The sequence below is a fragment of the Triticum urartu genome, chromosome 5 (assembly GCF_003073215.2).
Source record: "Triticum urartu cultivar G1812 chromosome 5, Tu2.1, whole genome shotgun sequence".
NCBI lineage: Eukaryota > Viridiplantae > Streptophyta > Magnoliopsida > Poales > Poaceae > Triticum > Triticum urartu.
Window position 1 is genome coordinate 342,200,542 of NC_053026.1, and position 144,179 is coordinate 342,344,720.

The window sequence follows — 144,179 nt, forward strand, 5'->3', positions numbered from 1 at the left end:
TAATAAACATTTATCATGATATAAGGAAATATAAATAACAACTTTATTATTGCCTCTAGGGCATATTTCCTTCAGTCTCCCACTTGCACTAGAGTCAATAATCTAGATTACATAGTAATTAATGATTCTAACACCCATGGAGTCTTGGTGTTGATCATGTTTTGCTCGTGAAAGAGGCTTAGTCAATGGGTCTGCAACATTCAGATCCGTATGTATTTTGCAAATCTATATGTATCCCTCCTTGACTTGATCACAGATGGAATTGAAGCGTCTCTTGATGTGTTTGGTTCTCTTGTGAAATCTGGATTCCTTCGCCAAGGCAATTGCTCCAGTATTGTCACAAAATATTTTCATTGGACCCGATGCACTAGGTATTACACCTAGATCGGATATGAACTCCTTCATCCAGACTCCTTCATTTGTTGCTTCCAAAGCAGCTATGTACTCCGCTTCACACGTAGATCCCGCCACGACGCTCTACTTGGATCTGCACCAACTTACAGCTCCACCATTCAATATAAATATGTATCTGGTTTGTGACTTAGAGTCATCCGGATGAGTGTCAAAGCATGCATCAACGTAACCATTTACGACAAGCTCTTTGTCACTTCCATAAACGAGAAACTTATCCTTAGTCCTTTTCAGGTATTTCATGATGTTCTCGACCATTGTCTAGTGATCCACTCCTGGATTACTTTGGTACCTCCCTGCTAAACTAATAGCAAGGCACACATCAGGTCTGGTACACAACATTGCATACATGATAGAACCTATGGCTGAGGCATAGGGAATGACTTTCATTTTCTCTCTATCTTCTGCAGTGGTCGGGCATTGAGTCCGACTCAACTTCACACCTTGTAACACAGGCAAGAACCCTTTCTTTGACTGATCCATTTTGAACTTCTTCAAAACTTTATCAAGGTATGTGCTTTGTGAAAGTCCAATTAAGCGTCTTGATCTATCTCTGTAGATCTTGATGCCCAATATATAAGCAGCTTCACTGAGGTCTTTCATTGAAAAATTCTTATTCAAGTATCCTTTTATGTTATTCAGAAATTCAGTATTATTTCCGATCAACAATATGTCATCCACATATAATATCAGAAATGCTACAGAGCTCCCACTCACTTTCTTGTAAATACAGGCTTCTCCAAAAGTTTGTATAAAACCATATGCTTTGATCACACTATCATAGCATATATTCCAACTCCGAGAGGCTTGCACTAGTCCATAAATGGATCGCTGGAGCTTGCACACTTTGTTAGCACCTTTTGGATCGACAAAACCTTCTGGTTGCATCATATACAACTCTTCTTTAAGATATCCATTAAGGAATGTAGTTTTGACATCCATTTGCCAAAATTCATAATCATAAAATGCAGCAAATTGCTAACATGATTCGAACATGCTTAAGCATCGCTACGAGTGAGAAGGTGTCATCGTAGTGAACTCCTTGAACTTGTCGAAAACCTTTCGTAGCAAGTCAAGCTTTGTAGACAGTAACATTACCGTCAACGTCTGTCTTCTTCTTGAAGACCCATTTCTTCTCTATTGCTTCCCGATCATTGGGCAAGTCAACCAATGTCCACACTTTGTTCACATACTTGGATCCCATCTCAGATTTCATGGTCAAGCCATTTCGCGGAATTTGGGCTCATCATTGCTTCCTCATAGTTCATAGGTTCATCATGGTCAAGTAACATGACCTCCAGAACAAGATTACCATACCACTCTGTTGCGGATCTTACTCTGGTTGACCTACGAGGTTCGGTAATAACTTGATCAGAAGTTTCATGATCATCATCATTAGCTTCCTCACTAATTGGTGTAGGAATCACTGGAACTAATTTATGTGATGAACTACTTTCCAATTCGGGAGAAGGTACAATTATCTCATCAAGTTCTACTTTCCTCCCACTCACTTCTTTCGAGAGAAACTCCTTCTCTAGAAAGGATCCATTGTTAGCAATGAATATCTTGCCTTTGGATCTGTGATAGAAGGTGTACCCAACAGTCTCCTTTGGGTATCCTACGAAGACACATTTCTCCGATTTAGATTCAAGCTTATCAGGTTGAAGCTTTTTCACATAAGCATCGCAACCCCAAACTTTAAAAAATGACAACTTGGGTTTCTTGCTAAACCACAGTTCATATGGTGTCGTCTCAATGGATTTAGATGGTGCCCTATTTTAACGTGAATGCAGCCGTCTCTAAAGCATAACCCCAAAACGATAGCGGTAAATCGGTAAGAGACATCATAGATCGCACCATATCTAATAAAGTACTGTTACGACGTTCGAACACACTATTACGCTGTGGTGTTCGAGGTGGCATGAGTTGTGAAACTATTCCACATTGTTTCAAATGAAGACCAACCTCATAACTCAAATATTCACCTCCACGATCAGATCGTAGAAACTTTATTTTCTTGTTACGATGATTTTCCACTTCACTATGAAATTCTTTGAACTTTTCAAATGTTTCAGACTTATGTTTCATTAAGTAGATATACCAATATATGCTCAAATCATCTGCGAAGGTCAGAAAATAATGATACCCACCGCGAGCCTCAACACTCATCGGACCACATACATCAGTATGTATTATTTCCAATAAGTCAATGGCTCACTCCATTGTTTTGGAGAATGGAGTATTAGCCATCTTGCCCATGAGGCATGGTTCGCAATCATCAAGTGATTCATAATCAAGTGATTCCAAAAGTCCATCAGCATGGAGTTTCTTCATGCGCTTTACACCAGTATGACCTAAACGGTAGTGCCACAAATAAGTTGCTGAAAGGATCGAGAAGAGGTGTCTAGAGGGGGGGGGGGTGATTAGACACTAAGTGCCAAAAGTTGTAGTTTTTAATATTCTTAAGTTTAAGTGGAGTTTAAGCACAAGTTTAACAAACACAATACATATCAAGCAAGCATGCAATGAGTATATGAGCAGTGGAAAGTAAAGCATGCAACTTGCAAGAATGTAAAGAGAAGGGTTTGGAGTATTCAAACACAATTGGAGACACGGATGTTTTTGTCGTGGTTCCGATAGGTGGTGCTATCGTACATCCACGTTGATGGAGACTTCAACCCACGGAGGGTAACGGTTGCGCGAGTCCACGGAGGGCTCCACCCACGAAGGGTCCATGAAGAAGCAACCTTGTCTATTCCATCACGGCCGTCGCCCACGAAGGACTTGCCTCACCAGTGGTAGATCTTCACGAAGTAGGCGATCTCCTTGCCCTTACAAACTCCTTGGTTCAACTCCACAATCTTGTTGGAGGCTCCCAAGTGACACCTAACCAATCTAGGAGACACCACTCTCCAAGAACTAACAAATGGTGTGTTGATGATGAACTCCTTGCTCTTGTGCTTCAAATGATAGTCTCCCCAACACTCAACTCTCTCTCACAGGATTTGGATTTGGTGGAAAGAAGATTTGAGTGGAAAGCAACTTGGGGAAGGCTAGAGATCAAGATTCATATGGTTGGAATGGAATATCTTGACCTCAACACAAGTGTAGGTGGTTCTCTCTCAGAAAATGTGTATTGGAAGTGTAGGTATGTTTTGATGGCTCTCTCCATGAATGAAGAGTGGGTGGAGGGGTATATATAGCCTCCACACAAAATCTAACCGTTACACACAATTTGCCAAACTCGGTGGGACCGAATGGTTAAACTTGGTCGGACCGATTCAGCAAACCTAGTGACCGTTAGGATTTTCGGTGGGACTGAGATGCAACTCAGTAGGACCGATATGGTTAGGGTTAGGGCATAACGTAATCTCGGTGTGACCGATTACACAAACTCGGTGGGACCGATTTTGGTAATAAGCTAACCAGAGAGTTGGTCAGGTAAACTCGGTGGGACCGATTCGCTCATCTCGGTGAGACCGAAATGTTACAAAAGGGAAATAGAGAGTTTACATTGCAATCTTGGTGGGACCGATTGCTCATCTCGGTAAGACCGAAATGTTACGAAGGGAAACCGAGAGATTACAATCCCATCTCAGTGGGACCGAGATCCCTATCGGTGAGACCGATTTGCCTAGGGTTTGTGGCAGTGGCTATGACATTTGAAACTCGGTGGCGCCGGATAGAAAGAATCGGTGGGGCCGAGTTTGACTTTTGGTTTAGGTCATATGTGGATGTGGGAAGGTAGTTGAGGGTTTTGGAGCATATCACTAAGCACTTTGAGCAAGCAAGCCATTAAGCAACACCTCATCCCCTCTTGATAGTATTGGCTTTTCCTATAGACTCAATGTGATCTTGGATCACTAAAATAGAAAATGTAGAGTCTTGATCTTGAAGCTTGAGCCAATCCTTTGTCCTTAGCATCTTGAAGGGATTCCACATCCTCTAGTCAATGCCACTCCATTGTTGAACTTATCTAAAACATACTAGGTAAAAGTGTTAGTTCAACAAGAGATATGTTTACATTAATTACCAAAACCACCCAGGGAGCACTTGTGCTTTCAATCTCCCCCTTTTTAGTAATTGATGACAACATACATCAAAGCTTTAGATAAAGATATAGAGAATAGCAAGTAAAGCTTTGGAAAGACATGTAACATGCATAGGCTCCCCCTACATGTATGCAATCATGTGAATATTGAATATAGGAGCATGTGAATGCGTAAACATGATATCGTAAGCAATGTGTTACATGTATCTTGGCTATATGCATCAGAGAAAATGATGTGAATGTGAGAAATGTACCTTCATGCTCATGAGTCCTTCTTGCAAACATTATGTACATCAGCAAGAACTTCTCATTCACATGACTATGATGCATATACTTACCTTGTGGTCTTGAGTTGGCTTAGGATGGGATGAACCTGCGCAAACAAGGTTAAATAACACAGATACACCTACTGACCAGAGCAAGCAAGAGAAACCACAAGAGAACCAAGGCTGGGATGACACGTAGAGTGAGTACTAAGTACCACATTGGATATAGACATGTCCCCAAAGGTAAAGATATGCAATAAAATCAGAGATATCCTTCCCTTAGATGTCTTGCTCCCCCTGAATCTGCATGGGATATTGGGAGAAGATAGGGAACAGAAAATCAGAGCAACAAAAAAAGGAAATAACAGAGCTTGAGCTAAAGCAAGCAACCAAACATGTCTTTCCCCTCTTAAAGACATGTGACATCTCTCCTCTTGAACACCAAGCATCTGGGGTCTTTGATGATATTACTTTCTCCTAGTTGAGAAACTCTCTCCCCCTGAGTATTCTCTCTTTCTCACCCTATAGGAAGGATTAAGCTTTGATGTGATCTCTCTCTCCCCCTTTGACATCAATTTCCAAGAAGGGCTCTTCTGGACATGTGATACAAATGGGTTGGTCCTTGAGTCACAGAGAAAAGCAGCATGTCTAATATGATCCTGGTAGAGGACAAGAATCATTGAGTGGAGCTGGAGCAAACAGAAATCAGGAATAAGTGGCAAGTTGGTTTTCCTATGATGGAATCGGTGACTCCGAGTTGTGTGCTTCGGTTGCACTGAAAGATTTCAGTTGGGCCGAAGAGAACAAACCGGTGTGACCGAGTTCATCAGAGTGAAACCACTTGTCACCTCAGCTCACTAGACAAGTAAGATCTCACAAGGATATGCAAGGAATTTACTAAAAGATTTGCAATGAATTGGATGCAAAAAATGCAGAACAAAAAGGAAAGAAAAGAAACTAAAAGTTCTAGATGAAGTTTTTTTTGAAAGGGGAAACAAATATGCAAATGCAAAAGCACGGAGAAACACTAGAGTACTTCATCTAGAAATGGTCGGTGACAAAGTCACCTATGTTAGAGTATATTGACTTAGGAGTCAAGTGAGAGCACTTGATCATAGATCATACTCATCGTTTAAGCTCAAAATGGGGTTACCATTTTTCGTTTAAGCATCTTGATGTATTCACATCTTGTCGAGTTGCTTTGGCTCATGAGTTGGAGTAAAGCTTCTCTAAGATGGAATAACATACCTTGGGTGGTGGTGTTGATCTTGATCATGTAGTTGAACTTGTGTGGGTTTCTCAAGGTTGATGTAGTTCATCAAGAGTTGGGAGCACCACTTGGAGTTTGAATTCATCTACCTACATGGGTTAGCTTTGCAAGGAAGAGCACTTGTGTATCCAAAATGACAATCATGAGACTCAACATAGAATTTGCCAAAGGATATGTTTGAATGGTTTCGTGCTTCCTTGTCTTCAACCACCATTGTGTAGAGACTTGGTGATGTAGAAATTGCTCAAGATGTGAGTGTGTGGCAATCTCATAGATTTAGATTCATCCAAGTACCTACACGGGTTAGATACCATGCAAGGTACAAATATACCCAAGACATGAATAGCATCATAAGAGAAATATCGAGGATTAGTCATAGGCTCATGCCCCGCATGTATCAAATGGAGTTCCTACTCCAAGTTTGAAGCATCAATGATGTTCAATTCACCTCTCAACCTGCAAAACACTTTCTCATCAAGTGGTTTAGTGAATATATCCGCCAATTGCTTATCGGTGCGAACATGCTTAAGATTAATGTCCCCTTTTGCAACATGATCTCGAATGAAATGATGACGAACTTCAATATTCTTAGTTCAAGAATGTTGCACGGGATTGTGAGCAATCTTAATAGCACTTTCATTGTCACATATCAATGGAACATGTTTCACATATATCCCATAATCTTTAAGAGTTTGGGTCATCCAAAGTAATTGAGCACAACATGAACCAGCGGCAATGTATTCCGCTTCAGCGGTGGATAAGGATACCGAGTTTTGTTTCTTGGAAGACCAAGACACAAGAGATCTACCAAGGAATTGACAAGTACCCGAAGTGGATTTTCTATCAACCTTGTCTCCGGCATAGTCCGAATCGGAGTAGCCAACAGGATCAAAAGAGGACCTCTTGGGATACCAAATGCCAAAATTTGGTGTATGGATTAGGTATCTCACTATCCTTTTCACAGCCTTAAGATGACACTCTTTAGGAGCAGCTTGATATCATGCACACATGCACACACTTAGCATAATATCGGGACGAGATGCACATATATATATATAACAATGAACCAATCATAGAGCGATAAACCTTTTGATCAACCGGTTCACCATCTTTGGTCAAATCAAGATGTCCACTAGTAGGTATGGGTGTAGTCATACCTTTGCATTCTTGCATATTGAACTTCTTGAATAAGTCCTTGGTGTACTTCGTTGAGAGACAAAGGTACCTTCCTTAGTTTGCTTGATTTGCAAACCGAGAAAGAATTTGATTTCACTCATCATAGACATCTCAAACTTCTCCGACATTAGCTTTCCAAACTTCTCACTAAAATGAGGGTTAGTTGAACCAAATATGATATCATCAACATAAATTTGGCACACAAATAGTTCTCCATTAACCCTTTTAGTAAAAAGAGTAGAATCAATTTTACCAATTTCAAAGCCTTTTTCAATAAGGAACTTGGTCAAGCATTTATACCATGCTCTAGGAGCTTGTTTAAGACCATAAAGGGCTTTGTGAAGTTTGTAAACATGATTAGGTTTCTTAGGATTGATGAAGCCGGGAGGTTGCTTAACATAAACTTCTTCCTCAATTTTGCCATTTAGAAAAGCACTTTTAATGTCCATTTGGTACAAGGTGATATCATGGTGATTAGCATAAGCAAGTAAGATGCGAATGGACTCAAGTCTAGCAACGGGAGCATATGTCTCACCATAGTCCATACCTTCAACTTGTGTGTAGCCTTGGACGACAAGGCGTGCTTTGTTGCGAACCACTTGTCCATCTTCATCTAGCTTGTTGCGAAACACCCATTTGGTACCAATGATGTTGTGGTTGTTGTCGAGCTTCTCGACCAATGTCCACACTAGATTTCTCTCAAAGTTGTGTAGCTCTTCATGCATAGCGTTTATCCAGTCCGGATCCTCCAATGCTTCTTCAACCTTCATAGGTTCAATGCTAGAGATGAATGAGTAATGTTCACAAAAGTTAGCTAAACGAGTTTTAGAGCGAGTGATTCTCCCGGTTTGGATATCATTGTAGATTTGCTCGACGGGATGATCCTTAGCAATTCTTGCTCGAACTCGTGAAAGCTTTTGCTTGGGTCGGGGTGGAACATCCTCTTCATCTTGTGCTTCTTCTTGGCCTTCTTCATTGTTGACGTTGTCGTTCTCTTGTCGTGGTGGAGAAGGAGGTTGTTGATGTTCATCTTGGTGCGCTTCCTCGTTTTCTTCATCTTGGCGTGTCCCACTTGTGGATGCTTCCGTATCAACTCTTGGTCCACCTTGTCGTGAGGTAGAAGCTTCCACTTGGACGGATGAGGTACTCTCCTTCACTTCTGTTGGACGAATCTTGCCAATGGACAAGTCTTGAATTGCTTCCGAAGGGTCTTTGTCTCCTACATCAATTGGCAATTTCTCTACTTGCGAGTCGTTAGATTCATCAAACTTCACATCTACCGTCTCTTCAACCTTTCGGGTGAAATTGTTGTAGACACGGTAAGTGTGAGAGTTTGAGCCATAACCAAGTAGGAAACCTTCATGAGATTTAGGAGCAAATTTAGAATGACGATGCTTATCAAGAATGTAGCACTTTGAGCCGAATACTCGAAAGTATCCAACTTGGGGTTTGTTACCGGTGAGGAGCTCGTATGCCATCTTGCCGAGTAGCTTGTGAAGATACAAGTGATTTGTTGCATGACAAGCTGTCTCAACCGCTTCCGCCCAAAAGTGCTTTGGCGTTTTGTACTCATCAAGCATTGTTCTTGCCATCTCGATAAGAGTCCGGTTCTTCCTTTCAACAACTCCATTTTGTTGAGGTGTGTACATAGCCGAGAACTCGTGTGAAATCCCTTCTTTGTCAAGAAAGGTGTCCACATTTGCGTTCTTGAACTCCGTTCTGTTGTCACTCCGAACCTTCTTGATCTTCACGTCAAACTGATTTTGGGCCTTCCTAGCGAAGTTTTTGAAGATCTTTTGGACCTGCGATTTGTCATCAAGAAAGAACACCCACGTAAATCTTGAAAAATCATCAAATATGACTAGACCAAATGAGTTACCACCGAGACTCTTGTAGGCATTTGGACCAAAGAGATCCATGTGAAGTAGCTCGAGTGGTCTTCTTGTGGTCATGATGTTCTTCGCGCGGTGACTTCCTCCAACTTGTTTCCCTGCTTGACAAGCACTACAAAGTCTATCCTTGTCAAATATGACATCTTTTATTCCAAGGATATGATCACCTTTAATAAGCTTATCAAGATTTCGCATACCAACATGACCTAGTCTTCTATGCCACAACCAGCCGTTAGAAGATTTGGTAATTAAGCAAGTTCTAGGTTGAGCCTTTTTAGTGAAATCAACAATGTAAAGATCTCCTCTACGTATACCGGTAAAGACCATTTTATGATTGTCTCTACGAAACACTTGGCAATCTACTTCAGTGAATAAGACATTGAAACCGAAATCCGCAAGTCTAGAAACTGAAAGTAAATTGTATCCAAGGGATTCAACGAGCATGACATTTTGTATGGAGCTATCATGTGAGATGGCCACCTTACCAAGGCCAACCACCTTACCCTTTGAATTATCACCAAAAGTGACATATTTTCGAGGGCCGTTGTTTTCAGCAAGCTCATGGAACATATCTTTATCTCCGGTCATATGATCAGTACATCCACTATCAAGGATCCATTCCTTTCCTCCAGCCATGTAGCCGCAAAGATTTGCCATAAGACCAAAATGCCTCATTGCATCATCAAGATCATAGTCACTATCATCATCTTCATCATAGTATCCATGTTCAACATCATCTTGTGATTGATCAATTCCTAGAGAGGGTAATTCATTAGATAAATGATCATCACAATGGTTACCTTTATGAATTCTAATAGCTTCGAATATGATATCGCTAATGATTCCAACATTTCCTTTAGCACGCATGAGATTGGTAAGCTCAAATAGACAATCACCAAAGCTAGGATCACTAGAGTTCATCTTACTCAAGGCAATAGACTTATGGAGAATTTCGTCTAAATTTTTCAAGGAATAATCTGGAAATTGTTCCTCAAGAAATCTCCATATGGTGTAGGCACACTTGAGAGTAGGCAAACATCTAATAAAGTTTCTAGGCAAGCCTCTAATGATGAGCTCAACAGTTCTAAGATTGCGAATCATGTCAATATCTTCATCTAGGGTAGGGTGCAAAGGATCAACATGAGGTGCACAAGGGCTAGTAATGTACTTGTTCAAATGATATTCATTGAAAATCTCAAGCATTTCATTTTTCCACTCATGAAAATACTCTCCATCAAGAATAGGCACTCTATGTCTAAGACTCCCCAAAGTAGACACATCCATCTTCCTCCAATGGTGTTTAAATCAAGGCAATGGAGACCAAAGCTCTGATACCAATTGAAAGGATCGAGAAGAGGTGTCTAGAGGGGGGTGAGTAGACACTAAGTGCCAAAAGTTGCAGTTTTTAATATTCTTAAGTTTAAGTGGAGTTTAAGCACAAGTTTAACAAACACAATACATATCAAGCAAGCATGCAATGAGTATATGAGCAGCGGAAAGTAAAGCATGCAACTTGCAAGAATGTAAAGAGAAGGGTTTGGAGTATTCAAACGCAATTGGAGACACGGATGTTTTTGTCGTGGTTCCGATAGGTGGTGCTATCGTACATCCACGTTGATGGAGACTTCAACCCACGGAGGGTAACAGTTGCGCGAGTTCACGGAGGGCTCCACCCACGAAGGGTCCACGAAGAAGCAACCTTGTCTATTCCATCACGGCCATCACCCACGAAGGACTTGCCTCGCTAGCGGTAGATCTTCACGAAGTAGGCGATCTCCTTGCCCTTACAAACTCCTTGGTTCAACTCCACAATCTTGTTGGAGGCTCCCAAGTGACACCTAGCCAATCTAGGAGACACCACTCTCCAAGAAGTAACAAATGGTGTGTTGATGATGAACTCCTTGCTCTTGTGCTTCAAATGATAGTCTCCCCAACACTCAACTCTCTCTCACAGGATTTGGATTTGGTGGAAAGAAGATTTGAGTGGAAAGCAACTTGGGGAAGGCTAGAGATCAAGATTCATATGGTTGGAATGGAATATCTTGACCTCAACACAAGTGTAGGTGGTTCTCTCTCAGAAAATGTGTATTGGAAGTGTAGGTATGTTCTGATGGCTCTCTCCACGAATGAAGAGTGGGTGGAGGGGTATATATAGCCTCCACACAAAATCTAACCGTTACACACAATTTGCCAAACTCGGTGGGACCGAATGGTTAAACTTGGTCGGACTGATTCAGCAAACCTAGTGACCGTTAGGATTTTCGGTGGGACTGAGATGCAACTCAGTAGGACCGATATGGTTAGGGTTAGGGCATAACGTAATCTCGGTGTGACCGATTACACAAACTCGGTGGGACCGATTTTGGTAATAAGCTAACCAGAGAGTTGGTCAGGTAAACTCGGTGGGACCGATTCGCTCATCTTGGTGAGACCGAAATGTTACAAAAGGGAAACAGAGAGTTTACATTGCAATCTCGGTGGGACCGATCGCTCATCTCGGTAAGACCGAAATGTTACGAAGGGAAACAGAGAGATTACAATCCCATCTCGGTGGGACCGAGATCCCTATCGGTGAGACCGATTTGCCTAGGGTTTGTGGCAGTGGCTATGACATTTGGAACTCGGTGGCGCCTGGTAGAAAGAATCGGTGGGGCCGAGTTTGACTTTTGGTTTAGGTCATATGTGGATGTGGGAAGGTAGTTGAGGGTTTTGGAGCATATCACTAAGCACTTTGAGCAAGCAAGCCATTAAGCAACACCTCATCCCCTCTTGATAGTATTGGCTTTTCCTATAGACTCAATGTGATCTTGGATCACTAAAATAGAAAATGTAGAGTCTTGATCTTGAAGCTTGAGCCAATCCTTTGTCCTTAGCATCTTGAAGGGATTCCACATCCTCTAGTCAATGCCACTCCATTGTTGAACTTATCTAAAACATACTAGGTAAAAGTGTTAGTCCAGCAAGAGATATGTTTACATTAATTACCAAAACCACCCAGGGAGCACTTGTGCTTTCAGTTGCACTGTCATTATTAACTTTGCATCTTTTGACTTGAATATTATGAATATGTGTATCACTACAATCGAGATTCAGTAAAAATAGACCACTCAACAAGGGTTCATGACCATAAAAGATATTACTCATATAAATAGAACAACCATTATTCTCAAATTTAAATGAATAACCGTCTCGCATCAAACAAGATCCAGTATAATGTTCATGCTCAACGCTGGCACCAAATAACAATTATTCACTTCTAAAACTAATCCCGTTGGTAGATGTAGAGGTAGCGTGCCGACGGCGATTACATCAACCTTGGAACCATTTCCAACACGCATCGTCCCCTCGTCCTTGGCCAATCTTCGTTTAATCCGTAGCCCCTGTTTCGAGTTGCAAATATGAGAAACATAACCACTGTCAAATACCCAGGCGCTACTATGAGCATTAGTAAGGTACACATCAATAACATGTATGTCAAATATACCTTTCACTTTTCCATCCTTCTTATCCGCCAAATACTTGGGGCAGTTCCGCTTCTAGTGACCAGTCCCTTTGTAGTAGAAGCACTCAGTCTTTTCTATCCCTTGCATAATATAGTTCATCACGAAACCTTTATAGCTTGGTGGCAGTGATTGAAGAACTCTGTCAATGATACTATCATCCAGAAGATTAACTCCCAACCGAGTCAAGTGGTTATGGGTACCCGGACATTCTGAGTATGTGTTCACTAACAAAACTATTCTCCTCCATTTTGCAGCTGTTGAACTTGTCGGAGACTTCATATCTCTCAACTCGGGCATTTGCTTGAAATATTAACTTCAACGCCTGGAACATCTCATATGCTCCATGACATTCAAAACATCTTTGAAGTCCCGATTCTAAGTTCTAAAGCATGGCACACTGAACTATCGAGTAGTCACCAACTTTAGTCTGCCAAATGTTCATAACGTCCGGAGTTGCTCCTGCAGCGGGTCTTGCACCTAGCGGTGCTTCCAGGACGCAATTCTTCTATGTGGCAATGAGGATAATCCTGAAGTTACGGACCCAGCTCATGTAGTTGCTACCATCATCTTTCAACTTAGCTTTCTCTAGGAACGCATTAAAATTCAAGGGAACGGTGGCACGGGCCATTGATATACAACAACATAGATATGCAAAAACTATCAGGACTAAGTTCATGATAAATTAAAGTTCAATTAATCATATTACTAAAGAATTCCCACTTAGATAGACATTCCTCTAGTCATCTAAATGATCATGTGATCCATATCAACTAAACCATGTCCGATCATCACGTGAGATGGAGCAGTTTTCAATGATGAACATCTCTATGTTGATCATATCTACTATATGATTCATGTTCAACCTTTCGGTCTTAGTGTTCCGAGGCCATATCTACATATGCTAGGCTCGTCAAGTTTAACCCGAGTATTCTGCACATGCAAAACTGGCTTGCACCCATTGTATGTGAACATAGAGCTTATCACACCCGATCATCACGTGGTGTCTTGGCACGACGATCTGTAGCTACGGTGCATACTCAGGGAGAAAACTTATACCTTGAAATTTAGTGAGGGATCATCTTATATGCTACCGCCGTACTAAGCAAAATAAGGTGCATAAAAGATAAACATCACATGCAATCAAAATATGTGACATGATATGGTCATCATCATATTGTGCCTTTGATCTCCATCTCCAAAGCACCGTCATGATCTCCGTCGTCACCGGCTTGACACCTTGATCTCCATCGTACCGTCGTTGTTGTCTCGCCAACTATTGCTTCTATGACTATCGCTACCGCTTAGTGATATAGTAAAGCAATTACATGGTGATTGCATTTCATACAAAAAAGCCACAACCATAAGGCTCTTGCCAGTTGCTGATAACTTTTACAAAACATGATCATCTCATACAACAATTTATATCTCATCACGTCTTGACCATATCACATCACAACATGCCCTACAAAACAAGTTAGACGTCCTCTACTTTGTTGTTACAAGTTTTACGTGGCTGCTACGGGCTTCTAGCAAGAACCGTTCTTACCTACGCATCAAAACCACAATGATTTTTCGTCAATGTGTTGTTTTAACCTTCAACAAGGACGGCCTTAGTCAAACTCGATTCAACTAAAGTTGGAGAAACAGACACCCGCCAGCCACCTATGTGCAAAGCACGTCGGTAGAACCGGTCTCATGAACATGGTCATGTAATGTCGGTCTGGTCTGCTTCATCCAACAATACCGCCGAATCAAAGTAAGACGTTGGTGGTAAGTAGTATGACTATTATCGCCCACAACTCTTTGTGTTCTACACATGCATATCATGCATAGACCTGGCTCGGATGCCACTGTTGGGGAACGTAGCATGCAATTTCAAAAACTTTCATACGATCACGCAAGGTCTATCTAGGAGATGCATATCAATGAGAGGGGGAGAGTATGTCCATGTACCCTTGTAGACCAAAAGCGGAAGCGTTAGGTTAACGCGGTTGATGTAGTTGAACGTCTTCACGATCCAACCGATCCAAGTACCGAACGTACGACACCTCCGTGTTCAGCACACGTTCAGCTCGATGACGTCCCCCAAACTCTTGATCCAGCAGAGGGGCGAGGGAGAGTTCTGTCAGCACGATGGCGTGGTGATGATATGTCTCCAACGTATCTACTTTTCCTAACACTTTTCCTCTTGTTTTGGACTCTATTTTGCATGATTTGAATGAAACTAACCCCAGAATGATGCTGTTTTCAGTAGAACTACCATGGTGTTGTTTTTGTGCAGAAGTAAAAGTTCTCGGAATGGAACGAAACTTTGCGAGGAATTTTTATACAATAAATAAGAATTTATGGAGCCAAGATCCACCGGAGAGGGGCACCTGGGTAGGCACAATCCACCAGGGCGCGCCCCCCTCTCCTAGCGCGCTCAGGTGGGTTGTCCCCATCTGGTGGCCCCGCAGACCCTGAAACCGATGCTATAAATTCCTATTTTTCCAGAAAAAAATCAGGGAGAAAGAATTATCACGATCCACGAGACAAAGTCGCCGTCACCTCCCGTTCTTCATCGGGAGGCCAGATCTAGAGTCCGTTTGGGGCTCCGGAGAGGGGGATCTTCGTTCTTCGTCATCACCAACCCTTCTCCATCGCCAATTCCATGATGCTCCCCACCGGGAGTGAGTAATTCCTTCATAGGCTCGCTGGTCGGTGAGGAGTTGGATGAGATTCATCATGTAATCGAGTTAGTTTTGTTAGGGTTTGATCCCTAGTATCCACTATGTTCTAAGATTGATGTTGCTATGACTTTGCCATGCTTAATGCTTGCCACTTTGGGCCCGGGTGCCATGATTTCAGACCTGAACCGTTTATGTTATCACCATTATATCTATGTTCTAGATCCGATCTTGCAAGTTATAGTCACCTACTACGTGTTATGATCCGGCAACCCCGAAGTGACAATAGTCGGGACCACTCCCGGTGATGACCGTAGTTTGAGGAGTTCATGTATTCACCTTGTGTTAATGCTTTGGTCTGGTTCTCTATTAAAAAGAGGCATTAATATCCCTTAGTTTCCAATAGGACCCCGCTGCCACGGGAGGGCAGGGCAAAAGATGCCATGCAAGTTCTTTCCATAAGCACGTATGACTATTTACGGAATACATGCCTACATTATATTGATGAACTGGAGCTAGTGTCGTATCGCCCTAGGTTATAACTGTCTCATGATGAATATCATCCAATAAGTCACCGATCCAATGCCTACAAATTTACCTTATATTGATCTTGCTAAGTTACTACTACTATCGTTACTGTTACACTTGCTACAAAATTACTGCTATCACTATTACCGTTACCATTGCTACTGCTACTATTATCAAAATTATCATATTACTTTGCTACTGATCACATTGCTGTAGATAATTAATCTCCAGCTGTGGTTGAATTGACAACTCAGATGCTAATACCTTCAAATATTCTTTGGCTCCCCTTGTGTAGAATCTATAAATTTGGGCTGAATACTCTACCCTCAAAAACTACTGCGATCCCCTATACTTGTGGGTTATCAAGACCTTTTTCTGGCGCCGTTACCGGGGAGCATAGCTATATTTGTTGAGTCACTTGGGATTATTATCAATTTATCACTATGAAGAATCTGAAGGATGCTAAGACTAAGATATTTCCCTCAAAGACGAGGGGGGGGGGGGTAAGGAACTGCCATCTAGTTCTGCTTTAGATTCACCTTATGTTATAAGTAAACTTGCAACACCACCACATGCTATTAGTTCTGACATGTCGCAAGTTATTGATGATGCTACTTCTGCTATGGATAATGTTTATGATGATGCTAGTACCTTGCTTGATAATGATGATGTGCCACTTGGTGAATTTCTTAATAAACAAATTGCTAGAGTAATACAACATGATGTTGTTGAATCTGATGATTGATGTCACTTGAAGATATGTCGGTATTTCCCCAAATAGGAAGGGATGATGCAACACATCGACGGTAGGTATTTCCCTCAGATATGAAACCAAGGTTATCGAACCAGTAGGAGAACCAAGCAACACAACATAGACAACCCCTGCACACAAATAACAAATCCTCGCAACCCGACATGTTAAAGGGGTTGTCAATCCCTTTCGGGTAACGGTGCCAGAAATTGGTGTGTGACGGGAAAAAGGTTGCAATGGATTGAATAAATAGATCGCAAATAAAATAAAGTGCAGCAAAGTATTTTTGGATTTTTGGATTAATAGATCTATTTTCTCAAATAGGTGTGTCCAACAAGGGATCAAGACTTGAAACACAAAATAAAACAAGCAAAGACTCATATCATACAAGACGCTCCAAGCAAAACACATAGTATGTGACGAATAAAAATATAGTTTCGAGTAAAATACCGGTGGTCGTTAGAAGAAAGAGGGGATGCCACTCGGGGGCATCCCCAAGCTTAGTTGGTTGCTCATTTTTGGATGTCGTTAGAAGAAAGATGGGATGCCACTTGGGGGGCATCCCCAAGCTTAGGCTCTTCTACTCCTTATTCCTTCATCCATCGTAAGATAACCCAAAACTTGAAAACTTCAATCACACAAGACTCAACAAAACCTTCATGAGAACCGTTAGTATAAGAATAATAAATCACTGCTATAAGTGATGTATCAAACCAATTCATATTTTTTTCTTGTATTATATCTACTGTATTCCAACTTTTCTATGGCAAAAACTCATCAAAGAAAACCATAGAGCCATCAGAATAAGCACACAACACAAAGAAAACAGAATCTGTTAAAACAGAACAGTCTGTAGCAATCTGACTATTTCGAATACTTCTGTAACTCCAAAAACTCTGAAAAATTAGGACGACCTGATTAATTTGTATATTGATCTACTGCAAGTGGAATGGGTATTTTATTGCTCTCTATTAAAAAATGATAATTATTTTCGTGAGTGCAAAAGTTTTTGTTTTTCAGCAAGATCAAACAACTATCACCCAAGAAGATCCTAAAGGCTTTACTTGGCACAAACACTAATTAAAACATAAAAAACACAATCATAACAGTAGCATAATTGTGCTAACACTCGAAAACAGGAAGCAAAAAGCAAACATAAATTTTATTCATTGGGTTGCCTCCCAACAAGCACTATAGTTTTACGAACTTAGCTAGGCATAAAGCAAGGATCTAAGTTTTGTCATCCTTGTCCAACTCTTCAATCAAACACTTAGAACCCTTCGAAGATTTAGCATAAAGATTTTCAATAACAACACTTCTAGGGATAAATCCAAAGATTTCATTCTTGCATAAAGGATCTCTTATCACTTCAATAAAATCCGGATGAATACCAATCATCTTAAGATCTTCTTTATTACTATCACTAGAGGCTGCACCCTTGTTCTTGGAAGCTCTACCAATTTTAACGGGAGTTTTCGATAGTTTTAGAGGAAGCGAAAGCCGTGCTTAGATTACTAAAAATTTCTTCTAATTTATCAATCTGAGAAGGGCTTTCTTCTATTCTTTCATGAATTGTGGTACCATTTTCCCTTAGCAACTTAAGAATATCTCCCGCTTTTGACCCCATATTGGTGGCAAAATTATGTATCTTTTTATCTATAATTCCCATATGATCTTGGGTGAGCATTTTCTTTTTCATAGCATCTAGTCTTTCCATAACATGCTCGAGAGTCAAAGTTGTTTCATTAATCATGAGGGGTGGTGAGCCCACTAAATTTCCCATAGCATTAAAGGCATCAAGAGAAGGACACATCAAGAAATTTCCATCGATAGTCATATCAAGGACGAATCTATACCACGTGGTGATGCCAACATAAAACAACGAAGAAGAACAATGGTGGATTGCTTATGGGTAGATCTGTTATGAGCAATGCAAATCCTATACCAAGCATCTTTTGAATTTTCTCTTCCCCTTTGTTTAAAGTTGAGAACCTCGTTCTCGGGAGTGCAAGCAATAGGGGAAGAACTATCCATAATGATAATAACGGCAAACAAGGTTGCACACAAAGACAGATTCGGCAAGAAAACGACGAACGGAAAAGAGCGGCGAATAAAATGGCAAATTATTGTGAAGTGGGGGAGAGGAAAACGAGAGGCAAATGGCGAATAATGTAAATTTCTAGGATATGAGATTTGTGATTAGGAACCTCGTATATGTTGAAGATCCTCGCCGGCAACGGCGCCAGAAATTCCTTTTGATGTCGCTTGAAGCTACGTCGGTATTTCCCCAAAGAGGAAGGGATGATGCATCACAACGGTGATATAGGTATTCCCTCAGATATGAAACTAAGGTTATCAAACCGGTAGGAGAACCAAGCAACACAACGTAAACAATCCCTGCACACAGATAACTAATCCTCGCAATCAGACAGTTAAAGGGGTTGTCAATCCCTTTCGGGTAACGGTGCCAGAAATTGGTGCGTGACGGGAAAAAGGTTGTAATAGATTGAATAAATAGATCACAAATAAAATAAAATGCAGAAAAGTATTTTTGTATTTTTGGATTAATAGATCTGAAAATAAAAGCAAACAAAAGTAGATCGCAAAGGCAAATAATATGATAAAGAGACTCGGGGGCCGTAGATTTCACTAGTGGCTTCTCTCGAGAAAAATAGCAAAGTGGAGGGTGAACAAATTAGTGTTGGGAAATTGATAGAACTTTAAATACTCATGACTATATCCACGCAATGATCATTATATAGGCATCATGTTCCAGATTAGTAGACCGACTCCTGCCTGTATCTACTACTATTACTCCACACATCGACCACTATCCAGCATGCATCTAGTGTATTAAGTTAATGGAGAAATGGAGTAATGCAGTAAGAACTGTAACAGCCTGGATTTTGGCCCTTTTCTTTTTCTTTTTGATTAATTGGTTTTTGCTTTGTTTTTCTTTTTGGAGTGGTTCCGTGGCCTTGCCACCTGGGAAATCATCCTCATTACCCCTCCCAAGTGGCTCAACATCCTAAAAACTTTGCCAAAATCATGTCGCTCCACTGCTTGACCAAACCATAAAATCTTTTTCTAGGAAATATTCCTTTTTCTACTAAAGGAATAATCATGTCTGCCCTAGGTTGTGAAGCAACCTATATTTTTCCCATCCAAAAATCCCCAAATAATTCTTATAAATTTTTTGGGTCATATATTCCTCAAATGTGGCAAAATATTTCATTGGCCATATTTCCCATCATGCTTAATAAATTCATTTCCTATTTTGTCCTAAATGGCACATTGTGAAGCAAGTGCTATTTATCTTTGCCCATTTGCCCCCAAACTTTTTGGGCATGATATATCATCAAAATAATTGACCTGTGCCAAAATTCAACTTTATTTGCCTAGCCAAAATTCCTTAGTGATTTTTCAAAGTTCCTGTCTGAGGGAAGCCTTTGTGAAGGAAGTGCTAGTTAGGGTTATCCAAATGAGTTGAAATTTTTCACACCTCTTCTTGTGCTCATATTATCTCACTCCTACAAATTTCAGATCCATAAATTGATCTATGTGAGCACAACATCAAATCTTTGATTCTGTCAATATTTCCAGATTGTGAAGCAAGTATATTTTATATTGCTTCATTTTGCCTGAAAATTTACCAGAGCATTCTACTACCTAAATAACTTCTCTCCACCAAATTTGGGATCAATTCACCTATCCAATATTTAGCTAGAAGTTTTGCAAGTTTCTGGCCAATGAAGATAACTGTGAAGGAAGTACAATTTTGGTAAATCCATTTGGCATGAAATTTTTACAGAATCTTACTATGGCCTAATAATTAGGCCTTGCCAAATTTCAGCTCAAGTGGCCTCACCATATGAGTGCATCATCCACATCTTGCTTCTGGACCAATTTATGTGGTTGTTAAGCAATTACATTAAATCTTGATCCAGATCCTCTCAAAGTTACCAGGGTGGAAGTCCTTCTTTACCCAAATCTCGTAGACAACTCCTTTGCTTCCAAACGCCTTCCTGTTGATCAGCAGTGCTCGGTCAAGTTTATTGCAGTAAACTTCAGGAGGTGACTACCATTTGACCATGTCACTTTTCACTAATCTACCACCGTGGTTGTAACCTCCCCTTGGTGGACTATGCCCTAGATAATGTTTGCCAACCCTTTGCATCTTCTCCTTGCCAGTCTGCGTGGCGACCATCACTTTGGCGTGCAATGGCCGCGTCCAGAACGACTTCTTGCTCGGGCCTCTCCTCTGCTCGGCGTCTTAGCGAGCACGAGCATGTCTAATAGATTTACCGCGTCGTCGCCGTCCTCCTGGGCCTCTCTCCCTCTCAGTAAAACTCCTCACCGACGCTCACCGACGCTCGCCGTCGAACGCCCACGAGAGCACAGTGGCAGTTTGGCTCTGTTCGTCGTCGTCGTCATCCCCCCGTGCTCCCTTGGTCGCCTCTGCCCTGTGAGAGCCTCCACTGCTCCTCCCCGTCGCCTGCCTCCGAGCTCATGCGGTGGGCACGCGTCCGCGGCGCCGGCCACGCGTCCGCGGTGAAGACAGCGCGGTACATCCCCTCCCCTGCCTATATATAGGCCACCCCGCGGCCTCCCGAGCACTCCATCACCTCTCCCTCACTCCCAGCAACCTCCCTGACCACTCCAATCGCTCCCGGAGCCTCTCCTCGTCTCCCATGGCCACCGCAGCCGCCGTCGGGCTCCGCTCGAATCCGAGTAGCCCCGGGCTCCTCCCTTCCTTCTTCCACCTCTAGAGGCCCCCATCCACACCCTAGATCCACCCCAGCACTCCCAGCCCTCCTCCGGTGGCCTCTTGCCAGGAGTTCTCCGATGGCCAAAGCCCCTGTCCGCCGGCGCCAAGCACGTCGTCGTCTCGGGTCCTCCCACCGGCCGTGGATAGGATCTTTGGATGCGCCGTTGAGCGCTGAATCCATCCATAGCCGGAGCCTCGCCAGAGATGCCCCGTAGCGCCGGCAATCGCCGTCGGTTGTGCCTCTCCCCTCGGCCAGGAGCTCCCCGAGCGGGAGGTTGAAGACAATCAGGCCGACGGGCCCCTCCCCGCGGACCCCACCTGTCAGTGCCTCAAGCCCGGCCCCGCCGTCCACGTCAGATAAGTGGAAACACATTTCATCGAAATACGTTTCCGTTTAGTGAAAGCGTATTTCTGTCTTAGTTCGGTGGCAAATACGTTTTCTTTATGAGAAAGCGTATTCTCATTTAACTACGGCTGGAAATACGTTTTCTTTGCTATGAAAGCGTATTTTTTCTGAGAATGCGTTTTCTGTTTTTCAGCTCAGGGGCCTGTTTGTAGAGTTATTTTTACAGATTGGTCCCTGAACTTCGTCGGGCTATAACTTTTCGCTCACAACTCCGTTTGAGGTGAATCCAAAGCCCACGTCTTCGTTCCGTTGAGCCTGTTCTGTTGGTCACCTTTTCACCATGTTTTGCCATTATGAAAATGACCATTTTTCCCTTGCACTAAATCAGCCCGCTTCAAGAGAGAACGTTTTCCGGTGATTCTTTCCGCGAGCCTCTCGCACTTCTTCTCGGTGATTTCTTCCACCCCAGGCAAGCCACACCCTCCATTTGCATGATTGCAATGCAGTGACATGATTTATTTATTTGAACTTGTTTAAAATATTACATTAGCTATGTATGATCTGTTCATGGCATTTCTCGGAGTATTGTTTTGATGTTGATGTTGCCATGATATTGCTTGGAGTTCTAGGACTTATATTTTGATGATTATGTGGATGACATGTTGCCTTTGGATCCTTAGTGGCTATTATGATTATGTTCATGATGGTATTATGCTTTGGAGTATTAATTTGGATATCATGTTGCCTTTGGATTATTAGTGGCTAGTGCTAGTTTCATCATGATGCTAGTTGATATTATGTTTTAGAGTATGATGTTGGAGATGATGCTTGCATGTGGATCATAGTTGGATAGTTAGTTCTTGATATTTGAGTAGTGGTCTTATCATTCTTGGATTCATCATGATAGTAATGTTAGACTGTCCTCGGAGTATTTTGATATGACGATAGTAAGCTTTGGATTATTTGTTGGAGAGTGCTACGACTTGGAGTATAGGTTGATAGATGACATTGGAGTATCAGTCATTATTGTTATATTTTGGGGATAAATTCCGTCATTAAGTTGGTCAGGTGCCACCGAACCGGGCTTTTCTAGTGCAACCACATTTGCCGTTATGGGAAGGCCCTAATGCGGTTTATTGTCGTGCCTCTCGCCGGTGCCTCCAACGAAGGAAGGTTATGGGTGCGCTCTACCATGATCAGGTAGGCGGACATACACCTTGTGTGCCCGTTGTTGTTATTATGGATCCGGTCCCCGTGAGGGACGGTCCCATGAGGGACGTTTTGGCCACGATGGTGGTCGTTGTGTCTTTGGTAGACACGGGGCCACCCAGGACTAGCCCAGTGGGGAGTGAGTCGAAGTGGCCAGGAGAGTGTCACGATAGTAGATCGGTTTTGTCGGAACGCCGTTGGTCCACCCGAATGGGAGTGCAAGGCCATGGGTTCCGTGGTGTGGTTAAAGTGCGCTACCTCTGCAGAGTGTGTTTAATTAAATCTATCGATAGCCGCGTCCTCGGTCATGGGCAAGGGTTCGTACTAGGTTACACCATTTGATCAACACTCACATGACAGAATGACTTATAGGTGATATATTTATATGTTGATATGTTGAGCAATACAGATTGGCAGGATGTTGATGATGATGTTGGAGACCAAGTGTTGGTCGTGGTAGTGATCGCCGGAAGGATCACGTTTGAGGCCAAGTGTTGGTCGTGGCAGTGATCGCCGGAATGATCACCCTTTGGTTTGGATCACGAGGTGATCGAGATGGTATATTGCTTGGTCAGTTGGCCAAGAGAGACATGGTTATGAAGATCTAAGATGGTGATTTATTAGTATTGTATCGGTTTCATACCATGTTTAGTAGTTGTTTCATCATAATAGTTGTTAATTTAATTAACCTGTTAAATGCTATGTTATTGTCTTGCCTTGATGTTATGGTTGTTGTGAGCTTGCAAGTACATTCAATGTACTGACCTGGCGTGTCATGCTAGATTGCAGGTGATGCCATGATTTCTTGATTGCTTGTCGATGGTTGCCGTGCGTGCGAGCTAGATCGTGTCCTAGACAAAGTCCCTGCAGAGTGGAGTTCACCACCTTCGTCGTTGTGTCGCTGCTAGAAGTATTCCGCTGCTGCGAGTTGTTCTGCTGCTAGCATAGAGAAAGTGTAGTATCGCAGGCGTAGTGTCGCCGTGCTGATGTGCTTCTTTGTAACATCAGACCCTTGTATTATTATTCTTGTAATAAGAGCTGATTTGTTCTATGTCAAGTAGTGCCGTATTCCAGAGACTTGTCCTCGATCTCTGGGCTGGAATACGGGGCATTCCGGTTTCTCTGAGCTGGGGTGCCACAAGAACGATGACATGATGTAGACAAGATCTATCTATGTAGAGATAGACCCCATCGTTTTATCCTTAGTAGCAATGATACATACGTGTCGGTTCCCTTTCTGTCACTGGGATCAAGCACCGTAAGATCGAACCCACTACAAAGCACCTCTTCCCATTGCAAGATAAATATATCAAGTTGGCCAAACAAAACCCAAATATCAGAGAAGAAATACGAGGGTATAATAGATCATGCATAAAAGAGATCAAAGAAACTCAAATACTTCCATGGATATAAAAAGATAGATATGATCATAAACTCAAAGTTCATCGATCCCAACAAACACACCGCAAAAAGAGTTACATCATATGGATCTCCAAGAGACCATTGTATTGAGAATCAAGAGAGAGAGATGAAGCCATCTAGCTACTAACTATGGACCCGAAGGTCTACAAAGAACTACTCACGCATCATCGGAGAGGCACCAATGGAGGTGGTGAACCCCATCCGAGATGGTGTCTAGATTGGATCTGGTGGTTCTGGACTCTGCGGCGGCTGGTGTCGTGGTTCTTAGTCTGACAGTAAAGTAGGGGGGTAGGAATGTAGAGGCAAGATCCTAGCTATGGTGAGATTGTGCATGCAGGATGTACGAGTTTAGGCCCTTCGCGGTGGAAGTAACAGCCCTACATCTCGGTGCCTGGAGGCTCGGTCGATTGGATTATGCATGAAGTTACAGGGGTGCGAACCCTTGGGCCAGAGGAGGGGGTGGATTATATAGAGTGCGCCAGGACCCCAGCCATCCCACATTACACATGGTTCGATGTACATAAAGAGGGGACGTTACTGGTAACGTCAGCATTAAAGTGATATAAATGACCTTTAAGACTACGGAGTGAACGCCTAACCGTTGCCATCCTGAGTGGCCTTAGATCTTCAGCGCTCCGAATGGTTTATGATGTGGTCGAATGATTATATCATGGTCGAATGGAATTAGGTTACCCGAGTGGAACGCATGGTCGAGTGGGTTGCATCTTGAGGTGATTCCAGTCGGTAGAATTTGCTGTCCTTTGGATGTCTTTGACTATAGGGCAGTGTCCTTGGGAAGGGTTCTTAGATCAAGTCTATTGCCCTACCCTAGGCACACGACACCGTCATTAGCCCCCGAATGGTTCTAGGTTCGAGTGGAAAACAAAGTTGACAATGGTTCCGACCCAACCTTTATGTCGCGGAAGCATATGACTAGATTGGTGAACCATGCAACAGCTTTGACTTCGTTTTCAGTCGCCTTGAGCCATTCAGAAGTTGCCGAGTGAAGTTTCTGCTGTTGAACTTCGACTGCTAGTTTTGCATAAAGTCTTCGGTATGATCGATTGCCCTGCTGTTCCTGGACCTGGCGGGATTCGAAATTTGGGGAAGTGCGCGGGGCGGAGAGGGCCGTGGTAATTGGAGCAGATTAAGCAGGGGCGCCTCGATCCCTGCGCCACCTTTTTCACCATGTACTGCGCGCGCGCCTATTGTGGGATTTGATAGGATTGCCTGGGTCCACCGGTTAGCCACTCGTGGAACGGGGCTATATAAGGCGCCGGGGCCGCTCCCTTCGCACTATGCGCCCCATTCTCCTCCTCCTTCCTTCGCTCCCCTCTGCTTCTGCCTCCGCTCTCGGCGCCGCCGCCCAGCTCGAGCCCGTTCCAACGCAATGGGGAAGGACAAGACCACCGCTCTGGAGTGCACGAAGAAAGCGACGGCGAAGGCGAAAGGGAAGAAGACGAGCTGGGGTGGGTCGTCGTCAAGATCCGCTCTGCCGCGCGGCTGGATCCACGGCGACTGGATCCGGTCGACCATCGTGAAAGAAGAGATGAAGGATCTGGTTGACGGAGGGCTGATCGCCCACGAGTCTTGGCGGCTTCTGGGGGACGAGACCGAGCCGCGACCGCAAGAGGGTGAGTGTGTCCTACTTGCGACCCACATCGACCGCGGTTTTTCTTTGCCCCCCATCCTTTCTTTCGGGGTTTTCTGAATTTCTTCGGAGCCCAGCTTCATCACTTTTCCCCCAACACTATCACATACCTCGCTGCCTATGTGTCGATGTGCGAGAACTTTCTGGGTTGTCGACCACACTGGGGCCTCTTCGAACATATTCTCACCTGCCGCTCTCAATCGGTAAAAAAGGCCAATCCGAGTGATGAGAGGACACACATGATTCAGATGTGTGGGGGTTTAGGGATCCAGATGAGGAACAAAAGCACTTTCCCTGCCATGATTCTTCCCGAGTCCGTCAGGGGGTGGCAGTCGACCTGGTTCTATTGTAAGGATGAACCGACTCCAGGTCAGTCGATCGGTCTTCCTCCGTATTCCATTGAGCGAGTAGAGAAGCCTTCTTCGTTGAGAGTGACTCCAGAGGAGAAAGAGGAGGTTGCTATGCTGGTTGAGCGAGTGGTCCAACTTGTCCGCGATGGCGTGACTGGTATGGATTTGCTAGAAGCATTTCTGAGTCGATGCATTCAGCCGCTCCAAGCTTGTGACCACCCAATGTGGTTGTACTCGGGCGTTGAGGACAGCACTCGGATCCACCCGGAGGAAGTCAGCGAAGAGACGGTGGAGCTATGGTTACAAGGCATCACTGGGAATAAGGACTACTCCACGGGGTCCAGAAGAGTTCCTCCACTCGACAACGCCACTGAGCCTGACAAGGTCGATTCTTTCCTTCTGAGTGTATTTTGCTCTGATATGTGTTAGCTTTTGAAACTGATTAATATCCACTCGACTCTATCCTTTGCAGACCTTTACTGAAATGTACTGGATGCCCAACGGAGAGCAAGAGCGGGAGGGAGAGGCGAGCGGGGGTGACAACGGCGACTGGCACTCGGACGGAGGAGGAGACAAGAAGAGTGAAGACTCGAGCAGTGGCGAGGAGGTCGACTCTCCGCCTCGCACAAAGAGGCGCTCCAAATAGAGGCAGGATCCAGCAAGCATTCGGGGCAAACGACTCCTCCGACTGGACAACCTTTAAAGCGTACTCGGGCGTCTTCTCCCGTGCCGACTGAAAAAGCTCCCAAGCAGCCCAAAGTTGTGACGTCAAAACCCCGGAAGGCTCTGCCCAAGATTAAAGTGTCTGTCCCCATTGCTTCTAGGTAATTATTGAGCCCAACTCTTTAGTTTTCGCATGATTCAAACTTTGGTCGACTCACTTTCTTGTTTTGACCGAGTGAATTCTGAATTTTGTAGTGCTGCCTCTAGGACTTCTATTTACCAAGATGATGAAGATGAAGAGATGGAAGATGCGGTCACCTCTGATGCAGGTAAAACTCTTTGCCCTTCTGTCATTATTTAATCTGCTCTTTTGACGGTCGAGTGAACGCCTGTAAACGATTGCTTTGCAGCTCCACCCAATGTCATTGAGCTTCCAGATGATGACGAAGACGTGCCGCAGAGGACCATGGGAAGGAGGGGCAAGGCTTCGAGCAAGAAGGCATCCGCTGGCCAAACGTCTCAGTCGGTGCTGGTGATGGAGCCAGTGGTTCAATAGCCTAAAGATGTGAACCGGACCTCTGTCACTTTTGCTGTTCCAGTGTCGAGTGAACATCCTTCATCGTCAATCGTGCCCGTCCCTGCTTCATCTATTCAACGTCACGCCTCGGATTATCAGGCTGCTACGACTGAACCGACAACTCCGTTCTTCACCACCCATCACGTCCCGGAGGATCAGGCAAGCGCCGTAGCAGAAGCTGTACGCCAAGCGGGCCTGATGATGGAGCGGGTGAATACCGTGCACGAGAATAGTCAAGCTGCTTATGATGCCAGTGCAGCCCTCCAAGCCAATGTCCAGGTAAGTTGGTTTCCGACTGAACTCCTATGTTGTCGCTTGTTCTGTTAGGATATGCTACCCGAAAAAAACTATTCTTTGTGCGTCCATCTGTCAGTCTGCTCTTCACATCTGCACACCCAGTGGGTGTTTTAATTTACGTTGAATATTTTTGCTAGTTGAGTCGACTAGGTTGTGTCAATTGTAGTTTTTGGACTAGTGGGGGCACGCAGAGTGCACCCACTAGTCCCCGAGGCCGTCGTCGAATGTGTGATTCGGCGGGGGCCTTGATAAAAACATCTTCTCCTTCCGTTCTTCCACTCGGTTTGGGTGAACCATGTCTAGTGGAACCTGAACTAGTGGGGACACGCTAAGTGCACCCACTGGGTGTAGTCCCCGAGACTACTATTGAATGTTTGATTCTGTAGTAGTCTTAGAGTTCTTTTCACTCGGAAGCGAATAATCTTTGATCCTGTCCATTGATGTATCTTTTTGCTGACTGCAGAAATCCTGTGAGCTTATCTCCAAGTTTGCCGATTTCGAGGAGAAGCAGAGACAGCTCAACCTTGACTTGGAGCTGGCCAATCAAAATTTGAAAAAGGCTAAAGATGAAGTAGCTGGTACGGAAGGTAATGACCTGTCGATAGTCTATCTTGACCATCTCTCAAGTTATATCTTCGTTCTTCTCTCTAACCCGAGTGCACATTCTTCAGAGAAAATGAAGCAGGCTCTGGCACAGAAGGACCTTGACCTTGCAGTTGCGCAGAAGGAGGCTCAGGAGAAGACAACACTCGCTGACAAGAAGCTGGCTTCAGTTGGGGCAATGGAGGAAGACAACGCCAAGCTAAAGGTATCCCTTACCGAAGCCAACAAAAAAGTGACCCGTCTGAAGAAATACAAAGTTGCTTTGAACGAGAAGATTGAAGGCATTTCTCGTAAGAGAAATGACCTGGAGGCTTATCTGGGGACACTCGCCAAGAAGTTGTTCCTTATGCTCGAAGGTATTTTTCCTTATCCGATTGTTTAGCCATCGTCGATTCACCATAAAACCGTCGACTCATTATCTCTTTGTGTTTGTAGAATGCTGTGAAATCTTTGAGGAAGAAACTGGGCGGATCGAGACAGGTCTGGACCCCATCCTTTCCTCTGTCAGTGATGAAGCTGCCATGAACGTGCTCCGACTAGAATCCCGCATCGCCAGTGTTACGGACTACCTTGCACGTCTGAAGGTTGCGGTGTCGCGGATTGACTCAATGCTTTGGCCACGGGAGACGCTCTAGAATGACCTCGAGTCTTTGATGACTCAACTCAATGAGGTCCCTGGCCGAGTGCAGGAGTGGAAGAAGTCATCTGCTCGCTGCGGCGCTGACGTAGCTCTGTCGCTAGTTCGAGTCCACTGCAAGGAGGCCAAGGAGGAAAAGCTAGCAGCGATCAAGGTTGCCAATACTAGGAGACACAACTTCCAGTCCTTCATGGAGACCTTCATTGCTGCCGCCACTCGAATTGCAGATGGAATTGACCTGGACGAGTTTGTTGAGCCTGCTAGTCCTCCACTCGCGGAGTGAACAAACTTTTATAATCCGATTGAATTTGCCTCGGTATGCCGAGTGGTCTTGTAACCGTTTAAACTCTTTTGAGCCTGATGCCCGGGTCCTTTGAACTACGGTCTAGAACCTCTTAGGTTTTATCTGAACTTCGTTGCTTTTGAATCTCTTGGCTTTGATTCTTCGATCTGTATTGCTACTGGCTTTGTGGTGCAACTCAATCGAGTGGATCATAGACAAGGGTATCCAATGCCGTCCATGACTTGCTCGTCATCTTTTTTGCAGGTAAGGATGGAGCGGACAGGGAAGCTTCGGGAGTGCGAAGGGTAAGGAAGCTAGCCGAGCCTAGGAGGATTCGCTTAGGTAGCTGGAAAATAGGGTCTCTGACAGGGAAGCTTCGGGAGCTAGTTGATGCAGCGGTGAGGAGAGGTGTTGATATCCTTTGCGTCCAAGAAACCAAATGGAGAGGACAGAAGGCGAAGGAGGTGGAGGATACCGGCTTCAAGCTGTGGTACACAGGGACGGTTGCAAACAGAAATGGCGTAGGCATCTTGATCAACAAGAGCCTCAAGTATGGAGTGGTAGACGTCAAGAGACGCGGGGACCAAATTATCCTGGTCAAGCTGGTAGTTGAGGACTTGGTTCTCAATGTTATCAACACGTATGCCCCGCAAGTAGGCCACAATGAGAACACCAAGAGGGAGTTCTGGGAAGGCCTGGAAGACATGGTTAGGAGTGTACCGATTGGTGAGAAGCTCTTCATAGGAGGAGACCTCAATGGCCACGTGGGTACATCTAACACATGTTTTGAAGGGGCGCACGGGGGCTTTGGCTATGGCATCAGGAATCAAGAAGGAGAAGATGCCTTAAGCTTTGCTCTAGCCTACAACATGATTGTAGCTAACACCCTCTTTAGAAAGAGAGAATCACATCTGGTGACTTTTAGTAGTGGCCAACACTCTAGCCAGATTGATTTCATCCTCCCGAGAAGAGAAGATAGGTGTGCGTGCCTAGACTGTAAGGTGATACCTGGAGAGAGTGTTGTACCCCAGCATAAGCTGGTGGTTGCTGACTTCCGCTTTCGGATTCGTGTCCAGCGGGATAAGCGTGCCAAAGTCGCTAGAACGAAGTGGTGGAAGCTCAAGGGGGAGGTAGCTCTAGCGTTCAAGGAGAGGGTCATTAAGGAGGGCCCTTGGGAGGAAGGAGGAGATGCGAACAATGTGTGGACGAAGATGGCGACTTGCATTCGTAAGGTGGCCTCAGAGGAGCTTGGAGTGTCCAGGGGAAGGAGAAGCGAAGATAAGGATACCTGGTGGTGGAATGATGATGTCCAGAAGGCAATTAAAGAGAAGAAAGATTGCTTCAAACGCCTATACCTGGATAGGAGTGCAGACAACATAGAGAAGTACAAGATGGCGAAGAAGGCCGCAAAGCGAGCTGTTGGTGAAGCAAGGGGTCGGGCATATGAGGACCTCTACCAACGGTTAGGCACGAAGGAAGGTGAAAGGGACATCTATAAGATGGCCAAGATCCGAGAGAGGAATACGAGGGATATTGGCCAAGTCAAATGCATCAAGGACGGAGCAGGCCAACTCTTGGTGAAGGGCGAGGAGATTAAGCATAGATGGCGGGAGTACTTCGACAAGCTGTTCAATGGGGAGAATGAGAGTTCTACCATTGAACTGGACGACTCCTTTGATGAGACCAGCATGCGTTTTGTGTGGCGAATCCAGGAGTTTGAGGTCAAGGAGGCTTTAAAAAGGATGAAAGGAGGCAAGGTGATGGGCCCTGATTGTATCCCCATTGAGGTGTGGAAAGGTCTCGGGGACATAGCGATACTATGGCTAACCAAGCTTTTCAACCTCATTTTTCAGGCAAACAAGATGCCAGAAGAATGGAGACGGAGTATATTAGTACCAATCTTCAAGAACAAGGGGGATGTTCAGAGTTGTACTAATTACCGTGGAATTAAGCTGATGAGCCATACAATTAAGCTATGGGAGAGAGTCATTGAGCACCGCTTAAGAAGAATGACAAGCGTGACCAAAAATCAGTTTGGTTTCATGCCTGGGAGGTCGACCATGGAAGCCATTTTCTTGGTACGACAACTTATGGAGAGATATAGGGAGCAAAAGAAGGACTTGCATATGGTGTTCATTGACTTGGAGAAGGCCTATGATAAGATACCGCAGAATGTCATGTGGTGGGCCTTGGAGAAACACAAAGTCCCAGCAAAGTACATTACCCTCATCAAGGACATGTACGATAATGTTGTGACAAGTGTTCGAACAAGTGATGTCGACACTGATGACTTCCCGATTAAGATAGGACTGCATCAGGGGTCAGCTTTGAGCCCTTATCGTTTTGCATTGGTGATGGATGAGGTCACAAGGGATATACAAGGAGATATCCCATGGTGTATGCTCTTTGCGGATGATGTGGTGCTAGTTGACGATAGTCGGACGGGGGTAAATAGGAAGTTAGAGTTATGGAGACAAACCTTGGAATCGAAAGGGTTTAGGCTTAGTAGAACTAAAACCGAGTACATGATGTGCGGTTTCAGTACTACTAGGTGTGAGGAGGAGGTTAGCCTTGATGGCCAGGTGGTACCTCAGAAGGACACCTTTCGGTATTTGGGGTCAATGCTGCAGGAGGATGGGGGTATTGATGAAGATGTGAACCATCAAATCAAAGCCGGATGGATGAAGTGGAGCCAAGCTTCTGGCATCTCTGTGACAAGAGAGTGCCACAAAAGCTAAAAGGCAAGTTCTACAGGACGGCGGTTCGACCCGCAATGTTGTATGGCGCTGAGTGTTGGCCGACTAAAAGGCGACATGTTCAACAGTGAGGTGTGGCGGAGATGCGTATGTTGAGATGGATGTGTGGCCACACGAGGAAGGACCGAGTCCGGAATGATGATATACGAGATAGAGTTGGGGTAGCACCAATTGAAGAGAAGCTTGTCCAACATCGTCTGAGATGGTTTGGGCATATTCAGCGCAGGCCTCCAGAAGCTCCGGTGCATAGTGGACGGCTAAAGCGTGCGGAGAATGTCAAGAGAGGGTGGGGTAGACCGAATTTGACATGGGAGGAGTCCGTTAAGAGAGACCTGAAGGATTGGAGTATCACCAAAGAGCTAGCTATGGACAGGGGTGCGTGGAAGCTTGCTATCCATGTGCCAGAGCCATGAGTTGGTTGCGAGATCTTATGGGTTTCACCTCTAGCCTACCCCAACTTGTTTGGGACTAAAGGCTTTGTTGTTGTTGTAAGGATGGAGCGGACGTTGTATTTGTGTTGTAGCTCCGAGGATAAGTGTAGGATCAAGAAGTAGATGTGTCTAGAGGGGGGTGATTAGACACTTAGTGCTAAAGTTGCAATTTTTAAGCTTTTTAGGTTTAAGTGGAGTTTAGGCACAATTTCAACACACACAATACATATCAAGCAAGCATGCAAAGAGTATATAGGCAGCGGAAAGTAAAGCATGGAACTTGCAAGAATGTAAAGGGAAGGGTTTGGAGAATTCAAACGCAATTGGAGACACTGATGTTTTTCCCGTGGTTCGGATAGGTGGTGCTATCCTACATCCACGTTGATGGAGACTTCAACCCACGAAGGGTAACGGTTGTGCGAGTCCACACAGGCCTCCACCCAAGGGTAACGGTTGCGCGAGTCCACACAGGGCTCCACCCACGAAGGGTCCACGAAGAAGCAACCACCCACAAAGGGTCCACGAAGAAGCAACCTTGTCTATCCCACCATGGCCATCGCCCACACAGGACTTGCCTCACTAGCGGTAGATCTTCACGAAGTAGGCGATCTCCTTGCCCTTACAAACTCCTTGGTTCAACTCCACAATCTTGTCGGAGGCTCCCAAGTGACACCTAGCCAATCTAGGAGACACCACTCTCCAAGAAGTAACAAATGGTGTGTAGGTAATGAACTCCTTGCTCTTGTGCTTCAAATGATAGTCTCCCCAACACTCAACTCTCTCATAGGATTTGGATTTGGTGGAAAGAGGGTTTGAGTGGAAAGCAACTTGGGAAGGCTAGAGATCAAGATTCATATGGTAGGAATGGAATGTCTTGGTCTCAACACATGAGTAGGTGGTTCTCTCTCAGAACTTATGAGTGGGAATGAAGTGTGTGTTCTGATGGCTCTCACTCTGAATGAGAAGGAGGTGGAGGGGTATATATAGCCTCCACACAAAATCCAACCGTTACATAGTTTTCCAATCTCGGTGGGACCGAATCAATAAACTCGGTCGGACCGAAAATGTAAACCTAGTGACCGTTAGTGATTTCGGTGGGACCGACTGGATCAACTCAGTGGGACCGATGTGCTAGGGTTAGGGTAAATCCAAAACTCGGTTTGACCGATTACACAAACTCGGTGGGACCGATTTGGGTAATAAGTGAGACTGAGATTTGGTCAAGCAAACTCGATGGGACCGATTGCATATCTCGGTGGGACCGAGAATATTGCAATGGGTAATAGAGAGTTTGCAAGCCCATCTCGGTGAGACCGAGATCCCATCGGTGAGACCGAACTGATTAGGGTTTGGCAGTGGCTTATGATACGTGAAACTCGGTGGCGCCGGATAGGAAGAATCGGTAGGACCGAGTTTGGCTTAGGGTTTAGGTCAAATGTGGATATGGGAAAGTAGTTGAGGGTTTTGGAGCATATCATTAAGCACATGAAGCAAGAGGCTCATTAAGCAACACCTCATCCCTCCTTGATAGTATTGGCTTTTCCTAAAGACTCAATGTGATCTTGGATCACTAAAATATAAAATGAAGAGTCTTGAGCTTGAAGCTTTAGCCAATCCTTTGTCCTTAGCATCTTGAAGGAGTTCCCACAACCTTTAGTCCATGCCACTCCATTGTTGAACTTATCTGAAACATGCTAGATCGAAATGTTAGTCCAACAAGAGATATGTTGTCATCAATTATCAAAACCACCTAGGGAGCACTTGTGCCTTCAATAAGGTCTTGGTCGACCTTCACCTCATCATCCTTGTGGATAAGGATGGAGCGGACGTTGTATTTGTGTCATAGCTCTGAGGATAAGGTCGTTGTCGACCTACACCTCATCGTCCTTGCATATAAGGATGAAGCGGACATTGTATTTGTGTCGTAGCTCCGAGGATAAGGTCGTGGTCGACCTACACCTCATCGTCCTTGCAGATAAGGATGGAGCATGTTTAAAACATAGGCGAGTATGAGACTGCATCTAAGCCCCCTAGTGGGAGGGTTGCTTACCACTCGGTAGGATTTTTGAAACTTAGGCGAGTACTGGACTGCAGCTAAGCCCCCGAGTGGGAGGGTTGCTCTCCACTCGATAGGATTTTTTAAACTTAGGCGATTACTGGACTACAGCTAAGCCCCCGAGTGGGAGGGTTGCTCTCCACTCGGTAGGAATTTTTAAACTTAGGCGAGTACTGGACTGCAGCTAAGCCCCCGAGTGGGAGGGTTGCTCTCCACTCGGTAGGATTATTTAAACTTGGGCGAGTACTGGACTGCAGCTAAGCCCCCGAGTGGGAGGGTTGCTCACCGCTCGATAGGATTTTTGAAACTTAGGCGAGTACTCTGCAGCTAAGCCCTTGAGTGGGAGGGTTGCTCATCACTCGGTAGGATTTTTGAAACTTAGGCGAGTACTGGACTGTAGCTAAGACCCCGAGTGGGAGGGTTGCTCATCACTCGGTAGGATTTTTGAAACTTAGGCGAGTACTGGACTGCAGCTAAGCCCCCGAGTGGGAGGGTTGCTCACCACTCGGTAGGATTTTTGAAACTTAGGCGAGTACTGGACTGCAGCTAAGCCCCAGAGTGGGAGGATTGCTCTCCACTCGATAGGATTTTTTAAACTTAGGTGAGTACTGGACTGCAGCTAAGCCCCCGAGTGGGAGGCATGCTCTCCACTCGGTAGGATTTTTGAAACTTAGGCGAATCAGGTTCGCAGCTAAGACCCAGAGTGAGCGGATTGCCCCTCACTCGGTGGGATTTTGTTTTTTGAAACTTAGGCGAATCAGATTCACTACTAAGCCCCCGAGTGAGCGGATTGCCCCTCACTCAGTGGGATTTTGTTTTTTGAAACTTAGGCAAATCGGATTCGCGACTAAGCCACCCACTGGGGGATTTTGGACACATGTATAAGTAATAACAATTATTTAGGAGACTGCAAAACCACGTCTTTGATAAACAAACTAAAAGGTACTTCTTATTACATCTCGACAGTCTGAATGCTTAAGTGTTAAAGTGGCGGAGAAGCTCCGCATTCCAGGCGCGTGGCTCGTCTTTCTTGTGTTCCACATCGTACAGGTGATATGCACCGTTGTGGAGCACTTTGGTGATGATGAAGGGGCCTTCCCAGGCAGGAGCAAGCTTGTGTGGATGTTGCTGGTCCACTCGGAGAACCAGGTCTCCCTCCTGAAATGCTCGACCCCTGACGTTTCTGGCATGGAAACGATGCAGGTCTTGTTGATAGATGGTCGACCGGATCAAGGCCATCTCTCTTTCCTCTTCCAGAAGGTCAACAACATCTTGACGGGCTTGTTCTGCTTCTGCCTCTGAAAAGGCTCTACTCGTGGGGTGTTGTGAAGCAAATCAGTCTGCAGTACGACTTCAGCTCCATATACCATGAAGAAGGGAGTCCTGCCAGTAGACCAATTTGGTGTTGTTCTCAGACCCCATAGTACTGATGGAAATTCATCTACCTAGGCGCCAGCTGCATGCTTGAGGTCTCGCATCAATCTGGGTTTCAACCCTTGGAGGATCAAACCATTTGCTCTTTCTACTTGTCCATTCGACTGTTGGTGAGCAACTGAAGCATAGTCGACCCGAGTGCCTTGGGAAGCACAGAAAGCTCTGAACTCATCTGAATCAAAGTTTGAACCATTGTCTGTGATGATGCTGTGCGGGACTCCAAATCTGAATGTTAACCCCCTGACGAAGCTGACGGCAGTGCCTGAATCGAGGCTCTTGATGGGCTTGGCTTCAATCCATTTAGTGAACTTGTCGACTACAACAAGTAGCTGAGTGAAACCGCTTCTGCCAGTCCTCAAGGGTCCAACCATATCCAACCCCCAAACGGCAAATGGCCAGACGAGTGGAATGCTCTTCAAGGCTAAAGCGGGCTTGTGAGACATGTTGGAGTAGAACTGGCAACCCTCACACTTGTCGACTATTTCCTTTGCCATTTCATTTGCTCCCGGCCAGTAAAAACCTGCTCGGTATGCTTTGGCCATGATTGTCTGTGAAGACGCATGGTGACCACAGGTCCCCGAGTGGATATCATTGAGAATCATTCGACCTTCCTCTGGGGTAATGCATCGCTGGGCAACTCCGGTCACACTTTCCCTGTAGAGTCGACCACCTATCACAGTGAAGGCTTTAGATCGACGGACTATCTGTCGCGCTTCATCTTCGTCTTCTGGAAGTTCTTTCCTAAGGATATATGCGATATATGGCACTGTCTAGTCAGGGATGACGACCAAAACCTCCATGACTAAGTCGACCACAGCTGGGACTTCGACTTCAGTCAGACCAGTAGAACTTTTAGGTTGTGGGGGCTCTTCTATGAAGGGATCCTCCTGGACTGATGGTGTGTGAAGATGCTCCAAGAACACATTGCTGGGAATGGGCTCTCCCTTGGAACCTATCTTTGCTAGGTCATCAGCTGCCTGATTCTTCAATCGGGGAATGTGGTGAAGCTCCAGCCCTTCCAACTTCTTTTCTAACTTTCTCACTGCATTGCAATAGCCAGTCATAGCTGGGCTTCTGACATCCCACTCCTTCATTACTTGATTAACCACCAAATCTGAGTCGCCGTAGACCATTAGGCGACGCACGCCGAGCGAAATGGCCATTCGCAACCCATACAGAAGTGCTTCGTACTCAGCTTCATTGTTGGAGGAGTCAAAATGAATCTGAAGGACATAACCGAGTTTATCGCCTCGCGGGGATACTAGAACAACTCCAGCGCCAGAGCCACTCAACATCTTGGATCCATTAAAGAACATAGTCCAATGTTCCGACTGAACTGGAGTCGGCTGCTGTTGTTCAATCCACTCGACGAGGAAATCTGCTATTGCTTGGGATTTAATTGATTTCTTTGCCTCAAACTTGATATACAACGGAAGGAGTTCAATCGCCCATTTTGCCACTCGACCAGTTGCATCTATGTTGTTCAGAATTTCTGACAATGGAGCATCGTTGACGACTATGATGGAGTGATCTGAGAAATAATGTTCCACCTTTTTCAAAGTCAAGTAAATTCCATAGACAAGCTTCTGATAATGCGGATATCTCTGCTTGGACGGAGTTAAGACTTCAGAAATATAGTACACTGGGCGCTGAACCTTGTAGGTTTTACCTTCTTCTTCCCGCTCGACCGTGAGTACTGTACTGACAACTTGTCCACTGGCTGCAATATAAAGCAGTAAAGGCTCTTTGCTGATTGGAGCAGTGAGCACCGGCTGGGTGGAAAGCAGGGTTTTGAGCTCTGCAAACGCTGCGTCAGCTTCAGGAGTCCACTCGAACTTATCAGATTTCTTCATCAATCGGTAAAGAGGTAATGCCTTTTCACCAAGACGAGAGATGAATCGACTCAAGGCGGCCAAACAACCAGTAAGCTTCTGAACGTCGTGTATGCACGCAGGGCTTTTCATTCGGAGTATTGCGCCAACTTTCTCTAGATTAGCATCGATCCCACGTTCGGAAACGAGGAAACCGAGTAACTTTTCACCTGGAACCTCAAATGTACACTTTGACGGGTTAAGCTTGATATCATATCTTCTCAGGTTGGCAAAGGTTTCAGCGAGGTCAGTCAGCAGGTCGGAACCTTTTCACGACTTAACCACGATGTCATCCATGTATGCTTCCACATTCCGACTGATTTGAGTGAGCAGGCACTTCTGAATCATACGCATGAATGTGGCGCCATCATTCTTGAGACCAAAGGGCATGGTAACATAGCAAAAGCACCCGAACAGGGTGATGAAAGTTGTTTTTATTTCATCGGGTCCATACAGTCGGATCTGATGATACCTAGAATATGCGTCCAGAAAGGACAGTCACTCACATCCCGCGGTCGAGTCAACTATTTGATCGATGCGAGGGAGAGGGAAGTGATCTTTTGGGCAGGCCCAATTGATATGCTTGAAGTCGATACACATACAGAGTGAATCATCCTTCTTGGGAACCATAACTACATTGGCGAGCCACTCAGAGTGGTAAATCTCTCGGATGAACTCAGCTGCCAGAAGCCGAGCCACTTCCTCGCCAATTGCCTTTATTTTCTCCACGGCGGACCGTCGGAGATGTTCTTTGACAGTTCTTGCTTTTGGGTCGACTCGCAAACGGTGCTCAGCCAGTTATCTGGGTACACCTGGCATGTCAGAAGGTTTCCATGCAAAGATGTCCCAGTTCTCATGGAGGAACTGGATGAGCGCTTCTTCCTATTTGCTGTCGAGTGTTGTTGATATGTGAGTTGGAGTAGCATTGGGATCAGTCGGGTGAATATGAACTGTCTTTGTTTCACCAGACGACTTAAATGCAGACTCTGAAGCAAGCTTCTTAGCTCTCAACAAATCACTCAGATCTGCTGTCTTCTTGTATTCCCCATTTCTATTGCTACCATCTGTTCATCGGCAATATTTGAGCCCTTCTGAAAGCACTCTTCTGCTCGCTGCTAATTACTAGTGACTGTAATCACGCCCCTAGGGCCAGGCATCTTGAGCTTGAGATACACATGTAACGCCCTCGATGCGGCTATAGCTCCCACGTGTCGAGGCATGACTTAGAGACATAACCGCATTGAAAGCAATGTTGCAAGTTAGGCAATCATCACAACATCCCATGTAATATAGATAATAAAAGGGGAGATACATACTTGGCTTACACTCGCCACGTCAATCAAGTACATAAATAGCATTACAACATTCAAACACTCATGGCCCGACTACGATGCCAAAATAAAAGATAACCCAACATGCGACACGGTCCCGATCACCCCCAACTGGGCACCACTACTGATCATCAGGGAAAGACACGTAGTATCGACGTGATTCCTCGTCGAACTCCCACTTGAGCTCAAGCGCGTCATCTGGAACGGAGTCATCAGGCCCTACATCTGGTTTGGAAGTAATCTGTGAGCCACAAGGACTCAGCAATCTCGCACCCTCGCGATCAAGTATATTTAAGCTTAATAGGAAAGGCAAGGTAAATATGTGGAGCTGCAGCAAGCGACTAGCATATATGGTGGCTATCCTGTTCGCAAAAGAGAGCGAGAAGAGGAGGCAAAGCGCGAACGAGTAACTAGAGGACAACCTGCGCAAACATTAATCCAACACCGTGTACACTTCCCGGACTCCACTGAGAAGAGACCATCACGGTAACTCACACTGTTGATTCATTTTAATTAAGTTAAGGTTCAAGTTATCTACAACTGGACATTAACAAATTCCCATCTGCCCATAACCGCGGGCATGGCTTTCGAAAGTTCAAATCCCTACAGGGGAGTCCCAACTTAGCCCATGACGAGCTCTCACAGTCAACGAAGGAATAGACCTCCTCCCGAGACATTCCGATCAGACTCGGCATCCCGGTTTTACAAGACAACTTCGACAATGGTAAAACAAGATCAGCAACACCACCCGCTGTGCCGACAAATCCCGATAGGAGCTGCACATATCTCGTTCTCAGGGCACACCGGATAATATAAGCGTACGGGAGCCAACGTAACCCAAGTTGCCAAGGGACGGCCCCGCACGGTGCTCTAGGTTGGACCAACGCTCAGAGGAGCACTGGCCTGGAGGTTTAAAATAAGATGACCCTTGAGTCCGCAAAACCCAAGGGAAAAGGCTAGGTGGCAAATGGTAAAACCAAGGTTGGGCATTGCTGGAGGAGTTTTATTCAAGGCGGACTGTCAAGGGGTTCCCATATAACCCAACCGCGTAAGGAACGCAAAATCCGGGAACATAACACCGATATGACGGAAACTAGGGCGGCAAGAGTGGAACAAAACACTAGGCGAGAGGCCGAGCCTTCCACCCTTTACCAAGTATATAGATGCATTAAAATAACATGGCAATATAATGATATCCCAACAAGTAAATAATGTTCCAACAAGGAACAGTCTCCAATCTTCACCTGCAACTAGCAACGCTATAAGAGGGGTTGAGCAAAGCGGTAACATAGCCAATCAACGGTTTGCTAGGACATGGTGGGTTAGAGGCTGAACATGGCAATTTGGGAGGCATGATAAGCAAATGGTAGGCATCGTCGCATAGGCATAGCAAAAGAGCGAGCATCTAGCAAAGCAAAGATAGTAGTGATTTCGAGGGTATGATCACCTTGCCTGCAAAGTTGTCAGAGTTGACTGGATCCTCGAAAGCAAACTCAACGGGCTCCTCGTTAGCGAACTCGTCTCCCGGATCTACCCAAACAAGACAAACAAGCAACAAGGACACAATCAACCATGTGCAAAGCTCAAACAATATGATGCAAGGATGGTATGCTATGCGGGATGCGATGCGGGATGCATATGCAAGATTTGACAAGGAAAGCATGAACCTGGCCCCAACATGGAAATCCAAGTGTGTCACTGGAAAGATGAGCTGAAATCGCTTGAAAACGATATAAAGAACGCCGGAATCGGAGTTACGGTTTGGAAATGGCAAGCAATTCAAATATGATCACGTTCTGCGATTTACAGCAAGTAGCCATCTAAATGCAACAAGATGAACATGCTACAACACACAAACATGGCATCAAAATACATGGCAGGAATCCATTCATGATGCTTAACAAAAGTCTAGCACTGAGCTACGGCCAATTCATCCATTAACAGGTTCAAACAAGCATGGCAAAAATGCATTTGACAAACAGATTTCAGACTTGGTGAAATTAACACTTGTCTGGAATTTCAGATCAGATAGCACTCTTCGGAGCATGAAACCAATATGCTACAGGACCTGAACATGGAAAAGTAAAGCATGGCATGGAGCTACTCAAAGAGCTTAACAAAAGTCCCTTAGCGACCTTTAGCCAAAAGGGATCAGAAAATACAATTGCAAGCATGTGAACATGGAAAAAACATAATCAGTTCTCAGACTTAGTGAAAAACTGACACATGCAGAAATATAACTCAAGTAGGCATGTTTACGAGCTCGATGCACTCACTACGGTGCAAGTCATGGCAAGACAAGAATACATCCATCAAGAAGGCACAAAATGCAAGCTAGAAATGGCAAAAACAATAACATAACATGCACGAATCAACTACAACATCACCGGCAAAATGGCAAACAAGTTGACAATCTGCCCAGATTCACAAAGTAGCAAAAGTAGAGCTTGATTGACTCAAGCTAGGGTGCTCCATAATTGCAAACAAGGACATGGATGGATATACCACTACAAGATTAACAAAACATCCTTATTGATCATCCTCAAAAGAGGCACGGATCACTAGGAAACAACATGAACATATGGCCATATGAGATAAACAGGTCAAGGACTTTGTGGAAATGCTAAGTCCCTGAAATCAGCATTAACAAATGCCTCACTTTGCAAGCTTGTGCTAGTCACCACACACATCACAAAATTACATGGGTTGCACCTATAGATAGATGACAAAACCCTTAACAAAACACATGAAGAGCACCTGGGCATATCATGCACACAATAATCATGGCAAAAATGACAAATATCTAAATGTAGCAGCAGATCTGACAATTATCTCAAATAGCACTCTTCTAACAGCATTTCGGTCATCAAGATGAACTCAAATGAAAATGATGCAATGAGATGAAATGATGTACTCTCTGAGGCGAACATTTTGATATGCTATATGCCCAAAACGGAGCTACGGATGCAGAGTTATAACATGATGAACAAGAGCAAATTATTAGGGTTTCGGGCAAAGAAAGTCAACCGAGATCTAGATCTGAGATCCGGCGGCACGCTTCCCGAGGACGGCCAGAAGTCCTGTTCACCGGAGAGAAGACGGCGGCGGCCGGAGTCGGACGCCGGAGAGGTCGCCGGCCCCAGGCGCGGCGGAGGTGGCCGCGGGCGACGAGGTCGCCGGAGCGGCGAGAAGCGGCGCGAATCGGCTCCCGGTGGCTCGGGCGGCGCGACGGAGGAGCTGCCGGAGTGGGGCGGCTCCGGTGGCGGAGCTTCGCCGGCACGGGAGGAGGAGATGGGGCGGCACCGATCCACGGCGGCGGGGAGCAGGTGGGCCGCGGGGGCCTGGTGCGGGCCTGGCAGGCCCGCGCGGCGGCGGCGAAGTGGGGCTCTCCCCCAGGCGATGTGGCGCGCCCTGGTTGGCCGGAGGCGGCGGCGAACGCTGTCCGGCCGGCGTGAGGTGTTTTTTTAGGGTTTGGACGGGGAGATCCGAAATTTGGGATGGGGGAGGTATATATAGGCATAGGAGGAGCTAGGAGAGTCCAAATGAGGTGCGGTTTTCGGCCACGCGATCGTGATCGAACGCTCTAGATGATGGAGAGGGTTTTTGGTGGGTTTTGGGCCAACTTGGAGGGGTGTTGGGCTGCAACACACACGAGGCCTTTTCGGTCCCTCGGTTAACTGTTGGAGTATCAAACGAAGTCCAAATGGTACGAAACTTGACAGGCGGTCTACCGGTAGTAAACCAAGGCTGCTTGGAAAGTCTCGGTCCAATCCGGAAATGTTTAATCCCCACACATGAAAGAAAGGTAGAAATGACCACCGGAGGAGAACGGAGCACCGTAATGCAAAACGGACAACGGGGGAAATGCTCGAATGCATGAGATGAACACGTATGCAAATGCAATGCACATGATGACATGATATGAGATGCATGCCGACGACAACAACAACGGAGACAAAAACCCGAACCCGAGAAAATAAAATAACTTAAGGCCGGAAACGGCAAGAGTTGGAGTACATATTGGGTAAATCACATCCGGGGTGTTACAACACTCCACCACTACGAAAGGAGCTCGTCCCGAGATCTAGGACTGAAAGAACGCCGGGTACTCAGAACGGAGGTGATCCTCGCGTTCCCAGGTAGCTTCACGATCGGAATGGTGTGACCACTTGACTTTGAGGAATTTGATTGACTTGTTGCGAGTCTTGCGTTCAGTCTCTTCAAGAATAGCAACTGGGTGCTCACGATAAGAGAGATCTTCTTGGAGCTCAATGTCCTCGAAGTTGACGGTGCGGTCAGGGGTCTTAAAGCACTTTCGAAGCTGAGAGACATGGAACACATCATGAACATTTGCAAAGTTTGAAGGAAGCTCGAGTTGATAGGCGAGATCGCCTCTCTTGTTGCCAATCTTGAAAGGTCCCACGTACCTAGGGGCAAGCTTCCCTTTGATACCAAAGCGACGAGTACCTTTCATTGGAGAGACGCGGAGGTAAACATGATCTCCAATCTCGAAAGCCAAATCACGGTGCTTACTATCATAGTAGCTCTTCTGGCGGGATTGGGCTGCTTTGAGATTATCTCGAATGACTTTGCACATTTCCCCTGCCTCTGTGATTAAGTCATTTCCCAGAAGTTGACGTTCATCGGTTTCAGACCAGTTGAGAGGGGTACGGCACTTCCTGCCATACAGAATTTCAAAAGGGGCCTTGACCGAACTTGCTTGAAAACTGTTGTTGTAGGAGAATTCGGCATAAGGAAGACAATCCTCCCACTTCATGCCGAAGGAGATCACACAAGCCCTGAGCATATCTTCAAGAATCTGATTGACACGCTCGACTTGACCGCTAGTTTGAGGATGGAAAGCTATGCTGAAGCGGATGTTGGTGCCCATGGCCTTCTGAAAAGAATCCCAAAACTTGGAGGTAAAGATGCTGCCACGGTCTGAAGAGATCACTTGTGGAATACCGTGCAGAGAGACAATTCGAGAGGTATAGAGTTCCGCCAATTGAGCTGCAGTGATAGACTCTTTGATAGGCAGAAAGTGAGCCACTTTAGTGAGTTTGTCGATGACAACGAATATAGCATCATTGCCACGTTTGGACTTTGGAAACCCAGTCACGAAGTCCATTTCAATGTGGTCAAACTTCCATTCTGGAATGGCAAGAGGTTGGAGGAGACCCGCTGGCCTTTGGTGTTCTGCCTTCACTCTTCTGCAGACATCACATTCATTCATGAACTGAGCAATCTCGCGCTTCATTCGAGTCCACCAATAAGCCTGCTTGAGGTCCTGATACATCTTCGTGCTCCCAGGGTGGATGGAGAGGAGAGAATTGTGAGCCTCATTCATGATCACTTTACGAAGGTCACCTTTGGGCACAACAATACGATCCTCGAAGAAGAGAGTATCCTTGTCATCAAGGCGGTAGCACTTGTACTTGGGTTGACTCTTGGCAATCCCAATCTTCACCTTTTTCACCATAGCATCCAGAAGCTGAGCTTGGCGAATCTGGTTTTCCAAGGTAGGAGAGACTTGAAGGTTGGCGAGGAAACCTTGTGGAACAACTTGCAGATTAAGTTTGCGGAAAGCTTCACAAAGCTCGGGTTGATAAGGCTTGAGAATCAGACTGTTGCAATAAGCCTTCCTGCTCAATGCGTCAGCAATCACATTGGCCTTGCCTAGAGTATACTCGATACTCGGATTATACTCTTGAATCATTTCGACCCATCGAGTTTGCCTGAGGTTGAGATTAGGCTGAGTGAAGATGTACTTGAGACTCTTGTGATCAGTGAAAATGTCCACTTTTCTTCCTAATAAGAGATGTCTCCAAGTCAAAAGAGCATGCACAACTGCCACCAACTCGAGATCATGAGTGGGGTAGTTCTTCTTGTTGGGCTTCAACTGACAAGAGGTATAAGCCACAACTTTCTTCTCTTGCATCAACACTACACCGAGACCTTGGAGAGAGGCATCACAAAAGACCTCGTACGACTTGGATTCATCAGGCGGAGTCAGAACTGGAGCAGTGACCAATTTCTCTTTCAAAGTGTTGAAAGAAATGTCACACTCCGGAGACCAAACATACTTGACGTGCTTCTGGAGAAGATTTGAGAGAGGCTTCACGATCTTAGAAAAGTTTTCAACGAATCTTTGACAATAGCTTGCGAGACCGAGGAAGCTACGGAGTTGCTTCACGTTCTGAGGAGGTTCCCAATTCACAATTGCAGACACCTTCTCAGGATTCACCGTAATGCCCTTGGCAGAGATGATATGACCAAGATAAAGAACCTCCTCGAGCCAAAATTCGCACTTGGAGAACTTGGCATAGAACTGGTGTTCCCTCAGCTTATCGAGTACCAAACGCAAGTGCTTGGCATGATCTTCTTTGTTCTTCAAGAAAACCAGAATGTCGTCGAGATAGACCAAAACGAAGTCATTGGTGTAGGCGTTGAAGATGGAGTTCATCATGCGAGAGAACATTGGAGGAGCGTTGACGAGGCCAAAAGACATGACAATGTATTCATATGAACCATAGCTTGTCCTGAAAGCCGTCTTGGGAATATCTTGCTCACAGATTCGAATCTGATGATAACCCATACAAAGATCAAGCTTGGAGAATACTTGGGCACCTTTGAGTTGTTCGAATAGCTCGTTGATGTTGGGAAGTGGGTATTTGTTCTTGATGGTCTTCTTGTTCAATGGACGGTAATCAACACAAAGTCGGTCCGTTCCATCCTTCTTCTTCACAAAAAGAACACCACAACCCCACGGAGAAGAACTAGGTCGGATGAGGCCCATTCTCTCTTGAATATCGAGTTGCTTCTTCAGCTCCTTCAACTCTTCAGGTCCGAGCTTGTAAGGACGCTTGCACACAGGTTCCGTGCCAGGCTCAAGATCAATAACGAATTCGACTGGCCGGTGCGGAGGCATTCCTGGAAGCTCTTCTGGAAAGACGTCTTGATATTCGCAAACGACTGGAATTTGTGAGATAGCATCCAGTTCACCCTTCTCATTGAGAGAAAATAGACGGATGGTATCGTCATTCGCGGCAAAGACAATTACATCCTCAGACGAATGAGTCAATTGAATCTCCCTGGCTGCACAATCAAGCTGAGCCTTGTGCTTAGAAAGCCAATCCATCCCGAGAATAAGATCAATATCCGAGTTACCAAGAACCATTGGAGAAGCCAAAAACTTGAAATCACCCATCATGATAGAAACATCCGGGACTATTGAAGTAGCCCTCATAGACTTAGCCGGAGAAACCACTCCCATAGGTTTACCCAACATTTGCGAAACGAAGTCATGCTTGGAAACAAATGATCTTGACATGAAACAATGCGATGCACCAGTGTCAAAAAGAACTTTTGCGGGAAAAGAGTTAACTGGAAAGTTACCCATGATGACATCTGATGAGTCCTCTGCCTGAGCTGTATTCAGCAAGTTGACCTTGCCGTGCTTGGGGTTATGCTTGACCATAGATGTACTTGCCGATCTCACAGGAGGAGGAGGAAGACGCCTCTGATTGAAGCATTTGTTGGCATAGTGACCCTTCTGTTGGCACTTGTTGCACGTGATCTCTGAAAGCGGACGGTGATACGGAGCACTCGATCCTGGAGCTTGAGACGAAGTCTTGTTCTGAAAGCCAGGGTTGGGTGGGTGGGAAAGATCCACTGCCACATTTGCTTTTCTGCTGATACGGCTGACGGAACGGAGGAGGAGGAAGCCAATACTTCTGCTGCTTGGCCACTTGAGTAGAGGAAGAAGGAGTAGCATCTCTGACTCGCTTCTTGGAAGCATCACATCTCAGTTGAGCAGCCTCTTGCTTCAATGCCATGTTGTAGAACTCATCGTATCTCAAGGGCTCAAAGAGAACAAGAGCTAGCTGAATTTCTTCTCTGAGACCACCCCTGAACTGATATATCATGCTCTTCTCATCAGGGACGTCCTGCTTAGCAAAGCGGGCAAGCTTCTGGAACAACTTGTTGTAGTCATAGACAGACAAAGAGCCTTGCTTCAGGTTGCGGAATTCTTCACGCTTACTTTCAACCACACTCTGAGGAATATGATGAGCTTTGAAGTCTTGACGGAATTCATCCCAGGTAATCGCACGCCCACCTCTGGAATCCTTGTACTGCTGAAACCATTCTGCAGCTTGATCTTTGAGTTGGAAGGATGCGAACTTGACGAAGTCCTCAGGCCTGACGTTACTGCACTCGAAATGCTTGCACAGATCCACGAGCCAATCGTCAGCATCAGTTGCCTCAACACAATTGCTGAAAGTCTTTGGCCCGTTAGCAAGGAACTGGTTGAGTGTAGCAAAGTGATTCTGATTGTTGCCTTGGTTGCCTTGGTTCGCTTGATTGCGCTCTTGAAGAATTTGCATGATCAACTGTGTGTTTGCATTGGTTGTGGCCATCACAACTTGCCATGCCTCCGGAGGAGGTGGAGGTGGTGGCGGATCCTGATTCTGATTCTGATTGGTGCTCTTAGCGGGAGCCATTCTGAAGAGGTTGACCACCGTTAGCATATTGACAGATAAAATAAAGCTGAATCAAACGGGTTGAAATAGCAACATAAAGTCTTCACATCCGAACAAAATGAACGAATGCATTCCTCTTGAAATGGTCACATATCCATAAATTGAGAAGCCACTTAGAATTTAGGTAGATAAATAAATCAACAAGGTACGGATCAAGAACGAATACTCGGTAAGAAATCCCAATCTCAAACCAATTATCCGTGGAAGAAGAACTAGAGCTACAAGAATTCCCACCTATGAAACTCCCGAACCTTTCCAGTTATGCAATCAGGTGTTGGGGATACAGGGGAAGCATAATATCTCACCCAAATCTAGCAAATCCTACATCCAGCTGTATCCATCCTTCAACACATAACCGAGAAAAACTTCGGAAACCATCTACCTCAACCTTTGAAAAGCATCCGTTATACAAGTTATGGCGATACTCCCGAACTCCCGCCCCAGTACTGGGTGGCGTCGAGGTTATCTCACCAACGAACTGCATAAAAGAGATTTTCAATGTTGGCGTACTAAAATCAGGTATTCCAGAACTGCAACGATAAAATTATGACGACACCTCGGAGCTCAACTCCCCGGGACACTTCCACAAAACCCCTGACAGGAGGCACCAAGACAATGTTCTCGTCACAAAACCATCGGAACGATTCCAAGATACCCACGTGATCCTAAATTTTTTTTTTGTGAAATTTGAGAAGAGAAGAGTCAAAATTCTACGTTAGGATGCCTTACCAGAGCGATGAGGAGACTGGGGAGTAAAAAGAATTCCTAAACTCTTCGATATATAATTCCTAAATGACTCAAAACATTTTTGTAGACACAACTCGGCCGCTAAAAACGATCAAGCAATGGGGCTCCTAAGGTCGGGGAAGGCTCTGATTACCAACTTGTAATGCCCTCGATGCGGCTATAGCTCCCACGTGTCGAGGCACGACTTAGAGACATAACCGCATTGAAAGCAATGTCGCAAGTTAGGCAATCATCACAACATCCCATGTAATATAGATAATAAAAGGGGAGATACATACTTGGCTTACACTCGCCACGTCAGTCAAGTACATAAATAGCATTACAACATTCAAACACTCCTAGCCCAACTACGGTGCCAAAATAAAAGATAACCCAACATGCGACACGGTCCCGATCACCCCCAACTGGGCACCACTACTGATCATCAGGGAAAGACATGTAGTATCGGCGTGATTACTCGTCGAACTCCCACTTGAGCTCAAGCGCGTCATCTGGAATGGAGTCATCGGGCCCTGCATCTGGTTTGGAAGTAATCTGTGAGCCACAAGGACTCAGCAATCTCGCACCCTCGCGATCAAGACTATTTAAGCTTAATAGGAAAGGCAAGGTAAATATGTGGAGCTGCAGCAAGCGACTAGCATATATGGTGGCTATCCTGTTCGCAAAAGAGAGCGAGAAGAGGAGGCAAAGCGCGAACGAGTAACTAGAGGACAACATGCGCAAACATTACTCCAACACCATGTTCACTTCCCGGACTCCGCCGAGAAGAGACCATCACGGTAACTCACACTGTTGATTCATTTTAATTAAGTTAAGGTTCAAGTTATCTACAACCGGACATTAAGAAATTCCCATCTGCCCATAACCGCGGGCACGGCTTTCGAAAGTTCAAATCCCTGCAGGGGAGTCCCAACTTAGCCCATGACAAGCTCTCACGGTCAACGAAGGAATATACCTCCTCCCGAGACATTCCGATCAAACTCGGCATCCCGGTTTTACAAGACAACTCCGACAATGGTAAAACAAGATCAGCAACACCACCCGCTGTGCTGACAAATCCCGATAGGAGCTGCACATATCTCGTTCTCAGGGCACACCGGATAAGCTAAGCGTACGGGAGCCAACGTAACCCAAGTTGCAAAGGGACGGCCCCGCACGGTGCTCTAGGTTGGACCAACGCTCAGAGGAGCACTGGCCCGGGGGTTTAAAATAAGATGACCCTTGAGTCCGCGAAACCCAAGGAAAAAGGCTAGGTGGCAAATGGTAAATCCAAGGTTGGGCATTGCTGGAGGAGTTTTATTCAAGGCGGACTGTCAAGGGGTTCCCATTATAACCCAACCGCATAAGGAACGCAAAATCCGGGAACATAACACCGATATGACGGAAACTAGGGCGGCAAGAGTGGAACAAAACACTAGGCGAGAGGCCGAGCCTTCCACCCTTTACCAAGTATATAGATGCATTAAAATAACATGGCAATATAATGATATCCCAACAAGTAAATAATGTTCCAACAAGGAACAGTCTCCAATCTTCACCTACAACTAGCAACGCTATAAGAGGGGCTGAGCAAAGCGGTAACATAGCCAATCAACGGTTTGCTAGGACATGGTGGGTTAGAGGCTGAACATGGCAATTTGGGAGGCATGATAAGCAAATGGTAGGCATCATCGCATAGGCATAGCAAAAGAGCGAGCATCTAGCAAAGCAAAGATAGTAGTGATTTCGAGGGTATGATCACCTTGCCTGCAAAGTTGTCAGAGTTGACTGGATCCTCGAAAGCAAACTCAACGGGCTCCTCGTTAGCGAACTCGTCTCCCGGATCTACCCAAACAAGACAAACAAGCAACAAGGACACAATCAACCATGTGCAAAGCTCAAACAATATGATGCAAGGATGGTATGCTATGCGGGATGCGATGCGGGATGCATATGCAAGATTTGACAAGGAAAGCATGAACCTGGCCCCAACATGGAAATCCAAGTGTGTCACTGGAAAGATGAGCTGAAATCGCTTGAAAACAATGTAAAGAACGCCGGAATCGGAGTTACGGTTTGGAAATGGCAAGCAATTCAAATATGATCACGTTCTGCGATTTACAACAAGTAGCCATCTAAATGCAACAAGATGAACATGCTACAACACACAAACATGGCATCAAAATACATGGAAGGAATCCATTCATGATGCTTAACAAAAGTCTAGCACTGAGCTACGGCCAATTCATCCATTAACAGGTTCAAACAAGCATGGCAAAAATGCATTTGACAAACAGATTTCAGACTTGGTGAAATTAACACTTGTCTGGAATTTCAGATCAGATAGCACTCTTCGGAGCATGAAACCAATATGCTACAGGACCTGAACATGGAAAAGTAAAGCATGGCATGGAGCTACTCAAAGAGCTTAACAAAAGTCCCTTAGCGACCTTTAGCCAAAAGGGATCAGAAAATACAATTGCAAGCATGTGAACATGGAAAAAACATAATCAGTTCTCAGACTTAGTGAAAAACTGACACATGCAGAAATATAACTCAAGTAGGCATGTTTACGAGCTCGATGCACTCACTACGGTGCAAGTCATGACAATCTAAGCATACACCCATCAAGAATACACAAAATACAAGCTAGACATGGCAAGAACAATACCATAGCATGCACGGATCAACTACAACATCATCGGCAAAATCGCTAACAAGTTGACAATCTGCCCAGATTCACAAAGTAGCAAAAGTAGAGCTTGATTGACTCAAGCTAGGGTGCTCCATAATTTCAAACAAGGACATGTATGGATAGAGCACTACAAGATTAACAAAACATCCTTACTGATCATCCTCAAAAGAGGCACGGATCACTAGGAAACAACATGAACATATGGCCATATGAGATAAACAGGTCAAGGACTTAGTGGAAATGCTAAGTCCCTGAAATCAGCATTAACAAATGCCTCACTTTGCAAGCTTGTGTTAGTCACCACACACATCACAAAATTACATGGGTTGCACCTCTGGATAGATGACAAAACCCTTAACAAAACACATGAAGAGCACCTGGGCATATCATGCACACAATAATCATGGCAAAAACGACAAATATCTAAATGTAGCAGCAGATCTGACAATTATCTCAAATAGCACTCTTCTAACAGCATTTCAGGAATCAAGATGAACTCAAATGAAAATGATGCAATGAGATGAAATGATGTACTCTCTGAGGCGAACATTTTGATATGCTATATGCCCAAAACGGAGCTACGGATGCAGAGTTATAACATGATGAACAAGAGCAAATTATTAGGGTTTCGGGCAAAGAAAGTCAACCGAGATCTAGATCTGAGATCCGGCGGCACGCTTCCCGAGGACGGCCAGAAGTCCTGTTCACCGGAGAGAAGACGGCGGCGGCCGGAGTCGGACGCCGGAGAGGTCGCCGGCCCCGGGCGCGGCGGAGGTGGCCGCGGGCGACGAGGTCGCCGGAGCGGCGAGAAGCGGCGCGGCTCGGCTCCCGGTGGCTCGGGCGGCGCGACGGAGGAGCTGCCGGAGCGGGGCGGCTCCGGTGGCAGAGCTTCGCCGGCGCGGGAGGAGGAGATGGGGCGGCACCGATCCACGGTGGCGGGGAGCAGGTGGGCCACGGGGGCCCGGTGCGGGCTTGGCGGGCTCTGGCGGCGGCGGCGAAGTGGGGCTCTCCCCCAGGCGATGTGGCGCGCCCTGGTTGGCCGGAGGCGGCGGCGGACGCTGTCCGGCCGGCGCAAGGTGTTTTTTTAGGGTTGGACGGGGAGATCCGAAATTTGGGATGGGGAGGTATATATAGGCATAGGAGGAGCTAGGAGAGTCCAAATGAGGTGCGGTTTTCGGCCACGCGATCGTGATCGAACGCTCTAGATGATGGAGAGGGTTTTTGGTGGGTTTTGGGCCAACTTGGAGGGGTGTTGGGCTGCAACACACACGAGGCCTTTTTGGTCCCTCGGTTAACCGTTGGAGTATCAAACGAAGTCCAAATGGTACGAAACTTGACAGGCGGTCTACCGGTAGTAAACCAAGGCCGCTTGGCAAGTCTCGGTCCAATCCGGTAATGTTTAATCCCCACACACGAAAGAAAGGTAGAAATGACCACCGGAGGAGAACGGAGCGCTGGAATGCAAAACGGACAACGGGGGAAATGCTCGAATGCATGAGATGAACACGTATGCAAATGCAATGCACATGATGAATGATATGAGATGCATGCCGACGACAACAACACACGGAGACAAAAAACCAAACCCGAGAAAATAAAATAACTTAAGGCCGGAAACGGCAAGAGTTGGAGTACATATTGGGTAAATCACATCCGGGGTGTTACAACACATAAGAAGGTCGAGCCATGAAACGGGCATACACAATTCTGCCCAGGATAGCATGATAGGCACTGTGAAAATCCACGACTTCAAATGTCAACTTTTCCTTCCGGTAATTCTTTGAATCGCCGAAAGCCACATCAAGGGTGATCTGGCCGAGTGAATCGGCTTTCTTTCCCGGTATAACTCTGTGAAACTGCATGTTACTCTCACTAAGCTTGGACATCGGAATGCCCATCCCTCGGAGGGTCTCAGCATAGAAGATGTTCAATCTGCTGCCACCATCCATCAAAACTTTGGTCAATCGGGTGCCTCCAACGACCGTGTCGACCACCAATGCTTGCCTCCCAGGGGTGGCAACGTGCGGCGGGTGGTCTGGCTGGTCAAATGTGATAGGAGTCTTTGACCATTTCAGATACGTCGGTGTTGCCGGAGCAACCATGTTTACTTCCCTATTGATGACTTTTAGTCGACTCTTGCTTTCAACATCAGTAAAAATCACCAAAGTGGAATTGATATTGGGAAAACCATCATCATCCTCTTCCCCGTCCTCATCTTTATCAGATTCTTTTTCCTTCTCACTGGGTTGCTTTTCTCCGAACTGCTGTATAAGGACTCGGCACTGTCGAGTGGTATGCTTGGGATAGATGAGATTTCCCTCTTCATCCTTCTTGATGTGAATGTGACATAGTAAATCCAACACATCGTTCCCGGCTGCATCCTTCACCTTCTTAGGGGTCCATGTCCCTTTAGGTTTTCCTTGCATTGCGACTGCAACCTCTCCAGGTGCCGCAGGTTCTGCTTTGCGCTTCTGCTTCCGATTGGAATTACCTCCTCCCGTGTCCTGGACAATTGGTTTAATCTTGCCACTTTGGAGTCGGTCTTATTCTTCGCCATTGGCGTATCGAGTGGCTATCTCCATCATTCGAGTCAAAGACATCTCTCCTGTCCGACCGAATTTCAGGTTGAGCTCCCGATACCGAATGCCCTCCTTGAAGGCGCAGACTGCTTGATGATGAGACGCATTCTCCATAGTGTGGTGTAAAGTGGTCCACCTCTAGATGTAATCCCTCAAAGTTTCATTTGACTTTTGCACACAATGCTGCAATTTTGTCAATCCCGCTGGCCACTTGCACGTGCCCTCAAACGTTCTGACGATCACTCGGGCCAACTCTTCCCAACTGAAAATACTGCCTGGAGCCAACTGATTCAACCAAGATCTAGCTGACCCTTCAAGCATCAGGGGAAGATGCTTCATGGCAACTTCATCATTTCCTCCACCGATCTGCACAGCCACTCGGTAGTCCTCAAGCCAGGTGTCCGGCTTTGATTCACCTATGAACTTACTGACCCCAGTCGCCAACCTGAAGTTGGGAGGGATCTCTGCAGCCCTGATGGCTCTACTAAAACACTCTAGACCAGAAACATGCACCCTGCTTCCAGTCGGACGATCTCTATCTTGCCCTTCTCTATGTGCTCGATTCCTGTCCACCAAACCTTGCACCAAAATGGACATTGCGTCAAACCCCGTCTCTCTTGGGTCGACTGGCCTCCTCCACTCCTCGCTATACATGCACCTATCATCATAATGCCGGGGCACGTATGATTCGCCCCTCGGAGGGGGTGTAGGCACTCGATGGAGGTCATCATGGTCGAGCCGATGATCTTGCTGCTCATGGTTCTGACCCAAATACTGCCCTTGACGATGTCCACACCCCTCACGCCGCGGAGGCGATCTTGGGTTGTGAGCCGACTGAAGGGTATCAGCCACCATAGATCTGCTATGGATTCTGTTGCGCGACTGAGAAACTGCAGTGTTCTGCTCTCCTGCTGCTCGGAGCAGTGCTCTGATCTGCATCAAACCTCTACCAGCTTCCGACTGGGACGGCTGAATGGATTCTGCTATACGGGCCGCAGCGGAAAGATTCTGAATCGGAGTGCGGTATACCTGCGGTTCCGGTGGAAATGACTGCCGCTGCCGCTGACTGGACTCGGGGATCTGTCGGTGAGCACGGTCGTCGAGTGCATGCTGAAGGTTCTCCAGTCGGGTGCGCTTAGGCAAAGTGGCGAAACGCGCCGCCTCTAAGGCCCGAACCTCAGAGGAGTCGCCGACAACGGGCGTGTGGAGGGCCTCCACATTGCGGCGGTGAAGTTCCTCCCTCTGCTGAGAAGAGAGAGTTTCAAGGTGGTACTCTTCATGAACACGCGATGGATCGCCACCGCCGTCGTCACTGCCGTTGCGACGCATGCCAGGCGGGCTACGAAGCGTGTCGACCATCAGGACCTCCGCCACAGGGTGACTGCTGTCGCACTCGGGCAGGGTCTCGACGGAGCCAGTCGACAGGTCGAGCAGGCCGTAGAGAGATTCGTCGGGCTCGATTGCCGCGACTTGAGGGGTAGCCGACTGACGTGCCACCGCGTGCTTCACCCATCGCTGAAGCCGTGACCGACCGGATCGCTTGTGATGGCGAGCAGCGGGAAGCAAAGATGCTGCGGGGGCCGACCGATACTGACTCGACGGCTGCCGCAGAAGGACACCGCGAACGCACTCGCGAAAGTGTGTCACCCCGCGGACGGGGAGCGCCTCGATGTCGAGAGGAGCTTCCTGAAGCCAAGCGGAGTCATCGGCGATGAAGACGAGCGCGCCGAGATGGATCTCACGGCCCTCAGCCAAAGCTCCACCGGAAACCATGCTGAAAGGACTCGAAGAAATCGCAACCTCACCAGAAAGTCACTAAGACACCCGCCCCAAGGTGGGCACCAACTGTCGTGGTTCTAAGTCTGACAGTAAAGTAGGGGAGTAGGAATGTAGAGGCAAGATCCTAGCTATGGTGAGATTGTGTATGCAAGATGTACGAGTTCAGGCCCTTCACGGTGGAAGTAACAGCCCTACGTCTCGGTGCCCGAAGGCTCGGTCGATTGGATTATGTGTGAAGTTATAGGGGGTGCGAACCCTTGTGCCAGTGGAGGGGGGTGGCTTATATAGAGTGCGCCAGGACCCCAACCATCCCACGTTACACAGGGTTCAATGTACATAAAGAGAGGATGTTACTGGTAACGTCAGCATTAAAGTGATATAAATGACCTTTAAGACTACGGAGTGAACGCCTGATCGTTGCCATCCTGAGTGGCCTTAGATCTTCTGCACTCCAAGTGGTTCATGATGTGGTCGAATGATTATATCATGGTTGAATGGAATTAGGTTACCCGAGTGGAACTCATGGTCGAGTGGGTTGCATCTTGAGGTGATTCCATTCGGCAGAATTTGCTGTCCTTTGGATGTCTTTGACTATATGGCAGTGTCCTTGGGAAGGGTGCTTAGATCAGGTCTATTTCCCTACCCTAGGCACACGACACCGTCAGCTGGATCATTATTTCGTTGACTTCCCTAGGGTTTTGGGAATATTGGGGTATTTATAGAGCAAAGAGGCGGTCCGGGGGGCACCTGAGGTGGGCACAACCCACCAGGGCGCGCCTGGGCCTTCTGGCGTGCCCTGGTGGATTGTGCCTCCCTCGGGGCACCCCCAGGCGCAACCAGGGCCTGTTGTGTTCCTTCTAGCCCATAAAAATTCTTCGTAAAGTTTCGTGGCATTTGGACTCCGTTTGATATTGATTTTCTGTGATGTAAAAACATGAAAAAACAACAACTGGCACTTGGCACTATGTCAATAGGTTAGTACCAAAAATGATATAAAATGACTATAAAATGATTATAAAACATCCAAGATTGATAATATAACAGCATGGAACAATAAAAAATTATAGATACGTTGGAGACATATCAATGATGAGCTTGAAACTGAATGTCCTGAAACACCTGCTAGAACTAGCCTTCCTAGATATGAATTGCCTAAGGTACCGGAAGGTTATGTTATGAATGAGGAGACAACTAGAGATATTCTTTCTTGTAGGGATAGAGATGATCTAGAGAAATTATTATGCAAGTATAAAGAAAAATCTTTGAATGCTAGAATGAAATGTGATCCTAAGTTTGCTACTTCACCTATCTTTATTGATGATAAGGATTATGAATTCTCTGTCGACCCAGAGTTGATTACTTTGGTTGAATCTGATCCTTTCCATGGTTATGAAACTGAAACTGTTATGGCACATTTTACTAAGTTGAATGACATAGCCACCCTTTTTACTCATGATGAGAAAACTCGCTATTACTTTATTCTCAAATTAATTCCTTTCTCATTAAAGGGTGATGCTAAAGCTTGGTACAATACTCTTGCTCCTGGTTGTGTGCGTAGTCCCTAGGATATGATTTACTACTTCTCTAAAAAATATTTCCCTGCTCATAAGAAACAAGCTGCCTTGCAGGAAATATTTAACTCTGTGCAAATTAAAGAAGAGAGTCTCCCACAAGCGCTTGATCATCCTCTTAAGAAAAATGAAATACTTGATATCTTCTATAATGGACTAATCGATGCTTCTAGGGATTTCCTAGATAGTTGTGTTGGTTGTGTTTTCAGGGAATGAACTGTTGGACAAGCTGAGGAATTATTGAATAATATATCGAAAAATTATGATGATTGGACTATTCCTGAACCACCACCTAAACCCACTCCCAAGAAAAGGGGTATATTATATCTCAGTCCTGAAGATATGCAAGAGGCAAAGAAATCTATGAAGGAAAAAGGTATTAAAGATGAGGATGTTAAAAATTTACCTCATATTGAAGAAATACATGGGCTTAATACATCACCACTTCCTAAGGTGCAAGAGGTAAATTCTCTTATGAAGTCCAATGATAATGATAATCCTCACAATATGCATCCTAGCCAATGCCTTTATGAGTTTGAAAACTACATTAGAAAACAAGATCACTTCAATGCAAATGTTATGAAACAATTGAAATACAATTCTGATACGATTGCTCGCTTGAATGCCTTGTTATTTAGAATCTCAAATGATGTTAGAGGTGTTGGAAAGCATGCTTCTATGGTACAAACCCACTTAGAACAAGTAGCTAAATCACATAGAGAGTTGCTTGATGAAATGAATAATAATATGCATGACTTTGCTGTTAGAGTTGCAACTAGAGGAGGTAAAATGACTGGGGAACCACTTTATCCCGAGGGACACCCAAAAAGAATTGAACAAGATTCACAAAGAGCTAACACTAGCGCACCTAGTCCTTCTAGAAAGAAAAAGAAGAAGAAAAATGATAGGACTTTGCATGCTAGTGAACCTGAAATAGAAAAACCTCCTGATAATGCTAAGGAAACTTCTATCTCTGATGCTGAAACTCAGTCTGGTAATGAACATTCACCTAGTGATAATGAAAAAGATAATGGTGATGGTCATGAAAATACTCAACCAAATAATAAATAACCAGACAATGATGTTGAGATAGAACCACCTGTTGATCTTGATAACCCACAACCTAAGAATAAAAGGTATGATAAAAGAGATTTTGTTGCTAGAAAACACGGTAAAGAAAGAGAACCATGGGTTCAAAAACCTATGCCTTTTCCACCCAAGTCAACTAAAAAGAATGATGATGAAGAATTTGAATGCTTTGCTGAAATGCCGAGGCTAGTCTTTTTGGGTACTCGCTTGACTGACATCTTGAAAATGCCTCCTTATGCAAAGTATATGAAAGACATCATCACTAATAAAAGAAAAATACCAGAAGCTGAAATCTCCACTATGCTTGCTAATTATACTTTTGAAGATGGAGTACCTAAAAAACTTGGAGATCCGGGAATACCAACTATACCTTGCTCCATCAAAAAGAATTATGTGAAAACTGCTTTGTGTGATTTAGGAGCTGGTGTTAGTGTTATGCCTTTCTCTTTATATAAAAGACTTGATTTGAATAAACTCATGCCTACTGAAATATCTTTGCAAATGGCTGACAAATCAACTGCCATACCTATTGGTATCTGTGAGGATGTGCCCGTTGTTGTTGCTAATGTTACTATTTTGACTGACTTTGTTATACTTGAGATGCCCGAGGACGACAACATGTCGATTATCCTTGGTAGACGCTTCTTGAATACTGCAGGGGCTGTTATTGATGCAATAAAAGCAAGGTCACTTTTCATATCAATGGTAATGAGCATACACAGTGCACTTTCCAAAGAAACAATTCCAAGTGAATGGTATTAATGTTATTGAAAAATCTCCGACAATCACTATTGGAAGTTTTCAAATACCTCTACCTACTGTCAAAAAGAAATATGAAATGCTTATTGTTGGGGACATTCATATCCCCATTGAGGTAACTTAGTGATTTACGGAAGTTCTTCGGTTTCATATTAATCAAAAGTGGTTGTTAATAAGACCTGATCAACCTTATTAATGGGTCATTTTTTGAGCGGTATGAAGTTGATGAATTTAGTAAGCACTACCTTCTACCCCTACTTTTTTATTAGTTAAATAAAATAAAATGCCATGTTTTGTCTGTTTCTGAATTTCCTGTGCAATAAAAAATGACCCAAAAATAAAAGTTCTTAGAATGCCTTGAAAATTTAATACGATTTTTTCCTAAATATTTTTGAATTTTTGGTGCAAATAATATCAGAGGGAGGTGCACCAGGTGGGCACAACCCACCTGTGCGCGCCAGGATCCCCAGGTGCGCCCTGGTGGGTTGTGGTCCCCATGAGGGCCCCCTCACTTATCTCTTCATACCACATCATCACTTACCTCCAGAAAAAAATTCCATCGCTCTCTCTCCCATGTTCTTGCTCTCAAACCCACGGATTTCGATCTCTTTGCTCGAAGCTCCATTTCCGAAACTGTTTTGGAGGATTGGTGCTTGGTATGTGAATCCACCGTTTGTCCAATTAGTTTTTGTTTTAGTGGTTTATATTTTGAATAATTAGCTACTCTTGGTGCTGCTGTAGATGAGCTTGCATGTTGAATTCTTAGAGTTCTAAGTAGTTTGAATGCTTGCTATGGCCTCTATGTATCCCTATGAGTAGTTGGTATCATTTTTGTGAAGTTTTGTTGAGAAAATTTTGTGGTCTAATAAATTTCACAATTTTTGTTCATAGGAAAACCATGAATATCTTTAGGAAGTTTGGCTCCAAGAAGAACTCCAAGGGTGTTATTGGGGAGTCATCTGACAGTGATCTCCATCCTCAGAGGTTGGTGGAAGTATGGCCGTGCGAATAGCCGCACACCCCGTTTATGGAAGAGTCTGGAATCCTTCAGGAGTTCACACAATATGCTGCTAATGCCAGCCTCACCGACTTCATTGCAGATGAGTGTGAACAACACCAAATCCTCACAAACATCTTTGTTCAAAATTTTACTTTCCTTCCTAGGAATAATCCTCCTGAAGTGAGTTTTGATTTATATGCTGAAAATCATCAGATACCACTTACTGAATTTTGTAACATATGCATGATCCCTTCTGATGGGAGCTTAGCCGAGCCTAGGCCGGCGGAGTTTGAGGCCTTTTATCTTACTTTGACAGTGGGAGATGAGAGAGGGGTGTCGACCGTCACTACCACTAGCATACACTTTCCGGCACTGCATTATTTTACTTTGTCTATCGCTAAATGTTTGCTTGCTAGGGAAAAAGTGGGTGCGCTCAGCACACCAGACTTTGCTGTTTTACGTCGTGCACTTGAGGGCGACAACACTTATAGCTTGGGAGCTATTGTGGCTCGTCGCCTCCACATTAATAAATCCAAGGGTAAAAATACATGGTGGGATTTTTGCTACTCGTTTGGCGGCTCACTTTAATGTTGAGATACGCCATCATGATTACCCTCCGACCAAAGTTTACCTAGACCGCAGCCATGGATCACCACCATTTCACTAATAAAGAGTCTCCTAACATCCCTGTTCCATATAACCTAGTTTTCAGCATTATCACTCGTGATATTATTCCATTGACTGTTCCTGCTTTCTTTGATCGTGTTGCCAGGGGCGGATATAGGATTATGCCTGCAGACATCATCGCCTATCGGAACAATCAGGCTGCTCATAGGCAGAGGATTAGCTTCCGCCGTGTGTTGTGTGGATGTGCGCGGATAACAATTTCACACAGGAAACAGCTATGACCATGATTACGCCAAGCTATTTAGGTGAGACTATAGAATACTCAAGCTTGCGGGAGTACGTGTTTCTCACCGACATTACATTCATGTCCACTTATTCGCGTTGTCCGTGTTCACACTTTTTCATTGTATCATCCATGTTTAAATTTTATCTTTGTTGCTTTCTTCTTGTGTGTTTGAAAAAAGCTTTAGAAAAACCAAAAAAATAGTTGTAGTTAGTTTACTTTCTATGCATGCTTAGTTGTAATATTAATATTAAAAAGAAAACCCAAAAACATTTCCTTGTTCTTCTTTTGCTTGTTGGGAGCTTTCCCGTGTAAATAGTTTTCTCGTTTTGGTTTTTCCCTTTTATTTGCTTGTTCAAGATAACCAAAAACTCCAAAAATATTTCAGTGTGTTTCTCTGAATTTATTTTCTTTTTATTTGAGTTGTACCAAGGAGAAGACCACGATGAAAATATTTAGTGGCTCTCATATGAATAACTGTTGATCTAATAAAAAGCACATTTACCTTGTCTTCTCCTATTGAATAAAATGTTTGCTGATTCCAGCTTAGTCCATGGCACTCTTGCACTATTATTATTTTTATATCGTTCGGTCATGCAAGTGAAAGGCAATAATGACGATATTCGATGAACTGTTCGTGGTAGAGAGAAACTGGTATGAACTTGACTTGTTCTGTTTGTGTAAATATGTTTAACCTAGTATCCATGATTCAACCCATTATGATTAAACATGTTTGCAATGACAATTAGAGATTATAGTTTCTCATGCCATGCATAAGTAGCTGGGAGTGGATAATGATTTATCTTGGACATCAACATTGCGTTAAAATGATTGTGATGTAGTATGATGATATGGTATCCTCCTCTGAATGTTCGAGTGGCTTGACTTGGCACATGTTCATGCATGTAGTTGAATCAAAACCAACATAGCCTCTATGATATTTATGTTCATGGTGTTCATATCCTACTCATGCTAGTGTCCAATGTTACTTATGCATAATGCATGTTCATGATCGTTGTTGCTCTCTAGCTGGCCGCTTTTCTCAATCTAATTGCTAGCCTTCGCATGTACTAAGTGGGAATTCTGCTTGTACATCAAAAACCTTGAACCCGAAGTTATTCCAGATGAGTCCACCATACCTACCTATATGCGGTATTACCCTGCCGTCCTAAGTAAATCTGCATGTGCCACCTCTAAAAACTTCTAAAAAAATATCCTTTTTGTGTGCCTGGATCGTTCATGGAACGACATGAGGTGGTCGGTATCTTCCATGCTAAGCAGGTTATTCTCAGTTCGAGTGTTTATTCACTCGCCATAGCATGAGAAAAGGGCGGTAGTAGGGATGCCCTGTCCCAAAATGCAAACAGAAAAAGAGTTAATCTCTCAAATAATCAAACAAAACTCTCAATGGAGTCAAAACCTTTACTTTTATCGCTTGGGAACCGCCACTAGCGTGCTTAGCATGGAAGATGTTGATAAATGATGGTCATGAAGTAAATGAGCAGGGTGCATGTCTCAAAATATCATTTACCTTTGTTTTAAAAACTTGAGCTCTGGACCTCTGCAAATCACTGCTTCCCTCTGCGAAGGGATTATCTATTTACTTTTATATTGTGTCATCACCTTCTAAAACAAGCGCCAGAACCTGAGAGCACAACTGTCATGACTTATGCATTGTGTGTAGCTAATGTTGGGTGCATCATGACTGGATCTTTTCTACCATGAGTTACAATGTTTAGTCGCTGCTTGAACTTTGGAGGTGCTATGCATTTATGTTTTGCGGCCTCAGAAAGGGCTAGCGAGATACCACCATTATCATATTATATCATGGTTGTTTTGACAATGTGTTGCCGTCTGAGATACACTACTGCATGATGGTCCAAACGCGACACTACGATCAGAGACCCTTCGACGAAACTGTGTGCGATGCCATAATCACAAACTCTGGTGTAAAAGAACCATCAAAAAGGGTGCAAAATGTTTGCAATGAAGGATGCATCAAACACGGTTAAGATTTTAGTTGCGTGTGCGATGCAGGGCATACGATTCAGTTCAATTAACTGTATGCGATGAGGAGGAACAAAAGAAACGGGAAGCCAGATGAAGGTGTGTGCGATATACAGCATACAGTTCACTAGGATGAACTGTGTGTGATTAGGCAACACAATGGAAACAGTTAAACTGAACAAGATGTGTGTGATACGCGGAAAACAGGTCCGTAATTAGAAATGTGTGCAAAGACCAATAATAACACAGACGATTGCTGCTAATAAGCCATGTGATTTGCTCTGTCTACAGAAGAATAACACACACACACACATATATAACTGAAATAAACGTTCAATTACATAAGTGACTATACAGATCATTCACACACACCTCAATAAACAATTGCATGCATTCTAAAGTAGGAGAAATGATTGTCTAGTCATCTAATTATTGTGACGCTCCAGCCACTACTCTGTGGCTCGATCCCTCGTCTGGGGCAGGAAGAAGACAATTCCTCATGACAACGATCCGCCTGTACATCTCGTAGCTTGTGTACACATCCTTGGCCGCGTACTTGACGTGTTGTTCATCCAGTCTCTCATGCCAAACACTGTGCCAGGCATTCTTGTCCTTCTTGCTCTCTTCCTTCATCTTCGTGTAGTAGGGGTCGATGATGGCCGAGGCGAGGTCAACCAGGGAGTTCAGTTTGTTGTTGTCGCTCCCCCAGACCTTCTAGTGGTGCTGGATGTTGACAAGATTCGGGCATTTCAAGCCCGAAACCTTGAGCGCTTTTAGATCGTTGGTGGTGTCCACCGTAGCAAAACTATAGTCGGAGTTATTGATAAACCTGGAGAAACACTCGCAAGGCCTTGTGGCCAGGTGGTAGTGGTAGACGAGGACGTCTTGTTGCACACACAACTGGGCGACGACAACCTTCTAATCGTGCTCGGCATGACCCATGGTGTACTCGAGGTCGAAGCCGACCACTTGGTACTTGTCCTCGGCAAGGAACTACTCCATAGTTTGGATGGAGCTCTCCACTGAGACCGGATCATTCGTGTGTCGGGGAACGTAGTATTTCAAAAATTTCACCTACGAACAAGCAAGATCTATCTAAGAGATGCATAGCAACGAGAGGGGAGAGTGTGTCCACGTACCCTCGTAGACCGAAAGCGGAAGCGTTTACTAACGCGGTTGATGTAGTTGAACGTTTTCGCGATCCAACCGATCCAAGCACCGAACGTACGACACCTCCGCGTTCAGCACATGTTCAGCTCAATGACGTCCCTCGATCTATTGATCCAGTTGAGGACGAGGGAGAGTTCCGTCAGCACGACGGCATGGCGACGGTGATGATGAAGTTACCGACGTAGGGCTTCACCTAAGCACTACGACGATATGACCGAGGTGTGTAACTGTGGAGGGGGGCACCGCACACGGGTAAGAGAAGACTTGGTGTGTCTTTGGGGTGCCCCCCTCCCACGTATATAAAGGGGAGAGGAGAGGTGGCCGGCCCAAGGGGGGAGCGCCATGGGGGGAGTCCTACTTGGACTCTCGGTCCAAGTAGGATTCTCCCCCCTTTCCTATTCCCACTAGGAGAAGGAGGGAAGGAGGAGGAGGAGAGAAGGAAAGGGGGCGCCACCACCTGGCCGCCGCCTCCTCTCTCCACTAGGGCCCATGAAGGCCCATTAACTCCCGGGGGGGGGGGGGGGTCTGTATCCCCCGGTACTCCGGAAAATGCTCCGGAAAATGCCCGAACCTCTCCAAAACCATTCCAGTGTCCAAACATAACCTTCCAATATATCAACCTTTATGTCTCAACCATTTTGAGACTCCTCGTCACGTCCGTGATCTCATCCGGGACTCCGAACAAACTTCAGTTCATCAACTCACATAAGTCATAATACAAATCATCATCGAACGTTAAGCGTGCGGACCCTACGGGTTCGAGAACTATGTAGACATGACCGAGACACATCTCCGGTCAATAACCAATAGCGGAACCTGGATGCTCATATTGGCTCCTACATATTCTACGAAGATCTTTATCGGTCAAATCGCATAACAACATACGTTGTTCCCTTTGTCATCGGTATGTTACTCGCCCAAGATTCGATCGTCGGTATCATCATACCTAGTTCAATCTCGTTACCAGCAAGTCTCTTTACTCGTTCCGTAATGCATCACCCCGTGGAGAACTCATTAGAAACATTGCTTGCAAGGCTCATAGTGATGTGCATTACCGAGAGGGCCCAGAGATACCTCTCCGATACACGGAGTGACAAATCCTAATCTTGATCTATGCCAACTCAACAAAAACTATCAGAGACACCTGTAGAGCATCTTTATAATAACCCAGTTATGTTGTGACGTTTGATAGCACACAAGGTGTTCCTCCGGTATTCGAGAGTTGCATAATCTCATAGTCAGAGGAACATGTATAAGTCATGAAGAAAGCAATTGCAATAAAACTAAACGATCATTATGCTAAGCTAACGGATGGGTCTTGTCCATCACATCATTCTCTAATGATGTGATCCCGTTCATCAAATGACAACACATGTCTATGGTCAGGAAACTTAACCATCTTTGATTAACGAGCTAGTCTAGTAGAGGCATACTAGGGACACTTTGTTTGTCTATGTATTCACACATGTAATAAGTTTCCAGTTAATACAATTCTAGCATGAATAATAAACATTTATCATGATATAAGGAAATATAAATAACAACTTTACTATTGCCTCTAGGGCATATTTCCTTCAGTCTCCCACTTGCACTATAGTCAATAATCTAGATTACATAGTAATGATTCTAACACCCATGGAGTCTTGGTGCTGATCATGTTTTTCCTGTGAGAGAGGCTTAGTCAACGGGTCTGCAACATTCAGATCCATATGTATCTTGCAAATCTCTATGTCTCCCTCCTTGACTTGATCGCGGGTGGAATTGAACCGTCTCTTGATGTGAAATCTGGATTCCTTCGCCCAGGCAATTGCTCCAGTATTATCACAAAAGATTTTCATTGGACCCGATGCACTAGGTATGACACCTAGATCGGATATGAACTCCTTCATCCAGACTCCTTCATTTGCTGCTTCTGAAGCAGCTATGTACTCCGCTTCACATGTAGATCCCGCCACGACGCTCTGCTTGGAACTACACCAACTGACAGCTCCACCATTCAATATAAATACATATCCGGTTTGTGACTTAGAGTCATCTGGATCAGTGTCAAATCTTGCATCAACGTAACTGTTTATGACGAGCTCTTTGTCACCTCCACAAACGAGAAACATATCCTTAGTCCTTTCCAGGTATTTCAGGATGTTCTTGACCGCTGTCCAATGATCCACTCCTGGATTACTTTGGTACCTCCCTGCTAAACTAATAGCCAGACACGCATCAGGTCTGGTACACAGCATTGCATACATGATAGAACCTATGGCCGAGGCATACGGAATGCCTTTCATTTTCTCTCTATCTTCTGCAGTGGTTGGGCATTGAGTCTGACTCAACTTCACACCTTGTAACACAGGCAAGAACCCTTTCTTTGAGTGATCCATTTTGAACTTCTTCAAAACTTTATCAAGGTATGTGCTTTGTGAAAGTCCAATTAAGCGTCTTGTTCTATCTCTATAGATTTTGATGCCCAATATATAAGCAGCTTCACCGAGGCCTTTCATTGAAAAATTCTTATTCAAGTATCCTTTTATGCTATTCAAAAATTCAGTATCATTTCCGATCAACAATATGTCATCCGCATATAATATTAGAAATGCTACAGAGCTCCCACTCACTTTCTTGTAAATATAGGCTTCTCCAAAAGTCTGTATAAAATCATATGCTTTGATCACACTATCAAAGCGTATATTCCAACTCCGAGAGGCTTGCACCAGTCCATAAATGGATCACTGGAGCTTGCACACTTTGTTAGCACCTTTGGGATCGACAAAACCTTCTGGTTGCATCATATACAACTCTTCTTTAAGATATCCATTAAGGAATGCAGTTTTGACATCCATTTGCCAAATTTCATAATCATAAAATGCAGCAATTGCTAACATGATTCAGATGGACTTAAGCATCGCTACGGGTGAGAAGGTCTCATCGTAGTCAACTCCTTGAACTTGTCGAAAACCTTTTGCAACAAGTCGAGCTTTATAGACAGTAACATTACCGTTAGCGTCAGTCTTCTTCTTAAAGATCCATTTATTCTCTATTGCTTGCCGATCATCGAGCAAGTCAACCAAAGTCTACACTTTGTTCTCATACATGGATCCCATCTCAGATTTCATGGTCTCAAGCCATTTCACGGAATCTGGGCTCATCATTGCTTCCTCATAGTTTGTAGGATCGTCATGGTCAAGTAACATGACCTCCAGAACAGGATTACCGTACCACTCTGGTGCGGATCTTACTCTGGTTGACCTACGAGGTTCGGTAGTAACTTGATTAGTAGTTTCATGATCATCATCATTAGCTTCCTCACTAATTGGTGTAGGAATCACTGGAACTGATTTCTGTGATGAACTACTTTCCAATTCGGGAGAAAGTACAATTACCTCATGTAGTTCTACTTTCCTCCCACTCACTTCTTTCGAGAGAAACTCCTTCTCTAGAAAGGATCCATTCTTAGCAACGAATATCTTGCCTTCGGATCTATGATAGAAGGTGTACCCAACAGTCTCCTTTGGGTATCCTATGATGACACATTTCTCCGATTTGGGTTCGAGCTTATCAGGTTGAAGCTTTTTCACATAAGCATCGCAGCCCCAAACTTTAAGAAACAACAACTTGGGTTTCTTGCCAAACCACAGTTCATATGGTGTCGTCTCAACAGATTTAGATGGTGCCCTATTAAACGTGAATGCAGTCGTCTCTAAAGCATAACCCCAAAACAATAGCGGTAAATCAGTAAGAGACATCATAGATCGCACCATATCTAATAAAGTGCGGTTACGACGTTCGGACACACCATTACGCCGTGGTGTTCCAGGTGGCGTGAGTTGCGAAACTATCCCGCATTGTTTCAAATGAAGACCAAACTCATAACTCAAATATTCACCTCCACGATCAGATCGTAGAAATTTTATTTTCTTGTTACGATGATTTTCCACTTCACTCTGAAATTCTTTGAACTTTTCAAATGTTTCAGACTTATGTTTCATCAAGTAGATATACCCATATCTGCTCAAAACATCTGTGAAGGTCAGAAAATAACGATACCCGCCGCGAGCCTCAACACTCATCGGACCGCATACATTAGTATGTATTATTTCCAACAAGTCTGTTGCTCGCTCCATTGTTCTGGAGAACGTAGTCTTATTCATCTTGCCCATGAGGCATGGTTCGCAAGCATCAAGTGATTCCAAAAGTCCATCAACATGGAGTTTCTTCATGCGCTTTACACCGATATGAACTAAACGACAGTGCAACAAATAAGTTGCACTATCATTATTAAACTTGTATCTTTTGGCTTCAATACTATGAATATATGTATCACTACTATCGAGATTCAACAAAAATAGACCACTCATCAAGGGTGCATGACCATAAAAGATATTATTCATATAAATAGAACAATCATTATTCTATGATTTAAATGAATAACCGTCTCGCATCAAACAAGATCCAGATATAATGTTCATGCTTAACGTTGACACCAAATAACAATTATTCAGGTCTAAAACTAACCCCGAAGCTAGATGTAGAGGTAGCGTGCCGATGGCGATCATATCGACTTTGGAGCCATTTCCCACCCGCATCGTCACCTCGTCCTTAGCCTATCTTCGTTTAATCCGTAGCCCCTATTTCTAGTTGCAAGTATGAGCAACAGAACCAGTATCAAATACCTAGGCGCTACTATGAGCATTAGTAAGGTACACATCAATAACATGTATATCAAATATACCTTTCACTTTGCCATCCTTCTTATCCGCCAAATACTTGGGGCAGTTCCGCTTCCAGTGACCAGTCCCTTTGCAGTAGAAGCACTCAGTCTCAGGCTTAGTCCAGACTTGGGCTTCTTCACTTGAGCAGCAACTTGCTTGTCATTCTTCTTGAAGTTCCCCTTCTTCCATTTGCCCTTCTTCTTGAAACTAGTGGCCTTGTTAACCATCAACACTTGATTTTCCTTCTTGATTTCTACCTCCGCAACCTTTAGCATCGCGAAGAGCTCGGGAATTGTCTTATCCATCCCCTGCATATTATAGTTCATCACAAAGCTTTTGTAGCTAGGTGGCAGTGATTGAAGAACTCTGTCAATGACACTATCATCAGGAAGATTAACTCCCAGTTGAGTCAAGTGGTTGTGGTACCCAGACATTCTGAGTATATGTTCACTGACAGAAGTATTCTCCTCCATTTTGCAGCTGTAGAACTTATTGAAAACTTCATATCTCTCAATCCAGGCATTTGCTTGAAATATTAACTTCAACTCCTAGAACATCTCATATGCTCCATGATGTTCAAAACGTCGTTGAAGTCCCAGTTCTAAGCCATAAAGCATGGCACACTGAACTATCGAGTAGTCATCAGCTTTGCTCTGGCAGACGTTCATAACGTCTGGAGTTGCTCCTGCAGCGGGTCTTGCACCTAGCGGTGCTCCCAGGATGTAATTCTTCCATGCATCAATGAGGATAATCCTCAAGTTACCGACCCAGTTCGTGTAGTTGCTACCATCATCTTTCAACTTAGCTTTCTCTAGGAACACATTAAAATTCAAGGGAACGGTAGCATGGGCCATTGATCTACAACAACATAGACATGCAAAATACTATCAGGTACTAAGTTCATGATAAATTAAAGCTCAATTAATCATATTACTTAAGAGCTCCCACTTAGATAGACATCTATCTAGTCATCTAAATGATCACGTGATCCATATCAACTAAACCATGGCCGATCATCACGTGAGATGGAGTAGTTTTCAATGGTGAACATCACTGTGTTGATCATATCTACTATATGATTCACGTTCGACCTTTCGGTCTCAGTGTTCCAAGGCCATATCTGCATATGCTAGGCTTGTCAAGTTTAACCCGAGTATTCTGCGTGTGCAAACTGGCTTGCACCCGTTGTATGTGAACGTAGAGCTTATCACACCCGATCATCACGTGGTGTCTCGGCACGATGAACTGTAGCAACCGTGCATACTCAGGGAGAACACTTATACCTTGAAATTTAGTGAGAGAGCATCTTATAATGCTACCGTCGTACTAAGAAAAATAAGATGCATAAAGATAAACATCACATGCAATCAAAATAAGTGATATGATATGGCGATCATCATCTTGTGCCTTTGATCTCCATCTCCAACACATCGTCATGATCACGATCGTTACCGGCTTGACACCTTGATCTCCATCGGAGCATCGTTGTCGTCTCGCCAACTACTGCTTCTACGACTATCACTACCACTTAGTGATAAAATAAAGCAATTACATGGCGATTGCATTTCATACAATAAAGAGACAACTATATGGCTCCTACCAATTGCCGATAACTGTAACAAAACATGATCATCTCATACAACAATTTATATCTCATCACGTATTGACCATATCACATCACAACATGCCTGCAAAAACAAGTTAGACGTCCTCTACTTTGTTGTTGCAAGTTTTACGTGGCTGCTACGGGCTTCTAGCAAGAACCGTTCTTACCTACGCATCAAAACCACAACGATTTTTCATCAAGTGTGTTGTTTTAACCTTCAACAAGGACTGGGCATAGTCAAACTCGATTCAACTAAAGTTGGAGAAACGGACACCCACTAGCCACTTGTGTGCGAAGCACATCGGTAGAACCAGTCTCATGAACGCGGTCATGTAACGTCGGTCTAGGCCGCTTCATCCAACAATACCGCCGAATCAAAGTAAGGCGTTGCTGGTAAGCAGTATGACTATTATCGCCCACAACTCTTTGTGTTCTACTCATGCATATAACATCTACGCATAGACTTGGCTCGGATGCCACTGTTGGGGAATGCAGTATTTCAAAAATTCACCTACGAACATGCGAAATCTATCTAGGAGATGCATAGCAACGAGAGGGGAGAGTGTGTCCACGTACCCTCGTAGACCGAAAGCGCAAGCATTTAGTAACACAGTTGATGTAGTCGAACGTCTTCGCGATCCAACCGATCCAAGCACCGAACGTACGACACCTCCGCGTTCAGCACGCGTTTAGCTCGATTACGTCCCTCAATCTCTTGATCTAGTTGAGGACGAGGGAGAGTTCCGTCGGCATGATGGCGTGGCAACGGTGATGATGAAGTTACCGGCACAGGGCTTCTCCTAAGCACTACAACGATATGACCGAGGTGTGTAACTATGGAGGGGGGCACCGCGCACGGCTAAGAGAAGACTTGGTGTGTCTTTGGGGTGCCCCCTCCCACGTATATAAAGGAGGGAGGAGAGGTGGCTGGCCCAAGGGGGCCGTGCCATGGGGGGAGTTCTACTTGGACTCCCGGTCCAAGTAGGATTCGCCCCCCTTTCCTATTCCCACTAGGAGAAGGAGGGAAGGAGGAGGAGGAGAGAAGGAAAGGGGGCCGCCCCCTAACCCTAGTCCAATTAGGTTTGGGCTGGGGGGCATGCCACCACCTAGCCGTCGCCTCCTCTCTCCACTAGGGCCCATGAAGGGGGGGGGAGTTCGGGTAACCCCTGGTACTCCGGAAAATGCCCGAACCTCTCAGAAACCATTCCGGTGTTGAAACATAACCTTCCAATATATCAATCTTTATGCTTCGACCATTTCGGGACTCCTCGTCATGTTCGTGATCTCATCCGGGACTCCGAACAAACTTCGGTTTATGAAATCACATAATTCATAATACAAATCGTCATCGAACGTTAAGCGTGTGGACCCTACGAGTTCGAGAACTATGTAGACATGACCGAGACACATCTCTGGTTAATAACCAATAGCTGAACCTGGATGCTCATATTGGCTCCTACATATTCTATGAAGATCTTTATCGGTCAAACCGCATAACAACATACATTGTTCCCTTTGTGATCGGTATGTTACTTGCCCGAGATTCGATAGTCGGTATCATCATACCTAGTTCAATCTCTTTATCGGCAAGTCTCTTTACTCGTTCCGTAATGCATCATCCCGTGGCTAACTCATTAGACACATTGCTTGCAAGGCTCATAGTGATGTGCATTACCAAGAGGGCCCAGAGATACCTCTCCAATACACGGAGTGACAAATCCTAATCTCGATCTATGCCAACTCAACAAACACTATCGGAGACACCTGTAGAGCATCTTTATAATCACCCATTATGTTGTGATGTTTGATAGCACACAAGGTGTTCCTCCGGTATTCGGGAGTTGCATAATCTCATAGTCAGAGGAACATGTATAAGTCTTGAAGAAAGCAATTGCAATAAAACTAAACGATCATTATGCTAAGCTAACGGATGGGTCTTGTCCATCACATCATTCTCTAATGATGTGATCCCGTTCATCAAATGACAACACATGTCTATGGTCAGGAAACTTAACCATATTTCATTAACGAGCTGGTCTAGTAGAGGCATACTAGGGACACTCTGTTTGTGTATGTATTCACACATGTACTAAGTTTCTGGTTATTACAATTCTAGCATGAATAATAAACATTTATCATGATAGAAGGAAAAATAAATAACAACTTTATTATTGCCTCTAGGGCATATTTCCTTCATCGTGTACACCACCGGGAGAGCCTTCCCCCTCACGTGGGTGTGCACGACGTGTTGCGTGGTGAACTGCCCGCCGTTGTCGTCGTCGGCCGCTGGGAGCGCCATTGGAGCCACGGGAAGCGCCATTGGAACCGCTGGATGTCCTCTCTATATGTGTCCTCGTGGGTGTGCTTATTGTGTCGTGTGAGATGAGAGATGAAGGTAAATGACCGCAGGAATAAAAGGGGGCCGGGCGGCGTGGATTCTCGGCGCGTCCGCATGGCAGTTTTTGCAGCGGGTAACTTCATCGTCGCGCCGCGCCCGGCGCAACTGCATGCATAGGAATGTGTGTGATCGTGCGCCGGCCCCAAACACTGGCAGCGCGCGTGGAGGGACGAGGGCAGAGCACCCGGAGGGACGCGAGAGCAGAGCGCGCGCGGCGGGACGTGAGTAGAGCGCGTCGTGGCCGCCTGAACCGCAAGCAAGCACACACATAGAGCAGTTGAACACGCAGGAAATGGTCGCCTACAAGCCGACCGATAGTTGCGTCACTGCGTAGAGAGCGACCATGTGCTACTACCTCCGTTTAGTCTATAATCCCCTTTATATTCCATGCCATACTTTTCCCTCAAATTTAACCAACAAAATGTTAATGCATGTTATAAAAATTATATAATTGGAAACTATGTTCAAATACGAATCCAACTATATAATCTTTGGCATCATGCATTCGTATTTTATTAGTTAAATCATACTTATAAACTAGGAGGAGGGTATAGTAGGTAATTAAATCGCAAACGTTTTTTATTGACCTTATGTGTACGTGGCCTTTTGTCCTCCTCTCGCACGTCTTGTCACCCCGCTACCGCAAACGGCTTACAGTGCAAGCTTACGCTACGCGCGGGTCTGTTCTTTTGGCCAAGCGATGGCGCCAATGAGTCGTCGGTGAGCCTGTTCCCGCGCAACCTCGCAGGTTCCCGCGCAAGCTTCCCGCCCGACTCGGTGAAATCCCTCAAAATCCCAATGCTTACCGGCCTGCTATATAAACCCTCACGTCCGGCGAGTCCCGCGTCGAATTTTCCCCTTGCTCGCTGTAGCTTATCTCGTCTGCTTCTCCCACAATCGCCAATGGCACCGGTCCGTCATCGTCGCTCAACCACTCCGCCGTCATCAGAGGACAGATCCAGCTGGGAGGCTACACCGCGGCGGCGGGGCAGTCCCCGACGTAGTGTAGTGCGCGTGGCATCCCTGTTGGGTGTGCGCGGAACACCCACCACACGCTCTGCCGCTGCTGCCCGTCAGCAGCTGTTGCCAACCACCATTGCCGCCACACCACCGTCGAAAGCCAGGGCCATCTCCCGCTCCGTCGCTGCAGCCCGAAGGCGGGTGGTGGCCGTCATGGCCGCCACCCCACCGCCGGCCACCGTGGCTATCACCCGCTCCGCCATCGTGGCCCAAAGGCAGGAGGTGGTGGTCGTGGCCGCCACCCCATCGTCGGCTGCCATGGCCGCCAACCCACCTTCGATCGCCGGGGTCACCACCCACTCCGCCACTGCCGCCCGAAGGCGGGAGGCGGAGGTGGATGCCTGCATGTGCGTCAGCGACCTTGCGCGCTACACCAAGTTCCCGCAGGAGGAGGAGGAGTGCCTCGTCGAGCACGCAAAGAGCCTTATTGCCGCCGTGGCCGCGGCACACACCGGCTCAGAGGCGAGGAATCAAGAGATCTACTAGGAGAACCACCGCTTTGAAAGGGGTCGTCTAGAGCGGCAGAGGGTGTCCGAGGTGAGTGTCGCTAAAGCTGCAGCAGCGGCAGGCACCATATTGCAGTTTTCTAGCTCGTTGGTAGGATCCTCCTCCTCTGCCTCTTACTGAGCGCGCTCGGCAGAGGAGAGGCAACTAGAAGTAGTACAAAGCCCCTCCGTAGTAGTATTTATGGGCTATTTTGTTCAGTTCATCTGACTATATATGTGGTGGAACTGTACAACATACTTAAAATTAGCTAGTATATATAGTTGAACTAGCTATTTCAGTACGTGGTTGGCAACAATTGGGGAAAAGTTTGGTCGGTTCAGTTGTCGAGTTGAACTGTTTGTATAAATTAAGAATGAGTGCTTAATCTATGCATGAAATCTATGCTTAATTACTGAATTTTAGTTGCAAAAATGAGATACTGTAGTGATTTTTAGCTTCATATTTTGACAAATCACAGTGTTACAAGGTTGACAATTGGCAATGTTACTAGATCAACAAATGTCAATCTTTCCAGTTTGACAAATGGCAACATACCCAATATGACAGATGCAAATCTTACCAAATTGTTTGTAAGTGGTTGCACACGGGTCATCCAAAAGAACCATTTGCGTTGAAGAGATGCACAAATCCTGCTCTCACTTTGCATATGGTGTTCTATCTAAAATGTTTGTGATCAAGAGCCGCAAAAATCCTGCTTGGCACATTTTCCCTTGGCTTCCTGGGGAAGCTCCCGGTTTGCATACGGGTGTTCTAACTAAAACGTTTGCGATGAGTGTTTTGTATTTAAAAACCATTGACGTTTTTTTCAAAAGAAAATCGTTTGATAAGTCTGTACATTAAGAGAGAAAAATGCAAGTTCGCTCAAACCATATCTTTCATTCAGTCATACTGCGAATTTATATTCATATGATCGAGATACAGTATTAGACCCAAGAAAAAAAACTATTTCCGGCGGCGGCGGAGGCGGCATGACACGTCGTCGTTGTCATTGTCATCCTCTGGGACGCTGTTGTTGAAGTCTTCAATACAACACAGAATGTTCTTCACTTGTAAATCAAACATCATGTCGTCCCGGGATCGGCGGGCGGGGCGCAGGAGGACGGCAGCTGGCGGCGCTGAGAGGTAGCGTTCAATGGTGGCGTCCCATGCCGCTGAGGGGGGCGCACACGGAGAGGAAGGCGGGCGGCCATGGAAGTCAAAGGGCTCGCTTCCCAGTGAGCCTGCGTAGCGTACAGCTCGCACGCTTCCCGGTGAGCCTGCGCATTCGAGGACATCTTGCACGCCTCTCGGTCAACCTGCGGATCGGACTGCTCTCGCACACCTCCCGTTCAGTCAAGGTCAAGCAGTTGTCCGCACGTCACCTCCTACAGCCATTAAAACCAAGACACATGGCATCACGTGAATGGTTAACAAAACGCACACGGTTTGAATTATACAAACATTTGAGATATTAAAGTGGCAACTATTTTTTCAAAATACCTTTGTTGGCTGTCATTATTCGAGTGCGTCTTCTCTCAAAATGGACACGAAAAATATCACAGCATGTCGGGTGCCATTCCATGATAGCATGCCAAGTTTCATGAATTTCAGACGAGTTTTTGATTTACTAGAATTTTAAAATAAAGTATCTCACATTTTGCCGGCAATCAACGATGCCCTGGTGTTTGAAATTCATTCCCAATTCTTGCATGGGACCTAAGCATGCACCCAAGGACACAGATTTGATTTTTCAACCAATTTATATGCACTGGAGTATGTGCATGTACTTCAAATTTGAATTATGCACATAAATGCATTGAGAACTCAGTTAATGCACAAAAATGTCCAAACGAACCCCGAAAAATCACAAAAATTGACACAACACTCCTCTTGTTCTATGTTGACATGAGAAAATTTTGAAAGCAATAAGAGGCAATGGATATTGTTTCGTCCCCAAAGGTGGGGCGTTCCCTACCAAAACCATCATGCTTGTTGTGAGAACCTCTGGTTTGTGAGAAGCATATACCCAAACCTGCCCCAAATGGGACAAATTTTTTACCACGGCATGTTGATGCCGCTCCATGATAGCATGCCAAGTTTCATGAATTTCAGACGAGTTTTGGATTTACCAGAATTTAAAAACAAGGTATCTCAATGTTTTACTGGCAATCAACGGTCCACTGGTGTTTGAAATTCATTCCCATTTCTAGCATGGGACCTAAGCATGCACCCAAGGACACATATTTTATTTTTCAACCAATTTATATGCACTAGAGCATGTGCATGTAGTTCAAATTTGAATTATGCACATAAATGCATTGAAAACTTAGTTAATGCATAAAAATGTCCAAACAAACCCCGAAAATCACAAAAATTGACACAACACTCCTATTGTTCTATGTTCACACGATAAATTTTTTGAAAGCAATAAGAGGCAATGTATATCGTTTCCTCCCCAAAGGTGGGACGTTCCCTACCGAAACCATCATGCTTGTTGTGAGAACCTCTGGTTTGTGAGAAGCATATACCCAAACCTGCCCCAAATGGGACAATTTTTTTACCACATCATGTTGATGCCGCTCCATGATAACATCCCAAGTTTCATGAATTTCAGATGAGTTTTGGATTTACTAGAATTTAAAAATAAAGTATCTCAACATTTTGCTAGCAATCAACGGTGCCCTGGTGTTTGAAATTCATTCCCATTTCATGCATGGGACCTAAGCATGCACCCAAGGACACAGATTTGATTTTTCAACCAATTTATATGCACTGGAGCATGTGCATGTGGTTCAAATTTGAATTATGCACATAAATGCATTGAAAACTCAGTTAATGCATAAAAATGTCCAAACGAACCCCAAAAATCACAAAAATTGACACACCACTCCTGTTGTTCTATGTTGACACGAGAAAAAATTTGAAAGCAATAAGAGGCAATGGGTATCGTTTCGTCCCCAAAGGTGGGACGTTCCCTACCAAAACCATCATGCTTGTTGTGAGAAGCTCGAATTTGTGAGAAGCATATACCCAAACCTGCCCCAAATGGGACAAAAAATTTACCACGACATGTTGGTGCCGCTCCATGATAGCATGCCAAGTTTCATGAATTTCAGACGAGTTTTGGATTTACTAGAATTTAAAACCAGGTATCTCAATGTTTGCGGCCGAGTGACGGTGGTAGGGTGCTTGACATTCATCCCCATTTCTTGCATGGGACCTAAGCATGCAACCAAGAACACATATTTGAATTTTCAACCAATTTCTATGCATTAGAGCATGTGCATGTAGTTCAAATTTGAATTATGCACATAAATGCATTGAAAACTCAATTAATGCATAAAATGTCCAAACAAACCCCCAAAAATCCCAAAAATTGACACAACACTCCTGTTGTTCTATGTTGACACTAGGAAAAAATTTGAAATTGAGAAGAGGCAATGGATATCGTTTCATCCAGAAAGGTGAAACGTTCCCTACCGAAACCATCAGGCTAGTTGTGAGAAGCTCTGCTTTGTGAGAAGCATATACCCAAACCTGCCCCAAATGGGACAAAAAAATTTACCGCGGCATGTTGATGCCGCTCCATGATAGCATGCCAAGTCTCATGAATTTCAAATGAGATTTGGATTTACTAGAATTTAAAAATCAGGTATCTCAATGTTTGCGGCCGAGTGACGGTGGCAGGGTGCTTGACATTCATTCCCATTTCTTGCATGGGACCTAAGCTGTTAGGGAACGTAGTAATTTCAAAATTTTCCTACGCACACGCAAGATCATGGTGATGCATAGCAACGAGAGGGGAGAGTGTCGTCCATGTACCCTCGTAGAACGTTAAGCGGAAGCATTATAACGACGCGGTTGATGTAGTCGTACGTCTTCACGATCGACCGATCCTCAGCACCGAACGTACGACACCTCCACGTTCAGCACACGTTCAGCTTAGTGACATCCCGTGAACTCACGATCTAGTAGAGCTCGGGGAAGAGTTTCTTCAGCACGACGGCGTGGTGACGATGTTGATGAAGCTACCGCAGCAGGGCTTCGCCTAAACACCGCTACAGTATGACCGAGGTGGATTATGGTGGAGGGGGGGCACCGCACATGGCTGGAGAGATCTCAATGATCAACTTGTGTGTCTAGAGGTGCCCCCTTGCCCCCATATATAAAGGATCAAGGGGGAGAGGCGGCCGGCCAGGAGGAGGCGCGCCAGGAGGAGTCCTACTCCCACCAGGAGTTGACTCCCTCCTTTCCTAGTTGGAATAGGAGAAGGGGGAAGGACGAGGGAGAGAGGAAGGAAAGGGGGGCGCCGCCCCCCTCCTTGTCCAATTCGGACTAGAGGGAGAGGGGGGGCGCGGCCTGCCCTGGCAGCCCCTCCTCTCTTCCACTAAGGCCCATCATGGCCCATTAAACCCCCGGGGGGTTCCGGTAACCCTCGGTACTCCGGTAAAATCCCGATTTCACCGAGAACACTTCTTATATCCAAATATAGGCCTCCAATATATAAATCTTTCTGTCTCAACAGTTTCGAGACTCCTCGTCATGTCCGTGATCACATACGGGACTCCGAACTACCTTCGGTACATGAAAACATATAAACTCATAAAACCGATCGTTATAGAACTTTAAGCGTGCGGACCCTACGGGTTCGAGAACTATGTAGACATGATCGAGACATGTTTCCGGTCAATAACCAATAGCAGAACCTGGATGCTCATATTGGTTCCTACATATTCTATGAAGATCTTTATCGGTCAAACCGTACAACACTATACGTTGTTCTCTTTGTCATCGGTATGTTACTTGCTTGAGATTCGATCGTCGGTATCCAATACCTAGTTCAATATCGTTACCGGCAAGTCTCTTTACTCGTTCCATAATACATCATCACTACAAAAAAAGACACATCCATGACATTGTAGGCCGAACGAAATTTTTTTCTGTCATACATATGACACTTCTATGATGATAATTGTGACAAAACCCGGTATCATCATAGATGTGGTGGGCTCCTACTTATATGACAAAAAATCATGATAGAAAATGGGCTTTTCGTCCTGGGCAGGCCGGAGACGCAGCTGCATGACATTCTTTGGGCCTCCCATGACCGAAAAAACCGTGGTAGAAGCGAGGGGGAGGAAAATTTCGGGGAGTTCTAGGTTACGGTGGGAGGTCGGGGGCCGAGCGATGCGCGTTTCTCTCGTACATGTACGCGCGTGTGTGCGAGGCGTTGGCTCTAACTGAACCCGAGCGAGGCATTGGGCTCTAACTGAACCCGAGCGATGGCACTGCAGGCTACGCGTTACTGAACCAGAGCGATCGATCGATGGATGTTAACTGAACCCGATCGAGCGATTCCTTCGCTACTGTTGCTAACTGAAGCCGATCGATGCTGCCTCTGGATGAACAATGAGCATTGCAGGGGGGTTTGGATGAACAGTTCCCAGTGGGGGTGGATGAACATGACCCCGTGGTGTTGCCTCTGGATGAACAGGACCCCGATCGATCGAGCCGGTTGGGGCTGGATGAACAGGACCCCGTGGAAGGCTGGATGAACAGGACCACCCCGTGGAGGGCAGGACAAACAGTAGACGGTGGAGGGCAGGATGAACAGTAGCCCGTGGAGGGGTGTGTAGGATCGAAAGTATGTCTAGAGGGGGGGTGGTTAGACTACTTGACCAAATAAAAATCTAGCCTTTTCCCAATTTTAGTTCTTGGCAGATTTTAGCTATCTTAGCACAAGTCAAGCAATCTCCACACAATTCAAGCAAGCATGCAAAAGAGTATATGAGCAGCGGAAAGTAAAGCATGCAACTTGCAAGAATGTAAAGGGAAGGGTTTGGAGGATTCAAACGCAATTGGAGACACGGATGTTTTTGTCGTGGTTCCGATAGGTGGTGCTATCATACATCCACCTTGATGGAGACTTCAACCCACGAAGGGTAACGGTTGCGCGAGTCCACGGAGGGCTCCACCCATGAAGGGTCCACGAAGAAGCAACCTTGTCTATTCCATCATGGCCGTCGCCCACGAAGGACTTGCCTCACTAGCGGTAGATCTTCATGAAGTAGGTGATCTCCTTGCCCTTACAAACTCCTTGGTTCAACTCCACAATCTTATCGGAGGCTCCCAAGTGACACCTAGCCAATCTAGGAGACACCACTCTCCAAGAAGTAACAAATGGTGTGTTGATGATGAACTCCTTGCTCTTGTGCTTCAAATGATAGTCTCCCCAACACTCAACTCTCTCTCACAGGATTTGGATTTGGTGGAAAGAAGATTTGAGTGGAAAGCAACTTGGGGAAGGCTAGAGATCAAGATTCATATGGTTGGAATGGAATATCTTGACCTCAACACAAGTGTAGGTGGTTCTCTCTCAGAAAATGTGTATTGGAAGTGTAGGTATGTTCTGATGGCTCTCTCCATGAATGAAGAGTGGGTGGAGGGGTATATATAGCCTCCACATAGAATCTAACCGTTACACACAATTTACCGAACTCGGTGGGACCGAATGGTTAAACTCGATCGGACCGATTCAGCAAACCTAGTGACCGTTGGGATTTTCGGTGGGACTGAGATACAACTCGGTAGGACCGATATGGTTAGGGTTAGGGCATAATGTAATCTCGGTGTGACCGATTACACAAACTCGGTGGGACCGATTTTGGTAATAAGCTAACCAGAGAGTTGGTCAGGTAAACTCGGTGGGACTGATTCGCTCATCTCGGTGAGACCGAAATGTTACAAAAGGGAAACAGAGAGTTTACATTGCAATCTCGGTGGGACCGATCGCTCATCTCGGTAAGACCGAGATGTTACGAAGGGAAACAGAGAGATTACAATCCCATCTCGGTGAGACCGAGATCCCTATCGGTGAGACCGATTTGCCTAGGGTTTGTGGCAGTGGCTATGACATTTGAAACTCGGTGGCGCCGAATAGAAAGAATCGGTGGGGCCGAGTTTGAATTTTGGTTTAGGTCATATGTGGATGTGGGAAGGTAGTTGAGGGTTTTGGAGCATATCACTAAGCACTTTGAGCAAGCAAGCCATTAAGCAACACCTCATCCCTCCTTGATAGTATTGGCTTTTCCTATAGACTCAATGTGATCTTGGATCACTAAAATATAAAATGTAGAGTCTTGAGCTTCACGCTTGAGCCAAACTTTTTGTCCTTAGAATTTTGAGGGATCCACTTTCCTCATCCATGCCATGCCATTCATTGAGCTTTTCCTGAAATATTAATCTTGGAATAATGTTAGCTCAATGAGCTATATGTTGTTAGGAATTACCAAAACCACCCAGGGATAGTTGCACTTTCAATCTCCCCCTTTTTGGTAATTGATGACAACATATAGATCAAAGCTTCGACAAATGATAATAAGAGTGAAAGATATTGTCGCTTTGAGAAGTATGTGAAAAGCAAGAGCTCCCCCTAAATTTGTGCATATCTTAAGATTTGCTTTGGACTGCAAATGCACAATGAGTTAGGATCATGGGTTACTCTTCCATGTCACATACATCTTGGTGGAGCGCTCAAAATGATAAGAATTAAATACATGCACTCATCACCAAGCAAAGTGAATGATCATATAAGGATAAGTAAGATAATATCATCTAACAAGCATAAGTGTAGCTTATGATCAACCACATGATCATCAATGTCTCACAGATAATAGCATAGTATCTCAAGCAATCAAAAGACAAACAAAGTTCAACCACCAAAGCAAGAGAGAATAAAAAGCAACGCTCTCTCTCGAAGCCTATGATCTATACATTTTTCTCCCCCTTTGGCAACAAGTTACCAAAAAGTTCATAGAAAATGCATAGCACTAAAACGTCTCTCAAGCTTGGTCTTCAGGTGGTGGTGTCCGGAGAACGCCAAGGACGAAGGCTTCAGTCGAAGTAGATGGAGCTGATGGAGTTGGTGCTGGAGCTGGTTGCGCTGGAGCTGTAGCTGGTGCAGATGAAGTGACTCTAGTGTCTGGAACAGGCACTGCAGCAGATCTCTGAGCTCGAGGCACTCTGGCAAATGCATCAGTGGTTGTCTTGCCCTTCCTCTCCTGCATGTCATCCTGTAGCTGCTCCACAACAGACTGAATCTCAGTTACTTTGACATCTAAATCATAGAATTTTTGTTCCACGATTCTTTCCAGGCTCTCCTGGTTTTGAGTTAGGGTGGCCAACCCCTTCTCAATCCTCAGAGTTGATGCTATCAATAACCAAGCTGGTCCTGCTTGCTTTTCAAAAAGTACTCAGATGCCTCCTCTTGAGTTGGCATCTTGGCAGCCTTCTCTTTCTTTGCTTTCTCCTTCTTCTCTTGAGCTTGGTACTGATGATGGTTCATTCTCATTCATCACAACTTGATTGTCCTCGAAGTCTAGGTAGATAGGCAAGTGTTCCTTATCCAACAAGTATGTGCCTGTGCCCATCTTTGAGTTTATCAACTCCTGGATCTGTGGGGCATATCCACAACTTCTTTTTTGGTCAGCTGCAGTCCTCTTGATAGTCTCAACTATAAGTCTCATGACCTTGAACTTCTGTGGCACATCAAATATATGTAGCAAGTTAATTGCATGGCCTGTGATCATTCTGTGATCACCAGACTTGGGCAAGAGAGTGTGCCTAAGGATCCAATTGATTGTAGGCAGCCCTGACAGCAAGTGTTTTACTGACCCAAACTGGTGAGTCTCAAGATCATCTTCAGGAATCTCCTTGTACATGTTTGCCATAGAGTTGTGATCCATCTTCTTCTTGGCATAAACATCCAATTCATCTTCTTCTTCCTTAGGAGCATTGATCAGATTTGCTCATTCCTCAATAGTTGAGTGGTACTTTGTACCTTCAAACATCCATACTATCCTGCCATCTGGATAGAAGTGTGCTGTGGAGTAGAATTGCATTATGAGCTCCTCATTCCACTTTGTGAGCTTCTGCCCAACAAAGTCTGCAACTCCACAAGCACTGAAGCTGTCAAACACACCAGGATAGTGTTCCTCATTTTCCTTGATATACTTCCAGTCGACCCACCTCATTTCACACACTATAGGCTTCTTGTCCAGCAGCACTGCCTCATAGAAATCTTGCTATTCCTTTGTGTGGAACCTGTAATCAACAACAGTTCTTCTTCTTGTAGCATATGGGTATGTCTCTCTCCATTTCCTCAGCTCTGAGTCTCTCCTGATCTTCATGTTCTCAGCCACAGGATGAGCATCATTGTGGTCTGGAATTTTTGGCTTCAATTTTCTCAGAACATGCTCTTCATTTCCTTCTTCTTTAGCAACAGTCTCAGGCACTGGGGCCTTGTTCTTCTCGGCTGCAAGGATGTTTCTGGTATTTCTCTTTGGTGCAGTCTTGGGCTTGGAGGCAGCTTTGGGTGCTTCTTTGGGCTTTGATGAAGCAGCCCCTGTCCTGATAGCATCACCCATAAGCTTCTGGGCCTTAGGTGCTGGTGCAGCAACCTCTTCTTCCTCTTCCTCTTCAGAATCTCTCATGATTGAGGATCTCCCAAGCACTCTAGCAGTGGTCTTTTTTGATCCTCTCCTTCCTCTTCTTCCCTTCTATAGCAGCCTCTTTGGGTTGAGATTCCAAAGATGCTTGAGAGGAGGCTCTGGCTTTAGACATTGGAATTCTCTTTGCAGGAACCTTTTGCTTCATGCCTGGCTTGGTGGCAGCAGCAGTGCTATATTCCTTCTTAACCACTTTCTTCTTGGAAGTGGTCTCATCCTCAACTGCCACATAGTCTTCATCCTCAGACTCTAAAGTTTTCTTCTTCCTTGTTCTGGTGGCAGCTTTGGGCAAGTTGCTGGGAGTGCTCCTGCTACCATCATCTGAACTACTAGAGGGACTAGTGCCCTTACTCATGTGAACCTGCTCCTCTGACCTGTTCTGGCTGTCACTTTGATCAGACATATTGCAAACACTGACAGCAGACCCTGTGAATAGATATAGATGAGATAGAGTGGATGAGCATCACAAAATGCAGAGGTTTTTGCAAAAGAATGAGTCAAAAACTTAGTTTTAGTTTTCCACAGAAAGCATTTCGGATCAACCAATTTGTAAACTCGGTGATGCCGAAGCAGCTATTGGAACCTAAACTAGTGAACTCGGTCAGACCGAGTCACAGTTCGGTGGCACCGAGACTGCTAGGGTTTCACAAAGTCCTGAACCCGGTCACACCGATTTGCAATTCTCGGTCAGACCGAAAATTACATGTGCAATGGCCTGAGCCGAATCGGTGGTACCGAGTTCCACAACTTGGATGGTCCAAGATGGTTTCGGCGGAAACCTAACCCTAAATTTTCAATTCAACTCTAATCTATGGAGTGTTTTGATTGGATAGAAGCGTTTCAATCGTGGTAAGAATCATAATGAACACAATGTGCTAGGAATCGGACGGGGATAGCACTGTGATCGAGTCCATACCCTAGTTCGGTGATGAACTCTCTACGGCGGCAACGGCGGGGAAGAATTCCGTTGACGGCGGCGGATACCAGCGGCAGGAGGCGGCTGGCGATGAGGAGGACGATCCGGAGACCCAGGAGGCAGAGCGAGCTATGCGCGGGCGAAGGGGTTTCGGAGAAATTTCCAAAATTTTGCCCGTGAGTATATATAGCCCGACCCTGTCGGTGTGACCGAGTGGAACTACTCGGTGGCACCGAGATGCATAACTGTTGACAGTTACAGCAACTCGGTGTGACCGAAAAGTTCAAATTGGTTGCACCGAGATTGAAAACCTAGATCGACTTAGTGATCTCAGCATGACCGAAATGGATGAATCGATCAGACCGAAACGCATAAAGAAGTTTTGGAAGTTTAAGTCTATGACGAATCGGGGACTCCGAGTGCTCCTCACACAGAGTGGTTCGAATCTGACTTGATCAAATTTTGTGATGTAGCATGAATAGAGTTTGAGACGAGAAAAGCATAGATCGCTAGAGAGGGTTCTTAGGCATTCTTGTCCATCCACTTGGCAAAAGAAAAGAAAACCAATCAATTAAAACAACAAGTGGATGTCCTTGAATAAGTGAAATATGCAATCAACATGCTCACACAATAAAATGGCAATTGAAATATGTGGCAAAGCATGCACAACCAATTCTAGCATCTATCAAACAATTTGCGATGACTAGGTCATCTATATATGAGTATATTGACTTAGGAGTCAAATGAGAACATTTGATCATAGGTCATACTCATCGTTTAAGCATAAGTGGGGTTACCACTTTTACATAAAGCATTGTTGTGTTCACACCATTAGAGTTGCTTTAGCTCAATTCTTAGAGTAAAGCTCCCCCTAGATGTGAGATCTCCCCTAAGAGGGATGAACTAACCTTGGGTTTTGTCGATGATGACTTCATGTAGATGTTGAAGATGTGGATGCTCAATGTTGATGTAGATAATTTGGAGCTATCCATTGGAGTGAGTTGCACTTTCAATACCTACACGGGTTAGTCCCACAAGGAAAAAACAAGGATATCCATAGACATAGAGTGATGCACACACAAGATGATGTCTATGAAAGCTTTTAGGTTACCTTGTCCCTTGTCTTACCAACAAGAGGGTTTGTGACTCCTTGAACTAGTGCAAGATGTGGAAGTTGATTGCACTTGTTCTTGCCAAGATGATAAGAGTGAAGTATGTTGGCGGAGTCACCCTCAAGAACTCTCTAGTTCTTCTTCTTCGGGATCCACACCATCTTGATGGGAATCCTCGGTGTTGTAGTTGTACTTGATGAAGTGGAACTTGAAGTAGTCTTGGGAACCCACTTGACCAAGGCCTTAGGAGCTTCTTCAAATGCATCAATTTCCTCTTGAAGCTTGTCCTTGCCTTTTTGCTTGTGGTCTTGTGGTGGAAGATCATCTTGAGCTTGTGTCTCTTTGAGAGAAGTAGGATCATACTTCTCTTGTTGAGGAACAAACTTCGTCTTGGGGTATTGATCTTCTTCCCACTCAACTCCATTGGCATTGAACTTTCGTTCAAAACCAACACCTTGATTCTTCCGGTGCCTTCCTTGCTTGCGTACAATTTCCTTGAATTGCTTACTTCCGGCAAGGCTCTTGTAAACACCTTTCTCTATAATTCCCTTCAATAAGCTATTTTCTTGCTCAAGTGTAACTTGGCTAAGAGAATCATTAGTGAAATCAAGAGAACTACTAGAAGCAACAATATTGGATTTAGCATGATTATTGTTACTACTAGAGGAAGAATCTTTCTTGTTCTTGTTACTAGACTTGACTTGAGGCATGTAAGTGGATAAGAGTAAACGCTAGGCAATGTAAGAAGAACTTTTCTTACGAAGATCATCATTGATTTCTTTTAAGAACTCATGCTCTTGCTCAAGGTTGAGTTTTTCAAAGCGTAAATTCTCATGAGTCCTTAAAAGTTCTCGATGATCTCCTAAGATAGTTTCATGAGCTAACTTAAGAGTGTTTAGTTCTTTAGTTAGAGACTCAATCTTCTCCTTATCATTGTCATTCATTTTATCTTGATTAGCATGATTAATTGACGTTTCATCACAGTATTCATCACTAGAGTTGTCAACAAGTAAATCATCATCACCTAACAAGTCATCTTCATCACTATTGAAATCAACATACTCGGGGTGTGATACCTTTGGGCCTTTAGCCATGAAGCATGTTCCAACTCCTTCATTTGGTGAGTCAAATATGTCGTAGGAGTTGGTTGTCACAAGTGCTAGACCGGCAACACCTTCATCTTGAGTATATTTGGAGTCGGAGTGATAGCTTCTCTCGGAGTGATTGTCGGAGTCGGAGCCGGATACCCATTCACCAACATGAGCTTGATGTCTTCGTTTTGTGTAGCTCCTTGATGACTTGTCCTTTCTTTCCGAATCCTTGCTTCTCCGTGAGGGTCTTCGTTCATAACGATCATCTCTACTCCTTCTTTCTCTAGATGGTGATTCTTCTCTTCTACTTCTTCTCTTGGGAGAATCTTCTCTTCTCTTGTAGGGGGCCGTACACTCATTGGAATACTGTCCGGGCCTTCCATAATTGTAGCAGTTTCGCTCTCGACTAGAAGATCTTTTGTCATTGTAGGACCTTGACTTGGAGCTTCTCTCTTTGCTTCTACTCTTGTAGAACTTGTTGAAGTTCTTCACCATTAAGCTCAATTCTTCATTGAAGGTTTGTTTCTCACTCGATGATGTGGGGGCTTCACATGAGGCTTTGTAAGCACCACTTGATTTGTTGTGAAGTTCCTCTTTATCCTTGAGTGACATCTCATGAGCAACAATTCTTCCGATGACTTCCGTTGGCTTGAGATCTTTGTAATTGGGCATCATTTGGATCAATGTGCACACGGTATCATATTTTCCATCCAAGGCTCTTATGATCTTCTTGATGATGAATCTATCGGTCATCTCTTCACTCCCTAAGCCGGCAATCTCATTTGTGATAAGAGCAAGCCTAGAGTACATTTCAGCGACACCTTCACCATCCTTCATTTTGAACTTGTCAAGTTGACATTGAAGCACATCCAATTTGGATTCCTTGACGGAGTTGGTACCTTCATGCATATCAATCAAAGTATCCCAAATTTCCTTTGCATTCTCAAGACGGCTGATTTTGTTGAATTCTTCGGGGCACAATCTGTTGAAGAGGATATCACAAGCTTGAGCGTTGTATTGCAGCATCTTCAACTCATCCGCGGTAGCTTCACGATTCGGTTCTCTCCCATCAAAGAATTCACCTTGCATGCCAACACACACAATAGCCCAAACGGCGGGGTTATGTCCAAGAATATGCATTTTCATCTTATGCTTCCAACTGGCAAAATTTGTACCATCAAAGTAAGGACCTCTATGGTGATAATTTCCCTCGCTAGACGCCATACTCTCCTAGGTTGTGAAACCAAGGCTATGACCACCAAAAGCTATGGAAATCAAAGCAAATGGAGACCAAAACTCTGATACCACTTGTAGGATCGAAAGTATGTCTAGAGGGGGGGTGATTAGACTACTTGACCAAATAAAAATCTAGCCTTTTCCCAATTTTAGTTCTTGGCAGATTTTAGCTATCTTAGCACAAGTCAAGCAATCTCCCCACAATTCAAGGAAGCATGCAAAAGAGTATATGAGCATCGGAAAGTAAAGCATGCAACTTGCAAGAATGTAAAGGGAAGGGTTTGGAGGATTCAAACGCAATTGGAGACACGGATGTTTTTGTCGTGGTTCCGATAGGTGGTGCTATCGTACATCCACGTTGATGGAGACTTCAACCCACGGAGGGTAACGGTTGCGCGAGTCCATGGAGGGCTCCATCCACGAAGGGTCCATGAAGAAGCAACCTTGTCTATTCCATCATGGCCGTCGCCCATGAAGGACTTGCCTCACTAGCGGTAGATCTTCACGAAGTAGGCGATCTCCTTGCCCTTACAAACTCCTTGGTTCAACTCCACAATCTTGTAGGAGGCTCCCAAGTGACACCTAGCCAATCTAGGAGACACCACTCTCTAAGAAGTAACAAATGATGTGTTGATGATGAACTCCTTGCTCTTGTGCTTCAAATGATAGTCTCCCCAACACTCAACTCTCTCTCACAGGATTTGGATTTGGTGGAAAGAAGATTTGAGTGGAAAGCAACTTGGGGAAGGCTAGAGATCAAGATTCATATGGTTGGAATGGAATATCTTGACCTCAACACAAGTGTAGGTGGTTCTCTCTCAGAAAATGTGTATTGGAAGTGTAGGTATGTTCTGATGGCTCTCTCCACGAATGAAGAGTGGGTGGAGGGGTATATATAGCCTCCACATAGAATCTAACCGTTACACACAATTTACCAAACTCGGTGGGACCGAATGGTTAAACTCGGTCGGACCGATTCAGCAAACCTAGTGACCGTTGGGATTTTCGGTGGGACTGAGATGCAACTCGGTAGGACCGATATGGTTAGGGTTAGGGCATAATGTAATCTCGGTGTGACCGATTACACAAACTCGGTGGGACCGATTTTGGTAATAAGCTAACCAGAGAGTTGGTCAGGTAAACTCGGTGGGACCGATTCGCTCATCTCGGTGAGACCGAAATGTTACAAAAGGGAAACAGAGAGTTTACATTGCAATCTCGATGGGACCGATCGCTCATCTCGGTAAGACCGAAACGTTACGAAGGGAAACAGAGAGATTACAATCCCATCTCGGTGAGACCGAGATCCCTATCGGTGAGATCGATTTGCCTAGGGTTTGTGGCAGTGGCTATGACATTTGAAACTCGGTGGCGCCGGATAGAAAGAATCGGTGGGGCCGAGTTTGACTTTTGGTTTAGGTCATATGTGGATGTGGGAAGGTAGTTGAGGGTTTTGGAGCATATCACTAAGCACTTTGAGAAAGCAAGCCATTAAGCAAAACCTCATCCCTCCTTGATAGTATTGGCTTTTCCTATAGAGTCAATGCGATCTTGGATCACTAAAATATAAAATGTAGAGTCTTGAGCTTCACGCTTGAGCCAAACTTTTTGTCCTTAGAATTTTGAGGGATCCACTTTCCTCATCCATGCCATGCCATTCATTGAGCTTTTCCTGAAATATTAATCTTGCAATAATGTTAGCTCAATGAGCTATATGTTGTTAGGAATTACCAAAACCACCCAGGGATAGTTGCACTTTCAAGGTGGTTGAACAGGAGCCCGTGGAGAGGGCTGGTTGAACAGTAGCCGGTGGAGTAGCGTGCGGTGGAGGCTGGATGAACAGGAGCCCGTGGATGAACAGTCGCAGGTGGAGGCTGGAGGAGGTCGACGGTGGATGAATAGTAGCTCGTGGAGGCTGGAGGGGGTCGACGGTGGAGATGAACAGTATCCCGTGGAGTCCCATTTTGTGGTACGCCACACCCTTCTCGATGAACAGGATCCCCGTTTCGACCGTAGCGCTCCAACACAAGTCCGTTTCGTCCGTTTTGCGGTACGCCACACCCCTCCCGATCAACAGGACCCCCGTTTCGACCGTAGGAGGTCCGTTTCCTCCGTTTTGCGGTATGCCAGACCCCTCCCGATGAACAGGATCCCGTTTCGAACGTGGCCGGTCGAACACAAGGCCGTTTCCTCCGTTCTGCGGTACGCCAGACCTCGTTTCCATTGCCTGTTCCGTCGAAGCCCTCCTGATGAACAAGACGCATTCCGTTGCCTCCCCACGAACACGACGACGACGCTGTTTCTCCGTTCCGACCCAGCAATGTACACGAGCCCTGGCCGTACGTATGCGCGAGTAGGCGTTCGAGACCTCGCCCGTATGTACACATACGTGGCCGTATTTTCTTTCTTGCACCCTGGCCGCTGTACGTACATGTACATGCTACGTTCGCGCCTCTACTACGACACGTGCGCGCCTCTACTATGACACGTGCGTGCCTCTACTATGACACGTGCGTGCCTCTACATCGACCAATATGTACGTACACGTTTGCGACCAGAATGACAACGCTACGTATGCTTCGACCAGGTGGGTCCCGACTGTCAGGCACTTCCTTGCCTGCGAAGATGTAGCTGGTGGGTCCCAGCAGTCAGGGGGCGAATCATTTTTTTACCCGGACGCACTTCCTTGCGTGCGAAGATGTAGCTGGTGGGTCCCAGCAGTCAGGGGGAAACGTTGTTTTCACGAAATACAGTGGCCCGTCCGGTGGGTCCCAACTGTCAGCTGGAGGAATCATTATTTTCCACGTAATAAGGAAGCACTTCCTTGCTGCGGCCGTGGACCCAGCTGTCAGCCTCTCCACGTATAGTCGACGTCTGATGGAAGTCATTCCTTGACCACGTTGACCACGCCGCGTCGAGAGCACCATGGCGGTGGACGACGGCGAGGCCTAGGAAGGGGACGACACGAAGGCAGGGAAGACTCGGCAGTTGTTTCCCACGCGGAGGGGAGTACGATTGTACGAGGGTTTACTGGTTCGTCTGCCGTCGCCGGAGAATAACAACAGGTGTGGGTGAGTAGAGGGATGGCTAGGCCAGCGATGGGAGTACAGTCGGGCGGTGAGGCCTGCGCGGCAGCACAGCCGGCCGCGAGGAGGAGGGAGCAGGCAGTCCCACCGGCCCTTGTTTGAGCGGCTGGAGCAGGAAGAGCAGAGATTGAAGAAGCACGACGGCCGTTGGATGGACATCCAACAGTCAGTGCTTGTGCGTCAACCTTTTTTTAGGAAAGCCTCAAATCTGTGGAAAACAGCATACAACCCATCTGCCATTATTTCTAATAATTTATAGCCCATTTGCTAATTCTTAAGGTTTTTTTGGAGCCCATATTCATTTTGTTAGCATTACAGCCCATATTGTGGCAACAGTTAAAAAATTATACGAAATTTTGCATATTTCGGTGCGGTCCGAACGGTTTTTAATCCCGAAATTTCGACTCACATTCAAACTGATTTTAAAAATAAATGTATATCAATATAAAATCCAACAAATTCTCCATGCATAAAAATTAATGTAATTTAAAATCTTGAAATGAAAAAAAAGATATTTGAAACTAATTGCCGGTTTGATGTGTTTTAAAAATGTACAGCCCATTTCTCATTACTGATGGGCCATTTTCTCGGCCAGCCAAATGAAAGCTCTCCTCGTCTTGAAAGATTTGCAGCCCAACAGGCCTGACAAAGCGACTTACTTGGCAAATCACAAAAAAACTGTGCTGTGGCCGTGGACCCAGCTGTCAGCCTCTCCATGTACAGTACTCTTCCGATGGAAGTCGTTCCTTGACCACGTTGACCACGCCACGCGGAGAGCACCACGTCGGTGGACGATGAAGAGGCCTAGGAAGGGGACGACGCGGCAGTGGAAGCCCGCGCGGAGAGGACTACGAGGGTTCACTAGTTCGATTGCGGTGTGAGGCTGCCGTTGCCGCAGGGCCTGGCCAGCGGGGGGAATAGTAGGGGGCAGTGATGCCTCTGCAGCAGCACAGCCAGCCACGGGAGGCAGGAGCATGCGACACGACCGGCGCTGCTTTGGGCGGCTGGAGCAAGAAGACCAGAGGTTGAAGAAGCACTACGGCCGTTGGATGGACATCGTACGGTCACTGGAGCTAGAATCGTTCATATTGACTAAGTTGACAAAGCCCTTCGTCCCCGTCAACTTAGTAGGCCCACAAGTCAGCCTCCCAGCAAGGTGGGTCCCGGCTAGCCGGGGGAGTATTCATTTTTTTGTGCGAAATAAGGAGGCACTTCCGGTGGGTCCGAGCTGACAGCGGGTGGAACGTTTTTTTCACGAAATACGGTGGCCTGTCCTGTGGGTCCCAGCAGTCAGGGGGAAACAATTTTTTTGCAAAATACTGGTGGCCCGTCCGGTGGGTCCCTGCTATCAGGTGGAGGAATCATTATTTTCCGCGTAATAAGGAGGCACTTTCTTGCTGCCGCCGTGGACCCAGCTGTCAGCCTCTCCACGTACAGTCCACGTCCGATGGAAGTCGTTCCTTCCATGTTGACCACGCCGCGCCGAGAGCACCAGGGCGGTGGATGACGGTGAGGCCTAGGAAGGGGACGACGCGGAGCCGGTGAAGACGCGGTAGTGGATGCCCACGCGGAGAGGAGTATGAGGGTTCACTTGTTCGGCTACAGTGTGAGGCTGCCATCGCCACAGGGCCTGGCTAGCGGTGGGAATAGTAGGGGGCGGTGAGGCCTCCATGGCAGCACAGCTGGCCACGGGAGGCAGGAGCAGGCGGCACGACCGGCGCTGCTTTGGGCGGCTGGAGAAAGAAGACCAGAGGTTGAAGAAGCACTACGGCTGTTGGATGGACATCGTACGGCCACTGCAGCTAGAATCGTTTATATTGACTAAGTTGACAAAGCCCTTGGTACGTCAACTTAGTAGGCCCACAGGTCAGCTTCCGAAACGGTGTGCCCCAGATGTCAGGGGAGGAATCATTTTTTGGGCAGGTGAAGCTAGAATATCTGATATTGAAGAAGAAGCACGGCATCCGTTGGATGGACATCCAACGGCCACTGCTGCTAGAACCGTGTGTTGACTATAAGTTGACAAAGCCTTGCACACGCGTCAACTCTGTTTTTTTAGGGGACGCGTCAACTTAGTAAGGCCAGAAGTGTGTGGCAGAGAACTTATAGCCCATTTGAGATTTGTAAGAATGTGTAGCCCATTTTTGAATTCTAATGGAATTTACTATAGCCCATTTATAGTTTGTTAAAAGTACAACCCATTTCAACCAACCGTTCAAAACAGAATTCAATAAAATTTCCCACATTTTGATGGGATCCAAAAAAATTTTATCCCGAAATTTCTAGTCAGATTAAATACAATTTAAATATAAATTTATATTATGTAAAAATCCAACGAAACATTGCGCTCGCAACAATTAATGAAATTAAAATTTTCAATATCCAAAAATAATATTTTATAAAGTAATCACGTGTTTGGTGCATTTTTTTATAGTTACTGCCCAGTTTTTATAATTACATCCCATTTATTATTTCTTAAAGCCCATTTTCTTGTTAAGCCTAATGCATCCCTCCTAGGAAAGATTTGCAGCCCATCGGGACGGAGAATAACAACTTGACCTTGCCTGGGTATTCCTAAAGAAAGTATAGCTGGGCTAGCCATTTTTAGCTTGAAAAAAAAATTAATATCTGGGCTGGATATCTGGCCTAGGCTAGACGGGCCACAGCCCGCCCAGTTAATACTTGCGGCGATGTTTTCGTTGTTGTTCAGAGGAGAAAAAAATAATATCTGGGCTAAACATTGAAAAACTCTGCATGTGCTCACACCTCAAAAACACAAATACTGCTCGAGCTGCTTGGTCCCAGCTGTCGGCCGCTTCTTGTGCAATTCTCTCGTTTATTGACTAGTACTACATATGTTGACAATGGTGTGGGACCGTGATGTCAGGAAACCAGGGGGAAGCAAAATAAATAACTCCAGCGAGTGCTTCCACCTCTGCCTCGTTGTCTCCCGTGGAAACCCCTTTCCTCCCTTTTTTTGCTCGGGCAAGGACCAATGCATGCAGCACGTCCATGCGGTTATTAGGAAAGAAATAAAAGCGCTTTGCATGCTATGAATTACGATGGCCTGCATGGGTAGCTAATAAGGCATCCTCTTAACTGCTGTGATTAAATGTTGTGTTTAGAAGAGAGAAATATTCTTCTTTTCCACCAATCTGCTTGCACCTAGGTCGTGATGCACCTTCTAATACGACTTATTCACGTAGACGGAGGGAATATAGTTTTATACATATATATATAATAAGGAGGCACTTGCGTACGTAGGCTATGGACCTGGTGGGTCCCCATTGTCATCCTCTCCAAGTAAAGTCATCTCCTCGCCTGCGTGCGCTTTCCGCCCGAAACAGTCAGCGCCGCCCGCCCCGCTTCCCGGTGCAGGCGATTGCTCCGCTTTCAAGCGACACAAGTGTCGTCCATCCGTCCATCTGCCACCCACATTAATGATACGCGGTTGCCGAGGCGGCTACTCCGGCGCCACACGTCCGTCCCTCTGCTCGCCCACCATTGCTATATAAATTGCTGCGCCGGCCATAGCCGCAGTCATCCGCATCTGTTCCCTTTCTCCTGTCCACACCACTACTGCCCACCATGGCTTCCTCGCGCTCCAGCGCTCTTCGGGACGGGCGGACGATGGACCACAAGGAGATGGCAGCCATTGCTGCCGACCGGCTGGCCGGCAGGCAGCTGGAGGACGACGACGTCCCAATGGAGAACATGGTAGTTGACGATCCGGCGCCAACCCCCTCCTCCGTGCCATCCTCGCTGGTGCATTGCACCATGACCATCGGCGAGGCCCGTGCCCAATATATGGATAGTGTGAGGCAGATGCGTCAGGAGCAGTTCTGGGAGGCGCAGACCGACGCCGCCTACAACCACCATCTCCTCCAGGAGCATCTACAGGCGGAGGAGTAGATTGCCGCGGAGCGGGCGGAGCAGGAGGCGCTGCTCGACTCATACCGCTCCGCCCGCAAGGGCCGCCTCGAGCGCTGGCGGGAGCGCATGCGGGTGGCGGAGGCTGCGACCACCTACAAAGAGGCTAGGAAAGAGGGCGATGAAGCAGGTGAGGCGCTGTTTGGCTAGACCGAGGACGAGGCAGAGGACAATGCCGACTCCGACGAGTCCCCGCTCCGCTGGCATCGACGAGGCCCTTCTCCGCCGAGGCCCTGCGGCGCCAACAACGGGGCAGAGGACACCGCCGGCTCCGCCGAGGCCCCGCCCCGCCAACAACGAGGCAGAGGACATTGTCGGCTCAGCCGAGGCCCCACCCTGCCAGCAACGCGGGGAAGGATTTCCACCGCTCCGCTGAGGCGCCGCCCGCCGGCAACAAGACAGAGGACATCGCCGGCTCCGCCGAGGCCCCGCCCCACTCCCAACGAGGCCGCGCCACATAAAAAACGAGGAAGAGTAGAACACGGTAGGTCGCCGCCGCTCGGGTCCAAGTAAGGCCACCGCTGCTACCCTCCTGTTGAAGCCAAGCTAGGCGGGTTGACCATTGATGGCCGGTTAGCTTCTTGGCGGCGACATGGAGTCAGGGAGTTCTCCTGGAGAATAACGCTGCTTCTACTTAACTGCTGGTGCAGTTGGCTGACTGACACGTGGGCCCAACAGGCCACATGTCAGTTACATAACTGCACCTGCAGTTAAGTCACTGAAGCTTCTGTTCGGCTCAGCGGGACACAGGTGGGTAGCTTCGATTAATTAATTATACCTCCAGCGCACCTCTTTTTAGTTGAAGAATGTATGAAATGTAATGAAATCTGGCATGTTTATATGAAATCTAACCGTGTATGAATGAATTTATTTCGATTAGTTCGAATTCCTGTATCACTCGCATTGGATGAACATGCAAAACAATATGTACTAGCATTATTCCCAGGGTGATCACCTCGTTTGCAGCAGTTTCACATGTACTCCCTCCGGCCCTTTCTAGTCTGCATACAAGTTTTGTCTGCAGTCAAAGTATCTCTACTTTGACCAATCTTATACAAAAAAGTATGCACTTTCACAATGTGTGAAGTAAAAAGGAACAGAAGGAGTACAAAGAGTTTGAGCATGTTTTTAGCGTTTCTGTACATTGCAATCAAACACACAGGCCTGGCAATTCATAGAGAACATTCAAAACAATCGATGATTATGCATCTCAGCGACTCACATGTCAGAGGCAATATTTACTTCACAACTAAAGAATAAAGAAAAAATTGATCGACGCTGCTGACAGCAAGGGCATCCCATTCGAAAATATCAAACGCATGTCTTGCTAAAATCAATGAGCAAAATTTGACAAGGTTGTCCCATTCCAAAATATCAAATGCCTACGATTGTGGAATGGGCAGGGTTTGCCATCAGTTCGGACATTGACATGGCACCTCGTGCTAAATAAACCAGCTGTTCTTTTTGTGCAGTTCCACCAAAATCAACCAAATTCGCGCATAGCTTGTATGATTTCGCCCTTATATGTTGCAACGCCTTGAACTTATTGGAACCTCCTTTCTTGTGGTGGAAATGAATGATTCGATGTATTCATGAACATTTTGTGCAGTTCCCATTGAAATCAAGATGAGCACCCCTGTTTGCACAAATACAAAAAAGTGATTAGTATAGAGCAAACTGTATTATGAATTGACAGTTTCAACAGGCACATACATGGTCCAAGTAGAGCACACTTTTAGAAAAATGGAACTCACCAGAAAGAATCCTAGAACAACATTGTACTCGCGCATCACAACAAAAAATGGAGATTTTGTCAGTCCTTCTGAGCTGAAGTTAGTTTGGTCTTGTGGGGAGTAATGTAACCATCCTTCAACTGCTCCTTCTGATGATAAGATAGAAAGGGCTTCTTCATCCTGGCATAATCGGAACTAGTCACTTCACGTACTCCATATTCTTCTTCAAAGGAAGATGATCCTGTTGTGCAAAGACAAGAGGACTACTAAATGCTAGCATCACTATTTTCTCGAAAAAAGGAAAGGAAATATTTAAAACAACACAGATGAAGCACTTCTCAAGGACAATACCACTTTTTCATGACAGCACCGGGAGTTGATTTTTGTTTTTCTTCCCCTTCATCACTTGGTTCAATAACAAACAAGCTTCGCCTTTAATGTAAGATTTGGCATGTCAATTAGGGAGCACAAGTATAGTACTAAACTTAATTTTCTGATGAAAGTGGCAAAATACAGGCCATTAGTTGTGAAATATCCTTATCTTACCTCAATGGGATATTACGGTGCAGATACAGATTGGAAGTCTTGTCTCCATTTGTGCAGTTCACTAAAATCAAGCAACATTATCGTACAAGTAGCACAACATATGAATGCACACTGCAGAATCATGTGAAACAAGGCTAGTACTGACCTCTCATGATGCGGAATTCAAACAACTCACAAGAAGAAGATCTGAACCAAATTCGCCTTAACGAATAGGAAGTAAGATCTCCTCTTGTGCAGTTCCACTAAGATCAAGCAATCAAGCAACGTTGTCGGTGTGAGATTTTGGTTGAACTGCACAAAGCACTCTTAAAACAAAAGTGTTTTGTGCAGTGCAACAAAAGGTCACAATGGCAACAAGGTGAAGCAGATAACCCTGTTTACACAGAGGTGCAAAGGAAACAATTAGTGGTCAATAACGGTGGATGACACAGAAGCCAACAAAAAGAAGCATCTACCTTATCTAAATGGGAAAGAAAGCAAGACAGTAGCTTTTCTCAAACGGTGGCATTGATTAATATTAACATAGAGATTATATTAACAATTAAATTCATTAAACGTGTAATTTGCTTTTAACTGTGGCATTGCATCAATTTTCCAGCGGCATTATTAGAGGGTGTTTGTTTACACGGACATTTTGGTGTAGGGACTAAAAAAACTCAGTGTCAGTCCCATCTAAACCAAAGAGGAGGGACTTTTAGGGACTAAAAGTGGGCATTTGGGACTAAAGAAAGAAGACCCCGAGGGAGTCTTTTTGGGACTTTTTCCAATAGTTGCCCCTGCCACGCATCGCACCTTGTCTCTATTAGTTCATTACTAGGGATAACATGGTCTTTTAGCATGTCATTTAATAACCTCTAGTCCATGTTTAGTCCCTGGAACCCAGCAGGTAGGGACTAGGGAGTTTTTAACCAAACAGGGCCTTAGATTAGCAACAGCTAATGAGTTGCACGGGACAGTGGACGCACCAGCACCATGTGCATCTACCGATGTACTGTGGTCATGCACAGTCTGTTGCAACAAAGAACAAGCAACCAAGGAGCATATTTGTGTTGGTCCCAGTTTTGTTATCTTTAGACGCCTTTCCCTATGTGGGCGCAGCAAATCTAGTCCTTCTCAAACTCTACGGCCTTGTCCCTTCCTTTCCTTTTTGAACTAGTACTTTCTCCCCTTCCTTTCCTCTTTGAACCACGTCCTAGATTTATGCGATACAACTTTCCCCACTACTTTCCTCCATTCCTTTCCTCTTTGAACCACGTCCTAGATTAATGCTATACAACTTTCCCCCTTCATTTCCTCTTTGAACCACGTCCTAGATTCATGCTATATACAACTTTTCCCACTACTTTCCCCCACTCCTTTCCTCTTTGAACCACGTCCTAGATTCATGGTATACATGCAGCTAGAGCAATGCATGTGGATTAAGTAAATTATACCTTAAGGTTCTTGGGGTGTGGTTCGGTGGGCGACGGGACGGCGGCGAAGAAGAAGGGGTCGGAGGCCCTCCCGCGCCGCCGCTGGGTGGAAAGTGAACAGCTGCGCCGGTAGTCCCTCGCCGATGGCGACATCGTTAAGCCTCCTTCCCTTCCCGGCGGACGAATCCTGCCGGCTCTTTGAGCAGTAGTGAGGGGAGAGAGAGGCCAACGAAGTCTTGTTTACATCTGGAGAGGGCGAGAGAGTGTGAAGAGAGCAACTACAAGCGCTGAGGCTCCAGCGGAGAGGGAAAGAGAGTGAGCGAACAGGCTAACCAGCTACACAACCCTCCCGTTATGTTCAACGAGAGGGAAATAACCTTTTATACATTCCTGCATTCGTGTGACAAGCATGCCGTGTGTTCGTGTCATGTGGCTTTGGTGGTAAGACTATCCACAGTGGTGCAGAAATAATGCAGCCTTAGTCACCTTACCTCTCTCCACGTAGTATGTTGGGTCCCACCAGTCAGAGGGTGAAACAAACAAATTAATAAGAAAAATTAAAAGCGCCAGCGGTGTATCTTACCTCACACATCTCGCTACTGCTCGGGAACACTGTCCAATTGATCCCTCTATTCGCTCACGTACTATTTTAAGTGAATCCTTATTATAACATGCACACAAATTTTGGCCACTTGTATTTGACTTAAGTCAGTGTGCCACCGTATCTCGTATACTTACTACTCCCTCTATCTAGGTGTAATAAGTCACGTTAGAAGGTGCAACGGGACCAAGGTGCGTGTGTGTGTGTGTGTGTGTGTTTAACACCATGTGTGTGTTAGAGAGAGCGCCAGATCGACCTACTCCTACAGAGAGATGTTGTGTAGTGTACGATTTTAGCCGCGAGAGTCGGTGCATCCTCTCGTTTCCAGGCATGTCCGGTAGGGACATGCGGATAGCTGCCACGCCCACTCCTGACCAGCCTGGCCCACCCAAAGCCCCTCCATCGCCCGCGTGCGCTTCCCGCCCGAAACGGTCAGCGCCGCTCCAAAGAATTGGTGCCGCATTCATGCCCGGGCAGAGCGGACGCGACCTCTCACTGGCGCAAGAGTGATGGTTGCTTCGTCCGTCCAACTTACTGCTGGGTCTATGTGATTTGATGGCTCATTGGTCTTTATTACTGAGGTGGTAGGACTGCTGGATGTCCCACACTTTCGGCGAAAGGAGGTATACTACTACTACTACTACTAGATTACAATTTTCTCCATTCTTACAGCGGAGGCGTGCAAGAGGAGTGAAAACACACAGGCTCAGTGATTACATGGCCCACCTCACACTACTATCACCGTGCGACACCTAACTCTTTACATGGTACTCCCTCCGTTCCTAAATATTACTAGATGAGTCCCCGCGTGTTGGCGCGGAACAGCGGTATATCTCTCTGCGCAAAATTATCGATTTCATAGAACAAAAAAAACTCTATAACCGCATGACAAATGTGGTAGCCAAACTAAATAAACTCCCATCATCATTTAGATCATCTCATGTAAGGAAAAAAGATCAGCCAACTCCTGAACTCCTACTGCATAATGGGATTATATTTTTCTTTTTGACATGTTAATGGGATTTAAAAGCTCACTTACATGCATGCTACCGGGGCATGCTTGCATGCAGACATGTTGATGTGATTTAAAACCCACTCACATGCATGTGGCACGGTATTTCTGCATGCTTGCATGTGGCTTCGTGCGGAGCCTCTCAACGTCAAGATCAGACGGATATTATGGACTGATTTACTTCATCTAACGGCTACATCAATTTTGATGACGTGGCATAAGGAGGGGATAGAGAATTCCTAGTAGTGGGGGCTAGCTATTACTAGTAGATATAAGTCTTTGTAGAGATTCCACTACATACGAAACAAAATGAATGAATCTACACTTAAAATGCATCTATATACATCCACATGTGGTTCATGGTGAAATCTCTACAAAGACTTATATTTAGGAACGGAGGAAGTACTAGTATAGTACGTACTGTAATTTATCAGCGAGATAAATTTGTACAATGCTATGAAGCTTCCAGCTTCTGTTACATGATCTTGCGTCCAAGGTTGCCCGTTGCAACATTTCATCAAACACAAAGGAGATTAACATGCATGCTATTGCATCTCAATGATTGACAGATCATAGCAAATATGTACTCCCTCCGTTCCAAAATAAGTTTCTCAACTTTGTGCAAACTTTAGTACAAAGTTGTACTACTACTAAAGTTGACACTTATTTTGGAACAGAGGCAGCTAAAGAAAAAAACGATCCATGCAGTCCCTAGCCCTTGAACCGTGAACCCTGACCAGGCTTCAATTTGCTGGCAATGTTCGAGCTTCCTAATAAATGAAGTTTGCAACCTTTTTACCATCGAATCATTTTTTGCAGTTTCACCAAAATCGAGATGAGCATCCCTGTGGCAAAGAAATGGAACAAGCGTGATTAGAATAAGATTACTGGGACTAATTGATGAGACATAAACTCATCAAAATACAGTACGTAGAAGCCAATAGAGGTATGTGCGGGGCAAAGAAGTAGAGAAATATCCATAGGGAGTGATGTGGGCAGCTGGAGCAGTGGTGCAAGCCGGCTGTAAAGGGAGTTGTACCTAAGGGACGTAGCTCAACCTTGAGGAGGGCCGCGGGAGGTGGCAACTGCCCACGTCGCGGCAGTGAGCAAGGGACGAAGAAACCTCACCGGCTTTGTGAGAGAGAACGGTGGGGACCCCTGATCGGGACGTGCCGACAGTGGGTTTTCGCTGTCGGCGACGGCCACCGCATCTACACTAAGCATCCACCCCTTCCCCAAGCGGGCGTGATCTGCCGAGATGTTAGAGATGTGGCCACAGTCGTTTTGTGCGAGAGAGTGTGAAGAGAGCAACCCCAGCAAGCAACCGTGTAGGCTGGCCCGTCCTGACTATGTACTCCTTTTCTCTCCATATGAAGCTATCATATTGCGTACATGCCACTGAAGAAAAAAAACTTTATTTATAAATGATGCGGCACCTACTACTCGTTCTCCTATAACCTTGCGCTTGGCATCTCCAAAATATTGACCTTGCGATTGGCTCTTCGCCTCTTCGAGAAGTCGAGCAATAATGGTAGTGCAATATATATCGTTCTGGCTATATGAGACCGAATGAATTGCTGCACGTCCACCACATGGGTGAGGGTCGAGGGGCGAGGGAGAGTGCTACATACGGAGCAAAATGAGTGAATCTACACTCTAAAATACGTCTATATACATCAGTGTTTGGAGTATGTACTAGTAGTTCATATTGAAATCTACTAAAGGACATATATATTCCAAACAATATGACATAATCTCTATAACCAAGGTAGTAGGGACGAGGAGTAAACGGAGGGAGTAGTAAAATTTTCTCCTCGTCCTGTGAGCCACCGCGCGCATGGGCGAGGGAGCGGGCGTAAGGCGTAGTAAGCAAGCTTCACCTCATCCTGCGAGCCACCGCGCCCGTGGGTGGGGGAGATGGCGTACTAAGCAAGCTTCTCCTCGTTCTGCGAGTTGACGGGACACATCAAAAGTACTCTAGTGTATAGAGCCTTGCCTCTAAGGTAGGCCCCACATGGTTTGCCTCTTTTTTTAACAAAACACGTCAAGTCGCAATTTGTTTGTTCACCCGTGGTAGACGATCCTCCCTCCACCAAGTGGACAACCAGTCCACGTGCTAAATTACCACGTGGGCTGCCTTTTTCATACAGAAATGAGCTCCACCGTGTACCCGCGCGGGTGTGTTTGGGAAAGAGACGGGAGTACGTGCGCCGTGCATGCACCTCTTCTCTTCGTGCACGTTCCCCACCTACGTGGGTGTGTGTGAGAGATACAAACCGCGTTCGTGAGTGTTTTTTGTTTTGGGGTGGGGGGGTGGGGTGGGGGGTTGATTTCGTGAATTATTTGTGGGAATATGTGTCGATGACATCTCAAACAAAATTTTGCATGCAATGTGTGTGAAATGGAGGCCTATCCATATCATACATAAAGGATCGGGCAATCCATGAGAAGAGAGGGAGGGGTCATAGCTATTGATAGAGTCAAAGAGAGGATCAAGTGGGTGGGTGCGAGATCGATGAAGAGAGCCATCAAAATTGTGTGTGTGTACAAGTCAAAGATATAGGGCGACTGGCCTACCGAAACATTAGAGGGCACACGTCAAGTTTGTGTGTGGCAGGGAGACATGACTAGAGCGCTCGATGTATCGGTGTGTGTGGGGGGAGGGGGTGGTGGGAGGGGTAGGCAGAGGCCTAACTATAGAAGTAGAACGACTCGTATATGTGTTGAGAAGGAGAGACCCGGCTATGTCTTGAGGGAGATCGGTCGACATCCATACATAACTGAAGGATGGGAAATATGATGGGAGAGAGATAGAGGAGAGAGAGAGAGGGAGGGAGAGGGAGGGAGAGGGGTAGAGTGCTGGATGGGTGATGGAGTTGCTTCTCGAAGATGGTGGGAGAGGCCTACTAGACAAACTGAGGGTGGAACTGCAATGTTATCAATAAGAGTGGGGATGTGTTTCTGTGTGTGCCTGTGCGTGATAGATCTGTCGGGACGCATCCATGGATGATGAAGGGGAACCATGTGTTTGGTAAGCAAAACTAACTAGATCGGTAGATCAATTGTTGTTTGTCGGAGGAAGGGAGAGACACAACTAATGAGGTAGATCGATTGACGTGTGGGTAAAAACAAGTTATAAGGACCTAGCTATCTATATGTATAGCGAGAGATCGGTTGGTGTACGTCCATTTGTTAGAGGCTTATAAGGCCCAGCGAGATGGATAGACAGAGAGAATGGAGCTAGGAGGTGGTGCGAGAGGCCCAACTACTAGTTAGATAGGGGGAGGAGTGTGCGTTTGTGAGAGAGCGATGAAAAGAGGGGCGAGAGTTTACACGTGTGTCTGACCGTATGAGAGACATGAGGCAAGGACACATAAAGGAGGAGATTGAAGGTGTGTTTGTATGTTGTAGGCAGGCATCGCTGGAGAGGTTTATCGATCGGTGTGTGTCGGAAAGGAGTTGTGGAGACTCTGGGAGAACAACCTAAAGAAAAAAAATGAATGTGCCCGGTGGATAGAATGCCGAGGGAGGGGGAGGGCGAGGAGGGCGTGTGCATGCACGAGAGAAAGTTAGTGGTAGCTACAAAGGTTAGAGGATTGTGTGGGTGTAAGAGACTAACAAAGATCATAATTTGATATGAAAGCGGATTCATATATTTGAATAGGAGATCATAGTGTTTTATACATTGCATGCATGAATATAGCGGTGATACACGTGATGTGCACATGTTATACCATAATGTGATAATGCATGGTGTTTGCAACTCACAGCTAAATGCCGAACAATCTAAACCATACTATACATCAAACAATCTCACATTTTATTTGAATTTTTGATAATGTGTGGCATTTGCAGCTTACAACTAAATATCGAACAATCTAAACAATACTATATATCGAACATTCTCACATTTTATTTGAATTTGTGGTAATGTGTGGTGTTTGCAACTCACATCTAAATACTTGCGTATGGGGCGGGGCACCATACATAATGTGATAAACACATTATACATATGAGACATGGTTTAGATTATGAAGATCTAGCTAGAGCTAGAAATGTAATGTGATTTGAAATCAAAATAAAATGGATTCAAAAAATCTAGTTCGAGTTCATATAGTACACATAGTTCATATGTAACTCGAGACTAATCATGTGGTGTGCTGTGAAGATAATACACAAACAATGGTTTAACTTGACAATAATGATGATTGCAGATCTTATTAAAACAGAGAAACGAATTCAAATGCTTTGACTTCACAACAATCATTACTGTAGATCTTATTCAAATAGAGAAATGAATTCAAATTTAGTTCATATTGAAGCGGTAGTATATACGTTTGGAATGCACTAAAATGTTCATTTGAGTAGTAGGTTGCATGCATTATACACGTAGTGAAATATTTTAATTGAACATAACATGAATTCAAAGTTTTGAATGACATTTGTAGGGCGCATTGATTTGGTACAGTACACGTTGGGCTTGTACAGAAATTTCAACCCGCGCCTTGTTAGCCCGAAATATTTAAGATTTATCTTTGTCTCGTTGTGCTCCGACAACTCCCTCCATCTCAACCCGTGCCTTGCTATTCCGAAATTACAACACGCGCGAAAACTCCCACCTCCTGTGAAATCCCGACACGCGAAATGCCCCTGGTACCCCTGAACCGAAAGAACCGCCTCAAATCGGTGGGGGTACTTTCGTAACTTACCCCACATTTCAGACAAGCGCGTCTCTAAGCCATGGTTCCCCACTGCCATCCCATCTACCCACCCATTCATACACCGAGGCCGCGAAAACCCGCGACGAAACCCCACACCCTGCTCCGTCCGTCACCCAGCCGGAGCCTCTTCCCCGACGACGTCGTCCACAGCAACACCTCGACGTCCCTCATCCATCGTACCGGATGAGGATCCGTCGTCGGTCTCATCGTCCCGCCGGTTCAGCCACACCGTCCTCCACCTCCAAGGAGCTGCCCCAACGTTCCCCTCGTCTTTCGCGCCAACTCCATTCCCACACCGCCGTCTTCACCTGCACCACCGGAAGAGCATCATCATCACCGTTTCCTCGGATGAAGCTGCGGCCTAATCGGCGCCACCAAAGAGGTTGTACACTAATCGCCACATTTTCTTCTTGATTCGATCTCACGGTGCTGCCTGCGCTCGGTCCCGAGCCGACACGGCCCGGCTCCATCCACGGCGGCGTCGCCGGCCACTTCCTCCATGGCGTCGCTCCCTCGGCGGCGACGTCCACATCAGTAGGACCTGCTACTGCTTTAGCTCTCGCTCGCGCTGCTGCTCTGCTCTTGCTCTCGGTCCCCTGCCTGGTCTGCTCTTGCTATTGCTCTTGCTCGCGCTGCTGCTCTCGCTCTTGCTCTTGCTTGCGATACTGCTCCGATTTAGCTACACTTCACTCCGATGCCGCCGGGGTGAAGGAAGAACCAGCCGCAGCGGGGAGGGGGCTCGCCGGAGAGGTACCCCACTATCTATCTTAGGGTTCAGGATGTGGGTGGTGGTCGCCGGCGGTGGCGGGGCGGTGCAGTGGGGATCGCCAGAGAAAAAGCTCAGCACGGGGGGGGGGGGGCCTAAGAGGGATGGCCGGGGCGGCGGCGGACCGGTGGTGGGGAGTGTTTTCGGGGCAGGTGGGGCGGCGCACCGTGGGCGGCGGCGGACCGGCGGTGGGGAGTGTTTTCGGGGCGGGCGGGGCGGTGCACCGCGGGCAGCGGCGGGGCTACTGTTTGGCCGGCTCACGGGGTGGAGGTTGAAGATGAACCGCAGGCCCTTGATTTCGTATCCAACGGTTGCAAAATCGACTGACCAGAGATGAAAAAGTCAGTCGACCGACGTGTAGCCTCACCTTGCTAGTGCGTCTAGTTTCGACAACAAAATTCAGTTTCGACAGCAAAATTCAGTTTCGACAGTTAAGTTCAGTTTCGACAGTTAAATTCAGTTTCGACAGTTAAGTTCAGAGATGAGTGGCTAATGTATTTTACATCTAGCACTTTGTGGTTATGTATTTTACATCATGTATTGGAGATGCTATTAGAATTCCACTCAGGTTAACGTTGTTCGTTGTCTCTCTTGTCCTGCTTCAACCTCGGCGTCGTACAACTCACCGGAGGTGCTCCAACGACGAAACCCTCCATCACAGCGGAGCAGTACCTCGGGCTCCATCTTTAGACGCCTAAGATCTTCTTCCCCTCCTCCGACAGCAAAGTCAGCCGGAGCATCCTCACTGGCCAACCCAATCACGCTGAGATCGACATGGCTTCGCCAAAGAGGTTGTACACTTGTTGCATCTCTTTTTTACTCTACATGTTGTATATATTGTCCACTGAGCACACAGATTTGTTCCTTTAGTGTCTCCTTGAAAGAAAAAACATAGGAATTTTAATTTTCACTTGTCCTCCTTTTCAAATTCCTATTCACGAAGCACAAGACTAAGAGATAGTAGCATAATAACATTATAACCGTACATTTTCTTGTGGTTTGACTTAATCTCACCATGCTTCTTTGCATCCTATGATCTTCCAATTGTTGTGAATCAAACACCCAGATTGGCAAAAATCCTGTGTTTTTAAATTCTCTGTTTTGCATGTGCATTCCTATCGTATTCCTGTCTATTTCCTATCCCTGCATTGTTGTAACCCTCCAATTCAAACGAGCCATTACAGAATTACTTCTCTTACAGATAGTTGTCAAAGAAAACCTTGCGTGGTTTGTCCCGCTCCTGCTACGCTGTCGTCCACCCCAGCTCAGCTGCTCCAACGACAGAAGGGTCCAGCACAGCAGGGATCCGGCCTCCAGACTGTCTTTCACCGCCTCAAATCTTCTTCCCCGCCGCTGGCAGCCATGAAAACTGCACTACCATCATCAACCGAGCAGATGACCTCGAGGACTACACAGGTCCGCAAGAGAGGTCGCACTCTTTCGTGTCTGCTTACGTTATGCATTGCTTAATATTACATGCTACTTTATCGTCCTATTCACCGATTAGACTCTGAGTTAGCTCCAAACTAATGGTCAAACTTGAGTTTTTAAATGGTTGTGGGGTACATATCGGGGCCTCTATCAATAGTATGTATCTACTATCTGGTTAATCTCCGGTGTCTACTATGAGTTTCATGTTGGGTGGGAAACAAACAGTAAAGAAGCCATTATCTGTATTTTTTAACTGAAGCCATTATCTGCCTGCTATTATTGGTTTTGGGTCTATCCACAGGTTGCTACCATCACTCTGGATTTTTGCATGCACTCCTTACATAATCTCACTATCTTTTATTCCTATGCATGACAGTTATTGTAAACAATGGAACTGAACATATAGAGCAAAAGAGACGAGCCTTGTGTGGCAATAAAATTTCATGCAGACGTCCCTCCATGGTAGGCGCAAAGGCAGCCCCCCTCCACGCATTTCGGATTGTAATCGAGAGGAAGATATCTGTTCTGAGGGGGATTCAGAAGGAGAAGACAACTCCTATTTACCCCCTGAGGTCTTCGCTCTAACTTGGCATGCTGATGTTGGTTATATCATGCATATGGTGTCTTGCATTGCTTATTTATACATCAAATATGTCATCTGCTTAGTTTAGACATCCTTTGTGCAAATGCCATCTGTTTAGTTTATTCATCGTTTATGTGAATTATGCAACGCCATCTTGTTTAGCCAGACATCATATATGTGAATTTTGCAATGCCATCCTGCTTAGCTAGTCATCTTATATGTAAATTATATCAGGCCATCCTTTTTTCGTTACATATTACATTTGTCAACAATGTTATTACATTCAACTGCTCTTCGTGTGCATCAGCCATTTGACACGGTGATGGCAAATTCTGGAGTGGAAACAACGTCTTCAGAGCAGACTATGCTATCTGACGAAGCGCATATCTCGCTGGTTACGGATAGCTACTCAGAGGAGGATTCAGAGAAGGATGACCAGTCCTATTCCCCCCGAGGTGTATGCTCTAACTTGGCAGGGTTATGTTGCTCATATCGTGCGTATGGTGTCTCGCATTGCTATGTCATTTGATTAGTTTAGACATGCTTTGTGTGAATGCCACCTGTTCAGTGTCTGTCGGATTTCGGGTTCCGGCAGACCCTTGAGGTTCGAACACTGGGGTGCGCGCGGAGATTTCGCCTCCTACCTACCTGCACCCCTCCGCCTTGCTAGGATCTGAACTAAGGAAAGAACAACGCAAGAGACATAGGGTTTATACTGGTTCGGGCCACCGTTGTGGTGTAATACCCTACTCTAGTGTGTGGTGTGGTGGATTGCCTCTTGGGCTAAGGATGATGAACAATACAAGGAAGAACAGCCTCGCGAGGGTCTGTTCTTGACTGGGGTGATGAACTGCTGGGAGAAGCTCAGTCACCTTTCTCTCTCTCTCTCTTTCTGATCTTCTTGCTCCGTCTCTCTGTCCCTCCGTGTTCCTCTTGCTCTGTGGGTGGCTGGTCCTATTTATAGAGGCCCTAGTCCTCTTCCCAAATATCAAGCGGGAAGGGAGCCAACAATGGCGGGCTAATTTGAAGGGGGACAGCTAGTATCAACTATCTTGACAAAAGTAGTCTTCGCCTGCGCAAAGCTCTAGTGATGACGCCGCCTTGGGCTCCATGGTGACCTCCGTCTCGTAGTCCTCCTGGTCTTGGTCTCGTTGCACCGAAATGGCAACCTTTGCCTGATGCCTCGGTACTCCGCGGCTGCGCTTGCCCCCTTTGCACCAAAGAGGAAGGGAGGACGCTGCGCGGGCTGGCACCCGCCTGGCGCCCCCGGTCGTCATGGCTTGCGTCATGGGCACCTCGTGAGGTACCCCGCATTGATCTCTCCGCCTCCTCGTGAGCCAGCCTGACGAGGCCACGCCTGAGGAAGCTCCGCGTCGTCCGCCCCGCAAGGCTTGTCCCCTTGCGAGGGTCTTGGGTTTGTGTTGGTTAAGATGGGCGGCGTTGGGCCCCCTTTTAGCCACGCCGCAGGCCGTAGGCAGGCAAGTCTGGGGACCCCCGTTCCCAGAACGCTGACAGTAGCCCCCGGGCCCAAGGCGTGCCCGGACTTGGCCGTGCAGGGAGGCGGAAGGGCAAGAGCGAAGCGCCGCGGGCCCTAACAGCCTGCGGCCTTGGGCACCGCGTGGCGGTTGACTGGACGTGGGCGCCTCCACTTCCCCATGGTGCCTCGGCAACTGCGCGGATTGGGCAAGTCCCTGCATGCAAGGTGGGTCATGATTACCTGTAGTCGTGGAGGTCGGCGGTTGGCCTTCGCCGGCCATAAGTATGGGGCAGCGCACGCCCTTCCAGTCCGTCCCTCCTTGCTTCTCCTTCTTCCCGATCCTTGCTCAGTCTTGCTGCGATGGCTCTGATCCGCCGGTTCTCGACGGCAGAGAAAGGAAAAGCTCCCCGAGAGGAGCCAGACCCACTTCCGCCGAAGAAATGGCTCGTCCCCCGTGGCCCGGACGAAGGGGCCCTTCAGGTGGTGTCAAGTCCTTGGTGCGAGCGGGTGCCGCCGGGGTTCCCGCTGCCATTGTACGCCCACGTCGAGGGCCCCGAAGGAGCTGATGCTGACCGCCATGGGTGGCGCCGCCGGGTCACGAAGGTGTGGGTCGTCCCCCCTGGGGTTCACACCGAGGGCTCCTCCCAAGAGTTCGTGCTCCACGTTGCCATTCCTCTTCAGTCTTGGATCCGCCTTCCTCCCTTCTTCGCCTCCATCATCCCGCAGGGGGAGCCCCTGGAGCTCTGGCTGCATCACGCCGGCTGCAGCACCCTCGCGACCGAGGCAGAGGTCGCGGTCATTGCCCCGGGCGAGGTCTTCATGACTCGGGGCTGGAGAGAGATCTCCCGGGTTTGCAGGGTGAGGGGTGTCTTCGCGGTCCACTTGGATTACGACGGCGCTTCGGTGATGCTCCTCAAGGTCTTCGATGCGAGCGGGCGCCGGCTGGAGTGCTGCCCCGGGGAAGGTGGCCCGGACCCTGCCGCGACGAGGACTGGGCCCGCCAACTGCTCCCTTGGCGGCTCCTCAGGTGGTGGAGGCGTCGGAGGCTCCAGCGACTCCGGCGAGCTCTTCGCGACTCCGGAGACGAGCGATGACAGCTACGAGCCCCCGAGCCGGCACCGCTCCTGGAGCAGGGCGGGCTCGTCAGGCCGCCGCCGACTCTGATCTGGATGGGGTTGGCGTCGGTGCTTGACGGCCCACTGTTGATGATGGCGTCTTTTGCAGGGTCGCGCGTAGTTTGTGTCTCTTTAGGATCTGTTCCCTGCGAGGAATCAAGAACACGCCCCGTGGGGGCTTGTAAGGTGCCTGTGATCCTGTTTTGTTAGTATAACCCTTGTCGTAGAATTGCGTGAGTTGCTCATTCCGTCTTAGCTCAGTCCTCCCTTTCGAGCCTCACGAGGGCTTGGTGCTCTGTGCCGACAGGTCCTAGTCCCAAGGCGGCTTCAGCCGTCGCTGGTATGCCAGGTTGCAATACCGTCGTCAAGGCCAGGAGGTGAGCGACCCGGAGTCCAGTAAGAGCTCCTGAGTCGCGATGCTCAGGAGGTCCCCTTTGGTGCCCAAGCAGCCGTTGTTTGGTGAGAAAGGAGAGCGGCATCGCTAACACGGGGTAGCATTAGGTGCGGGGATGGTGCCGCGGCAGCTTGCGCTTCCGGGTGATGACTTATCTCGAGGATCAGGGGCCGCTCTCTAGTGTGTCGCCGGGTCCGTGCATCGGCAAGCGCGAGGTTGCTCGGTGAGGTCCTCGTGTGTCTCTCCCCTCTCGCCTTTGCTCCCCTTTCTGCTCTACGTCCTCGGGCCCAGCCCTCGAGCGAGTCTCAGCCATCGCTGGTATGCCAGGTCGCGATGCCGTGGTCAAGGCCAGAGGGTGAGGGCTGGAGAGACAGTAGGAGCCCTGAGTCGTGATGCTCAGGCACCCCCCCCTTTAATGTGCAAGCGGTTCGCGCGGACGAGAGCGAAGGAGACACCGCAAGGGCCTCGCCTGACGCAGCCCCCTTCAGGTGGTCCTGCAGGTCCATCATAGAAAAAACAAGGGGTTGCCATGACAATTGACAGTCAGCCGTTGGTTGCTTCCGAGGGGTAGTGAGGTACTGAAGGCTTGACGAGGTGACACTATGCGGGGCTGCCGCGGCCAGAGCTCAGCCATCCAGGTTTGTCGGCGTTGTAGGGACGGACCCATGCGCAAGTGTCGTGCCATTTGGGAGCAGCTCCATTAGTTGGCGTCGGCTGAGCAGGCAACTGGGTAAAACACATTAGCCGCGAAGGAGTGGATTCACTCAAATAGATGCTGGGAATGCGGACATTACTGGGTCAGGCCCGAGCGGCTTGGGGATCATGCAGCCCGAGGGGCGCCCCAACAAGGTAAGATAACAACATGGAATAAAAAGGGATACACGCCGCAGGGACGGACCCACGCGGCCTGGGAATAATGCAGCCCTGGGGGCGCTCCCAGCTGGAAGTGGAAACTTGAAAGATGTCACCTGATGACGTTGAGGACGAAGGAGCGTTGATGTAGCAGGCTCGGTGGGCTGCGGGAGCCGATCCTCACGAGCCACCAGGCCCAGTGGCCTCGGGAGGCTCCGGAGGCGCTGGCGGCTCCTCACGGGCCATCTCCATCCCTGCCAGGGCTGCGGAACGCCTTGCCTCTCGTGCCTCCGTGATGCCCCTCATGAGGCGCTGGTACGTGTCAGCCGCGTTCGGCAAGCCGTAAGGCATGCGAACGTAGCTGTGGGGTGGGCCTCCGCAGCACCCCACTCGCGAGGGCCAGAGGTGCTCCAGAGAGGCGACTTAGTTGAGCCCTGGTATGTCGATGCAGACGCGCAGCCCACCATCCTCGCCTGGATGGGGAGCCACTGCTGGTAGGCGGCGGCCGCCTTTCATGACTCTTGACTCCTGAAGCTCCTGAATGGCCTTGCTGAAAAACTCCTGAGGGTCTGGGTCTCCTTGCCTTGCTCCTTCTTGAGGGAAACGTGCTTCGAAACATGCCTCCATGTGGTGCCCAAGCGCCTCCCTCGTGACCCTGGCTAGGTTGGTGGCCCCCCAGGGGAGAGCCCCCGAGCCCTGCCTGAGGAGGGCGCCGGGCATGCCTTCCTATGCGATGGAAGGAGGTTCCCCCTGGGCAGGCACGGGCCCAGAGGGGCCTGCCTCCTGAGTGGTTGGGCCAGACGATGTCTTCTTCTTCCTAGGGGCGGTCTCAGGAGGCCTCCTGCTTCCATGATCCGGGTCTTCCAGTGACGCGGCCTGAAAGGCTCGTTCCAGGGAACACACCGCGTCCTTCTCTTCACATGGCACCGTGATGACCCCGCCGCTTCCTAGCATCTTGAGGACGTTGTAGCCGTGGTGAGTTACGGCCATGAACTTGGCCAGCGCTGGGTACCCAAGGATGGCGTTGTACGGCAGGCGAATGTGAGCGACGTCGAAGTCGATAAGCTTGGTGCGGTAGTTGTCGCATGCTCCGAAGGTGACAGGGAGGCGGACCTGCCCAATCGGGACCGTGGAGCCGTCGGTGATACCGGAGAAAGGCTTGGTTGGATGAAGCTGGCTGTAGGGCACTTGGAGGTTGTTGAATGTTTCCACGGACAGGACATTGAGCCCTGCCCCGCCATCGATGAGGGTCTTGGTGACCACCACGTTGCTGATGATTGGGGAACAAAGCATCAGGAGAACTCCGGCTGTAGCCGCACACTTGAGATGATCTGCTGAGCTGAACGTGATGGCGCACGCCGACCACCTGAGAGGGCGCATGGCTTCGAGCCTGGGGAGGGCTGCGTTCACTTCGCGGGCGAACTGCTTGAAGATGCGCTGAGAGGCTGGGGCTTGTGCCCCGCCCAAGATGCAGGCGATCGCGCGCGGCTCCTGGAAGCCCCCAGCCCCCTCGTCCTGTTGGCGGTCCTTGTTTCTCCTTGGCTGCGGCGGCAGCGGTGGGAGGCCTGCGTTGCCTTGCGGGCGATCCTCGCGAGGCTGATCCCTCCAGTCTCCCTCGCGAGGCTGATCTCTCCAGCCTCCCTCGCGAGGCGGATCTTGCCAACGATCCTCGCGAGGTTGATCGCGCCACCCTTGGCGCGGGCCACGGTCTTCCCAGCGTCCTGCGTTCCTTCCTCCTCCTCGGCCGTAGCCCCGGTCACTGCGGTCAGGGCGACGGCCGATCCTTCCTTCTCGCACGGCTCTGAGCTCTTGACATTCGTTGGTGTTGTGGGTGTGGAGGTCGTGGTACACACAGTACGGGCTACCCTTGGAAGGTTCGGGCTGATCTCTGCCCCGCTTGGTGTCTGGTTCTACCGCGAGCACGGCAGCCCCCTTGCGCTTCACATCCTTGGCCTTGGGCTTCTTCTCTTCTGGGTCTGCGGCAGGCAGCCCGAGGAGGGAGAGACGCCCTTCCTCGGCCCTGGCACACTTGGTTGCCAGGTTGAACAGTTCCAAGGAGGTGCACAAGTCTTCATGCATCGCCAGCTCCTCCTTCATCTTGATGTCGCGCACGCCGTCGGAGAAGGCCGAGATGATGGCCTCCTCAGTCACCTTGGGAATCTTGAGGCGCGCGCTGTTGAAGCGCTGGATGTACTTCTGCAGGGTCTCCCCGGGCCGTTGCTTGATGCGGCGCATGTCGCTCACGGCGGGTGGCCGGTCGCGAGTGCCTTGGAAGTTGGCGATGAAGCGGGTGCGCATCTCATCCCAGGAGGAGATTGTGCATGGAGCCAGGTTCAGGAGCCAGGTGCGGGCCCCGTCCTTGAGTGCCATGGGGAACTAGTTCGCCATGTCCTTCTCGTCTCCATTGGCAGCTTCGATGCCCAGCTCATAGAGCTGGAGGAACTCCACAGGGTCAGCCGTGCCGTCGTAGCGAGGAGGCAGGTCTGGCTTGAACTTGCCGGGCCACGCGACGTTGCGTAGCTCGGTGGTGAAGGTGCGGCAGCCTGCTATGGCCACGGGAGGCCTTGGATGATGGGGAACTTGGACTTGCATGTCCCCACGCGCTGCAGCTGGGAGCAGCACGGGGTCCTGACGCGCGGGAGCAGGAGCATGGTCGCGACGTGCTGGAGCAGGGAGCGCCCGGGCAGCTTCCTGCGGGCGAGGGACTTCTTGACAGCTCTGCTCTTGCTGCGTCGGTGCCTGACGGAGCGGGTTCCGCCCAGGGGCCACGCGCCTTCTTGAGGAGGAGGCGGCCGGGGCGCCGCCGGGGCTTCACTGCCCGCGCGGGGCGGGGTGCGGTGCAGCGGAATGGACGGCGCAGGAGAGCCCCCTGCGGCGCGTACAAGCTCGGCGACGCGGTCGAGCCATTCTTTGTAGACGTCGTCGACGGGACGGTAGCGCAGGAGCTCGTTCGCTGCGATGAGTGTAGCCCGAGCCTCCATGGGCGCGCGGAGCGCGCGGGACGAAGAACCAGCTGGGGTGAGCGAGGGGGTTGCGGTGCGGCCGTCTTGCCGGACGGACGGATGCTGGGACGATGCTTGATGCTCGTCCCCCGCCGGGACGGTGGAGGCGTTGATGGCAGGTGACGGGGAACGGCGAGGTCGCGTGCCGACAGGGGCCGTCTGGGCGACGCGGGAAGCGAGCGCGGCCCGGCACTCGGCGCGGGCCCGACAAGCGTCAGACATGGGCGTGATGGTCGGAGGAGAACAGGGTGGTGGAAGACGAATCCCGGCGCACCCCTACCTGGCGCGCCAAATGTCAGATTTTGGGTTCCGGCAGACCCTTGAGGTTCGAACACTGGGGTGCGCGCGGAGATTTCGCCTCCTACCTACCTGCACCCCTCCGCCTTGCTAGGATCTGAACTAAGGAAAGAACAACACAAGAGACATAGGGTTTATACTGGTTCGGGCCACCGTTGTGGTGTAATACCCTACTCCAGTGTGTAGTGTGGTGGATTGCCTCTTGGGCTGATGATGATGAACAATAAAAGGAAGAACAACCTCGCGAGGGTCTGTTCTTGGCTGGGGTGATGAACTGCTGGGAGAAGCTCAGCCACCTTTCTCTCTCTCTCTCTCTCTCTCTCTCTCTCTCTCTCTCTCTCTCTCTCTCTCTCTCTTTCTGATCTTCTTGCTCCGTCTCTCTGTCCCTCCGTGTTCCTCTTGCTCTGTGGGTGGCTGGTCCTATTTAGAGGCCCTGGTCCTCTTCCCAAATATCGAGCGGGAAGGGAGCCAACAATGGCGGGCTAATTTGAAGGGGGACAACTAGTATCAACTATCCTGACAAAAGTAGTCTTCGCCTGCGCAAAGCTCTGGTGATGACGCCGCCTTGGGCTCCACGGTGACCTCCGTCTCGTAGTCCTCCTGGTCTTGGTCTCGTTGCACCGAAATTGCAACCTTTGCCTGATGCCTCGGTACTCCACGGCTGCGTTTGCCCCCTTTGCACCAAAGAGGAAGGGAGGACGCTGCGCGGGCTGGCACCCGCCTGGTGCCCCCGGTCGTCATGGCTTGCGTCATGGGCACCTCGTGAGGTACCCCACCTTGATCTCTCCGCCTCCTCGTGAGCCAGCCTGACGAGGCCGCGCCTGAGGAAGCTCCGCGTGGTCCGCCCCGTGAGGCTTGGCCCCTCGCGAGGGTCTTGGGTTTGTGTTGGTGAAGATGGGCCGCGCTGGGCCCCCTTTTAGCCACGCCGCAGGCCGCAGGCAGGCAAGTCTGGGGACCCCCGTTCCCAGAAGGCCGACAGTGTCTAATTACCATATATGTGAATTATGCATTGCCATATTGTTGCAAGACATTATATATGTGAATTATACAATGCTATCTTGTTGCAAAGGCATTATATATGTGAATTATGCAATGCCATGCTGTTTAGCCAATCATCATGTATGTGAATTATATCATGCTATCATTTTTTTGTATTACGTGTTCCATTTGGCGACAACGTTTGTATATTCAACTACTCTTCCTGTGCATCAACTATTTGAAGCGGTGATGGAAGTATCTGGAATGAAAACAAGGTATTCAGAGCAGACAATGCTACCTGCTTAAGCAGACATCTTGCTGGTTACAGAGAGCTCCTCAAAGGAGGATTCAGAGACTGATGACCAGTCCTATTTTCCCCCTGAGGTCTATGCTCAAACTTGGCAGGGTTATATTACCCATGTCATGCATGTTGTCTTGCATTGCTTAGTTTTTACATCATATATGGATTGCCATCTGCTTACTTGCTCACTATATAAATCATATATTTGAATTATATCATGCCATCATGTTTACATAGTACATACACATCATCTATCTAAATTATGGCATGGCAACCCATTTAATAAAGACATCATATAGTTATATCATCTCATCCTGTTTAGTGTTTACAGTCATCATATTTTGAATTATGGCATTCTATCCGTGAATGTATGTGAATTATGGCATGCCAACCTATTTAATAAACACATTATATAGTTATGTCATGTCATCCTGTTTACATAGTCTCATATTTTGAACTATGTCTTTCCATATTTTTTAGTTAGCCATCATAATGTGAAATTGTGTCATGCTATCCTATTTAGTTAGCCATCATATATGTGAAATTGTGCCATGCTATCCTGTTTGGTTAGACAACATACATATGAATTATTTCATGCCCTCTTTTATTCCCCACTATCCATTGCACCTGTCTATCATACAATGTCTATACTTTCAATTACTTTTCTTGTTTATCAGCCATTTGAATTGGAGAGCGTGATGGCAGTATCTAAGGGAGTAACAACACGGTCTTCAGAAAAGATAGTGCTACCAGTTGATGCAGATAGAACCACGGTTGTACTTGCCCAAGGACCAGATCCACCACACATAACCCAGACTCTCGCAGATTGTACCCCTACCCAGTTGGACAGAGAACCAGCTACACCCCTTCTAACCCCAACCCCGGCAGATAGTAACCCAGTTCCAGTTGACACATCACCGTCTCCACCACAGAGCACCCAAACACGAGTAGTTAGTAAGGGAACTGCAGTTCCCAAAGCACGAGGACCACCACTCTGAATCCCAACTCAACGCTTAAAGGAGAAGAAGATTTGTTCTTAGGTCAGGTTCTGTAGCTATGGTTCATACTCCTTTGCTCTTGCATGACTGTATTTACTCATACCAACTATTTTCAAATTTGAAGGATGGAATTGAAACTCTAATGGCGCAACAGGTATGTTTTAAACCTGTTTCTTTAACTAGTTTGCTATTGTAACCTGCTCTATGTTGATTTCAGTTTTAATTGAATAAACAGTTATGTTCTCATGTCATGCACATTATAAGTGTTGTTATTGCTGTATAGTTACCCACACTTATATTCTATCTATTCTGCTTTGTCTTGAACAAATATTATTTGAACTGTGTCTCTATCTTGATTTGGCAACAAAAACTAGAATGGCATAGACCATAAAGTGACCATGGTACATAGATATATGTTTGTTTCATGCTGTTATCCTGTCCACTTTACTACTGAACTCATTTACCAAAATGAGTTTCATATACAACATGGAAAACATGTGATGTGTCTGCTTGTTTCTCTTTTAGAATGCGGACAAAATATTGGAGAACAGTACCGCATTATCCAATGGTAAAGGAAGTAATGCAAATAAGGTTCAAGATAGTGAGACATCCCTGTTGGTCTCCAAGAAAGCTGATAAAAACTATCTTGACGACAGTGAGGGAACCCAAAAGTTCTGTCTTGACGTAGTGTTCGAGTTATTGGCCACTACTGCTGGCACAAGCTCTTCGAACTCGCTGCCTGAATCAGTTCATCTTCTTGAGTCTCAACTTCAAGTTGAAAGACATCAATCAGATGTGCTGCGACAGGAAGCTGAAGGACTGAGGAAGTCCCTGCAGAATTTAGATGCATATTTTCTGGTGCAACAGCTAGCGCTGGAGGATTTAAGCGCCAAACAAGAGAAAGGTAATAAGCTTGCTAAGCATCTTGCCAGCATTATGGGTACCCAGGATATTGTTTCTTGAGGTCTTCTGAAGTGGTTTCAGTTTTGGATTTGTTTTGCTGCGACGTTTATTTGCGCTGGTCGCCAACTTTGACAACCAGTGTATATGATATGCTGCTTTGTTCCCTATATTTGCACTGGTGGCGAACTTTGATGCCCAGTTGATGTAATATGTGTAATAGCCGTGATAGCCTAGCGTTAGTTGCTTGCTTATTTATTTCCTTGTTGTCTTGTTTATTTGTTTGCTTGTAGTCATTGCAGTTCTTTTTCCGCGGTTAGCTAGTGGCTGCAATAACCTATTTTTTAAAACTAGGCCACAATAACCATGGGCTAATATTTACTGTAGTGACACTGGGCCTCCTACTGGCCGTAGAAACAGTGGGCCATCTACGGGCCATAGAAACAATGGGCCTTCTACGGGCCGTAGAAACAATTGGACTTCTGCGGGCCGCATTATCAATGGGCCTTATACGGGCCGTATAATCGATTGGCCAAACATGGGCCAAACAGACCGCATTATGGCCGTAAACGGGCTAGAGTTGGAATCGTCCGTTCATGGGCCGACCATAACGTGCCATCGTTAATAGGCCGTATTTGATGACGCTATGAAATCGGCCCAACGTATTAACGGACCACAAATGGGCCGACTGTAACCACGGGCTGAATTTGGCCCACAAGGAGAAAATGACAGTAACGGGCCGTAAGTAAACGAATGCTAGAAATGAGCCCAAGAATAAATGGGCTCTGAGAAGGCCGAAAGATAACATGGGCTGGAAACGGCCCAACGGAATAACGGGCCGTTAATGGGTATAAAGTGATACACTGTTCATTACGGGCCAGTTTCACCATGGGCCGTTAATGGGTGTAAAGTGATACATTGTTCATTACGGCCTAGTTTCACCACGGGCCGTTAGTAGTCCAAGAGTTACATAGGGCCTCATATGGGCCGAAAGACGTCATGGGCCATACATGGGCCAAAAGTGAAAACGGGCTGGAATCATATTGGATGGCCCAGATGACGCTACTGGGCCTAATTCGGATAGGGTGTAACGGGCCTTGGGTTAGCAGGCTGTAAATGGGCTATATTCGAACAGGCCGTTAACAGGCTTTCCATGGGCTGGCCCGCCAGCTTTTGACCAAGTCAAATGGACCGGCCTTTTCACAGGAATGGGCCTCTGTTGGGCTATGCCACATGTCGACGTATCATAGGCGCCTTCCGTCCAATGAGTGGTTGACATCTGTCCCAACGGTGAGCCGACACGTGTTTCCTCCAGCCAATGATGATTTTACACGTGGAAAATCCCCATTAGTCGGGGCTGTTAACGGGTTATCGGATCCAAAACCCGACCCGATAGCTTAATGGCGTTCCGTTACGATGGATGCCACATGTCGGTCACCCTTGACGAAAGCACTTCTGTGACGCGCGATTTATCATCATGGAAGTGGACACTTCCGTGATGATAATTTTGGTAATGTCATGGAACACTTCTACGACAGCACAGGTATGACTATCTTGATTCTGTCATGGATGTACATGCATGACAAAAAAAGCGACCTACTGTGACAAACACGTATCATCACGGAAGTGTATTTTTTTTGTAGTGCATCCTGTAACTAACTCATTAGTTATCATGCTTGCAGGGCTTATAGTGATGTGTATTACCGAGAGGGTCCAGAGATACCTCTCCGACAATCGGAGTGACAAATCCTAATCTTGATCTATGCTAACTCAACAAGTACCATCGGAAACACCTGTAGAGCACCATTATGATCACCCAGTTACGTTGTGACATTTGGTAGCACACAAAGTGTTCCTCCGGTATTTGGGAGTTGTATAATATCATAGTCATAAGAACATGTATAAGTCATGAAGAAAGCAATAGCAGTAAACAAACGATCAAGTGCTAAGCTAACGAAATGGGTCGAGTCAATCACATCATTCTCCTAATGATGTGATCCCATTAATCAAATGACAACTCATGTCTATGTTTAGGAAACTTAACCATCTTTGATTAACGAGCTAGTCAAGTAGAGGCATACTAGTGACACTATGTTTGTCTATGTATTCACACATGTATTATGTTTCCGATTAATACAATTCTAGCATGAATAATAAACATTTATCATGAAATAAGTAAATAAATAATAACTTTATTATTGCCTCTAGGGCATATTTCCTTCATAAGCATGCAACCGAGGACACAAATTTGAATTTTCAACCAATTTATATGCATTAGAGCATGTGCATGTAGTTCAAATTTGAATTATGCACATAAATGTATGGAAAACTCAATTAATGCATAAAAATGTCCAAACAAACCCCGAAAAATCCCAAAAATTGAGACAACACTCGTGTTTTTCTATGTTGACACTAGGAAAAAAAATTGAAATCGAGAAGAGGCAACGGATATCGTTTCGTCCAGAAAGGTGAAACGTTCCCTACCAAAACCATCAGGCTTGTTGTGAGAAGCTCTGGTTTGTGAGAAGCATATCCCCAAACCTGCCCCAAATGGGACAAAAAAATTACCACGACATGTTGATGCCGCTCCATGACAGCATGCCAAGTTTCATGAATTTCAGACGAGCTTTGGATTTACTAGAATTTAAAAACCAGCTATCTCAATGTTTGCGGCCGAGTGACGGTGGTAGGGTGTTCGACATTCATTCCCATTTCTTGCATGGGACCTAAGCAGGCAACCAAGGACATATATTTGAATTTTCAACTAATTTATATGCATTAGAGCATGTGCCTGTAGTTCAAATTTGAATTATGCACATGAATGCATAGAAAACTCAGTTAATGTATAAAAATGTCCAAGCGAACCCCGAAAAATCCCAAAAGTTGACACAACACTCCTGTTGTTCTATGTTGACACTAGGAAAAAAATTTGAAATCGAGAAGAGGCAACGAATATCGTTTCATCCAGAATGGTGAAAAGTTCCCTATCGAAACCATCACACTTGTTGTGAGAAGCTCTGGTTTATGAGAAGCTTATACCCAAACCTGCCCCAAATGGGACAAAATTTTTACCACGGCATGTTGATGCCGCTCCATGATAGCATGCCAGGTTTCACGAATTTCGGACGAATTTTAGATTTACTAGAATTACAAAAGCAAGTACGTCGACATTTGCCGGAGAGCCACGGTGTCGTGGTGTTCGAATTTCATCCCCATTTCTTGCATTGGACATAAGCATAAACCCATGGACACATATATGATTTTACAACTCATGTTGGTGCACCGGAGCATGTGCATGTAGCTTAATTTTGAATTGTGCACCTAAAATGGCCAGAAAACCAATTTAATGTATAACATGTTCAAACGAACCCTGAATAATTCCAATTCTTTTATGACACACATATAGTTGCATGTTCACTGTAGATAAAAGGTCTAGCAATTCAAACATCGTCCATTGCCTCTGTGACCCCATTATGTAATTCAAATCAAGTAGATCGCACACAGTTTATCACCAACCATGTGAGATGCAGCACAAAGTATCCTGGAGCACCGTCGGTGTATAGTACGCCTATGGCTTACGCGAGAAGGTGCGTCGCCTACAGTCCACAGCCGGGGTCTCAAGCACACTAGCTCGCTCCTGATACGTCTCCGTTGTATCTATAATTTTTTATTGTTTCATGCCAATATTATACAAGTTTTACATACTTTTGGCAACTTTTTATATGATTTATTGGACTAACCTATTGATCCAGTGCCAAGTGCCAGTTCCTGTTTTCTGCATGTTTTTTGTATCACAGAGTATCCATATCAAATGAAGTCCAAATGCAATAAAATTTCACGGAGAATTATTTTGTAATATATGTGATTTTTGGGAGTTGGAATCACCGCAAACGGAAGCCCGTGGTGGGCACAACCCACCAGTGAGCGCCAGAGGAGCCAGGCGTGCCGTGGTGGGTTGTGCTCACCACGTATGTTGGTTGGACCTCTACTTCGGCCGCAAGGAAGCTTATATCCAGAAAAAATCGTGTTAAAATCTCAACGCAATCAGAGTTACGGATCTCCGGGAATATAAGAAAAGGTTTTCGGCCAGATCTGGGGAGCGCGAAACAGAAGAGAACAGAGAGGGAGATCCAAACTCGGAGGGGCTCCCGCCCCTCCGCCGCCATGGAGACCAAGGACCAGAGGGGGAACTCTCCTACCATCTAGGGGGAGGCCAAGGAAGAAGAAGAAGGAGGGGGCTCTCTCCCCCTCGCTTCCGGTGGCGCCGTAGTGCCGCCGAGGCAACGACCGGGACGACGATCTACATCAACAATCTTGCTACCATCAACACCAACTTTCTCCCCCTCTATGCAGCAGTGTAACACATCTTCTCCCTGCTGTAATCTTTGCTTAAACATGGTGCTCAGCTCCATATATTATTTCCCAATGATCTATGGTTATCCTATGATGTTTGAGTAGATCCGTTTTGTCCTATGGGTTAATCATGATCTTGGTTGGTATGATTGTATATTTTATTTATAGTGTTGTCCTACGGTGCCCCGCATTCTCGCGCAAATGTGAGGGGCCCTCGCTGTAGGGTGTTTCAATACGTTCATGGTTTTCTTATTGTCAGTGTTGCGGGGGTGACAGCAGCCTAAACGCGGATATGTGGGTTATGGTGTATGGGAGTAAAGAGGACTTGACACTTAATGCTATGGTTGGGTTTCACGACCTTAATGATCTTTAGTAGTTGCGGATGCTTACTAGAGTTCCAATCATAAGTTCATATGATCCAAGTAGAGAAAGTATGTTAGCTCATGCCTCTCCCTCATATAAAGTTGCAAGAATGATTACCCGTACTTGTTATCGGTTGCCTAGGGACTAATAACTTTCTTGTTGACACAAACCCTTTTACTAAACACCTAACTTTTATTATCTTGCAAAGTACTTCTCGTTTTATTCTTGCAAAGTAGTTGTAGAATCACACCTACAAAATAGTTTCATACCTGTTTCCGATAAAGAAAACGTCAAGTGTGCGTAGAGCTGTATCGGTGGTCGATAGAACTTGAGGGAATATTTGTTCTGCCTTTAGCTCCTCGTTGGGTTCAACACTCTTATTTATCGAAGAAGGCTACAAATGATCCCCTATACGTGTGGGTTATCAAGACCTTTTCTGGCGCCGTTGCCGGGGAGCAATGGCATGGGGTGAATATTCTTGTGTGTGCTTGTTTGCTTTATCACTAAGTACTTTTTATTTTTTGTTCTAAGTTGTTCTCTATCTTTAGTTATGGATATGGAACATTAAACACCAAAAAAATAGTGGTACTTTCTACTCATGGAGATGGGGAACCTCCTAAAACCCTCGACGCTAGTTGTGTGAAAAATATTATGCACTACTTTGATAATCCTGAGAAAACCCCATTCAACTTGATAATGGGAGTAACGTTGGATCAACATGAATACTTTTGGGATTATCTCTTGACTCAAAAGGGAAAACTTTTATGGGATCAAATTGAAATGTTGCAATGGTATGCTTGGAATCTATGCTTGAGATATGATTATACTTGTTGCTCCATGATTGAGGTTCCACACCTTCCCTATTCATGCGAATTTAATGATAATGAAACCTTGGCTTCTTATGCTAGAGGTATATATGATTACTATGATGTGGAACAAATAGAAGAATTTGTTGCTTTTAAGGGTGCTTATGAAATTGAATCTTTGTTTGAAAAGTTTGAAGATTTTGATGATTCTGTTTATAGACCTGAAAATCTTGCTATCCTTAAATCTTGCTATGATAATTATGATATTGATGTATTTATTGAGAATAACTCCGCTGTCCAAGAAGAGACTAATATTTTGCAGGAGTCTATGCTAGAAGGAATTGATGAAACTGTGAGCTCATTGGATGTAAAAGATGATGAGGAGAGCGAAGAACAAAAGGAGGAAGAACAGATTAGCTACACGTGCCCACCTTCTAATGAGAGTAACTCTTCAACACATACATTATTTAATTTCCCTTCATGCTTACCGAAGGATGAATGCTATGATAATTGCTATGATCCCGTTGATTCTTTTGAAATATCCCTTTTTGATGAATTTGATGCCTGCTATGCTTGGGGCCAAGATGCCAATATGAATGATGCTTATGGAGATGAACTTGCTACTGTTCCTTATGTTAAACATGAAATTGTTGCTATTGCACCCACACATGATAGTCCTATTATCTTTTTGAATTCTCCAAACTACACTATATCGGAGAAGTTTGCACTTATTAAGGATTACGTTGATGGGTTGCCTTTTACCGTTGCACATGATAATTTTGATGAATGTAATATGCATGTGCTTGCTGCTCCTACTTGCAATTATTATAAGAGAGGAACTATATCTCCGCCTCTCTATGTTTCCAACACGGAAGAATTGAAAGAAACTACTTATGCTATGTATTGGCCTTTACTTGATGTTCATGAATTGTTCTTGTATGACATGACGATGCATATGAAGAGAATTAGACTTCGTTTAGTGCTCATTACAAAATTGATATATGTTGTATTGGCCTTTAATTGATATATGTTGTTTAGTGCTCATTACAAAATTGTTCTTGTATTGGCCTTTAATTGATATATGTTGTTTAGTGCTCATTACAAAATTCCAAATCATTGTTAATTCAAATTAGCTTTGATATACCTTGGGATCCGGGTGGATTCATTACTTGAGCACTTTATGCCTAGCTTGATGGCTTTAAAGAAAGCTTTGCCAGGGAGACAACCCGGAAGTTTTAGAGAGTCATTTTTTTTCTGTTGAGGCTTTTATAAAGTTTAAAAACAAAAAAAAATAGAGGGGAACTTAAAAACCTTTTCACAAAAGAGAAGCGATTGGAAGTTATGCATTGGAGAAGTGAGGGTCGACCTTGGACACTTGTGTTCATGCTCATGGAAACAATGTAGAATTTTTCATGAAGATTCTCACAAAAATAATTATCCCCTTGTACAATTCCATTGTATTATAAAAATAATTTGCCAAGATTTGCCTTTAGGATGATTAGATTGCTTGTTGGTTTGTGCGGTGCAAAACAGAAACTTTGGCTGTAGTGCTTGATTTTACATTTTTTTACTGGAACGTCAAATGGTTCTAAAACTTTTTGCACTGTCTTTCTATACAAAATTTTTATTTTTTCCTAATGTTTCAGAATTTTTTGAGTTACAGAAGTATGGTGGATGTTCAAATCTTTACAGACTGTCCTGTTTTCATAGATTGCTGTTATAGTTTCATTATTTGCATATGTTTGAATTCATGTTGAAGCCTCATTGACTTGGGGCCATAGAATTGTGATAGCATACAGTGGGTAATGTTTGTTTATAATTATACAATAATGTTACAGCAGTACATGATGGGATTTCATTGCCATATTCACTAACCCCGCCACTAAAAGTTTGATTAAGTTTTGTGTGGATGAAGTGTTTGAAGATCGAGGAGGTCTCGATGTGAGGAGAAGGAAGAGAGGCAAGAGCTCAAGCTTGGGGATGCCCAAGGCACCCTAAATATTCAAGGATACTCAAGCGTCTAAGCTTGGGGATGCCCCGGAAGGCATCCCATCTTTCTTCAACAAGTATCGGTATGTTTTCGGATTCGTTTCATTCATGTGATATGTGTAAATCTTGGAGCGTCTTTTGCATTTAGTTTTCACTTTTCTTTCATGCACCATGCTGGTATGAGATAGTCCATGGTTGATTTATAGAATGCTCATTGAACTTCACTTATATCTTTTGAGTTTGGCTTTATAGAATGCTTCATGTGCTTCACTTATATCATTTGATGTTTGGATTGCCTGTTTCTCTTCACATAGAAAACCGTTGTTTATAGAATGATCTTTTTCTTCACTTATATTTATTAGAGCATGGTCTTTTGTAGAAAGAATTAAGCTCTCATGCTTCACTTATATCTATTTAGAGAGTCAAAAGGAATTGGTCAATTGCATGGTTAGTCATAAAATCCTACATAAAACTTATGGATCACTGAATATGATATGTTTGATTCCTTGCAATAGTTTTGTGATATAGTGATGATAATATGTGGGAGGTACTAGTAAACGGTTGTGGTTGGTAGGAATATGGTGTTAAGGTTTGTGATTCCCGAAGCATGCACATATAGTCTCTCGTTATGCTATGATGTTGGAGCATGATTTATTATTGATTGTCTTCCTTATGAGTGGTGGTCGGGGACAAGTGATGGTCTTTTCCTACCAATATATCCCCCTAGGGGCATGCGTAGTAGTACTTTGGTTTGAGGGCTAATAAACTTTTGCAATAAGTATATGAGTTCTTTATGACTAATGTGAGTCCATGGATTATACGCACTCTTACCTTTCTACAATTTGCTAGCCTCTATGGTACCGTGCATTGCCCTTTCTCACATTGAGACGTGGTGCAAACTTCGCAGGTGCATCCAAACCCCGTGATATGATACGCTCTATCACACATAAGCCTTATTATATCTTCCTCAAAATAGCCACCATACCTACCTATCATGGCTTTTCCATGGCCATTCCGAGATATATTGCCATGCAACTTCCACCGCTTCCGTTTGATGACTTCAGAATTCATTGTTATATTGCTTTGCATGATCATATAGCTGACATAGTAGTTGTGGCTCAGCCACCATTCATCATTTTTCATACATGTTATGCTAGATCATTGCACATCCTGGTACATGCCAGAGGCATTCATATAGAGTCATACTTTGCCATAGGTATCGAGTTGTAATTTTATTTCTTTCGAGTTATAAGTAAATAGAAGTGTGATGATCATCATCATTCATTTTTAGAGCAGTGCCCTAGTGAGGAAAGGATGATGGATACTAGGATTCCCCACAAGTCGGGATGAGACTCCGGACAATGAGAGAAAAAAAGAAAAAAAAGGGAAAAGAAAAAAAAGAAAGAAAAAGAAAGAAAGAAAGAAAAAAAGGAAAAGAAAAAAAATAAACAAAGAGAGAAGGGGCATTGTTAGTATCCTTTAGCACACTCGTGCTTCAAAGTAGCACCATGTTTTTCATATGGAGAGTCTCCTATGTTGTCATTTTCATATACTAGTGGGAATTTTTCATTATAGGATTAGATGCACACCCACTTAGTTTTCATATTGAGCTTTCATACACTTATAGCTCTTAGTGCATTCATGGCATGGCAATCCCTACTCCTCGCATTGATATCGATTGATGGGCATCTCCATAGCCCGTTGGTTAGTCGCATCAATGTGAGCCTTTCTTATTTTTTGTCTTCTCTATAGTTGCCCCTATCATCATACTCTATTCCACCCGTAGTGCTAGGTCCGTGGCTTGCGCTCATGCATTGCGTGAGGGTTGAAAAAGCTAAAGCACGTTAAAAAGTATGAACCAATTGCTTGAACCAATTGCTCGGCTTGTCATCGTGGTTGTGCATGATAAATACTTTGTGTTAAGAAGACACAGCATGACAAGACTATATGATTTTGTAGGGATAACATTCTTTAGCATTTGATATTCTGAAAGACATGATTGTTTGCTGGGATGCCTGAGTATTGATGCCTTTATGTCAAATTATAGACTATTTCTTTAAATCACTTATGTCTTAATATTAAGGCCATGATTTGATATATGATCAAGTTTTTGCTAGGTAGCCTTCTACATCAAAAATTATCTTTTTTATCATTTACCTGCTCGAGGACGAGCAGGAATTAATCTTGGGGATGCTGATATGTCTTCGTCGTATATATAATTTTTGATTGTTTCATGCCAATATTATACAAGTTTTACATACTTTTGGCAACTTTTTATATGATTTATTGGACTAACCTATTGATCCAGTGCCAAGTGACAGTTCCTGTTTTCTGCATGTTTTTTGTATCTCAGAGTATCCATATCAAACAAAGTCCAAATGCAATAAAATTTCACAGAGAATTATTTTGGAATATATGTTTTTTTGAGGTGAAACTAGGGCTTTATTCATTAACCAAAACAGCTGGAATACAAATGATGTCAGGTAAGTTCCCTAGCCACACATGTCGACCAACAGGTAGTGTTGAGGCTGCCTTTGCCAAGGCATGTGCCTCAACATTTGCCTCCCTATTCTCAAAACGAAAAACAACTTTAACAAAACCTAAAGTTCTAGCTCTAATTTCATCCAGAGCAAAAGCATATGAAGTAGATGGCGCAGAACCATTAATATCTGAAATGATTTGCGAGCAATCCGAAGCTATTATCACATGTGATTGTAGGAGATCTTGAGCAAGAGCGAGGGCCTCGTTGCATGCTTGAGCTTCCAAACTTGCTGCATCCACTAGGCCTTCAAATACCACCACTGATGAGCCAATGTAGCAGCCATTTTTATCCCTGCATATTGCCGCGCTTGCCCCCGTCCTTCCTGAGCGGGAAACGGCTCCATCGATGTTGATCTTTACCACATCTTCGCCGGGTGGTATCCATCTCCGGGCTCTTGGTTTTGCTACGCCTGCATGTGTTGTTGGTTCTTGCTTTGTGGCAATCTGTAGATCCTCGAGATACCTGTTAATAAAACACATAGTAGATAATGGACTCTGAAATTCATCATCATGGACCGCCCTTCTCCGTGCCCACCATATTGCCCACATGGTGATTAGAACCCTAGCAAGATCCTGTTGGTTCATTGATTCAAAAAGCCAGAAGAGCCATAGTCCTGCATCTTCACTTCCGTTCGATATTATGTGCTCAACAATTTCCTCATCACAGAGCGCCCATACACAACGTGCCATTCTACACTCAAAAAGAGAGTGGCGCCAAGAGTCATACTCCTCCTGACAAAGGCCACACTCAGGGGAAGTAGCCATTTTGCGCTCATGACGGAGTGAACCCGTCGGTAGTGATATCTGAGCTAATCTCCAAACAAACACCTTTACCTTTGAAGGTATTTTCACTTTCCAAAGTTGCTACCAGGACTTGCTTTCAGATTCGGTATTTGAGTGACTCGGCCTGTGCTCTAGCCAATCCTCTCGCTGGTGTTTGATTCCACTTATCATTCTATAAGCTAATTTAACCGTAAAAATTCCTCTTCTATCATAATGCCAGGCCCAGAAGTCGGGCTGCACCCGGAAACTCAGTGGTATGTTCTGAATAACTGTCATGTCCGGAGCAATAAAATGCTCAGTTAGCTTCCATGTGTTCCATGACCTGGACGTCTCATCAATGAGCTCTGACACAAGCTGCGGCGGATCGGCAGATATATGGCATATTGGTTTCAGCTTGTAGTCCCGCGGAAGCCAGTTGTCTTCCTAGATGCGTGTATTCGAACCAGAGCCAATTCTCTTGATCAGTCCCAGAACCAAGATTTCTTTTCCTTCCAACAGCGAGCGCCACACCTGAGAAGGATGTGCGCCAATGGAAGCCTCCAGAATGCTACTTTGTGGGTAATATCTAGCTCGCAAGACTCTTGCACTTAGTGACTCCGGGTCTTGAAGCAAGCGCAAAACTTGATGTGCTAGCAAAGCCAGGTTAAATAACTCGATATCCCGAAAAACAATCCCCCCATATTCTTTGGTTTACACATGGTTTTCCATGAGACCCAGGCCGGTTTTCTCTGACCTTGCTTGCTTCCCCACCAGAACTTCCTCAGCAGGCTGTTTATGTGTTTAGTTAGTCCACGGCAAAGCTTAAAACATGACATGGAATATGTCGGAATAGATTGTGCAACTGACTTAATCAAAACCTCTTTCCCCCCTGCTGACAAGCATTTTTCCATCCACCCTTGAATGTGTTTCCATATTCTGTCCTTCAGGTATCTGAAGCTTCCTTCCTTCTTCTTACCTACATCTGTAGGCAGTCCCAAGTATTTTTCTAACAATGATTCAGTGTGTACATCCAAAGCAGTTTTGATTTCATCACACATTGAATCCGGTACACCCTTGCTGAAATAAATCGAGGATTTTTCTGTATTGACACGCTGGCCCGACGCATCATAATACCTTCTCAGGATGTCCCGCACGCGAGTAGCACTCTCACTGTTAGCTTCAAAAAACAGAAGGCTCTCGTCTGCAAAGAGTAAATGATTAACTATCGGAGCTGATTATGCCACCGACAAACCTTGAATACCACCATCTTGATCCTTTAAAAGACATGAGAGACCTTCAGCTGCAAGTAAGAATAAATACGGGGAGATGGGGTCCCCCTGTCTCATTCCCCTCGTTGGCCTGAAATCTTGTAGACTGCCCCCATTAAATAAAACTGAGAAAGTGACTGATGAAACACATCGCATTACCGTCTCCATGAAGCGCAGGCTAATGCCCAAGTTTAGCATCACCGCCTTTAAGTAAGGCCACTCCAAACGGTCATAGGCCTTCATCATGTCTAGTTTTAGGGCAACAAAACAGTTCTTTTTAACTCTCCTCGACTTCATGTAGTGCAAGCATTCATACGCTGTTATAAAATTGTCAGTGATAAGGCGACCAGGCACAAAGGCCGACCGCTCCTCGGAAATTACCTCTGGGAGAATGATATTCAACCTATTGGCTAAGACCTTTGACGCTATCTTATAGACCACGTTGCAAAGACTTATAGGCCGAAATTGTCCGAGGATTTTTGGACTAGCTATCTTGGGAATCAAAATGATGAGCGTGCGATTGATATCCTCTGGTGAGTCATCTCCATTGAGCAATCTTATAATCATACACGTAACCTCTTCACCACAAAGATCCCAATGTCGTTGAAAAAAATGTGCGGGAAACCCATCAGGCCCCGGTGCTTTTGTTGGGAACATTTGAAAAAGAGCTTCCTTAATCTCCTCATTAGTATATGGTGCATTCAACTTGCCATTCATATTTCCATCTACCCTGACCGGGATATGAGACAACACCTCCTCCATCCCTATGCATCCCTCTGATCGGTACAGGTTTTCATAAAACTGGCTTGTCATCTCTGCCATCTCTTCGGCATCCGATGTGAGTGTCCCATCCACCTTCTCCAATTGGGAAATATTGTTTCGAGCTCTCCTAGAACTGGCCTTCTTCTGGAAATATTGGGTATTGTTATCTCCTGCACGAAGCCAGTCCATACGAGACCTCTGTCTCATCATTATTTCCTCCTTGTATGAGATCTCCATGATCCGGTCTTGGATCTTCTTCTCTTCTTCTCCCGGTCCGATACGCAAAGGAGTAGCTCGCAGATCTGCCAGCTGTTGGCGCAGCCGCCGTAGCTCTTGTCTTACTGACCCGAAACTCTCTCGGCTCCAATGCCTTAGTGAAGAGCCAACCGAGGTTAATTTTTCTGCCAGTTCTGCCAGATTGGTCGCAGGCAGATTCTGCTCCCACGCATGTTTCAAAGTTGCAGCAAATTTGTCGTCCGTTTCCAGCATCACTCATATTTTTTCAATGCAACCCTCAAATTACTAGCCTCGAGTTCGTTCATCAACAGTATGGGACTATGGTCAGATTTTGCCGCCGTGAGATGTTCGACTGAGGCGAACAGAAACAAGGATGACCAAGTAGCGGTAGCCAGCACTCGATCAAGCCGAACCCTGCAGAACTCTCCACCAGCGACTCTTTTCTTGAAAGTTCAATCCAGGCCTTTGTACCCTAGATCAGCTAGTTCACATACATCTACCGCTTCTCTGAAGCCTGCGATCTGTGCACTATCATTTGGATCCATTTGATCCTCTGGCCGCAATATCTCATTAAAGTCATCGATGCAAAGCCACGGCAGTGTGCTTTCGCCCCGTAAGAATTTCATCGTATCCCATGTCCTGAATCTCAGGCTCCTATTAGCTGCTCCATAAAAACATGACAGACGCCAAGGGTTTTTGCCCGGTTCCTTCACAACCGAGTCAATATGATGTTGGGAAAAAGTTTTTATTTCCAGATCAACATCACTCTTCCAAAACAAGCACAAACCCCCACTGCTTCCCGCACTATCTACTCCAAAACGACCCGAGAAACCTAAGCTACCCGCCAATCCTTCCACCCTGTACTTTGCAAGATGTGTCTCCACAATGCAAAGCACCATCGACGCACATGCCTCCACTAAATCACGGAGCTCTCTGATTGTCGCGGGGTCGCCAATCCCGCGGCAGTTCCAGCATAGCGTCCTCATTGGGACCGGCGGTCCTCCCCACTGGAGGCCGCCTGATCTTCTGTTTCCATGTCATCACCCCATACAACTCCATCATGCCTTCTCCTCTTGACTATCGGGGCTTTCCCAGGGGTATTGGAAGCCTCCTGAGTTAATTCTTCGCCATTGTTTTCCAATAGAAGAACGGTACCAGCGACTTTGCCCACTAAGTTTGGGAGCGCTTGGCCCCTTATATTCACCGTCCCATCTGATAAGACAAGTCTTTTGCGTGCATTGGGATTCTCAGTGGCAGGATCTTGCTGAGTATGGTCCATGCTGGTAGTATGCAAATCCCCCTCCCTTCTAAAACCATCACGTCCTCCCCTCCCTTGCCTTCCATCTCTTCCTCCTCTTCCTCCTGACCTACCTCCACCTCGTCCCTCCATGTTTCCTCCTCCTCCTGACACAAAGGTAGATTGTTCTGAACCCCAAAGAAGCCATTCGCCCCACTCACATGTGCGATGATCACGTACGCCATCTCCACACTCCTCCACTGTATGGCCCATCAAGCCGCAAAAAAAAGCAAAAGTCCGGCAGCCTGTCATAAAAGACAGGGTACCTTCTTAACTCCCTGAGGGTAATTGGTACAAACCTCACCAGAGGCGTGCTTACATCCACAAAAACTCTAACTCTCAGGGCACTTGCTGGATTGATCTTTCCATCATTGACAATCACAGTGAAAGGCGGTTCACCAACCTTGGCCGCAATCTTCTCCGCTAGTTCCTTCTTAGCTGTCAAACCATCCGGCAGCCCCTTGATCCTAGCCCACAGAGGGACCTTGTTCAACTTGTACTCTGAAACATCGATGAAACCATCATACTCTTGGATGATAACAGGAGCATAACGAAAAATCCACGGTCCCCCATCCATGATCCGTTTCCAGTCTCTGAGGTAGTGACACTGGAACAAGAATAAATTTGGGCCCTTCACGTTGAAAGTTACTCCTTGTGCAGCCGCCCACATGTTCCTCATCTGCTTCAGCAAAGCTGCATGGCTGAAGGGCTTCGTGGTATACACGCGGAACAGCCCTAGCCAGCGCACGCCACTTATCAAATCATCAACCTCACTGGATAAATCTAGATCATCTTCCTCCTCTCCATGCAATTTCATCCCTTCAAATCTGTCTTCCACATCCGGCACCGGTCCGTAATAATCTCACTCTTCCTCTTCATCCACTTCCACCTCTGCTTCCCTGCTTCCACTACCTGATCCTCCCTCCTTGATCCTAGGTTCTTCTTCCTCCAAAATTCCCTCACCCACCTGCTGTTTCGCCGCCAGATTAGGGTCTACCCTCATCTCTTCCTTCTCGCTCCCTTCTCCGCCCAACGCCTTCGTTTGTGGTAAGTTCGCCATGCAAGCGGTTCCCAGAGGCACCGCCGCCGTAGTGACTCCCCGCCGCCGAAGAAACCACGCCGGCGTGGAGGATTTACATGGACTCCGATGTCGCCGCCTGAGGATAGGTGGAACCCTAGATCGCCTCTAGAGGATCAAGGATTTTGATCTTTGCGATCGCGATCGAGGTGTTATTTTGGAATATATTTGATTCTTGGGAGTTGGAATCACCGCAAACGGAGGCCCGTGGTGGGCACAACCCACCACGGCGCGCCAGAGGAGCCAAGCGTGCCATGGTGGGTTGTGCTCACCTCGTACGTCGGTTGGACCTCTAATTTGGGCGCAAGGAAGCTTATATCCGAAAAAAATTGCGTTAAAATCTTAGCGCAATCAGAATTACGGATCTCCGGGAATATAAGAAACGATTTTCGGCCAGATCTGGGGAGCGCGAAACAGAAGAGAACAAAGAGGGAGATCCAATCTCGGAGGGGCTCCCGCCCCTCTGCCGCCATGGAGACCAAGGACCAGAGGGGGAACTCTCATCCCATCTAGGGGGAGGCCAAGGAAGAAGAAGAAGGAGGAGGGGGGCTCTCTCCCCCTCGCTTCCGGTGGCGCCGGAGTGCCGCCGGGGCAACGATCGGGATGACGATCTACATCAACAATCTTGCTACCATCAACACCAACTTTCTCCCCCTCTATGAAGCGGTGTAACACCTCTTCTCCTCGCTGTAATCTCTGCTCAAACATGGTGCTCAACTCCATATATTATTTCCCAATGATCAATGGTTATCCTATGATGTTTGAGTAGATCCGTTTTGTCTTGTGGGTTAATCGTGATCTTGGTTCGTATGATTGTATATTTTATTTATGGTGCTTTCCTACGGTTCCCTCCATTCTCGCACAAACGTGAGGGGACCTCGCTGTAGGGTGTTGCAATACGTTCATGGTTTTCTTATTGTCAGTGTTGCGGGGGTGACAACAGCCTAAACACGGATAGGTGGGTTATGGCGTATGGGAGTAAAGAGGACTTGATACTTAATGCTATGGTTGGGTTTCACGACCTTAATGATCTTTAGTAGTTGCGGATGCTTGCTAGAGTTCCAATCATAAGTGCATATGATCCAAGTAGAGAAAGTATGTTAGCTCATGCCTCTCCCTCATATAAAGTTGCAAGAATGATTACCCGTACTTATTATCCATTGCCTAGGGACAAATAACTTTCTTGTTGACCCAAACCCTTTTACTAAACACCTAACTTTTATTATCTTGCAAAGTACTTCTCGTTTTATTCTTGCAAAGTAGTTCTAGCATCACACCTACAAAATAGTTTCATACCTGTTTCCGATAAAGCAAACATCAAGTGTGCATAGAGCTGTATCGGTGGTCGATAGAACTTGAGGGAATATTTGTTCTGCCTTTAGCTCCTTGTTGGGTTCGACACACGTATTTATCGAAGAAGGCTACAAACGATCCCCTATACTTGTGGGTTATCAAGACCTTTTTCTAGCGCCGTTGCCAGGGAGCAATAGCATGGGGTGAATATTCTCGTGTGTGCTTGTTTGCTTTATCACTAAGTACTTTTTATTTTCTGTTCTAAGTTGTTCTCTATCTTTAGTTATGTATATGGAACACGAAACACCAAAAAAATTAGTGGTACTTGCTACTCGTGGAGATGGGGAACCTCCTAAAACCCTCGATGCTCGTTATGTGAAAAATATTATGCACTACTTTGATAATCCTGAGAAAACCCCATTCAACTTGATAATGGGAGTAACGTTGGATCAACGTGAATACTTTAGGGACTATCGCTTGACTCAAAAGGGAAAAATTTTATGGGATCAATTTGAAATGTTGCAATGGTATGCTTGTAATCTATGCTTGAGATATGATTATACTTGTTGCTCTAAGATTGAGGTTCCACACCTTCCCTATTCATGCGAATTTAATGATAATGAAACCTTGGCTTCTTATGCTAGAGGTATATATGATTACTATGATGTGGAACAAATAGAAGAATTTGTTGCTTTTAAGGGTGCTTATGAAATTGAATCTTTGTTTGAAAAGTTTGAAGATTTTGATGGTTCAGTTTATAGACCCAAAAATCTTGCTATCCTTAAATATTGCTATGATAATTATGATATTGATGTATTTATTGAGAATAACTCCGCTGTCCAAGAAGAGACTAATATTTTGCAGGAGTATGGAAGAAGGAATTGATGAAACTGTGAGCTCATTGGATGTAAAAGATGATGAGGAGAGTGAAGAACAAAAGGAGGAAGAATGGATTAGCTACTCGTGCCCACCTTCTAATGAGACTAACTCTTCAACTCATACATTCTTATACAATGCGACGTCCAATTGTCATGGGTAGAATTTTGTATTGTTGTGCATGTGAGGAATAAATCAAATTGGGCTGCACTTAATGCATGAGAAACATATACAAGTGCTATATATCCTAGTTCTTAATCATGCTTGGTTTGGATAAATGGGTTTCCGATGTGGCTTGAATTAATCTGATGAATCTGCAATGTGCTTATTTTTCATCAGCATATTTTACTGATAGCATGCGAACCCTTACTTTACCTGATGACTAACTACCTTATATGTGTTACAGGGAAACAATGGGAAGCACTAAGGTTTACAATCAAGGTTAGCACGTGCATGGTCCATTGTCTAGTAGCACATTATTGTGCAATTGTAGGAACCATTCTAATATTTAGGTTTTTAACAATTTGTTCTTGCACATGTAGGTCCTGCTGTCAGAGGTTTTGACCCACTATTCGAACCTTTTTGCATATGGGGAAATGAGTTGTCCATGAATATCAATCAAATCAAGAAACTTAGAAAGATTGTTAGGATAAAGAAATTAGCAACAAGAAACAACAAGATCTTTGTGTGCACAATGAAGAAGACATCAGTTCACTACAAGATGGTACTAACTATTATACCTTGCCTTTTTTATTCCTTTGCCCCATTTCCAATATAGAGAAGATATTTATGCACATCCTTGTTTTCAGGCCTTTCCAAAGCAGTTCACTGATGATTACCTCTCAAACCACCTCTATGGTCAGGAGGCGAGGAAGGTTTTCATACAACACCCACGGTTCAATATTGAAGTGTTCCTGAAGAGGACGAAGGACGGACGGTCAATCATCCACATGCACTTGCCTAAAGTTGCAAAGACCTTCAAGATGAATGAAGGATCAATATTCACCTTCTGCTTTAGCAATTTTCCAGATGAGATGCATCTGTCTATATACCGTCTATGATGCTAATTTCGAAAGGTTCTACATGTTGCATGTGAAACTTGGTGCTGGTGCAGTTGTGTAATGGGGTAGCTGAGTGCTGAAGCTATATCATGTTGTAATCTGATGTATTTCAATTATGAAATTCTGCTTCCTTAATATGGAAATGAAATATATTATGTGCTTAATCTGAATGTCAATTAGATTAATAAATGGATTATTAATAATAGGGCAATTAGTCTGCTAATTGGGTTTTCCTATTGCAAACGGTTATTGAAAAAATACCGTGGGCGATGACCTTAGGCAACGCACACAGTTTCTAGGAATAAACCGTGTTGGATCAATGAACAATCACACATGCCTTTCTCTTGAAAACTGTTTGCGTTAGGCCACCTTCGCAAACGTTTACCACATAAAAACTGTGTGTGATGAATAGCCTTTGCCACACAATTTCTTCTATGCATCGTGTGTGATGCTTTCAATAATGCAAACAATAAAATTGTTTATATCGTGTGCAATGGCAGCGCTATCACAAACGATTTAACGGGAAAAATTGTGTGTGATGTACCTGTGAACAGAAACATTTTCCTTGGAGCGACTGTGTGGGATGTACATACGAACGGAAAAATTTAGCGGGGACTGACTGTGTGGGATGTATTTGCGACCGGAAACAATTTCGCCTGTATAATTGTATTTTTTTAGCTCTACTGTACGTATTTTCGTATTTGAGCGCTCGCCGGTCGCACACGACCTCATTTTGCCGAGCGTGTGTCCAGGAGGGCATATCCCCGACGGTTTCTGGGTCGTGTGGGAAGGACCCCCCTATCGCCGTCACTCACTAGGCGACGGTTCCAAATGTCGTCGCGGAAAGGGGTTAAAAACCGGTTGTATAGCACTGACGCGTACTAGTGATACCTTATTATTGCTCGCTAGCTGATTATGTCATTGATATGAGTTAATATAATATTTAAGAGTTACTGTAGGCATTGTTAGTTATAATGTGGCTGAAAACCTGGGTGTTGTTTAAGCTTATTTATGCAAATAACAGCAAAAGAGTTCGTAGAAGTTTTCTTTTTCACTTTTAGTTTATCAACTGAATTGCTTGAGGACAAGCAAAGGTTTATGCTTGGGGGAGTTTATACGTCTCCAACGTATCTACTTTTCCTAACGCTTTTCCTCTTGTTTTGGACTCTAATTTGCATGATTTGAATGAAACTAACCCCGGACTGACGTTGTTTTCAGCAGAACTACCATGGTGTTGTTTTTGTGCAGAAATAGAAGTTCTCAGAATGGAACGAAACTTTGTGAGGAATTTTTATACAATAAATAAGAATTTCTGGAGCTAAGATCCACCGAAAAGGGGCACCTGGGTGGGCACAACCCACCAGGGCACGCCCCCTCTCCTAGCGCCCAAGTGGGTTGTCCCCCCCTGGTGGCCCCGCAGACCCTGAAACCCACGCTATGAAATCCTATTTTTCCAGAAAAAATCAGGGAGAAATAATTATCACGATCCACGAGACGGAGCCGCCGTCACCTCCTGTTCTTCATCGGAGGCCAGATCTAGAGTCCGTTTGGGGTTCCGGAGAGGGGGGGTCTTCGTTCTTCGTCATCACCAACCCTTCTCTATCACCAATTCCATGATGCTCCCCACCTAGAGTGAGTAATTCCTTCGTAGGCTCGCTAGTCGGTGAGGAGTTGGACGAGATTCATCATGTAATCGAGTTAGTTTTGTTAGGGATTGATGCTGCTATGACTTTGCCTTGCTTAATGCTTGTCACTTTGGGCCCGGGTGCCATGATTTCAGATCTGAACCGTTTATGTTATCACCATTATATCTATGTTCTAGATCCGATCTTGCAAGTTATAGTCACCTACTACGTGTTATGATCCGGCAACCCTGGAGTGACAATAGTCAGGACCACTCCTGGTGATGACCGTAGTTTGAGGAGTTCATATATTCACCGTGTGTTAATGCTTTGTTCCGGTTCTCTAATAAAAGGAGGCCCTAATATCCCTTAGTTTCCAATAGGACCCCACTGCCACGGGAGGGTAGGACAAAATATGTCATGCAAGTTCTTTCCATAAGCACGTATGACTATTTACGGAATACATGCCTACATTATATTGATGAACTGGAGCTAGTGCCGTATCGCCCTAGGTTATAACTGTCCCATGATGAATATCATCCAATAAGTCACCAATCCAATGCCTACGAATTTACCTTATATTGATCTTGCTAAGTTATTACTGCTATCATTACTGTTACACTTGCTACAAAATTACTGCTATCACTATTACTATTACTGTTGCTACTGCTACTATTATCAAAATTATCATATTACTTTGCTACTGATCACGTTGCTGCAGATAATTAATCTCCAGGTGTGGTTGAATTGACAACTCAGCCGCTAATACCTTCAAATATTCTTTGGCTCCCCTTGTGTCGAATTTATAAATTTGGGTTGAATACCCTACCCTCAAAAATTGTTGCGATCCCCTGTACTTGTGGGTTATCAGGTGACGGTGATGGTGATGTGATCCGGGCAGGGCTTCGCCTAAGCACTACGACGCTATGACCGGAGGAGTAAACAGTGGAGGGGGCACCGCACATGGCTAAGAGAACAATTGATGTGCCTTTGGGGTGCCCCCACCCCCGTATATAAAGGAGAGGGGGAGGAGGTGGTCAGCCAGGAGGAGGCACGCCAAGGGGGGAGTCCTACTAGGACTCCAATCCTAGTAGGATTCGGCCCCCTTCCTTCCAACGGAGAGGGGGAAAGGGGAAAGAGGGCAGAGGGAGAAGGAAAGGGGGGCTGCACCCCCACCCCTTGTCCAATTCGGATTGGGCAAGGGGAAGGCGCGCGCCACCTCTTGTGGCCTTCCTCCCTCTCTCCACTATGGCCCATGAGGCCCATTAACTTTCCCGGGGGGTTCCAGTAACCTCCCGGTACTCCAAAAAATCCCCGAACCTCTTCAGAACCATTCCGGTGTCCGTATATAACCTTCCAATATATCAATCTTTACCTCTCGACCATTTCGAGACTCCTCGTCATGTCCGTGATCTCATCCGAGACTCTGAACAAACTTCGGTCACCAAAACACACAACTCATAATACAAATCATCATCGAACGTTAAGCGTGCGGACCCTACGGGTTTGAGAACTATGTAGACATGACCGAGACACATATCCAATCAATAACCAATAGCGGAACCTGGATGCTCATATTGGTTCCTACATATTCTACGAAGATCTTTATCGGTCAAACCGCATAACAACATACGTTATTCCCTTCGTCATCAGTATGTTACTCGCCCGAGATTCGATCGTCGGTATCATCATACCTAGTTCAATCTCGTTACCGGCAAGTCTGTTTACTTGTTCCGTAGTACATCATCTCGCAACTAACTCATTAGTCACATTGCTTGCAAGGCTTATAGTGATGTGCATTACCGAGAGGGCCCAGATATACCGCTCCGATACCGACTGGATCTTTTCTAACATGAATTATAATGTTTAGTCGCTGCTTGGACTTTGGAGGTGCTCTACATTTATGTTTGGTGGTCTCAGAAAGGGCTAGCGAGATACCACTATTGTCATATTATATCATGGTTGTTTTGACAACGTGTTGCCATTTGAGATATCTTATTATTGCTCGCTAGCTGATTATGTCATTGATATGAGTTAATATAATCTTTAAGAGTTATTGTCGGCATGGTTAGTTATAATGTTGGCTGAAAACAAGTGCAAAAGAGTTCGTAAAAGTTTTTCTTTTTCACTTTTAGTTTATCTACTGAATTGCTTGAGGACAAGCAAAGGTTTAAGCTTGGGGGAGTTGATACGTCTCCAACGTATCTACTTTTCCTAATGCTTTTCCTCTTGTTTTGGACTCTAATTTGCATGATTTGAATGAAACTAACCCTAGACTGACGCTGTTTTCAGGAGAACTACCATGGTGTTGTTTTTGTGCAGAAATAAAAGTTCTCGGAATGGAATGAAACTTTGCAAGGAATTTTTATACAATAAACAAGAATTTCTGGAGCCAAGACCTACTGGAGAGGGGCACCTGGGTGGGCACAACCCACTATGGCGTGCCCCCCTCTCCTGGCGCACCCAGGTGGGTTGTCCCCACCTGGTGGCCCCGCAGACCCTGAAACCGACGCTATGAAATCCTATTTTTCCAGAAAAAAATCAGGGAGAAAGAATTATCGTGATCCACGAGATGGAGCCGCCGTCACCTCCTGTTCTTCATAGGGAGGCCAAATCTAGAGTCCGTTTGGGGCTCCGGAGAGGGGGATATTCGTTCTTCATCACCACCAACCCTTCTCCAGCGCTAATTCCAGGACGCTCCCCACCGGGAGTGAGTAATTCCTTCATAGGCTCGCTGGTCGGTGAGGAGTTGGATGAGATTCATCATGTAATCGAGTTAGTTTTGTTAGGGCTTGATCCCTAGTATCCACTATGTTCTAAGATTGATGTTGCTATGACTTTGCCATGCTTAATGCTTGTCACTTTGGGCCCGGGTGCCATGATTTCAGATCTGAACTGTTTATGTTATCACCATTATATCCATGTTCTAGATCCGATCTTGCAAGTTATAGTCACCTACTACGTGTTATGATCCGGCAACCCCGGAGTGACAATAGTCGGGACCACTCCCGGTGATGACCGTAGTTTGAGGAGTCCATGTATTCACCGTGTGTTAATGCTTTGTTTCGGTTCTCTATTAAAAGGAGGCCTTAATATCCCTTAGTTTCCAATAGGACCCCGCTGCCACCGGAGGGTAGGACAAAAGATGTCATGCAAGTTCTTTCGATAAGCACGTATGACTATTTACGGAATACATGCCTACATTATATTGATGAACTGGAGGTAGTGCCGTATCGCCCTAGGTTATAACTGTCCCATGATGAATATCGTCCAACAAGTCACCGATCCAATGCCTACAAATTTATCCTATATGGTTCTTGTCGTGGAATTGTCATGGCAGATGTCCTCTTGCAAGGACTTGATCGTGGAGCCATCACAACTAGGAAGCTTAAAGGGGTTAATCGGGACAAAGGACACGTGAGGTTTATACTAGTTCAGCCCCTTATGGTGAAGGAAGGCCTACGTCTAGTTGGGTTGGAATTGCTTGATGGTTTCGATGACCAGGGAGCGAGATACGCTATGCCTGGTTCTCGATCTCTTGTTTCTTGCCCTAAGCCGCCGGCGGGTCGTCCCCTTATATACATGGGTTGACGCCCTGCGGCCTGCAGAGTCCTTGCCGGCTCATAAATAGTGTCTGACTCGGTGACTAGTTAATTCTACCTTATGATACAAGTCATGCCATCATGGCGGTTTACCACTATGGGCCTTAAGTCGCCTGTGGGCTTTAAACCCTTTATTGAACCGCCATCTTCATGCTTGATCTTGGGCTTCTTCTGATGAGTCCTTCTTTGCGTAACCCGGCCCCTCCTGGGCGGCTTACACAAATAGTTATATCCCCAACATTAGGCCCCAGATTGATTTGAACCGGTTCATGTCAATCTTAAAATACCTTAAGAAACAAGCCTTCAGTCTTCTTGTCTGTGCAAAGGTTTTAACCCGCCATGACGTCATCTTCTGGATCCGTGTTAACCCGTCGTGACATCATCTTCAATTAAATTCATATTTTACTCCATCATATCTTCCAACGGATCTTTGCCTTTACTGACCATTCCGAAAAACGAGGCGTCGGGGTCGCTGGATAATGATGTTCGGTCCCCTCGTTTCTCGTGCCATCTCAGTCGGCCCTTCCTTATAAATAGGTGCGACCTAGGTCTTTCCCATTCTCCTTCTTCGGTCCTCTTCCTCCTTGCACTGTTTCTCTGCCGCTTGAGCTCTGCCGCCGCCGCAGATTTCCTCGTCTTCTCCAACTCAGGCCGCTGCATCAACCTGACTTGACCAGAGAAACGTAACGGAACCCTGCAACAGCTCTGCATCCGTAAGTCCTTTTCCTTCCCTGCTTTTAGATCTGCATTGCGGCCTCCCGAGTTCATCGGTGTTCATCGCCGCCCGTTGCAAACCCTTGATAGTTTTCCTCTCCAGTGCTCCTTTTTGATCTTTAGACAGTTAGAACTACTGCGGTGGCTGTTCCGCACCCATCTCGAATAGAAACAGATCTCATTTCCCTTGTTTAAAGGCCTCTTCCGAGTGTATGAACTTCTCTGCACTGGTTTTAGGTCTAGAAATTTTTCTTTTCAGAATGATCGTTTGATCCAAAATAATAGCTGCAACTTGTGAAACCTGTTTGTTCCACACTTAGCCAAAAAAAGGCATCTGTCGACTCTGTTTCAGCCATAGTAGTTCATGTGACCGGTTTAAGATAATACTGACTGTCAGCACTGCCTGCTTTTGGCAACTTAAGATAATTTTCATCATCTTTAATGCTTGTAGCTGTTTAAACATTATCACACAACCACCTGTATGTCATTAGGCCCCTACTTAAGCCGCCATCTCAGACAACCCAATAATGCTTATTCTCCGGGTTATAATAAATCGGAAAATTTCCTTTATCTTGTTGTAGGCTTCAATTTACTCAATGGCACCCAAAGCTGTTAAACCTCTGATTACCTGCAACTGGGTCCCATCCATTGTTACGGAGAGCAAACTGTCAGAGTTTGTGAAGTCCAGCCATCTACCCAAGAAGGACGTCATGTCTTATCGTGCTCCTGACCCGTCTGAAGAGAAACCTCAACCCAAGGAAGGGGAGGTGATCATTTTTACCGATCACATGAGCCGGGGATTTGCTCCTCCCGGTTCAAAATTCTTTAGAGACATTTTGCACTTCTTTGACTTAAGACCTCAAGACATCGGGCCCAACTCCATGTCAAATATCTGCAACTTTCAAGTTTTCTGTGAGGTTTACCTTGGAGAAGAACCCAGCCTACTTCTGTTCAGGGAATTGTTCTATTTGAACCGGCAGAATGAACGGGCCAACGGGCCCAGTCTGGAGCTTGGTGGCATATCAATTCAAAGGCGGAGAGACTGCCTGTTCCCTTATGCTGAATTGCCGAGTCATCCAAAGGACTAGAACCAGACATGGTTCTACTGCCAAGATACTTCTCCGGCTGGCGAAAATCCACTGCCCGGCTTCCGCGCATTGCGCCTTGAACCTACTCACCCGCTGCCGGATAAGTTGATAGCTATTGAACGCCTGCCACTCACCCCCAAAATCAAGAGGATTAAAGCTCTTTTAGGGAACGGCTTAGACGGCATTGACTTGGTCCGAGTCTGGATTGCTTGGAGAATAATTCCGTTAAGC